Genomic DNA, 144,179 nt, shown 5'->3' on the forward strand with positions numbered 1-144,179 from the left:
AGCTGTAAGAGGAGCGACGGAGTAGTTTTTGAGTCTGAACAACATTGGAGAAGCAGTGTTCAATTGCGGCATGGCCATGGGAATGAGAGATGGTGTGTAGGGAAGTGGTGTCAACACTGACAGTTAGGGATCCAGAATACAAAGGGGTGGGGTTGGTGAAGAGTCGATTAAGGAAGTGGTTGGTATCTTTGATGTGGCAGGATAGATCTTGAGCAATAGGTTGGAGCTATTAGTCAATGAGTGCCATAATTCCTTCAGTGTGAGCACAATTAACAGCTACAGGGGGGTGTCCAGGTTTGTTGGGTTTGTGGATTTTTGGGAGCATGCAGAAGTTGTGTGTGTGTGTGTGTGTGTGTGTGTGTGTGTGTGTGTGTGTGTGTGTGTGTGTGTGTGTGTGCGCGCGCGCGCGCACACGCACGCACGCACGTAGGGTGTCATAGTAGTGATGAGGGAAATGGAATCGGGAGAGGACCTTGGAATGGCCTAAGGCTTTAAGCAGGGATTGGAGGTTATGTTGGATTTATGGGAGAGTTTATAGGTGGCAGTTTCAGACAACTGATTGAGATCTTCTGCCACATAGTCACTGTGATTCATAACAAAAGTGGTGGGATCTTTATCTGCAGCTAGGGTGATGAAGTCAGGATTTGTTTTGAGGTTGTGTATGGCTGTCCTTTCTTCTGCTGAAAGCCTAGTGTTCCTAGAAAGGGACCTGGGGAAGGATGGTGAAGCCAAGTTGGAGGTAAGAAATTCCTGAAATGTGACCAGGGGTGGCTAAGTGGGTGGGGGTAGGAATTGGGAGATGCAGGCTTCGATGTTAGTATTAGGTTGACTTTGGTTGGAGGGATTTGTGGCAAAGAAGTGTTTCCATTTCAGGGATCGGGAAGAGGAGAGTAGGTCTTTGACAAGTCCAACATGTTTAAATTTGGATGTAGGGGTGAAGATGAGGCCTTTGGGGACGACAAATTCCTGTGGGGCTGAGAATTTTGGTGGAAAGGTTAACAACAGTGTTCTGGGATTGTCTTGGCACTGGATTTAGTGGATTTTTGGAAGGGCATTTAGGGGGATGTGCCAGATAAAAAGATTAGCTAGAAGGGCATGGGTTCTATGAGTGGTTGATGAGGAGGAACATTGTGGGTAGGATAGGGATTATATAGTGATGCCCCAAGGTGGCAGTAGGATGTCACTAAGACAACTTATGGAGGTAGGGCCTGGAACAATCTTCTAGATGTTGGACTGCAAAGAATTCAACTTCAGATACGTGATGTATGTAGTGGGGATTGGATGGCAGCAGTATCTTGCAGAGAGAGTGGCGGTGCTTCAAGGAAGCCTGTGCCATGAAGATGTGTTTTTGGAGTTTTGTGAGGGGTAAGGAATGGTGGAATGAGAAAAGGAGAATATCATTGTGAAAGGGTGGGTGTGACACAGTGAAAGGAATTTTTATTGTTAGGCCCTCACTGTGGGGGATTCCATCGTTAGTGCAGTGTTTAAAGAACATGATGTAGGATTTGGTTTTAGTCAGCGAAAAGGGTACTTTTCTGAACTGGTGCACAAAGATAGAGAAGGGGTGATGCATGAAAGATGGATCAGGGGTCCACTGAGGTAGGGATGGCCCTGGGGAAACAGGAAGTGACATAGCAAATGGGTAAATGGAAGTGTTAGGTGGTTGAGAGGGGAGCTAGATAACACGAAAATACCCACAAAAATACATTAAAGTAAATACAAAAGGTACACAAATACATACAGAAAATGTGGGGAAAAAAGGACAGAATAGTGATATACAGAAGAATGTACATGTTCGGATAAGGTAAGAGGGTGGCAGGGGATCGTTCGGCTTCACTTAGCACACACCAACAATCCATACAGTTATGCAACCGTGTTCTGTGCACTGATGAGACCATAGTGTGACTAAGCATGTGTGGCTTGAAAGGCAAAGAAAAAACACAGGAAAGAAGAGAAAGTGTGGACACTGAGTAATGTTATAGAGAAAAATAACAAAGGAAAGCATTATCATGTTGCGGGCTGAAAGAAAAGCCGTTAGCCAAAATCAAACAATGTAAAGTCCAGGTTGGAATATCAACAGTTTTATGAAAGGCATAGATTACTACTCTCTGTAAATATGACACCTTGTGTTGCAGACAGGCACGATGAAAAGACTGTTGCATATAAGCTTTCAGCCAAACACTTCTTTAGAAAAAGAGAAATGCACATATTCAGACAAGCAAGCACACCTCAAACACACAACCATTACATCTGGCCACACTGCAACAGCCTCAACCGATGGTAGCCTAATGTTCCCACCCAACTGTCTCAGCTCCCTCTCTCCTGTTGCCTCTTCACAATTCACCTCCCCAAGTCCTCTATGTGCATTGCTTTCTGCTCGCACTTTCATTAGTGTTTTCCCCCTTCTCTGCTCCTCTCAATTCCACTCCTTGTTTTCCTCCCTTCTCTCCCTTCCCCACAGCCTCCTGACACTGCAACTGTCAGCCCTGCCTTGCCACAGCTAGACCCAGCATGCTCCGCCAGGCAGTGTCGATTCCTTTTCCCCCATCCATTCTCTGCTACCCTTCCCATTCTGGATTGTTGCTCCATTTCAATGCGTTTCAGTTGCAGGCTGGCAGGAGTGGCCAGAGGTAGCAATCACATGGGTGATATGTGCTTGCTTGCGTAAATGTGTGGACAATTCCTTTTCTGAAGAATGTTTCATATGTAAGACACTTTTAATTGCGCCTATCTGCAACTCAATGTGTCCTCTTTAAAATGGACGCACAGTGGACAGACTGTGATAGGAATTGGCTGTGACCTTTCAATTTTGTGACTAATACTAATAGTAACACACAACATAGTACTGAGATTTAGAAATGAGAAACATGTTTGCAGTATATAATAACAGCAATGGTAATACTTTCTGGACGCGCACACACACACACACACACACACACACACACACACACACACACACACACACACACACACACAGAGAGAGAGAGAGAGAGAGAGAGAGGGGGAGAGAGAGAGGGAGAGAGAGAGAGAGAGAGAGAGAGAGAGAGAGAGAGAGAGAGAGAGAGAGAGAGAGAGAGAGACAGTGTTGTGTGTTTATACTTTCACCAAAGCTGTATTGTCATATCACAAACAGAAATTCCTGAGGTACATTATTGATGAAATAGCTTATAAATACAAACATCAAGTTGTAAGATTTTCTCCTTATCTCTGTTACTTTAAAGTAATCAAACATATATAAAAGAAAGTTTTATTACTGTCAAAAAGAAAAAGCCTTTTTAACTGACTGTTCTTGATGAAACATTGTAATTCTGTAACTGAAGCATGCAGACATCATTGTGTTCATGACTGCTAATTTTCAATACTACATGAACAGTTGAAAGTCGTGTTTAGTCCTGTTACAGCGTCATTGGTCACGTTTTCATTATTCTGCACTACTTCTGTTTTGTTTATGTGCAAACACAGCACTCCTCCAGTCTATTGCAGTAATGTTTTCCCTGCAGTGAAGCATCTGTTTTTCAAAGTCCAGTAACATTAAATGCTTATACAAGAAAAATATTATTTTCTGCCTATGTTTCATACCTTTTTTAAAAGTTTATTACTAGAGAAAACCAAGAATCAGTATTTCAGGACATGGAAAATGTTACTGAAATGTACTGGAGGAGTGATCCATTGCGTCTGAAAACAGGTAACTCACTAAGCATGGGATAATTGAATTATCCTCAATGATTGTGTAAAGGAACTAATCATTAATTTCAGCTGTTCAGATGCTTCTGAAAATTAGAGTGATCATCAACAGAAGGATGTCTACCTATTTCAAACCAAGACAGATTGATTACGATGGTTAATCATAAAAAAGAATTAACTCCATTAAAATAAACACATCTTTTTTATTTTTATAACATACCTCTCCTCTGCATCTATGAGTTATAGTAAGAGGGATACAAAGGCAGTCTTGTAACATGACAGTCATATTTATGTATCTCATAAATAATGTAATTCAGGAATTTGGGCTTGTGTAATTATACTTGTTTCAGTACACCATCAAAAATAACTTGCTGTTATCAATAGCACTGAGCGATATCTTTGTCTCACGAGTACACCAGGAACTTATCCTTAACAATGTTTTGTAATTCATTCCGTAATCAGGGCATGGCATGCATGATCATCTGAGAAAATAATTCTGTCAACTTTGCCAGTGGAAGTGCGACTTAATTTCGTTTGTTGTCAGTCCAATCTGTCATAACAGAATGGCAGACATGTAGCCTCATCTTTTCAGTCTAGACGAAGTTCTTCTCTTCATGCAGAAATCTGTGTCACCACATGGCCCCAGCAACAATTTGAAACCGAGACCTACTAGTACTCAGAGTATAGCGAATCTCTACAACAGTGATAAATATGTACATAATGACAAAATGAATACTTTCGGAAGGAAAACAGGTTGTTTCCCAGAACATTTTTCCTTGCTCCGTTTCTGAAGACATTACACTGCTGGTTCACTTCCCTTACTAACCTATAATTTTCTTTTGAAAGTTAAAAAAATAACAAATTATGAAAGTACACTGCACTACCTGAAACACTGTTCTTTCATGTTGTGGCACACTGATAAGAGCACACAGTTCACGTGTAACAACGAGACAATTGGAGGAGTTCAGTTCCAAGGTTTGAAATGTCAACTAACAAGTGATTTTAATCTGACTATATTGCCAGATGTATAGTGTATAGTAATGTATTTCTCCTCAATACATTAAAAACACTTTCTATGCTGGGTAATCTTATTTAGAAACCTGTTCATGGCTGTATACAATATAAGAAAAGAAATGGTATGTTATTGATATTGCAATAGGTCAATTACAAGTATGTAACAAACATAATTTTAATATCTGTAAGTAACAGATTACACCTTAAAATCATCCTCAGGTACATGCTTTCATGATCATTTTACATCACTGCTGATGAGACACAGATATAAAAGATTTGTACAAAAAAGATTTGCCATATATTTATAAAGCTATTTGGTCCCTCTAAAAGAATGTGCAGTATATAAAATTATTTTACAAGCACTTATCCACAATTTCTTACAGTAACATGATGATGTGCATACATTTTACTACAGGTGTCGAAGTTCATGAATTACCTGTTGCTTCAGCCCATAAAACAAACTATTAAAAACTTACAAAAATATGATATACAATAAAAATTATTTCACAAAATAATTGCACTTATCCTGAATTTACTTCACACAGTGAACTATTAATTATTTAAAACTGAACAAAGAGCTTTACATGTTGCAATATCTGCCGAGGTACCGAGATCTTTCAAATAATGAAAGTAACGTTGTCGGCACCTTGTTGTAGCCATTTGCTCAATTCTTAAATGACTATCTTGCAAGCGGCTCATGCTACGTATCAGGGGGCAATAATCTGTAGACATTGCATTTCGGCTCAGCCAACATGATTGTGGAACAATATCCCACACGGCAGAACTGAGAAAGTGCTCTTCAGAAATTAACCTGTAACAGTCAACAAACAAATTTTACAAACTGAAGAAGAAACATATCAATTACAAATTAAATGCCGAACTCAGCTGCTTCCCTCACCAAAACTACCTAGTAGTATGAAACAAGGTTCTTAATTTTACAAAGAAATTTCCAATAATTTATGCCCACAGCATAGCACTATATGGGCATGAGTCATGGACTATGGCAAAACCGGAAAAGAATAGAACTGAACCTTTTGAGATTTGTCATTGCAGATGGATCATGAAAATTAAGTGGACTGATAAGAAAGGAAAGAGCTGCTGTAAATTATCAGCAAGAAAAGGAATATCTGAAAATTACTGAGTATAAGAAGGGACAGGATGACCAGACATCAAAGGATTACTTCCATGTTGCAAGAGGGAGTTCAACTCCTACTCTGAGATGAAGATGATAGTAAAGAAAAGGAAATCATGATTGACCATATCTTACCAGTTAGAAGACTGATGGGAGGTTGACACACCCAAGAAATGGTACCTTGAATTTTTCTTTTATCGCAAAAAATCTCTAAAGTAGCTATCTCCTACAATACCTTGCAGAACACTTATTCAAGTTAAAAACATTAATTGAAACATCCTACTTTTCCAACAATTCATATTTTTTGGCTCTACAATGGAATCTTTTGCTCAGAAAATCTCTCTTACCAGTTGCTGCCTGATAAGCAACTGTATTTGTCATCTACTTACAAGTTTCATTCTGAAAATCTATCTGCATTTAAACATTATTCCACAGTTTATATAATGTAAGGAGAAAAGGTTCACACACTGTGAAGATGAGGCAAAAAGTTCACACACTGTGCAGCTGAGGCACTGAGCTGTAGGCAGGTGCATAAACATGACTGAAATCGTTGCTAAGCTTTCAGACAATGTCCTTTTCAGAGCTAACTAACAAAAACATAGGAGTACAGTTACCTTGCCGCAACAAACTGGCTTGTGGGTATTCAGGCTCAGCAGGTATACTGAAATCAGTTAAAAGGTTGCACAATGGTAACCTACTGATTGAAATAGTGATTCCTTCACAAAGCAAAACAGAGTGATATTGACCTGATTTAATTCTCCCACCATGGCAAATTTAAGCAATATACAGAAACTAAACTGAACAGAGTTCTAGCATCCAATGGACTTCTTATATGATTTTACACCAAATTTCCAGCTAAGTTAGCCCCTCTTAATTATAATCTACCACAAATCCCTCAAACAAAAAACCATGCCCAGTAGTTGGAAGGATGCACAAGTCACAACTGTCTAAAAGAACATAGCGAAACTGATCCCTATGACTACTGTCCAGTACCATTGACATAAATTTGTTGCAGAATCTCAGAAGGTACTCTGAGCTCAAACACAATGGGGTATCTTTAACAGATTGCCCTCTTCCAAGCCAACAAGCAGAGATTTTGAGAATGTCAACAAAGTGAAACCCAACTTGTGCTTGTCTCACATGACATACTGAAAGCTATGCATTAAGGGAGGCAGATCACTGTAGTACTTCTTAATTTCCCAAAATATTTGACTCAGTACCATATCAACTTTTGTTATCAAAACTATCACTGTGTGGGGTGCCCAGCAAAATTGGTTAGTGGACTTAGGATTTTTTGGTAGAGAGGATGCAATATGTTATCAGGCATGGAGAGATATTGATAGATGTAGAAATAACTGTGTGTGCCCCAGAAATGAACGATGTTCATGTTGTGTATTAATGACCTTGCACGCAAGGTTAATAGTAATCTCACACACTTTGCAGATGATGCAGTTATCTATAATGAAGTACTGCTGAAAAAAACCTGCACAAATATTCAGTCAGCTCTGGTAAGATTTCGAAGTGGTGCAAAGGTTGACAACTTGTTTTGAATATTCAGAAATATAAAATTGTGCACGTCATAATATAACAAAACAATGTCCTATGTTACAACATCAGTGATTAACAGTTATAATTGGTAATCTCACACAAATACCCAAGTGGAACACTTTGTAGTGATAAGAAATTGAACAATAACAAAGTTAAAGTAGGTGGTAGACTTCAATATATTGGCACAATACTAGGAAAATGCAACACTCTACAAAGGAGATTGCTTACAAACCCACTCATGCAACCCATCCTAGAACATTGCTCTACTGTGAAGGACCCATAGCAAATACTACTAAAAAGGTACACTGAAAGTACACATAGAAGGGCAGCATGAATGGTCACACAGGTTTGATCTGCAGGAGATTATCATATAAACGCTAAAGAAATTGAACTGGCAAATACCTGAAGGTAAGTGCGAAATTCCCCGAGAAAGCCTACTTACGAAGTTTTAAGAACCTGTGAATCAAATACCTAATAACTCTTAGACAGAGAGGTAGTCTCTGACATGTACGACGCACTGGTTTCCACAGTATGGATGTAGAAGTAGAGGCAGGTGCACATGGGTCTCTGCGTGAACAAGTATTTCCCTAACATATTGCAGGCTGGAGAACGATATCAAATAAAACAAGACACAGTGGTTTGTGTGGTGGTGTACATTATCAATACACCAGGCAGACCGCATCCTGAGATTGGAACTTAACCTTGAGATGGCCTCGCCAATCCTCCTGTTGTACACCCTAGAAGCACCACTGATACGGCATTATGAGAGAGAGAGAGAGAGAGAGAGAGAGAGAGAGAGAGAGAGAGAGAGCGCAAGCATTGATCCCACCCAGTTTGATAGAGTGGAATGTCCGTCTACCAGCTCTCCTGCGAACTTTTCTGTACCACTCACTTTGAAAGTGTTCCATATGATGAACTAACTGCTGCCCTAGAGAAGTACTATGATGAACAGATAATGAGGCAGCTGTGCATTACAAAATCTTTAATTTGTGGAGGCAATCTAATCACACTAATAAACAGTGGGTAGCAGATTTACATAGCCTTACACACTACTGCAAATTTAAGTGTGAGTGCGGACATTACTATAGTGATGTCATGATTAGGGATGCCACTACTCAGAATGTGTCAGATCCTAACGTGCATGAATAGATTCTTAAATATCCTGAGCCTAGTTTGCAACAGGCTTTGGAACTACTTGAGCATCAGGACTCATATGAAATGATTCCACTCCTATCTGTGTAACACACAGAAGCAGAACACAGGTTGTGCCTGTAGTTCACTTACCACGGCACATAAACATAAAACAGACCCAATGTGCTCGGCAGCTTAGTAGCAATGTTAAATCTTGCCCTTAATGTTTCACAGCACACAGGTGCCAAGAATGTGCCTGTTGTAACAGTATTGTCATTGTTGCAAGAATGGTCACGTTCAAGCTGTCTGTCTGCAAAACAGCAAATGCAATAAGCACTCTGCACATTCTCAAAAGTCTCAGTCGATGAATGTCAATGTAGTTTTTTCAAAGCCATGTACTGTCTCGGAGGTTGCACAGCACAAATCAAGGGCAGCAGTGACGAAGTCAGATCCTTCTTTCATTCAATTTCAGGTCAATAAATTTTTTGTCATTTTACAGATTGGCAATTGTGAAGTATGCATGCAGTTAAAACACTGGTGCATCAGTGACTTTATTGAACAGAAATACTTATGAAGTTTTAGGCAAGCCTAAGCTACATTAGTCAAGAGGCAACTCTTTCTAATCATGACATTCCTGTGCTAGATATTTGCAGCCTACCAGCCATTTTTCGTACTATCATAAAAACAGTTTCATTTAGTGACAGTGAAAATATTTTTGCCATGGAATATTTTGATTCGTTTGGGATGCACACTCAAGATGATGTTCTCTCTGTGAACTCTTCTGTACCTGTGGACAGGGTAGTTAAACTTTGTGATGAATCTAGTGATATTTTTCTCGATGGCACATGCAAAGCTACTAATTTTGAGGCTCAGATTACCATGAAAAACAATGCACAACCATAATTTTGTCACGCAAGGCCAATCCCTCAAGCTATCAGAGATCAGGTGGTGTAAGAACTCCATCTTGACAGGACAATGGTGTGATTTTCTCTGTCATAGCCAGTCAGTGGGCATCACCTTTAGAGTTAATAAAGAAACCTTCAGGCAAAAAACACTTATGTGTAGATTTCAAGGCAACAATAAATCCACAGACTGTGATTTTTTCCTTTGCCACAACATAAAAAAAAAAAACTTTATGCACGTCACTTCCTTTCCGGAACTGACCTTATTCAAATTTTTGTAATCAGTGACCACAAGGGGTTATTTCAGCTTTTCAGGTTGACTTTCGGTAGTGTGGTGCAGTATCACTGAACCATCACGAGAAGATTGGCTGAATTTATTGTCCCATTGAAAAATCAACTGCATAAAATAACAGCATGACAACATGTGAAGTTTTGTAGAATGTGCTTTTATCGTCAGAAAAGGAGAAGAAGACATTTTCAAAAGCTCTCCTTATTTAAAAATCTAAAAGCGTTTGTAGGTGTAGAAGGTACACTGAAATCAATTATAAGGCTGCACAATGATATCGTATTGATTGAAATGATTGTAAGTCATACATCGGATCTTTAGAGCACAAGCATACTTTGAGCGGATAATATACAATATGATAAACGCATCACATTTGATTGCAGTAAAGGAGTTATCTCATTCTTTGATGTATGGTCATCTGACATTAAAGATAAGTAGGAAAATTCCTTAATTGAAGTTCCCTCTACATCTGTTGACGACTCTCCATTCACTAGAATACAGTGCTTCATCCCTACCTAATAATCTTAGCCCAGTCACAGATTTCAATTAATATCCCATACGATCATACTGTTGATGATAAGCTTAAATGTGGTATTGAGTTCAGATGCTTTTCAAAAACTAAGAAATACTGCAACCACCTGGCTGCCTTGATTCAAAGCCCTCACAGTACGTCATGTGAGAAAAGTGCGAGTTGGTTTCATATGATCGATGTTTTCGGAATCCATTCTGGCTGGTATGGAGTAGATCATTCTGTTTGAGGTACCTCATTATGTTCTAGCTTAGAGCATGTTTACATTATTTTACAATAAACTGATGTCAAAGATATTTGATAGTAGATTTGTGGATAACTTTTTCTGCCCTTCTCATAGAGGGATGTTGCCTTTGCTTTCTTCCAACCACCAGGCATGATTTTTTGTTTGAGGGATCGTTTGAAGATTATAGTTACAAGAGGGGGAAACTCCGCCACAATTAAGTATAAAAATTAATAGCAATACTTCCCATCTAACAGTTTTTTGGAGTTTTCTTTACCTTCCATATAATTCACATAACTCAATACAGCCACTGTAACTCCGTCTCTTCTGCTGTTCTAATCATTCCCACACTTAGTTCCTCCAACCCTGATGCCTTCTATGTTCTTCAGTGCTTCCACAACTTCTTTCCATATTACATTTTCTCCTGTTTCCAGTTCATCCTAGTATCTTGTCTCTTCTGCCACTGCTCCGTTTGGATTCAGAAAATGATAAAAATGAGTCCTCCATATCCTTTCGGGTGTCCTCCGCATCCTCCATCTTGTTCCCATCTTTATCAACCATTTTTACCTTCTCTTCCATTCCGATTCTCCTATTTCTGGTCATTTCATGCACTATTTTCTTATTTCTTTTACTATACTGTTCTGTCATTATGGTTCATTTTCCCACCCACTTTCTCTTTCCCTTTTAACCACCATTTGTACCTTCGTCTCCCGCTTTCGATGTATTTTGTTGAATCATTCTTTACATGCTTTAATTTAAAATAGCTTTCCTTGTTTCAAAATTCTGCTAAGGTATTGCTCTGTATATCATCCAATTACTAGTTGTTCTACATGCCACATACATTAGTTGCTTCTGCCAGCACCCTACTAAACTACTTCATTCTTCTTCATCGGTATGCAGCAAACCCACCAGGTTGCCCTTGCCCCCCCCCCCCCTCCCTAACACTGTTCATTTAACCATTCTACATGATTTCATCATTAAATGGTTCAAATGGCTCTGAGCACTATGGGACTTAACTTCTGAGGTCATCAGTCCCCTAGAACTACTTAAACCTAACTAACCTAAGGACATCACACACATCCATGCCTGAGGCAGGATTCGAACCTGCAACCGTAGCAGTCGCGCGGTTCCAGACTGTAGCACCTGGAACCACTCAGTCACCAAGGCCGGCCATTTCATCATTACTCTACATGCAATCAACCACCTTTTTTTTTTTTTGACATATCACTGATATACAGTGTACCAAATAGCTTCCTCTCTTGTCAGACCATTTATCATTATCAAATTTATTCCATCTACTTCTTCTGTCAGTCCATCTCTCACAACTATGGGCCATGTCCAGTAAAGGCACTTGTAGTGTCCAAAACAATCTTTGGGTTCAGTAACAGCTCTGCTGTTGCATATTTCCGACTTGGCTTGACAGCCTCCGTAGCGTAGCGTTAGCATTACCGCCTATCATGCAGGAGGCCCGGGATCGATTCCCGGCAGGGGAATGAGTGTTGTGTGTACTTCATCGACATTTTCATTATCATTGACTCGCAAGTCGCCGAAGTGGCGTCAACTAAAAAGGACTTGCAATGCAGTGGGCAAACTCCCCCCCCCCAAATGGGGCCTCCCAGCCAACAATGCCATACGATCATTTCATTTCAGTCTCAAACTACCCTCTAACTTTGTATATGTATTCCAGCCTCAGATTGTGTATCTCTTAGAACATTGTAACAGGATCAAAATAAGTGTACACCGTACTTCAAACTGCCATGTAATATACAGATAAAAATATAAATATTTAAATAAAATACACAAGTGAAATGTTGACAATACTAAACTTTCGAAAGACATATTTAAATATGATGAACTATGTACTGAAATTAATGCAAGGAACAATAAAACTGAAACACTTGCGCAATAGTTTCATGGGACAGTTAACTGCTTCAAAATTCCGCTTATTCTTATGTTAATTATTAAGAAACATACCTGACAGTTTCATGAGAAGGCAAAACATGATTGTATTTCTGAGGATCTAAAATATTTAGATCCTTTATGCAAGCAGCAATACTTCTTTCAGTTAAACAGTGTGCAAGTGACGGTAGCTCCAAGGCTGAAAATTCTGTTTGGTCTTCCAGCAATGAGGTACTGTCCTGTGGCTTTTGATCCCAGCAATGCATTTTAAGTTCTTGATATCCAGACTTGCCTCTGCATTTGTCAACTGTGAAATTCATTACGTCTACAGATGATAAGCTGTCCATCAGATCCGCCATAGCTTTAATTACTTTGTTGCTGCATTTATTAGGGGTTTGTATATTACTGTTTTGCACACGTTCACTATCACAGCTGACATGTTTGTCATCCTCAACGCTGTCAGCCACGTCAAACCAACTTTTTTTCCCTTTATCATCATCTGCTGAATCTGAATCATAGTACAAAAATGTGTCACATTCTTTTTTCTTTGGTTGTTTGTTTCCACATAGCAATACCTCTCTACGTTCCCTTAATTTTACCTGTGGTAGTCCAAGCAGAGGTGCTAAATTCCACCACACACCACAGAGATTCAGAGGGAAAGGTATATTCAGTTCATGGGACAAAGAGTTATTGCAGTTTGTGAATAAACAAGTACAATTCGCACTCTCTTCTGGTATTGTTACTTCTTCACTTAATGAGCTCCAGCTAAGGTTTGAATTATCAGCACTTTCACTGCAAACCACTCGATGCAACGAATCATCATTATTAACGCAATCAAATGGAAAATTTTCTCCTCCTGAAAGAACCCAAAACTGCAAAAGCATCATAGACTTCCGGATGTCATAATGGGTGAACTCCAGAACATTCTTTATTGCAGCACTGCTGACTCTTACTCCTTCTAATAAACACAACAGCTGTAGCCAAATATCTGCAACAAATTAATCAAAGTTCTCAATTAATTTTACTCTGTAAGGAAATGTAAGAGATCTGCTTGCTGGAAACATCATATGAAACAATGATGAAATAGAAGACATAACATAAAAATTAATAAATAAAAACTTCACTGAATATTATGAGAACTACGTACAGTAAAGCAAAGCATGGAACTGTTAAATCACTTTAAGAAACACATAACCTATGGATTTAGTGATCACAATCCAAAAATTTCAAAAGATGTTTACAACTCTTATCTCAACATTTAAATGAATGAATTAAGTTTTGCTTCTGTTCAGTGTAATAGAAGCACTATTACATACAGGTAGGAAGGGACACCTATCACTGTTTTCCACACAGATCAACTTTTACATTTACATCTTGTTTTTCTTCTTTCTATTTACTTGTTTCCAGTTTACACAGTCCCACATTTTAGTATGGAAAGCATTTTTCTTTTTGTCATGTAAGTACTTATATTTGTTACATTATCTTTTTACAGTCACTCAGCATCCATTTGATACATCACTATCATTTGAATTACTGTCAACCAGCCGAAGTAACTATTAGCTAAATGTCTATTCAGCTCTACAATGTGTTCAAAGTCAATGCTCTTCCTAAGTACACTGAAAAGACTTAATTATGTAATACACATATGTAAGTATCTAACACTGCTCACTAAATAGAGGTGGTGCTGACTAGCCGTCAAGCGTATAGGATAGACAGGAAATTGCTTAAACTTTCAAACTGTTTCTTCAGCACATCCTCACAACACTCTTCACCTCTCATGAGGGGACAGATAGTGCATTTTACCCTTACCTATCTCTATAGACCAAAGGCAACTGTCCATGTGCACATTCCCTGGAAGTTAGGGTGTATGGTAAGCTTTTCAGCATCTGCTAAAATGGTATGAAGCAGTCAGTCTGTTTATTTGATGTAGTATTATTCCACTTGAGTCAGTATTTTCTTTCTTCAAAGCAACCATGTGGAATTTAACGAAGTAATAACTAACTTGAGACATAAATATGTGAATACTATTTGTGTATGCAAGTCGACTGAATTCTAGCTCTACAAAGGAAGTATATTTATGAAATAATGATATAAAATACTCAGATTCAATTAGAAACTGTTTCATTCAATGATGCCTATCCATAAAACTACATTTACTTAACTGATACATGAAGAAGAGGAAGGAGGATATAGACCGAACATGTCTCATGGTAACAAAAATAATCTTTCTTTTAATTTACATCTATGGTCACAAATTTTTTGTTAAGTGATTACCGGGGTCAGTCTATAACGACCATCATCAGATCTGTTTTATAAAAACAAAGTCCTAATGTACTGCATCCTTAGTGGTGTAGCCGAATGTTAAATGCAAAATCAGCACCAGCATCATCAAATATATATAAATAACATCATATGCATAAGTCATGTTGTCAGTAGCAATACCGTTAAAAAAAAAAAAATAAAAATAAAAATAAAAAAAATAAAGGTGCTACCGACAACATGACTCGTGCATATGATATGTGTGTCTATATATATATATATATATATATATATATATATATATATATATTTGACGGTGCTGGTGGTGATTTTGCATTTAACGTTTGACGATGTCTCTAAAGCTGCAGCACATTAGGACTTTGTTTTTATAAAACATATCTGATGATGGTCATTACAGACCGAAACCTGTAATCTGTTAACAAAAAGTTTGTGACCACAGACATAAATTAAAGGAAACTTATTGTATATACGGGTCACTGTTTTATTCGCGACAATGTCACAACTTGTGAGAAAAATAATCATTGTTATTCATGTACCTCGAGGGCAAGTCTGTCCAATAATGCTGACCATATTTGGTATGATGCTGAAGCAAGGAGAGAGCAAACCACAGGTCAAACAAAATAACAGTAAAACAGGAACATAGGAGGAATGAAGATGGAGATGGAGATGATGGAGATGGAGAGCCAGCCATTGCAGGGTGTAAACATGGATGACAATAAAAAATTCCCAGATCTCCCTGTTAAAAACAAAATTCTTGTTGGGTCTAAATACACTTTATCCTGGATGAAAATAAACTATACCCGAAGTGAAAGCAAGTTCTTCAATGCTAAATAAAAATATACTTTCACTCAGAGCTGTAAAACTCGCCAGTCAATGACAACAGATATTTAGGGCATAGGTTGCATGATGTAGTCAACCAGCAGCAACACATTGTAAAGTAATGTGAACACACACAAAAAAGTTAATGGTTTAAATTAATATACATGTAGTATAGCCACCAGAAAAGCTAGTCTTACACATATTATACTGCTGTTTATTTCCAAAGGTGTGATTAGGCAGGATCCTATGTGCACAGCATAGATTGCAGCGGCTGAATACTTCTGACAAGCACGGTTATAAATTTCACTCTTATGAAACAAACATTTCATGGGTTACCTAGCAGAATAAGCAGAATACACGTTCCACAGAGCACTTTGACTTTTGCACAGAAAAGCCAGTTACACATTAAGTTGTTCAGGAACAAACTTCGTACTTTCTTTTTAAAGATTCTATTTGCTATCATTATTGCATAATTTGTAATTTACGACAGAACTAAAACTTTCAAATCATTTTTTGGAAAGAAAGAACATATTAATTTAACAAAAATTCAAAACCAAAAGAAAAGAAGAGAAAGGGCAAATATAAAATATACTAGTGACCTGTCCCAGCTGCACTTGGGCAACACTAAGGATTTACAGCTGGACGAATTGGCTGGCATGGCAGTGATTTGTTCATGATCCACTAATAATGTGAGTTGTGCATTGGCGTCCATGGCCAGTCATATGTCTTTTGGGTGGTCTGGTCATGTGTCTTTTGGGTGGTAGCGCTAGCCCACTGCAAGTATCGAAATCCATACAGTATTCCCAACACTAGCCTTCAAATATTTAGAGAAAAATATAGGGGGGGGAGGGGACTAACAATTATAGTTTAACCAATTTGCACCAACCATTTATATATGTGAACCTTCCTCATTAATCAATGTATCTATCATTAAAAACTGTATGAAAACGTCTATAGCAGTTCCTGAGATTAGTGTCCATATACAGGCACAAAAAGACAGTGAGGGACTTTAATTTATAATATTTGTAGAATGAGAATGTACACAAAGTGTATATATGCATACACGATTAAAAAACCCTAGATTTCCCGGTTAAAAATACACTTTTTCCCTCAGGTCAAAATACCCTATACTCCAGGTAGAAGTACATTTTTTCTGTGTTAAGTGACAATATACTTTCCCTCGTCACTGGAAAACTTAGGTCCTAACAATAGTAAATGTTTTATACATTGGGGTATAGCTACCTGGTATTTTAGGAAACAAAACCCTGCACAAACCATGTGTTTTGGAAAGATCTTTAATGCAAGGCAACATGTACACTGAATATTTTTATTTTACGGAAGTATAAATATAAATTATACCATAAACAGCAAGGCAGCTTCCGAAGTATTGATATGGAGATGGCGATGTGCTTTTGTCAGCCAGTCATACCTTACATCACAGATCTCACCAATGACAGCAGATATTCAGGGCATAGGACACGCAATGTAGTCAGCCAATAGCAACATTACTGTTAAGTAGCGCGAACACACGAATATGAGAAGTTAATGGTTTAAATGAATATACATATATCAGAGCTACAAGTTTTAATATATAATACAGGTATTTTTTGAAAGTGCTATCCATTAAGATATATCAAACACAGATGTGCCAGTGAAATTTTAAATAATGCATACATGGCTAGTCTTCTGGGCCCGAAATTTTTCTAAGTGGCTGGTCCCCAAAGTATTAAGGGTTGAATGGCAGTCAAATGCTCTGTGACTGAAGAAATTCATTATACATTCTCACTCATACAATAATTCATCTTGTGTAAATGGAACGTTACTTCAGAAGTCATGCTTCTCAAACCACCATTCCCAATATTTTTCCGTAATCTGTTAGAAATGAAAAGTTGTGACATCACATTCATTAAAATCAGTCTGTTGGTAAGAAGTTTTGCATAGTCTCGTTCTAAAACCTTTGACACTTCTGACACAGATGTTCATGTGTGCTACATCAGTTCTCAAGTAAAAATTCCTGGAATTCTAAAAAAAATACCCGAATGTTTCCCAAATGAAAAAAATTCTCATGTTCTCCACAGATTTCCTGGTTGTGTCTTTTGTATGCACCATGATGTACGGATCAATTCTGATAATAATAATTTCACAGGGCTCAATGGGCTGGTGCAAGTCTCTAAGCCGGACATCAGCTACCCAAGTTACACAACAGCGAAACGTGGAAACCAAACCATGTTTCGTTACTGGCGAATCTCCATATCACTGAGGTGAATGCTGTGTTACAAAACATACACAAAAATTCAGAGATAGACCGGGATTCAATACCATGACCTTTCGATTAACCAACAGCACTTTATCCCTCAACTGCTAATCCTGACTCTTATTCACCTTTGAGAAAAGGAGACCTATAGTTTAGTGTGGAATCAAAATGATGTTTCGCTTCTGACGAGTATCCATACCACTGAGCGGTGAATGTTAGTGCGAAAAATCTGTGGTAATTCAATACCATGACCTCTTTGTTTTAAGACACACATTACACTGCTAGACTACCAGGTCAGAATCTGAGTCTGCTCTAGCTTCATTATGCTCTGGAGCTGCGAAGCTGTACTGCTAGATGGAAACGCCACCGTTTTCACAGCACCAGCGGACCTTAATTCATCATAATTCACTCAATTCTTATGAAATATTTCTAATTTGCATACGCAAAATCTTCTTCGTGAAACTATCTATTAGTCAAAACTGGACCAAAATCCCCTGCAATTAGCCCATAGATACAGACAGAAGTTAGCAGGGGATGTAAATGTATTTTTCATGTACAAAGATACAATAGCTTCAGACAATGTTTTCAGTTTAAATTTAGCCAAAAAACACAGTAAGTTAAGTCCGACAAAAGAAAGATAAGTTGATCAAAGACAAAATAGTGAGCCACATAAAATAAAATCATATCTTCATGATACATCAGTGACACATCTTTGAAAGATGACCATTCGCACATTCATAGTAGCTCTGACCAGTGATCAGGTAGAGCTTTGTTATCTTAATTTGCACAGTACCAAAAGGAGGGATAAATATTAATATTTCATAGGGTTCAGTCTTAAAAGGGAAAAGGTTTAATGTTACATTAAGATACAATATAGTATACAATACTGAAAGGGTAAGGCTAGAACATAAATCAAAATGTGTGTCTTTTATCTACATATCCATCTACATACATTCTTCACAAGCCACCATAAGGTGTGTGACATAGGGTACCTTGTAAATCACTCATCATTTTCTTTCCTGTTCTACTCAGAAGTAGAGCAAGGGTAAAATCACTTTATATGCCTCAGTAGGAGCCCTAATTTCTCATATCTTCATGGACCTTATGCGAAATGTAAATTGTTGGCAGAACAATCATTCTGCAGTTAGCTTCAAATGCCTGTTCTCTAAATTTTCTCAATACTGTTCCACAAAAAGAATGTCTTCTTTCCTCTGGAGATTCTGATATGAAATCACGAAGCATCTCTGTAATATTCGCAGGTTGATCAAACCTATCAATAATGAATGCAGGAGCCCGCATCAGATTTGCTTCGACAGTTTCCTTTGATCCGACCTGGTGGGGATGTGAAACACTAGCAGTACTCAAGAAGAGGTCACACTAGTGTTCTGTATGTGATGTCCTTTACAGATGAACCACAATTCCCTAAAATTCTCTCAATTAACTGAAGTCTACTATTTGTCTTCCCTACTACCACCCTATGTGCTCGTTCCATTTCATGTCGTTTTGTAATGTTATACCTAGATATTTAACCAACACTGTTGTGTTAAACAGCACACCACACATCCTGTATTTGAAGTTCACAGCATTGTTGTTCCTACTCATCTCCATTAATTTACATTTTTGTTACATTTAGAGCAAGCTGCCATACATCAGACCAACTACAAATTTGATCTAAGTCATATCGTATGCTCCTAGTCACTCAGTGATGACATCTTCCTGTACACCACAGCATCATCAGCAAACAGCCGCAGAGTGCTGTTCACCCTGTCCTTCGAATCATTTATATATAGTGTGTACCATTTATCTTAACCACCCTAAATAACTACTTGTCCAGATGCAAATTACAAAATGTTTCAAGCAAATGCTCTTTAGCCATCAGGAGGACATCAATCAGCATGATTGCTTTGATAGTAGCTTTGTTTTTTGCAAAGATATGAACAGCGGGATGGCTTTTTTAAATGGCACCCTGTATTTTTTTATTCAGTAATTCATTTCCTCTCCTAAAGACCTACTCAAAAATGCATTACAGTGTACAATTTACTGAAACACAGCATTATTAATTACATAACACAAGACTGGAGTTGATGCCCCCAGTGCTTAGTGCAGATACGCAGGGTAATGAAACAAAATACATGTGCAGGCATTGACAGAGGACAAATGTAAACATAAGTAGAATGCACACCCGTCATTCTGTCAACCATCATCAGTTAAAGAGTTGTGTGAGTAGAATGTATACCAATGAAGAGAAGGTAGAAATGCTATTCATCTATGGAGAATGTAAGTTAGCAGAACAGTAACTGCAATACTTTTTTCTTATGTACGGGTACATTTAGTACAGTAATTTAGTCCTTTTAAATACTGTTGTGTAAAGTAGGCATACAGTAAAGTCTCTCCTTCCTAGAAATTGTTTTATTTTGTTATTGTTGTTGAAGGTAGGCAAAATGCTACGCAGGCTGAAGAACTGTACAGAGAGCGATATCCTGAGAAGAACCCACCTTCCCAACGGATGTTTTCTCATCTTGTTGCAACACCTCAGCAAACGAGAAGTTTCAACCCACAACAATGCAATCGTCATAGCACTCGCACAGACGAGGCTGCTGAAGTTACTGTTCTCACTTCCATTGCTTTGAATCCACATGTGAGCACACGAGAGCTTGAACATGAGATTGGCATTCCTAAAACCAGTGTACACCCTATTCTCACTCGTCACTGGTTCCATTCTTACCATGTACACCTACATCAAGAATTGCATGGGAATGACTTCCAGAATCGTGTACAGTTCTGTCAGTTGGCACAGCAGCAAATCCTTGCCAACCCAAACTACTACTCCAATGTTCTATTTACCGATGAATGTTCCTTCTCAAACAAAGGACAGGTAAATACAAGGAACATGCATTATTGGTCCAGCGACTAGCCACGATGGTTTAGACAAGTGGAACATCAGCATCAATGGAGATTTAACGTCTGGTGTGGGATGCTTGGCACTACAATTATTGGCCCTTATTTCATGCCAACTTCCTCAGACGAATGCCAAGTTCCTCCTCTTCTTCCACCAAGAACCAGAATGCTTACGTGGTATCAACTCGATGGATGTCTAGCACACAATGCCTTAAATGCACGTCGTGTTCTGAACCAAAGATATCCTGCCAGATGGATTGATTGAGGAGGACAGTTACTTGGCCTGCTAGGTCTCCTGATTTAAATTCTCTGAACTTCGTTCTTTGGGGATGCATTAAAGACATCGTCTATCGCGATATTCCAACTCCAGAGGACATGCAGGAGCACATCGTGCTTGCTTGTAATTCTCTTCAGCAGGCAACACTGGAAGCAGTAAATAATTCTTTCATTCAACGAGTGCACCAGTGTATTGGTGTACAGGGTCAGTCACTACTTTTAGCACCTTTGAATGTTCTACTCCTGAGCAAAGGTACAGGAGAGTCAAAGTCAATTTTGTGTTAAGTAATTCATAACATTGTGTTTCAGTGAATGGTACACTGTGATACATTTTTGAATAGGTGTTTAGGAGAGGAAATGAATTACTGAATAAAAAATACAGGGTGCCATTTAAAAAAGTCATACCGCTGTTCATACCTTTGTAAAAAACAAAGCTGCAATGAAGGCAATCATGCTGATTGATGTTCCCCTGATGGCTAAAGAACAATTGCTTGAAACATTTTGAAATTTGCATCTGGACAAACAGTTATTTAGGGTGGTCAAGTTAAATGGGACACCCTGTATATAGAGAATAAGAGCGGTCATTATCACACTTCCCTGCGGCATTCCTGATGATACTCTGGTCTCTGAAGAACACGCGGCTGCCGCAGACAATGTAATAAGTTCTATTATTCAAGAAGTCTTAAGAGTCATTTAGATAACTGTGACTTATTCCTCATGCTTGTACCTTTGTTAACAGTCTGCAATGGGAACCATGTCAAATGCTATCAGGAAATCTAGGAATACAAAATTACTCTGTGACCCTTCATCCATGGTACACAGGGTATCACGTCAGAAACTGGCAAGCTAAGTTTCACATGAATGATGCTTTCTAAATCCGCATTCATTTGTTGACAGAAGCTCTACTGTCTCACACAAATATACTATATTCAAACTGAAAATACGTTCAAGACTTCTGTAGCAAACTGATGCTAAGGATATTTGTCTGTAATTTTGTGGACTCATTGTTTTAACCTTCTTGTATACAGCACTCATCCTCACTTCTTTTTCCAGTCACTTGGGATCTCGTTCTTGGTGAGAGATTCGCGACAAATCCAATCTAAGTAAGAAGACAACACCATAGAGTTCTCTCTGAAAAACCATTTGGCCTTCCTTTCACTGTCTTCGGTTGCCACACCAGACTCATCAACAAGTGACTGGATACAAACCTTCGATCTGCATAGTGAGTTATGCAGGACAAGAATTTTCTTGGGTTCTCAGCAAGATCTATTGGAAAGGTATGGTGGTGGTGGTGGTGGTGGTGGTGGTTGTAAGCATTTTATGCACCAATCTTACTGATAAATGAATTTCTAGGAACTTTTGCCTGTTATCATTCGTGCATTCATTTTTGAACCAAGTGTGCAACAGTCTCCGCTTCCTCAGTAAATTTTGAATTTTATTATTAAAACACGCTGGATCTTTCCTGTCATTAATCCACTTACTTTGTCACCGACTTCTCCGGAGCATGGTGTATAAGGGGCCATTCAAAAAGAAATGAGCTGGAGGTGTAATTACAGAAACCAGTACCTCTATGTTGGAAGTATTGATGCTGGCTGTTGAGACACTTGTCCCACTGTGACTCAAGGCAGTGAATTGCTATCTCATAAAATTCCCGGGGCTGTGATGTTATCCAGTTTCACATGTGCACCTGGACGTCATCGTCCAAGGTGAATCATTTACCCCTCAGAGTCATTTTAAGGGGACCAAAAATGGCATAATCACAGGGAGAGAGGTCTGGACTGTATGGAGGTTGGCCGAGAACCTCCCATTTGAATTTCTGCAAGAGTACCGCGACTGTGTTGGCCATATGAGGCTTTGCATTGTCGTGGAGCAGAATGACCCAACGGGTGAGATTGCCTGGTTGTTTTGATCTTATCGCTTGGTGAAGGGTGGTCAAGGTTTGTGAGTAATGCTGGGCATTCATTGTTGTCTCATACTGCAGGAAGTGAATCAGAAGATTACGCCACTTTTGGTCCCTTTAAAAAGGCTCTGAGGGGCAAATGATTCACCTTGGACGACGATGTCCAGGTGTACGCGCGGAACTGGTTAAGATCACAGCCCTGGGAATTTTTTGAGATAGCCATTCACCACCTTGAGTCACAGTGAGACAAGTGTTTCAAACAGCCAGAGTCAATACTTCTAACATACAGATACTGGTTTCTATAATTATGCCTCCAGCTCGTTTGTTTTTGAAGGCCCCTTGTTCAATCTGTTTCAACTTTGCCCATTATTAGTATACATCCATAATGCTGTAACTAAATGATTAACTGAGAAAGAAGGAACATAGTTGTGCACAAGAACTGGAAAAAGAGAAAAGAAGAAGAAGAAGAAGAAGAAGAAGAAAGATAGATAGCAGGAGAGATGAACATAGATTTATTAGCAGGATTAGAAGTAGTACACAACAGACTCAAAATCATTTTGAAGACTGATGATGCAATTATTATAAAGAAGGAAGATTATGGTCATTAGAAACAAAATACAACCTCTGATTGGGGAAGGAAATCAGTTGTGGCTTTTTGAAAGGAAACATCCTAGCAATTGCCTTAACCAATTTATAAAAACCACAAAAGGTCCATTGGAATTTGAACAACCAGTGTCACAAATGAAAATGTAGAGTCTAACCACTACACCACAACTGTAAGAACAAACTGTCTTGTGATGTAAACTTACAATTATTGTGACAATAACTGAGCAACCGGACTTTCTGGGCACAACCAAATGTATAATTTACATTACTACATCTACATGACTACTCTGCAATTCACATTTAAGTGCTTGGCAGAGGGTTCATCGAACCACAATCATACTATCTCTCTACTATTCCACTCCCGAACAGCGAGCGGGAGAAACGAACACCTAAACCTTTCTGTTCGAGCTCTGATTTCTCTTATTTTATTTTGATGATCATTCCTACCTATGTAGGTTGGGCTCAACAAAATATTTTCACATTCGGAAGAGAAAGTTGGTGACTGAAATTTCATAAAAAGGTCTCGCCGCGACGAAAAACGTCTATGCTGTAATGACTTCCATCCCAACTCGTGTATCATATCTGCCACACTCTCTCCCCTATAACGTGATAATACAAAATGAGCTGCCCTTTTTTGCACCCTTTCGATGTCCTCCGTCAATCCCACCTGGTAAGGATCCCACACCGCGCAGCAATATTCTAACAGAGGACGAACGAGTGTAGTGTAAGCTGTCTCTTTAGTGGACTTGTTGCATCTTCTAAGTGTCCTGCCAATGAAACGCAACCTTTGGCTCGCCTTCCCGACAATATTATCTATGTGGTCCTTCCAACTCAAGTTGTTCGTAATTTTAACACCCAGGTACTTAGTTGAATTGACAGCCTTGAGAATTGTACTATTTATCGAGTAATCGAATTCCAACGGATTTCTTTTGGAACTCATGTGGATCATCTCACAATTTTCGTTATTTAGCGTCAACTGCCACCTGACACACCATACAGCAATCTTTTCTAAATCGCTTTGCAGCTGATACTGGTCTTCGGATGACCTTACTAGACGATAAATTACAGCATCATCTGCGAACAGTCTAAGAGAACTGCTCAGATTGTCACCCAGGTCATTTATATAGATCAGGAACAGTAGAGGTCCCAGGACGCTTCCCTGGGGAACACCTGATATCACTTCAGTTTTACTCAATGATTTGCCGTCTATTACTACGAACTGCGACCTTCCTGACAGGAAATCACGAATCCAGTCGCACAACTGAGACGATACCCCATAGCTCCGCAGCTTGATTAGAAGTCGCTTGTGAGGAACGGTGTCAAAAGCTTTCCGGAAATCTAGAAATACGGAATCAACTTGAGATCCCCTGTCGATAGCGGCCATTACTTCGTGCGAATAAAGAGCTAGCTGTGTTGCACAAGAGCGATGTTTTCTGAAGCCATGCTGATTACGTGTCAATAGATCGTTCCCTTCGAGGTGATTCATAATGTTTGAATACAGTATATGCTCCAAAACCCTACTGCAAACCGACGTCAATGATATAGGTCTGTAGTTAAATGGATTACTCCTACTACCCTTCTTGAACACTGGTGCGACCTGCGCAATTTTCCAATCTGTAGGTACAGATGTATCGCTGAGCGAGCGGTTGTATATGAGTGCTAAGTAGCGAGCTATAGTATCAGCATAATCTGAAAGGAACCTAATCGGTATACAATCTGGACCTGAAGACTTGCCCGTATCAAGCGATTTGAGTTGCTTCGCAACCCCTAAGGTATCTACTTCTAAGAAACCATGCTAGCAGATGTTCCTGTTTCAAATTCTGGAATATTCCATTCGTCTTCCCTGGTGAAGGAATTTCGGAAAACTGCGTTCAATAACTCCGCTTTAGCGGCACAGTCGTCGATAACAGTACCATCAGCACTGCGCAGCGAAGGTATTGACTGCGTCTTGCCGCTTGTGTACTTTACATACGACCAGAATTTCTTCGGATTTTCTACCAAATTTCGAGACAATGTTTCGTTGTGGAACCTATTAAAGGCATCTCGCATCGAAGTACGTGCCAAATTTCGCGCGTCTGTAAATTTTAGCCCATCTTTGGGATTTCGCGTTCTTCTGAACTTCGCATGCTTTTTCCGTTGCCTCTGCAACAGCGTTCGGACCTTTTTTGTGTACCACGGGGGATCCGTTCCATCTCTTACCAATTTATGAGGTATGAATCTCTCAATTGCTGTTGCTACTATATCTTTGAATTTGAGCCACATCTCGTCTACATTCGCATAGTCAATTCGGAAGGAATGGAAATTGTCTTTTAGGAAGGCTTCTAGTGGCACTTTATCCGCTTTTTTAAATAAAATTATTTTGCGTTTGTTTCTGATGGATTTGGAAGAAATGGTTTTGAGCCTAGCTATAATGACCTTGTGATCACTAATCCCTTTATCAGTCATGATGCTCTCTATCAGCTCTGGATTGTTTGTGGCAGGTTTGTGCAACATTTAGCTGTAAATTAACTCTTCTGCTGGAGAGCTATGAGTATTCCTCCTACCATCTCATGCTCAACATCTATAACTTTAACACGAAAAAAACCTGTCCCAATTATTCTGCAATATTTTTTTCCTCTACTTCACAATGTAAAGCATGTTTCAAGGTTCCTTATCTCTTTTAACTGTCATCTAAGAAATTAAAGAGAGCAACAGACTAAAATTTATGCGTATTTTTATTGACCTTGCTCCTTTTACTGAATCAACTAAGTGAGTGAGTTTTATGTTCTTAAGGTCAGTTTTTTGACATTAAATTCACTGCATTTTTGCTGTGTATTATTCAATTCACTGACATATAAACTTACTTAATATTCTGGATGGAGCAATATCATATTTTAGTACGAGATGTTTGTCTACAAGACGTGTGACTTGAAGACAATTTTCATCCGTTGCAGTGAAAATAACTGGGCGTTTCGAGGTTGTCACAAGTGTAGACAAAGCAGAAACAAATCCTTCATCATAGTCATCAAACACAATATCCACCTGAAACAATTATTTCAAAAATCTTACACTGTGACACAAAAGCAGTAAAGATATTCTATTTAAACACTGTTTTTTTTAATGCAAAGACACATATCAATCCAAATGGAAAATATGACAGCAAGGGCAGGGAGTGGTCATCAGATGTTCTTAATTGCAAATCAAATGCAACAATACATAAAAAATGTCTTTAGGAGTATTTTCATACAGTTTAGAATAAATAACCCTCTTACAGGCCATTCTCCTCCTTTCTCATTTCACAACAGATGATCTAAAATGAATTTAACGAAATTTTCAAAAGCAAAGTACTTTCAGAACTAAATACAATGCAATGATCCTGTTTAAACAGGAAGTTTCATTTACATTTACAATATGTTAACATTTATTAAGAATAAAAGAACAAACTTACTTCTTCAACAAGAATCAAAGACATTTCTTTCTTCATGGACCTTTCATTTGAGTCTGTTTTTGAATTACCCTTTCCTGAAAATAAGAAGGAATTATCACAAAAATAAAATTTTAATAAAGAAACCCTGGGTGAAAAACAGAACTTTTAGAGAATTACAAAACAAAGGCCATCAAATAGCAGCTATGTCTTTCACATGTCATATCTGTTGTTACTTTTTGTGCTTCTAAGATATCCTGGTAATTTTTAATGACAGTCAAGATTGAACAGCTTTATAAAAACAAAATATTTATTTTGTACAACCTCTTTTGAATATTTTTGTTATTGTTGATTGATTGGAATCAGCTCCAGGTACTCCTATTCTATGCGACTGTGTTGCCTCCTGAAGATCTGCAAGGATTCGCTTTCCTGTCCTCCTGCTGGATGCATTTATTTCCAAAACCTGCAGAAACAACTATCAGTTAAAAATGTTTTCTAATAAGGATCATAGCAATAGTTACTAAGTGAAGCAAGAAATTTGGCAGAAGGTAAAGTGGATGGCTGAGGAACAGACTTGGAATTGTATTCTGCAGACTTGACTTCACACATTTATTTCTATTCCAGTTTAACTCCTAGCACCTAATTATCTATACCTTCTTCCTGCAACTTCTGTAAAAGCAAATTGTGCCCTGGACAGTTTGCACAAATTTCAACACTAGGTATACGTTCAAGTACTTTTACAGTAACAGATTGAAGAAGATGATGACTATATCACTACCTCTAAATCACAATAGTCATATCACACTATAAGATTGTCCAAAGCTCTTAGTAACACATCTAGAGCTCTATTGGTAGAGGTTTTTTGAAAGTGATGAAGAACAAAATATTTAGTGAATCACTCTACTTACGTAAACTATACACTTGCATCACTATCCTGTTCACTCAAGGGCAGTTTTTCAAGTATGAAAGACATGCCAGGGTGTATATATGGACGAGGAAAAAAAATTCCCGGATTCTTCTCGGTTAAAAATACACTTTCTCCCGGATGAAAAATGAAAATACACTTTTCCCATGTTAAGTAACAGTATACTTTTCCTCAGAACTTTAAAACTTATCAGCCCTTTCAATGGTTGTGGTTTTATACACTATTGTAGAATGGTGCAGCAACATGTACACTGCATATTTCATGTTACGAAAGTATAAATTCGAATTCCACCAAACACCGCTTGTTACTTTCGGAAGGATTGAGTCTGAGATTGCGACGTGCTTTTGTAAGCCGGTCGTAGGTCATGTCTCGCCAGCCGATGACAACGGATATTCAGAGCATAGGACAGGTGATGTAGTCAGCCAATAGCAACATCACTCTTAAGCAGCACGGACACACAAACAGGGAAAGGGAATGGTTTAAACTAATATACATAGTGTTGCTAAAAGAAAAGAAAAGCTTTCACGTACCCTTCACTATTGGCCTCTAAGATTAATAAGCTGCAAGAGAAGCTAGGCTTTCACACGTAATGTTGATCTTTTTTGCGCCTGTTACACTTTAAGGTACATCACAGAAATGTGCCAGTAAATTTTTTAACAACGACATAAACGTCTGATCTTCTGGGCTCGAAAATATTCTAATTCTCAAAGATCTGAATTTTGAATGAAAGTCAAACGCTCTGTGATTTAAGAAATTCATTGGACATTCGCACCAAGAGTTCATCTTATGTAAAAGGAAATTTAATTTAATTGAAAGTAATGTTTTTCAAACAATCATTCGGAATATTTTCCCACGACCTGTTAGAAATAGATTCATTTCAGCAGTTGCGCCAGATGACAGGCGTCGCCGTGCTTGCACAGCTACGATGACGCAGGAAGCCCCTGCATTTGTACGTGTAAAACATTAAAAGATCTTACATTATGTCATAAAAGAAACAAGATGTTAGAGGGTACTCCAAGAGTATGGGAATTTTGTAAACCCTGTTAAAATGCATAATCTGGCTTAAAGTGAACATTTGTATGTCCAGATTCAGATGTACCAGTACCACATTATCTCATGTTTGGTTCTTTATTATGGCATAATGCCATACGTGCTAGACGATGAAAACGTAAACTTAAAATCTAGCAAACAGTTGAAACTAGGCAATAGCGTGGATATAAACACTTCGTTTCAAATAAATTGACTGCCTCAGTCGAAAAGATTAATAAAAGTCAATTTTCTTTAACAAACCAAGAAAGATAACTTCATTGTTCTGCAAGGCGATTAACGCTTGACTGCCAGAAAGGTAGAAACAAAATAAAATCCAAAACTAATAACTTATTATAGCCTTCCGTAATTATGAGTATGTATTTTAATTCACTTGATAGCTCTCAACCACAGATATCCATTTAGTTTTCATTTGACGTGAGAGCAATAAACGAAGAGGAAACAACAAAATCACTTAACGTAAACACGGGTCACATGGAGGCTACCACCTACCCACTACAACTTAGACTGCTCTGTGGATCAAGTCCGGATCTATGATATTTCCGAACCAGGCCAATATTAGATAGTGGTGCTCCCCATCCCTCAAGCATTTGAGGTAGGACGCCAAAAATTTAAAAAATCGACTTTTCAAAAATATCTTCATATTGTAGCACATGTGTTTCTGATACATAAAACATATATGATTGAGGCAACGTGAGAGATGTTATTTGGTATTAAGTGTGCCGAAGTGCAGTGTCATGCCTCTTCACACAGCATTCTTCCATAGAACTTCTCTGTATTTTGCTCTGCGGAATTCAAATGTGTAATATTTTTTAATGGGTGCCATCAAACTACATTCAGGCCAGTGGAAATTAAAGCGTTCTGTGGCGCCTCGCCTGCTCCCAGTCGGCCGGTTTGACATCCTGCCCCGCTTAAAAGCAATCTCGCAATTAATAGTGGATGGGATTATTTGTAACCGGGAGAACAAGAACTGTTCAGAAAATCTGCAGTGTTTACTGCCTATTAGCTAATAACTTGCTTTTCTGTGTGACATAATATTATATAGTGATACATACGAGTAAAGACAAGAGACAAGCAAGACAGTACACATTTCTTCAATCCTTAAGTCCTGGCTTTTTTTTTTCTCTCTAATCTTGCCACAACTTTATATGGCATACTTTCCTTTCTGGGAAAGAATCTATTACGCCATCAAAGTTCGAAACGTTTCGCTACGTGAAAAAACAAAATGTCGTTGTCTAATGCCAAAAAAGCTGTTAATACAAATAGTACCTAAGACTGATGTCATTTCTCAATCTCATTACGTGTATTTTGTCACTGTCTGCTAGATAAAACGAAATTGGCCTGCCTAATATTGCAGCAGTTGTTTTACACACACACACACACACACACACACACACACACACACACACACACACACACACACACACACACACCAAATAAACGAGAATGTTTTGGCACAAATGGTCGCATACTCTCTAGCTTCTGAATCATGAGAGCGAAAAGTAGTAGTACATAATTTTATATAAATTTGGAATTGTCATATACTTCCGTAATTTGTGACAGTCTCCGTTTCTTCTCCTTCCTCTTTCTAACAAACAAACTTTTCATTACTAATTCTGTAACTATTCCTGCCAGTATGAAACTTCCTGGCAGATTAAAACTGTGTGCCCGACCGAGACACGAACTCGGGACCTTTGCCGTTCGCGGGCAAGTGCTCTACCATCTGAGTTACCGAAGCACGACTCACGCCCGGTACTCACAGCTTTACTTCTGCCAGTATCTCGTCTCCTACCTTCCAAACTTTACAGAAGCTCTCCTGCGGTGCAGTGGTACATGTTAGGGTTCCAGTTATCACACCCTGCAGCCATTCCTGCCAGTCTCACAATTTATTCTCTGGTTAACTTCACTAACCCTGCCACAATCACCCGTTTAGTTATCCGGTTAGGCGTTATTAAGTGCTCATACAACGCGTTTTCTGTGCTACTCCCAGAATAGAACTTTAGTGGTTGCTAGCCGGGGACTGTAGTGCACCGGTCTGGCCAAAACTTTTCTGTCAAAATTTCATTTTCTTGGATACACGGAGACGACAACACGTAATCTTAGTTGCCTATTATTCCTGTTAGTTGTTTATCATGTACTCTAGTAGCCTGAATCAATGGAATTTGCTAGTTATTAAAACAACGCTGATGATTTGCAAACGCTGATGATTTGCAAACCCAGTCAACAGCAATTGTCATTCACCCTTTCGGCTCTATTCGCTCAGCTCGTATAGAACCGTCCCCTTTTGTCTGCACGAAAGTATTTTTCTAGATGGATGGGGATTCCCCTGGCAAAGACACTATGCACGCATTCAAAAATCAATTTACGATTCATTCATAAATCAACTTAGAATTTGATCAAAAAAGTTCAAAAACCAACAGGGGTGTGTTCAAAACCATATGAGTAATTGATAGGCTAATGTGCACTGGATGCTAGGCACTTTGTGAAACAAGGTCTTTTTCCTCAATAATATGAATTTGGTGGTTGCTGAACTTATAATTAGAAAATTGATAACTAAACTTATAACTAGTAGAAAACTGATAACTAAACTTATAATTAGTAGAAAACTGATAACTAAACTTATAAATGAAAAGCCACAATTGCGCATGTCAGCATAAACTTTAGAGCAGTACTTGCAAAGAAGTTGAAACTCAATACGGTTGCCTCGGATATACCACTCACAGGACTAGACTAGCAAAGGCCGTGTTGATGCAGGGGACAGGTGTTGCACCTGCATCTCACACATTAATACGAAGTATTTATCAAGGTGATTATGGCAGTTAACAGATAAAAATGAGGTGAATGTAAATCTCAGTATGGTCAGAATCTTACTTCAGCAGTCTCAAATCTTCAATGACACCTAACTGCCACTGGACATAAAATGTCACAAATGTCCCACAACCAAATATTAGATTAAATAAATGCATATCTCCTAATACTCTGGCTCATTAACATCTTAGAACACAAAATGATACTCCTGAAAGGCAATGAAGGTCTTTTTGGCTAGTCAGTCATGAAAACAAAAACCAATGACAGTGTTTTACGAAATCTGTTACATCAATGGTGGATGGAGCCCTGGGCATGTTTCACAAAGCCCTATGACTGACTTGACAAGGGGTGGTAGATTCGTAGCCAGTGTGCGTGTCGGTGATCCCACATCTATAGTGATTCTAACAATTACTATTTGCCCATATACTTCTAAGGTTTTCAGCTATTTACTATTAGAAATCTCCCCAACAAAATAGATATATCCCAGTCTAGACTGCAAAGCATGGTTGTTAAAGATATCCACAATAACATTCACCACAATTTTTAGTGTTTTGGGTAAGGTGCTGGTAAGGTAACTTTTTTTATTAGAACACTATGCAACACTGCTTTGTGCCAACATGTAAGACCCCCATTTCCCTAGCATGGGACTATAAACAAATCTATTACTATTCTGAGAACTAATTCCCTCGTCACAGCACTACGAAAAACCTATGACACTGAATTAGTCTTCTGACTGGTTTGATGCAACCCACCACGAATTCCTCACCCATGCCAACCTCTTAATCTCAAAGCAGTAACTGCAACATACATCCTCAATCATTTGCTGGGTGTATTCCAACAGCTGTTTTCCTCTACAGTTTTTACCCTCTACAGCTCCCTCCAGTACCATGGAAGTTATTCCTTGATATCTTAACATATATCCTACCGTCCTGTCCCTTATTCTGGTTAGTATTTTCCATATATTGCTTTCCTCTCCAATTCTCCAGGGAACCTCCTCATTCCTACCTTATTAGTCCATCTAATTTTCAACATTCTTCTGTAGCACCACATCCAAATGCTTTGATTCTGTTCCATCCTGTTCTGTTGGGGTTTTCCCCACAGTCCATGATTCACTACCGTACGAAGCTTTGTTCCAAACGTACATTCCCACTAATTTACCCCTCAAAGTAAGGCCTATATTTGATACAAGTAAACTTCTCTTGGTCAGGAATGCCCTTTTTCCCAGTGCTACTCTGCTTTTAATGTCCTCCTTGCTCCAACCGTCTTTGGTTATTTTGCTACCTAAGTACCAGAATTCCTTAATTTCATCTACTTCATGTTCATCAATCCTGATGTTACGTTTCTCACTTTTCTCATTTCTGATATTTCTCACTGCTTTCAGCTTTCTTCGATTTACTTCTTCTTTCTTTTAGTGTTCAACCCTGAGGTTGGTTTGCAGCAGAGCGCCATTCCTCTCTTCTGTCTGCTTTCCTCTTCATTTCCACATATGTGTTACATCCAACATCATTCATGATCTGTTGCATGTATGATATCCTTGGTCGCCCCCGCCGATTCCTTCCCTCAATAACTCCTTCTGCTATTGTTCCAATGATATTGTTGTGTCGTAGGATGTGCCCTACAAGTTTGTCTCTTCTTGTTTGGATGTGCCTCCACAGAGATCTGGTTTCCTGTACTCTTCTAAGCACCTCTTAATTTGTTACTTTGTCTGTCCAGCTGATCTTCATCATCCTTCTATAGCACCACATCTCCAGGGCCTCTAGCCGTCTTCTCTCTGCTCTTCCAACTGTCCAAGTTTCACATCCATATAGGGCCACACTCCAAACGAAACCTTTCATGATGCGTTTCCTTATTTTCAGACTGATGTTGTTGCTGGTGAGTAAGTTCCTTCTCCGATTAAATGCAATTTTGGCCTTTTGTATTCTGGTCGCAATTTCTTTCCGGCTTCTACCATCCCTTGTGATTTTGCTTCCCAGGTAAGTAAATTCCTGTATCACTTCCAGCTCCTCTCTTCCAATTCTAATTCTCGGAGGTTCATGTTCTGCTCCTGTACTGCATACCATCACTTTAGTCTTTTTCTTGTTTATTCTCATTCCATACTGATTGTATAGAATTTTTTCCGTTGTTCTGAGGACTTCCTCTAGATCTTCTTCTGTCTCCGTGACTATAGCAATATCATCTGCATAACGTACCATGTCTATCTTCTGCCCATTAATTTTGATCCCCACCTCAGTAGTTTCTCGAACTTGGTCTATAGCTTCCTGGATGTAAGCATTGAATATAAGAGGAGAGAGAGCACATCCTTGTCTTACCCCTTTTCTAATATTTGCTTGTTGTTCCTGGTGACAGTTCCTAATCACTGCCACCTCATTCTTATAGAAACTGAGTATCACGCGGATGTCTTTGTACTTTATTCCAATTTTCCTCAGCACTCTGAACATCTCTTGCCAGATAACGTTATGAAATGCCTTTTCCATGTCTATAAAGGCAATATAAGTTGGTTTATTTTTCTGTAATTGCTTTTCGATAATGAGTCTTAGTGCCAGAATCGCCTCTCTTGTTCCCAATCCCCTTCTGAAACCAAACTGATCTTCACTCAGCATATCCTCCACCTACTCTTCAATTCTCTTCACAACTATTTTTATGAGAATTTTTGATGCATGTGATATTAGGCTAAGAGTTCGGTGCTGTTCACATTTTGTAGCTGCTGCCTTCTTTGGTATAGGAACAATGATACATTTCTGGAAGTCTGTCGGTATCTCTCCTGTGTTATAGATGGACCTAATAAGTTTAAGCAGCATCATTTTCATGCCGTCACCAGCATTCTTTATTAGTTCTGCAGGGATGTCATCAATACCCGTTGCTTTGTTGTCCTGTAGTTCTTTTAGAGCTCTGTCAAATTCTTCTTGCAGAATGTCATCTCCCTTGTCATCTTCGTCTACTTCCTCTTCTCTTCCTATTACTTCCTCCGAAAGAGGTGTTCCAGCATACAACTCCTCTATGTATTCTTTCCATCTCTTCAGCATGTCTTCACCAAACAGCATTTTCCCCTCTTTATTTTCTATTGTGCCTGAGAGTACTGTTTTACGTTTGTTAAAAAAAAAAAATTGATTTGCTGTTCTGTAAGCTAAATCAGTTCTTCCGTTTTGCATATTTTCTTCTACTTTCCTGCACATTTCTCCAAGAAAATTTTCTTTTGCTTTCCTAGCTTCTCTATTAACTAAATTCCTTAGTCTTCTGTATTCAGCTTTTCCTTGTTCCTCAGTTGCATTTTTGTATAATCTTCTGTTTTCTATAAGCTCAATAATATCTGTTGTAATCCATTTCCTCTTGTTTTTGGGTTCAGTTCTTCCAACTATCTTTTCTGCTGCTTTGTATATACCAGATTTAATCTGATTCCAGTCTTCATTTACTCCACCATGTTGAAAATTTTTAATTAGGTTGTCTGTTTCATGAGCATAGTGCTTTGCCAGTCCCTCAGTTTTCAGTTTTTCTAGTTCCCATTTAAGTTTTACTGGCTTCTTCTTCAAACGTTTGAATCTCAGTGAACTTTTCATCATGACCAGGTTATGATCACTGCCTATGTCTGCAGATGGATAGCTCCTGCAATCTTTTATCTGGTTCCTAAAACGTGCTTTCACTAGAATGTAGTCAATCTGTTGTCTCCTCAGGTCTCCAGGGGCCTTCCATGTATATCTTCTTCGTTTGTGGTGTTGGAAAAGTGTGTTTGCAACAACTAATTGGTGCTTTGAGCAGAACTCGATCAGTCGATCACCTCTTTCATTTCTTCTTCCAAGTCCATATTTGCCAACAATTCCTTCCTCCGGGTCTTCACCCACAATCGCGTTCCAGTCCCCCATGGCAATCAGGTTTTCATCTCCCTTAACATTTCTCATCACATCACTTATTTCTTCGTATATTTCGTCAATGACTGCATCTTCTTCTTTGGATGTTGGCATGTATATTTGTATTATCACAGTGTCCTTTGGTTTAGTTTCAAGTTTGACTAGTATTATTCGAGAGCTATATTGCACATATCCCTTGACACGTGAGCCATAGTTTTTCCTCAAGATTATTCCAACTCCTCCCATTCCCGGTCTATCTTGGTCAGTTCCGGTGTGAATGACACTGTATTCTCCAGACCAGAAATCACCTGGTTGGGGCCATCTCCGATATGCCCAGGATATCGATTTCCAGTCGCTCCATTTCAAATTTTATCATTTCGATTTACTCTAAATCCATATTCTGTACTCATTAGACTGTTCATTCCAATCAGCACATCCTGTAATACTTCTTCACTTCTAATCAGGACAGCAATGTCATAAGCGAATCATATAATTGATATCTTTTCACACTGAACTTTAATTCCACTCTTCAACCTTTCTTTCATTTCCGTCATTGTTCCTCTGATGTCTAGACTAACAAGTAGGGGAGAAAGACTACATCCCTGGCTTACACGTTTCATAATCCGAGTACATTGTTCTTCATCTCCCATTCTTATTAGTTTTAGTTAGGGCCTCGCTGCGATGGAGCACTTCCTTTCACGCGAATCATCTGCCACCCTACCTAAAACGATCAAAGGCAGAGCCACGTGTGAAAGCACCCACGTGATTTACCAACTGACCTGCCTACACTGTGATGCTTTCTATATGGGAATGACCAGCAACAAACTGTCCATTCGCATGAATGGACACAGACAGACAGTGTTTGTTGGTAATGAGGATCACACTGTGGCTAAACATGCCTTGGTGCAAGGCCAGCACGTCTTGGCACAGTGTTACACCGTCCGAGTTATCTGGATACTTCCCACCAACACCAACCTATCCGAACTCTGGAGATGGGAACTTGCCCTTCAATATATCCTCTCTTCTCGTTATCCACCAGGCCTCAATCTCCGCTAATTTCAAGTTGCCGCCACTCATACCTCACCTGTCTTTCAACAACATCTTTGCCTCCACACTTCCGCCTCGACTTACATCTCTGCCATTACTCTTTGCCTTTAAGTATGTCCGCTTATGTCTGTTTCTGTGTCTGTGTGTGTGTGTGTGTGTGTGTGTGTGTGTGTGTGTGTGTGAGTGAGTGAGTGAGTGAGTGAGTGTGAGTGAGTGTGTGTGTGTGAGTGAGTGAGTGAGTGAGTGTGTGTGAGTGTGTGTGTGTGTTGTCGGGCGCACGCGCGCGCGGGGGCGCGCGGGGACGCGCGGGCGCGTGCGCGAGTATATACCTATCCTTTTTTCCCCCCTAAGGTAAGTCTTTCCGCTCTCGGGATTGGAATGACTCCTTATCCTCTCCCTTAAAACCCACATCCTTTCATCTTTCCTTTTCCTTCCCTCTTTCCTGACGAAGCAGCCGCCGGTTGCGAAAGCCCGAAATTCTGTGTGTGTGTTTGTGTGTTTTATTCATTGTGCCTTTCTACCGGCACTTTCCCGCTTGGTAAGTCTTGGAATCTTTGTTTTAGACACACAAACAAACAGAAACATACACACACAAAATTCAAGCTTTTGCAACCAACGGTTGCTTCGTCAGGAAAGAGGGAAGGAGAGGGAAAGACGAAAAGATGTGGGTTTTAAGGGTGAGGGTAAGGAGTCATTCCAATCCCGGGAGTGGAAAGACTTACCTTAGGGGGGAAAAAGGACAGGTATACACTATCACACACGCGCGCACTAATATTAATATTACTATTACTGAAATTCTTAGTTATACACATGCAACTACATTTAGAGTTACTTGTTTCTTTTTTTTACCATTTCTAAAAGACTCGCCCATGGAATAGAAGGGGTTGCCCAAAAGAAATTATTTTAAACCACATTTAAAACTTAATCTGCTACCTGCCAGACACTTTTATGTTGCTGGGCAAATGATCCAAGATTTTTGTTGCTGAATTATGTACTCCTTTTTGAGCAACTGACAGCTTCAATAATAGATAGGAAAGGCCATTTTTCCCTCTAGTGTTGTACGTATGAACATCACTGTTCTTCGCAAATTGAGATGGATTATTTTTAATGAATTTCATTAGCGAATCTATGTACTCTGATAATGCAGTTAAAATGCTTAACTCCTTGAAAAGGTGCCTACATTACGTCCTTGGGTGAACACTATTAATTATTTTCCCTGCTCTCTTTTGTGCAATCAATATTTTATGTCTAAGTGGTGAGTTACCGGAGAAAACTATTCCATAATACATTATTGAGTGGAAATATGCAAAGTATCTTAGGAGGGTGATCTGTTTATTACCAAGACTAGCGATTATACCAAAAATGAAAGAAGCTGAACTTAGTTGTCTGGTAAGTCAGTAATATGCTTCTCCCAGTTCAAGTTGTCATCAATGTGAACACCAAAAAATTTGGAGAAATTTACCCTGTTAACTAAGCCCTGTTCATATGCTACATCAATTGTCAGTATGACTCTATTCGGTGTACAGAACTGGATATAGTGAATTTTTTCAAAATTAAGGGAGAGTCCATTTTCTGATAACCACTTAATAATTCTTTGAAAGACATCCTTAACAATATCTTCAGTGCTTTTTCTGGAATGGGATTTATTATAACACTCATGTCATCTGCAAAAAGTATTAGTTCCCCTTGCTGAATGTTAAGTGAGAGGTCATTCACGTAAATAAGGAACAGCAGAGGACCTAACATTGAACCCTGTGGGACTCCCTTTGTGATAACTCCCCATTCACTAAAATTTACCACCCTCCCAACATTATTTGTGCTGTTCAGCACAACTTTTTGCTTTCTGTTCATTAAGTATGATTCAAACCAGCTGTGTGTATAGCCTTCAATTCCATAAAACCTGAGTTTTTCTAAGAGTGTGACATAATCCGCACAGTCAAATGCCTTGGAGAGATCACAAAAAATACCAACTGACAATAATTTGTTATTTAGGGCTTGTACTGTTTGATAGGTAAATGTGTAGATAGCATTCTCAGTCGAGTGACCATTCTGGAATCTGAACTGTGACATGTTGAGTAAATTGCTTTCACTTACATGTGAGACTACTCTTGAATACGTAACATTTTTGAATATTTTAGAAATTGAAGTCAGCAATGAGATTGGTCTATAATTATTTAACTCACTCTTGTCACCTTTCTTATGAAGAGGTTTGACAATTGCATATTCCAATCTGTCTGGAAAAATTCCCTGTGCCAGTGAAGCATTACATATATCGCTAAGGACTCCACTTATTAAATTAAAACAACACTTCACAATTCTGCTAGAGACTCCATCAACACCACATGAGCTCTTGTTTTTCAGTATATTTATAATTCCCGTAATTTCAGTGAGGTATGTTGGTGCTATTTCTAAAGGCCTAAAGTCCTGGGGAATGACATTTTTACATATATTTTTGCTTCTTCAACTGAACCATATAACTCTATTTTTGGTGTTACATTCAGAAAGTGAGTGTTAAAAATACTTGCAACTTGTGAATTATCACTCACAACATCATCATTTAGCTTTATTGCAGTGGTATGCTGTGCACTGTTGGGCTGCCCCATCTCCCATTTGACAATATTCCATATAGTTTTAATCTTATTACCCGCAATTTTAATTTCTGTCAGAACACGTACGCTTCTCGACTTCTTAATAACTTTCCTCAAAATATTACAGTATCTTTTGTAATAAGCAAGTACGCTTCTCGACTTCTTAATAACTTTCCTCAAAATATTACAGTATCTTTTGTAATAAGCAAGTAATGTCAGATCCTGACTTATTCAGGCCTGTCCATATATTTCCCTCTTCCTCTTACACGATATCTTAATTCCCTTAGTAATCCATGGCTTATTTGACTTTGTAATGGCTTTTATGGATAATGTTTCAGGAAAGAAACTCTAAAAAATTGAGACAAATTTATGGTGGAATAAATTGAATTTGGCATCAGCATCATTTTCTGTGTATACTTCATCCTATTCTACCTCTTCTAGACTGCACTTAAAGCTCTGTATCCTGTACGCAATAACAAGCCTCCCTGCCTTGTATGAACCTGCTTGAATCCTGTAAGGTGCTATATGTGTTATTTCCAGTAACTGTGCATCATTATTCCCTCTTGGTTCTTGTACATATTCTTTATTACCTGTCTTTGCATGTATCTTACGGCTATTTTTCTCAGAATTTCAAACATCTTGCACTATTTTATGCTGTCGAAGGCTTTTCCCTGGTTGACAAATCCTATGAACATGTCTTGCTTTTTCTTCATTCTTCCTTCTGTTATCAACTACAATGTTAGAACTGCCTCTCTGGTGCCTTTACCTTTCCTAAAGCCAAACTGACTGTAATCTAACATATCCTCAATTTTCTTTTCCATTCTTCTGTACATTATTTGGGCAGTAAACTTGGATGCATGAGCTGTTAAGCCAATTGTGCAATGACAGTCAGATGGTACATTGCTGGGCTCGTAGATTCTACACACCAATGTGGAAAGTCATTTTGTTGCCATTTCCTCCAATAATTTTAAAAATGCCGATGGAGTGTTGTCTGTCCCTCCTGCCTTATTCCCCAGATATCATCAAAGCTGTTTTAAGTTCTAATTCTAATACTGAATCCCCTATCTCTTCTATATTGACTCCTGTTTCTTCTCCTACCACGTCATCAGACCTATCTTCCTCCTCATAGAGGCCTTCAATGTACTCATTCCACTTATTTGCTCTCCCCTCTGCATTTAATAGTGGAATTCACATTGCACTCTTAATGTTACCACATTGATTTTAATTTCAGCAAAGGTTCTTTTGACTTTTCTATATTCTTGAGTCAGTCCTTCCGACAATCGTTTCATTTTAGATTTCTTTCCATTTTTCCTGTAGCCATTTCGTCTTAGCTTCTCTGCACATCCTGTTTATTTCATTTGTAAGTGACTTGTATTTCAGCAATCCTGGATTTCCCTGAATAGTTTCATACTTCCTTCTTACATTGATCAATTTTTTGCTTGCTTGTGTTAACTAAGGTTTCTTCGGAGTTACCTTCACTGTAATTATGTTTTTCTCTCCAATTTCTGTGATTGTCCTTTTCTAAATGTACATTCCCCTTCAACTGAACTGCCTACTGTGCCATTTCTTATTGCAGTAACTATAGCTGTAGTGAACTTCAAGCATATCTCCTTATTCCCTAGTACTTTCATATCCCACTTCTTTCCAAATTGATTTTTCCCGACTAATCTCAAACTTCACCCTACTCTTCATCTCTAGTAAATTGTGATCAAAGTCCATGATGTAACCTAACTGAAATCTTACTGTATCTCCCGGCCTTTTCCAAGTACACTTCCTCCTCTTGTGATTCTTAAACAGTTTATTACTAGATGAAATTTATTGCAGAAGTCAGTTAATCTTTCTTTTCTTTCACTCCTAGTACCAAGCCCATATTCTTCCATAATACTACTTCTACTCCATCCCCCGAACTGCATTCCAATTGGCCAAGAGTATTAGATTTTCATTTCCCTTTACATACCGACTTACCCATTCAGTAACCTCCTCACATACTTTCTCTATCTCTTCATCTTCAGCTTGCGACATCGGCATGAATACCTAAACTTTTGTTGTTGGTGATGGTTTGCTGTCGATTCTGATGAGAAGAACCTTATCACTGAGCTGTTCACAGTAACCAACACTCTGCCCTACCTATCTATTCATAACAAATCCTACTCCTGTTATAACATTTTCTATTGTTGTTGCTATCACCCTATACTCATCTGACAAGGATTTCTGGTCTTCTCTCTATTTCCTTTCACTGACCCACACTATATCTAGATTAAGCCTTCAGATTTTTTAGTTTCTCAGCCACATTCGAACTTCTGATATTCCATGCCCCAACTTTTAGAATATTACCCTTTTATTGGTTATTCAATCTTTTTCTCATGGTTCCTTCCCCTTTGGTAATCCCTTCCCAGAGATCCGAATGGGGGACTATTCCGGAATCTTTTGCCAATAGAGAAATCAGCATGACACTTTTTCATTACAGGCCACATGTCCCCTACTGTTGTTATCGTTGTCACCACTGTCGTCATCTTCAGTCATAAGACTGGTTTGATGCAGTTCTCCATGCTACTCCATCCCGTGCAAGTCTCTTCATCTCCAAATAAATACGGCAACCTGCATTCATTTGAAGTTGGTTACTTTATGCATCTCTTGGTCTCCCTCTGTAATTTTTACCCTCCCACACATCACTATTACTAAATTCAAAATTACGATGATGTCTCAGAATCTGACCTACTCGTATTAATTAATCCCTTCTTTTTGTCAAGTTATGCCACGAATTTCTTTTCTCTTCAATTTTATTTAGTACCTTCTCATTAGTTATGCAGTCTACCCAATTAATCTTCAGCAAGCTTCTGCACCACAACATTTGAAGATTTCTCTTCTTGTCTGAACTGCTTATCATCCATGTTTCACTTCTATACAAGGTTACACTCAACACACATACCTCCAGAAAAAGATTTCTATACACTTAAATTTATATTTAATGATTAACAAAGTCCTTTTCTTCAACAACACTTTTCTTGCCATTGCCGTTCTACATTTATATCCTCTCTACTTCAGCCATTGTAAGTTATTTTACTGCCAAAATAGCAGAACTTATCTTCTACTTTCAGTGTCTCATTTCCTAATCAAATTCCTCAGTGTCACCTGATTTAATTTGACTACATCCCATCATCCTTGTTTTTCAATTAAACAATCTGCTTGTATTTATGTTTTATTTACATGCATGTATCAGTGTATCTCTGCAAGTGGGATGACAATCATCATATCACATTCGCAGTACTTGCTGCTCGAGAAGTTTATTCCATGTCTTTGCCTCCTGCCTTGGAGACATGGTGTGCATCATAAGGGATAAGAGAAAACTTGTAATATACACACACCCAACTGGAATCTCCAAAGTAAGACAGGTTTTCGGGTTTTGTCCTTATCAATGATTTTGCCATGTTTCAACTAATGTAACAGCTTTCTAATGCACATTTATTATAAACAAGCATATAATATGCAAGAGACTGTCAATGTGAAACCAAGCACTGATTTCAAGAGTTGGATGTTTTTGTTTGTACTCTTACAACTTCCAGCAGTAATTGCAGCATTTCGAAAACAGAAGTTTGAACAGAAAAGATTGGCGACTGTGCTGAGATAATAAGGCGAGGAAGATTAAATAACAGGAAGGCTAAGCTCCTGATCAATTTGACTTTGCCACCTGATACAACAGGAAAGGATGTGAGGAACATTGCAACTTCTAAGTCCTTTGCTGTCTCTGCCAGAATTACAATGTCACCAGCAAACTTCAAAGTTTTTCTATTTGTTTTCCCTGAACTTTGTGTCCATTTTTTCCTTGCTTTACTTGACAGTTTGCTCAATGAACAGATTGAATAACACTGGGGGTAGGCTACAATCCAGTCTCACTCCTTTCTCGACCACAGATTCCTTTCACACAAGTACAGGTTGTACATGAATTTTCACTCCCTGGCACCTTCACAAATTAAAAGAGCATATCCAGTCAACAATGTCAAAAGCTTTCTCCAAATATACTAATTCTAAAAATATAGGTTTGCCTTCCCTTAACCAGGCTTAACTTAAGTCGTAGGGTCAGCATTGTCCTGCAAGTTCCAACATTTCTCCAGAATCCAAACTGATCTCCCTGAGATTGGCTTCTACTACTTTTTCCATTCTTCTGTGAATAATTCATATCAGTATTTTGCAATCATGACTTACAAACTGATAGTTCGCTAAGAGTCACATCTGTCAGCACTTACTTTATTTGGAATTCTTGTTAAATGCTTGAAATCTTTAGAGTATTTCTCCTGTCTCTCATATCTTGCCCACCTGTGGAATAGTTTAGTCATGGCTGGCTCTCCCAGGGATATCAGCAGTTAAGAGGCTGAGGGATCTTCTATTCCAGAAGCCTTGTTTCGACCTTCAGTGCTCTGTCAAATTCTGTTCACAGTATTGTGTCTCCCCTCTCACATTCATTTACCTTCTCTTTCTTTTCTAACACTGGCTTCAAGTTCATTTCCCTTCTATAGCCCTTCGATATACTCCTACCACTATCAGCTCTGGCCACCAGTACTTAACCATTTTGCACTTCCTGTCCATCTCATTTTTTTTTTTTTAAATCCTTTTTGTCCTATCAATTTCCTACATTTTCTCTTTTCATATCTATGGATTTCTATCATGTCCTTTTTTTTTTTTTTTTTTTTTTTAACCACTGATTCTGCAGCCATCACTATTATTGTTCTCAATGCTAATCCCATGTGTTCTGGTGTATTCCTTTCCCTGTTTGTCGCCTAATGCTGCCTTTGAAATTCTCAACAGCCTCAGGTACATTCAAGGTCCCTTCTCCAACCTTTTTGCAAATTCTTCAGTTTTAGTTTACAGTTCTTAACCAATAAAGTATGGTAAGAGTCCACTTTAAACACATGTATGCATGTGTGTTTCACCTGACAATGTGAAAGCCTTGAAAAACTAGTTATATCTTATCCATTATACCCTTGAAAACAACATTTCACATTTTAATTTCCACTTGAAACAAGGTATGGACTTTGCAATAAGACAACATAAAAACATTGGACTGGCAATAATAAGGGCTGTGGCACTGAAAGTACACTACAGCAGAAAACATTGGGTACATGCACTGTATGACCATGCAACTATTGGCAATAAATAGTCAAATTCAAACATCAAAGAAGGCCGGGAAGTACATAATGATAGTTTTGCTACAGCTGGGTAGTAAAAACAGATCAAACATAATCAAAATATTCAAGAATAAAGGTGAGGAACAGATTAACAAATTTTCTGTTGAGGGACCAGGAACAGTCCAATATGACTTGCTTCTCTAATTTTTTTTATCCATGCTGATACCCAAAAATTTGGGCAGACCAGAATACAAACTCAGGTTCCTTGCATTTGTGAACTATTACCTTAAGCATTTAGGCCATTCGAGATCACAAATGGAATCATGTCACACCTTCACTGTCATTGCTGTTTCCTTTCCACTTCCACACACAACATGCACAGGTACTCTCTGGGGCTATATAAGGATAATACTTCTGAAGGAATGAATCTGGTTGAAGAGCTACCCAGGGTTGTTAATATTGTTGCAAGCTGTGCTGCATGAATTGTAGAGTAGTGTTCAGCACTGCTGGCTGGCATGCTGTGTTGGCACTTTAAATCTGATCGCCCAAAAATATTTGTTAGTATTTATCATTTCTAGAAGGTTATTGAAATTTCTTATGCTGGGAATGTTTGGACATTATGGAATATTCTGTATCCTTATAAATACCAGCACACACTGATCAAGAGGCAGTCTCGTCCATCTGTACGTTGGTGTCCATAAATACACATGCTTTCAATGCTAAGTGTGGTAGTTGACTGATGATCCTGTATCCTGATTTGGACTTGAATACAGTTATGACGCGAAGAAAATATTTGGTGATAATCAGCAGCAAGTTGAGTTCACGCAAGAACAATTTAATATCACACCAAATGTTATGGGGAAATGAGGCAACCTTAGATAAATACCGTTTTGGCCAGGATGAGATTTTCACTCTGCAGCGGAGTGTGCACTAATAAGAAACTTCCTGGCAGAAGTGTGTGCCGGACCGAGACTCAAAATCGGGACCTTTGCCTTTCTCGGGAGAACTTCGCAAGAGAGCTTCTGTAAAGTTTGGAAGGTAGGAGACGAGGTACTGGCAGAAGTAAAGCTGTGAGGATGGGGCGTGAGTAGTGCTTGGGTATCTCAGTTGGCAGAGCACTAGCCCGCGAAAGGCAAAGGTCCCGAGTTCGAGTCTCGGTCCGGCACACAGTTTTAATCTGCCTGGAAGTTTGTCACGTTGTGAATCCGAATACGACAAATCGACAAAATCTTATGTTTGCTGAAAGGAGTCACACAGAAAACATTTACCAAGCTCTTCTGTTAAAGGATGTCACTAGAACAGAGGAATTAGTCAAACAGTGGCAGTGCACCAAGCAAACACAACAAAAAAGAATGGGACAAAAGGAAGGAAGTATGACTCCAGAACTGTGGCAGCTGTGAAAGATCACCATGGCCTCACCTGTCTCATACACCAGATGGTAAAAGAGATACAGTACTTTATGGCAGCCAGAAATGTCGGACTGAACACAATAGATAGCAGCTATAAATGCCAATATCACGTCTGGAGAAAACAGAGAATGTTGAAGAATAAATCTTTAACACCAATCTCCACTACCAGTCAAACGCACCGAGAAGAATAGATTCCGCTAACTTGGACTTCCTCCACCACCATCAAATGACAACTCAGCATCTGAATGATGCAGGTTCAACAAATACCTTCACGAAGTAAAAAGCTCCACAGAAGAACAGACATTTAGATGACAACTTACCAGTCTGTTTCCAATGTGGATGGTTTGGACACGTTTTGGGCTACCGGAAAGAAAATTGCAAGTGTTAAAAAACTATTACACCGCAAGATGTCAACCATCATACCAGTCCTATTCAATGTTTTCAGAAAATGTAGTTGTGATGTTATTTTCAAATGGGGCTTCTGGTAGGCATCACAACCAGTCAGACTCTGGAAGAACGGAGCTCCAGACTGACAAAGCTATTACACCATGCACAGATAACAAAGATTGCTCTGGGTGTTTGTTGTTGTTGATGTTATCCTGCAATCTTCAGGACAAGTTCCAGACATCAGTCTAGAAGCTCAGTTAAACAGTGAAGCTGGACAATACTTAGAAAGACAATGTGAATCATCAGGACCAAGAAAGCAAGACAGCTGGCTTGCATATGGTCCCTGAATGCCATGGAGCAAGACAGAGAGCCATATAATGTCAAATACTGGTGAGTGAGGTACACTCAAGACCTGGTAGGTTTTTTTTTTTTCAGTGGTAGAAAGTGAGACTATCAAAAGCTACTAGAACATCTAGATGACAAAACCGCAGATGTCATTCATGTCATTCGTGTGAAGTCCCACTACAGAGCTGAGGGACAGACGATGGAGCTTCTCGTTCAAGGAAACTGAATGCTAACTCAATGATCGTAAACTGAATGCTAACTCAATGATCACAAAGCTTCAATGGGAGGGGCTACCTATAATCCTCACCATAGTGAAGAGTATGTGACAACATGACCCAAATGCTAGGATCCTAAAGCATTGCCATACAGAGGACCACTGATAAGATCAAGATCTAGGATGCTGCAACTGACTCCAAATGGAAACTTCTGAAAAAGTGGGTCACTGTTCCTTCAGGAGCGGGACATGGCCCCAAAATTTGCTGCATGCACTGTAGAGTAGCGCTTAGAATTGCTGGTGGGTCAACTGTACAAATCTGATCAACAGGAAATATTTGTTATTTAGTACTTATCATTTCCACAATGTACGAGTAACTTCTACTTTTTGAAATGTTTGCATATTCGGCAATACTCCATGTTTGTTTAAAGAGTAACACTCTCCATTCAGGGGACAGTTCGGTTCAGTTCGTAAGTTAGTGTCCATAATAAATGTGCTTTCAGTGCTAAGTGCTGTACTTCTTTGATGATCCGTCTTTCAGATTTGGACTTGACTGTGAAGACTTTCAGATCATGACATGCAGTTCCTTCTGTTAAATGTTAATACTGAACAGGATATAAAATCTGTTAAATCTGAGCTCAAGAGGATAATCAATAAGACAAAAATCGATTATTTTAGGACACTCCTCAGAGACATTACTGGACTGACGTTTACAGTGCTCATGGCATGAATGAAAAATTTAACACTTTTCCTAATAAAGTGCTTACCTTATTCGAACAGTTTTCCCCAAAAACTTACCAAGGTAGAAAAGTCTACAAAGAAGCCATGGATTACTCAAGGAATAGGGGTATCTTGAAAACAAAAGGAAAACTATCTGTCAATCCGAAACAATTCCGATGTTGATGCTATAGAACATTACAAGAAATAGTGCAAAATATTAAAGACTGTAATATGGACATCAAAGCAAATATATTACAAGGAAAAGATAGTCATATCGGATAACAAAATAAAGACAATGTGGGATATAGTGAAGGAGGAGACCGGTAGAACCAGACATGAAGAGGGACAAATTAAGAGTAAATGATACATTGGTGACAGATGTGTATAGTGTTGCAGAACTTTTTAACAAACATTTTATAACTCTTACTGACAAGATGGTGTTGTCAGGTTCCGTAGGTGCTGCTATGGAATATCTCATACCAAACATTTCAAGTAACTTCCATAATATGAATTTGACCCTCACTACCCCCGCAGAAATAATGTCCATCATAAAAATCTTTAAAATCAAAAACATCTAGTGGGTATGATGAAATATCAACAAAGCTAATTAAAGAATGTGATTCCGAGTTAAGTAACATATTAAGCTATCTGTGTAACCAGTCACTTATCGGTAGTGTTTCCTGAATGGTTAAAATATGCTGAATTTAAGCCACTGTTTAAAAAGGGAGGTAAAGAAATAGCATCAAATTTCCGTCCAATTTCGCTTTTGCCAGCATTCTCAAAAATTTTAGGAAAGGTAATGTACAATCAGTTTTATAACCATCTTATCTCAAATAACATACTGTCAAAGTCACAGTTCAGATTTCTACAGGGTTTGATATTAAGAAGGCTATCTACATTTACAGTGAAAATGTGCTTAAGTCATTAGATAGAAATTGCAAGCAACTGGTATCTTTTGTGATCTGTCAAAGGCATTTGACTGTGTAAATCACAATATCCTTTTAAACAAATTAGAATATTATAGTGTAACAGGAAACATTGCAAAATGGTTCAAATCTTATATCTCTGGCAGGAAACAAAGGGTGTTATTACAAAAGAGAGACGTATCAAGCACCATCCTACTGGGAACTAATTACATGTGGGGTCCCAAAAGGTTCCATTTTAGGGCCCTTACTTTTTCTTGTGTATATCAATGACCTTTTATCAGTAACATTACCAGATGCCAAGTTCATTTTGCTTGCCGATGACACAAACATTGCAATAAATAGCAAATCAACTTTACTCTTAGAAATATCAGCTAATAAAATATTTGTGGACATTAATCGCCAATTCTTTGTCAGTGAATTTTGAAAAAAACACACTACATGCAGTTCAGAACTTGTAAGGGGTGCCCACGAGTATATGCCTAACATACGATGACAAGCAGATAGAAGAAGTGGACAGTGTTAAATTTTTGGGATTACAGCTTGATATTAAATTCAACTGGGAAAAGCACACCACAGAACAGTATATTAACAAATCTCCATTTGCAAATCGAATTGTGTCAGACATAGGGGATATAAAAATGAAAAAAAAACGGCATACCATGCTTACTTTCATTCCATAATGTCATATGGGATTATGTTTTGGTGTAATTCATCAAGCCAAGCTAAAGTTTTGCGAGCACAAAAACATGCAGTAATATATGTGGTGTGAACTCAAGAACATCCTGCAGAAGCCTGTTTAGGGAACTAGGGATACTAAGTACTGTTTCCCAATATATTTATTACTTAATGAAATTTGTCATTAAAAATATATCACTTTTTCAAACCAACAGCTCAATTCATGGAATCAATACTAGAAATAAGAATAATCTTCACAAGGATTTAAAGTCCCTTAGCCTTGCACAAAAAGGTGTGCATTATTCAGGAACACACATTTTCAATAACTTGCCATCAGCCATAAAAAGCTTAACAACCAATGGAATTCAGTTTAAGAGAAGCCTAAAGGATTTATTGGTGGCCAACTCCTCCTACTCCATTGATGAATTTCTCAGTAGAACCAACTGACGTACGTGTGTGTGTGTGTGTGTGTGTGTGTGTGTGTGTGTGTACACCTTATAAATAAATAAACTTTTTTATTTTAAATTCTGTGCATTGGTATTTGCAAAATGGTTATTTCATAAAGTGTTCATTAAAAAATGACAATCATTCCACTTGGGACCTGTGGAAAGTTACATTAGCTTATTTGTTTGAGTTGTAAATATTTGTCATGTATTATTGTTTTTCCGACATGTTCTACATCGTGAAGGACCTCCTCAAAATGGATCAATTGGAATGAAAGTAAATTGAATCTAATCTCATCTAACAAAATGTCAATATCCTTGGAAACATTGGAATCAGTGAATGAATTTATTAAGACAGTTACCAATGTAGTACTCATCTACTATAACTGAAATTTTTTGTCAGGACAGCAATTTCAATGAATGTTCCATTTTTCTACCCTCTTCACAATTGCAACTGGATAAGTAAGAGAACATTCATACAGAATGTGGTAAGATTATACTCACAAGAAAGAAGTTCATACAAAAGGGTGTCCCTTATTAAACTGGTATGCCTGAAGTACTGGTTAACCATCTCTAGTCAAATTGCTTGTGAAGTGACAACACTATCTCTTATAAAGAGGCAACTACAAGTTTTTTGATATTACTATTAGCTATTCTTTTTTAGTTAGTTCATTGTTACTTGAATCTCAGGCAGGATGTGTATCAGTTTTATGTGGGAGACCCTGTATAATTAAATAATCTTCTCACATTTGATAAAATTAGTCAGGATTTCACAGCAGTCGTATATAGACTCCAACTAGTAACAGGCATGCATTCTTGGGCATATGGCTGACCTTCACTAACGTTTCTTCTTCCTGACATGGCATCAGCAAGTCTCAACATTTTCATGGGTTTTCAAGCACCGATTGCTCTGCTGATGTACACTTTAATTTACATTTTCACACCAAAGGGTTGTTCTGCATTTTCTGATTTGGTGGCTTTCTGCAATGCTGTCCACTACCAACCTCTATTTAAGTTGGTCAGAGGTGAATCACATATATTTTTGTTTCATGGTCTATCATGGTCTATCATAGTTATTAAGTTGATGTATCACAATTGCTTCCGAAGTATGATGCGCACGTCTACCAATTTCTTTTGTGTCCCTAAAGTTCTGTGTTAACTGATGTTTTAGTTATGTCAATGCAGTCTTTTCCTCAGTAACATGACGTATGGCACACAAACTATGTTGCATGTGGCTTACACTTAACTTTTGGCAACCTGAAAAATTGACTTGACCTTTACAGTGAGTTTTCCTGCATTCTACATTGTCTTGAATCCATCTTACATACTGATAATTAGAACCATCTACACAATTCTTTACTTCTACCAACTCTTCAACTGCATTTTGTAGCTATGACTCACATTCTAAAACATGCCCACCCATTTTCTCTCTTCAATGTATTATAATCTTTTTTGGCATATTTTCAGGGGAGTGGGGGGAGACTTCTTTACCATCAACTAGTGAAATGCGTTTGTTATAAACACTTCTCCCACCAAGACAAATGGGGTCACTAGTATAAAAAAAAGTCTTCTGGAAGAGATTCCATGCCTTACAAATTGAATTTAATCATCTAAAATTTTATTCATATTGCTGGAGACTCAGAGATCAAAGTGCTCAAAGATCACATTACCATAACTGGAGGAATTCAACTGTTTAACAGGAACTCACTATCCAGTATGTGGCAATCAAAGTCTTTGTGTCATCACTGTCAACAGTTATAAACCTCATCACCTGCTAACAGTAAGTGCAAACTAAACACAACCGCCAAAAATGAAATATTAAATGTTGGTAAACAATATAGTATGGACAAAACTCAAAACGTGCCATACCGCCTGTCCTAAATTCACAATGGTCTATCATAGCATTTAATATGGAATATCATCTTCTCTTCATAAGTAACATTCCTTTTCCAAATTTCCATTTTACTTCATTCAGTCATATAGTATATGTGTACTCCCTAAATATTCTAATTTTTGTAAGAAACGATTACACTATAGAAAATAAAATCTACACAAACTTACTTCAAATCCTAGTTCATTGGCTACTGCATACACAGAACTTGTTTTTCCAGAACCATGTGGACCCAACAATATAGCTGCTTTGTTAAAATCAGAACCACCACTTGATTCTGAATATTCAAATTCCTCATCACTACTTGAAGCACCTGCAGAAATAATGACAACTTTTAATACAAAATAAATACTACTTTATAAAAATGTCAAAATAATTCAGAATATACCATTTCTTATTTTTTTATTTTGCTTTTTTGTATCCTTGCTACGCAACTTCCAACTTTCAAGCCACTTCTTCAGTTGCACAGCCATCCTTTTTGTGCCTAACACTTCATTGCTATTTACTGGCTTGTATTTTTCACACCAGCTGATAGTTGGTTCGGGGTCATTTATTTTTTGAAGTTGTTGTATTTCATGCTGTTTTGACTTTCTGTTCCTAAGTCTTTTCTTCTTTTTCCTTACGTCGGTATTTTGTTCTTTATTATCACCTCCTTTACCCAAAATGTATTTATTTGCCAAATTTTTGAATAACCTACGAACTGGTAAATCCGAGTTCTGTGATTTAATGTCTGATACAATTTTGCACAAAATATCACAAGGAAATGTGTGCTTTTCTCTACAGTTTACGATGACACGATCTTTATTAACGTCAACAAGTTCTCTTAGTAACCAAATCTTGCTGCTGTAATTTGCTTCATCCAATTCTTGTCCACCACTCTTTAATGGCAAAACAACACAAGGCAGCTTCCAAATATCTTCACTGTCCAGCTGCTGAATGTGAGAGATGGCAGGAAATATAGGCAAAGCTTGTTCCTGTTCTTCTGCACTGAAAAAAACACACATTTTAATTAATCACACTGCCAAGTGCACAATTAACTATCACATTAACATTTGTATAGGAATTTGCTTCTAAATAATATAGCTGGTCATGGGCTTATGGCTTAACAAACCTTTATTAAAGGAGGGGAAAAACAAGTCACCATGAAACATCTTCAAATCTCATCAGGTGTTCTCTTGACTGACAACAGAGGCTCAAAATAGTAGTAGTAGTAGTAGTAGTAGTAGTAGTAGTAGTAGTAGTAGTAGTAGTAGTAGTAAAACTCTGGCTAAACCAGTTCCAAGCCCAGTTGAGAAAGGAGGAGGGGGAGAAGCAACACCTCATTAAAAAACCTTGGTCCGCCCGACCCGCGTGATTTAATAGAACCAAATTACAAGCAAAATGAGTCATACAAGTAATATTAACATTATTCCAGGTGGTCAATCCACTCACCCTGTGGCCACAACCAAGATATCTGCTTCTGGGGAGCTTGGGATCATATGATAGAGGAAGTCTGAGTCCTCTGGTAAATTTCCACGATAATCTCACACATATATTGGCACTTTTAACATCCAAACACTTGCTCAGACTGTTAAGTTACAGAATCTTAATACAGAACTCAACACACAGACAATTCAAGTCCTTGCACTTCAAGAGACTTGATTCACCGATTTGGAAACAACAGATTACAACTACTGTATCTTTAAAAGCCAATGTTGTTGTTGTTGTTGTTGTGGTCGTCTTCAGTCCTGAGACTGGTTTGATGCAGCTCTCCATGCTACTCCATCCTGTGCAAGCTGCTTCATCTCCCAGTACCTACTGCAACCTACATCCTTCTGAATCTGCTTAGTGTGTTCATCTCTTGGTCTCCCTCTACGATTTTTACTCTCCACGCTGCCCTCCAATACTAAATTGGTAATCCCTTGATGCCTCAGAACATGTCCTACCAACCGATCCCTTCTTCTGGTCAAGTTGTGCCACAACCTTCTCTACTCCCCAATTCTATTCAATACTTCCTCATTAGTTATGTGATCTACCCATCTAATCTTCAGCTTTCTTCTGTAGCACCACATTTCAAAAGCTTCTATTCTCTTCTTGTCCAAACAATTTATCGTCATGTTTCACTTCCATACATGGCTACACTCTATACAAATACTTTCAGAAATGACTTCCTGACACTAAAATCTATACTTGATGTTAACAAATTTCTCTTCTTCAGAAACGCTTTCCTTGCCATTGCCAGTCTACATTTTATATCCTCTCTATCTCGACCATCATCAGTTATTTTGCTCCCCAAATAGCAAAACTCCTTTACTACTTCTAAGTGTCTCATTTCCTAATCTAATTCCCTCAGCATCACCCGACTTAATTCGACTACATTCCATTATTCTCGTTTTGCTTTTGTTTATGTTCATCTTATATCCTCCTTTCAAGACACTATCCATTCCATTCAATTGCTCTTCCAAACCCTTTGCTGTCTCTGACAGAATTACAATGTCATTGGCGAACCTCAAAGTTTTCATTTCTTCTCCATGGATTTTAATACCTACTCCGAATTTTTCTTTTGTTTCCTTTACTGCTTGTTCAATATACAGATTCAATAACATCAGGGAGAGGTTGCAACCCTGTCTTACTCCTTTCCCAACCACTGCTTCCCTTTCATGCCCCTCGACTCTTATGACTGCCATCTGGTTTCTGTACAAATTGTAAATAAGCCTTTCGCTCCCTGTATTTTACCCCTGCCACCTTTAGAATTTGAAAGAGAGTATTCCAGTCAACATTGTCAAAAGCTTTCTCTAAGTCTACAAATGCTAGAAACGTACGTTTGCCTTTCCTTAATCTTTCTTCTAAGATAAGTCGTAAGGTCAGTATTGCCTCACGTGTTCCAGTATTTCTACGGAATCCAAACTGATCTTCCCCGAGGTCGGCTTCTACTAGTTTTTCCATTCGTCTGCAAAGAATTCGAGTTAGTATATTGCAGCTGTGGCTTATGAAGCTGATTGTTCAGTAATTTTCACATCTGTCAACGCCTGCTTCCTTTGGGATTGGAATTATTATATTCTTCTTGAAGTCTGAGGGTATTTCGCCTGTTTCATACATCTTGCTCACAAGATGGTACAGTTTTGTCAGGACTGGCTCTCCCAAGGCCGTCAGTAGTTCCAATGGAATGTTGTCTACTCCGGGGGCCTTGTTTCGACTCAGGTCTCTCAGTGCTCTGTCAAACTCTTCACGCAGTATTGTATCTCCCATTTCATCTTCATCTACATCCTCTTCCATTTCCATAATATTGTCCTGAAGTACATTGCCCTTGTATAGACCCTCTATACACTCCTTCCACCTTTCTGCTTTCCCTTCTTTGCTTAGAACTGGGTTTACATCTGAGCTCTTGATGTTCATACAAGTGGTTCTCTTATCTCCAAAGGTCTCTTTAATTTTCCTGTAGGCAGTATCTATCTTACCCCTAGTGAGATAAGCCTCTACATCATTACATTTGTCGTCTAGCCATCCCTGCTTAACCATTTTTCACTTCCTTTTGATCTCCTTTTTCAGACGTTTGTATTCCTTTTTGCCAGCTTCATTTACTGCATTTTTATATTTTCTCCTTTCATCAATTAAATTCAATATTTCTTCTGTTACCCAAGGATTTCTACTAGCCCTCGTCTTTTTACCTACTTGATCCTCTGCTGCCTTCACTACTTCATCCCTCAGAGCTACCCATTCGTCTTCTACTGTACTTCTTTCCCCCATTCCTGTCAATTGCTCTCTTATGCTCTCCCTGAAACTCTGTACAACCTCTGGTTCTTTTAGTTTATCCATGTCCGATCACCTTAAATTCCCACCTTTTTGCAGTTTCTTTAGTTTTAATCTACAGTTCATAACCAATAGATTGTGGTCAGAGTCCACATCTGCCCCTGGAAATGTCTTACAACTTAAAACCTGGTTCCTAAATCTCTGTCTTACCATTATATAATCTATCTGATACCTTTTAGTATCTCCAGGGTTCTTCCATGTATACAACCTCCTTTCATGATTCTGAAATCAAGTGTTAGCTATGTTTAAGTTGTGCTCTGTGCAAAAATTCTACCAGCCGGCTTCCTCTTTCATTTCTAAGCCCCAATCCATATTCACCTACTACGTTTCCTTCTCTCCCTTTTTCTACACTCGAATTCCAGTCACCCATGACTATTAAATTTTTGTCTCCCTTCACTATCTGAATAATTTCTTTTATTTCATCATACATTTCTTCAATTTCTTGGTCATCTGCAGAGCTAGTTGGCATATAAACTTGTACTACTGTAGTAGGTGTGGGCTTCGTATCTATCTTGGCCACAATAATGCCAAAAGCCAAACAGATAAGAAAATATGCAAAGGAGCTCTATTATTTGACATGGCCTTTTTTGTGAATAAGGACACCCTTGACTCTATTACAGATGTAAATCAAATCAGCAACAGGCTAATGACCATGTGAATTAAGCACAATAACAAAACATATACAACTTTTAATGGTCACACACCTACCTACACTCAAAACAACAAAAAAAACCTTAAGACAGAAAAATTTTGGGAAAAACTTGAAGCTTAAATGTCCAAAATTCCAAAGGATAGTGTAAAAATTGTTCTTGGTGATTTCAATGCACAAATTGGCAAAGAGAGGACATATACATATATAAACAGTCAGCAATTACCCTGAACACTAATTTCACGAACAAGAATGGTGGCAGGCTCATTCAGTTGTGCCAACAAAACAAACTAAAAATCATATCAACATCATTTCGAAAGAACTCTAAGAAACAAAAAAAGTGGCGATCCCTGATCCTTCAGCTAGGTAAATTTCAAATACATGATGTTGCGGTCTCCTATAATTTCCAAAAAGAAATACATGATGTTCCAGTCCACTTAGAGGTAAATATAGATTCTGACCACTATCTTACTAGAGTCAAAATTAAACTCTCAACAAAAATGAAACACCAAAGGAAAATACCACTAATGCCCAAATTTGGTTTGAAAAAACTCCAAGAATCAAACATTACCGAAGTGCGGGAAAAACAACCTACAAACAACTGAACAGATTTCTGAACAAAAATTATACAGTAAGCAAGAGCACTGGTCCCATTTAAGAAAAAATCCAAACACCAATGGTGGAATTCAAATTGTGACAATGCAATTGAAGAGACAATGAACCCCCTTAAAACACAATTGTGAGAAATCAGAAAACACACAACAAATTTTTCAAAGTCAGAAAACTAACAGCTAAAACACTTAGACAAACTAAAAGAAAATATTTTAATGAACAGATAAACTAAACTGAAGATGATTTTAGGAACCACAAAACACACAACTTTTATAAAACGTTTGCAAATCAAATCGAAGGATACACTCCATGAAACCTCTGTTTCAGGAAACAAAATGGAAAACTGGCACTAACTAACAAAGAAAATTGTCAAGAATTAGGCAAATATTTCTTAAAACTTCTAAATTATTCACAGAAGAAATCAATCAAATCATCCAAAAAATTCAACACACAGAAAATATTCACAATTTTCAAATGTGTGTGAATTGCTAAGGGATGAATCTGCTTAGGCCTTTGCCCCCTAGACTTACACACTACTTAAACTAACTTGTACTAAGAACAACACACACACCCACATCCGAGAGAGGACTCGAACCTCCGGCGGGAGGGGCCGCACAGTCCGTGACATGACACCCAAAACCGTGCGGCCACTCCGCGCGTCAGAAAATATTCCAGAGGATTGGAAATGGGCACATATTCATCCAACGGGAGAGAGATCAGATGCAAACAACTACAGAGACATTTCACTTTTGCCAGTAACATACAAAATTTTATCCGCACGTCTCCTGAAAAGGGCAAACATACAGTTTCAGATTACAAAGCAGGGTTTAAACCTAATAGATTATGCCTGGAACAAATCTGTTATCTTGAAACTATTTTACAAATTAAAGCAATCAGGTCGATATCAATAGTCTGCACATTTGTTGAGTTAAAAAAAAATCATACGATTCTATAGACAGACAATCCTATGCAATACCTGACACCAAAACCCAAAAATCGATCAAACAAACACTATCAGAAACCAAACCAAAAATTAAATTCATAGATAAAATTTTGGAACCATTCTCATTTAAAACAGGAGTAAGACAAGGAAATGGGAGCTGCCACTATTATTCAACACATTTTTCAACAAAGTAATGAAAGAATGGGAAACTGAACTAAAAAAATAAAACTTCTGAAAGCTAATCAAACTAGGGAGAGGTCAAGGAACACTGAATGTTCCATATTTAGCATTTACAGATGACTTAGTGATTCTAACTGACAGTGATGAAACACAGTAGAACAAATCAAAACTCTGAAAGAATGTGCTGAGCAGGTTGGCCTGCAAATCATCTTTAACAAGACTAAATTCATGCGATCGAAGCTAGATATTCTGGAATTATGGTGAAATCAACAAAGTCAAACACTAAGTATCTTGCTGAAATTAATGAACCAACAGGACTTTAAAAACTAACACAATAAAATAGATTGCAGAAAATCGAGAAAGCTTCCGGACTTATTTCAAATTGATATAACAGAAAATGCCTGTCAAAAGGCGCCAATATCAGACACTACAACACAGAAATCAAACCGAGAATCACGCATGCAAATGAAACACACTCACCGATTTGAAAACTAAATTTACAAGAAATTGGGAAAGTAAAGAAAACGATTATTGGATAAATTCTGGCACCATGGTACACGCAAGATGGATACAGACTACAAACTATCAAGACAACAGAAAAAGTATCCAACATCAAAACTGACGTCAGAAAGCGACAAATGAAGTTCTATGGCCACCTAGGCAGATTACCCGGGAACAGAGTAACTAAACGTCTATTGGACTATGTGACATCACTTAAAGCATCAATATCCTGGGTAATTGAAGTTAAGAAGGATTTGACAAAAATAAAAATTGATGTAATAAAGATATCAGACAGGGGTACATTCAGAAGCAAAATTTATAAGTGGTAGTTTACTCCAGAGATGGAACCAAAACCATACCGACCAAAATGGACCGAAGAAAGAAGGAAGGTCTTGGGGACAAAATTAAGATATACTGGGAAACAAATAAGAACCATAAGATAGGTTGAAAGTCACTTTTTCTCTGAAAAAGTATGCACTTCAACATACAACGTGTGTTTATACTATGAAATGATATGATACTGTTTTTGACAGTGATTAATTTAACCTTTGCAACACAGCATAAAATCTTAAGCAATAAAAACATTTCATAAAAAGACATGACTGGAAAATTTATGAATCCAATGTGGGGATTATGACAGAGCATGCATTGTAGGCCTTCGGGAATCGCACTTGAGAAATGAGACATAGTCCCTGGAAAAAGATGGACAGAGTAAAATGACCTAAAAATGTACTACACAGAAAAAGAAGTAAATCTGAGGCATAAACACAAGTCTTTCTGTGGAGGATCAAGAACATTTAACCTCGATCTCTCATTGACTGCCCATGAATAATGGAAGGGATAAAAAGATAAGCATCACAGCATAGCTGAAATGTTGCGGAATCAACAAGCATGTAAACAAACTTAAGATGTGATTGAGATTGTGTACAAAACTCTTTTCTTTTTTTTAAAAAAAGGGAACTTGGGTCACTACACAGTTTTAACATACATCAAGATCTGAAATACTTACAGGCGACTCAGTTCTACAGTCTTCTTGAGTGTTTCAGGTACTCCGCTTTCTAAAAACGACTTTTTTGCCAAGATTCTGTCTGCATCTGGTTTCAGTTTTTTTGTCGTTTTCTTTGTGAAAACTGGTGCCAATCTCAAACACTCTAAGCGAAAAACAGAACTCAGTTACTAAAAATTCATGAAGCTAAAAAAATATTTATATTATGAATCCAGTAACTGAATGATAACAAGATAACAGGAAACAATATTCAGAAAGGCTTAGGAAAGTAAACAAGTAAAAGCGAAGAAGTAGTAGAAGGAGAAGACTGAAATAAAGAGACTCAATACAACAAAATGACATAAAACACATTTTATTTTCACTACCTTTTGCTTTGAGTTTCTCAGGGCTCTTGCAGACTTTTGAGCTTGGAGTGGTTTCACTGTCTATCACTTGAGTTATCTGTGACACTGCACTGGTCTCTGCTTCCGAGGAGGACAGATCCATTTCATTCAGCACGCTGTGGTTATTTGATAATGACAGTCTGTTCCTCCTGCTCGTTGTGTGAACAGAAGTAGTTTTTTCTTGTAGAAATGTCTCTTCTTTCTTTTCTTGGCATTGCTTAAAAAATGAATGTTTACTGTTGGATGTTCCTTGAACGGAAGAAAAACAAAACATAAAAAACACTGCTTCCACTGAGAAGCCAACTTTAAGACAGTAATTCAATCAGTATCTACAGTTTTGCTACAACTGTATGACTGGATTGCTTTTCTGTAACAGAGCACAACTATGTTGTTTGACACATTTAAGTTTGTTACCTCAGAAACAATCTTAATCAATTCCACTACTAGTGCTCAGAAAAATATAGGTATTTTGGTAATGTTTCATCACAAAGTATCTCAATGTATTACTTGAAGAAATACAGTGCCAGTACTTTTACATTTACAGCTTTATTAATGTCAAGATGTATTTTGGTTTTCAACATGCTACACTGTTATCAGTGAAGCTACAAGTATGTTTGTTATACATGTAAATGTGAAAAAAAAGGAGCTACAAGTTACAGAAAAAAAGGCAGCTGGAGCATTAACAATGCAGCCAATGAAAATATTGTATTTATTTTATTTATTTATCCATCCATCAGTACCCACAGTGACTTGATCATGGACTCAGTAAGTAAGGAATTCCTGTACAGAATAGGAGTAGGGTGCCACAAAGAAACCTTTCAACTTTTCACTTGAATACTTAGGGTTTATCACTCCTCTCTCCCCCCCCCCCCCCCCCAGTTCTGCTGGATGCCTGCTGAAAATGAAACCCAATGAACAGGACACACCTTTTTGTACAATGCGTAACGAAGTGTCATCCACATACATATTGTTTTTCTCTACAGTATTCATTGAATTAATGTTGCAGTTTCTCCTGAATGAAGTCAGTATTGTGAATAACAAGTCCTATGACATAATGTAAGTGTGGGGATGGTAGAGTATTTCTGAGCTATGCATATTCCTGGCAACTGTACAGAGCTGCCCAAAAGTATAACACCACACAAGAAAACAGCAAAAGTAAGAAAAGTTAACAAGCCTCTGAATTTCAATGAAGATCATTCCCATGGTGAAGGTAGCAGCGCTCATTTCTGCTTAAGATCTCGGCACTTCCAGGAAAGCAACCAACCTAGCATCATTTCAAACAATTTAAAATGGTCAACTTCACTCACTGTATGACCAACTTCAGACAGTAAAATTTTGCTTTTACAAGAGTACTGTATCAGAAAATGTAAGAATTCCATTTTATACAATTAACTGGTAATCTATTCTCTGTAAGCCACATGCTGATGATGTTCCTCTCTAGTAGCCAAATCATTTATATTACATTTCATATCTTTCATAGTAGCAATTGTGATCTGTAAACAAAACAATTTTATGTCATCTGTTATGTTTCATGACAGGTCTCTGTATATCGAGAAAAGCAATGGACCCAGAAAAGAACCCTGCGGCACTCCGAGATTTTACATAACCTTAGTCACATTCATGCCTCTTCCCTGTTTGTTAACACTGGTGGACAATCTTTTGCTTCCAACTTCCCATATATGAAATGAACCATTGCTGAACTTTTTCCCAAATACCATTGTATTCCACAAAGAAAACACCTCTTGTCCTCCATCTCCTTTTTAGCCCTGGTTGTGCCTCACACACAAAACAAAACTGCATTTTCTTTTTCTGCTCCTTTCCTAAAGCTAAACTGTGAGTCTGGCAGCAAATTACGTGAATTGAGATGCTCGATCGAAAACTTTTGAAAACACTGTTAACAAAGAAACTGGCTGGTAATTTTTTACATTATTTCATTCGCCATTTTTATAAGATGGTTTCACTAAACATTATTTCAATCTGTCAGAAAACTGAACAAACTTGAAACACATTGAACAGGTGACTAATTACAGAACTAATGTTTGGTACACTGATGTTCACAATCCTCCTTCAAATTTCATCATAGGCATGGGAGTCTTCACTCTTTAAGGATGTTAATTCCATTTCATATTTGCTTGTTTCCATTATTCTGAGAGCTATTTATTCTCTTGATGCAGTGCATTCTTTTAGCATGTCTGATAACATTCCTCAGCACTTTGCAGTGTGGTCTGAAGTGAAACTGTTACTGGGGTCTGGCTGTCCTTCATATTACAATTCAGTTTCTGTTTCCTCCTACAAGGCCTTCTAATGTCACTAGTTATTGACATCGGTTGCTCATTAGTACTGCAAGTCTGCCTGCAATATTTTTGCGGGGGAAACTGCTATCAAAGAAGGTGACAAAGGCTCGAACAAATATATTTCATACATTATTCAAGTTGTCTGTATTGTAGACATCTTGCTAAGTTTCCTTCTGAGATTGGCTTTAAACGTCAAGTGGACCCTTATCTCTAAATCTTTGTTAACTACTATGGGATAAGACTAAAATAAAACTAAATTCCATCCAAACACGCCGCAGAAGGCGTAACAGTACTGACCGACCGCCGTGTCATCCCCGACCAATGCGCATAAACTGGATGTTTACTATGGAGGCGCATATGGTCAGTACATCACTCTCCTGGCCATTGTCAGTTTTTGTGATGGAGGTCACTAATTCACAATCAAGTTGCTCCTCAACTGGCCACACAAGGGCTGAGTGCAACCAGCTTGTCACCTATCCAAATGCTAGCCAAGACGAACAGCACTATAGTTTGGTGATATTTGATGTGAACTAGTCACTGCCAATTCACTGCAGCCTGTGCTATCAACCTGGCTTGTTCTGATCATCTGCAGCGATAGCTTTTGCTATCGCTGCAGAGTTAGATGGGGAGGGGGAGGGAGGAGGGAGGGAGGAGAGGGGGAGGGAGAGGGGGAGGGAGAGGGGGAGGGAGAGGGGGAGGGAGAGGGGGAGGGAGAGGGGGAGGGAGAGGGGGAGGGAGAGGGGGAGGGAGAGGGGGAGGGAGAGGGGGAGGGAGAGGGGGAGGGAGAGGGGGAGGGAGAGGGGGAGGGAGAGGGGGAGGGAGAGGGGGAGGGAGAGGGGGAGGGAGGGGGAGGGAGAGGGGGAGGGAGAGGGGGGAGGGAGAGGGGGAGGGAGAGGGGGAGGGGAGAGGGGGAGGGAGAGGGGGAGGGAGAGGGGGAGGGAGAGGGGGAGGGAGAGGGGGAGGGAGAGGGGGAGGGAGAGGGGGAGGGGGAGGGGGAGGGGGAGGGAGGGGGAGGGGGAGGGGGAGGGAGAGGGGGAGGGAGAGGGGGGAGGGAGAGGGGGAGGGAGAGGGGGAGGGAGAGGGGGAGGGGAGAGGGGGAGGGAGAGGGGGAGGGAGAGGGGGAGGGAGAGGGGGAGGGAGAGGGGGAGGGGAGAGGGGGAGGGAGAGGGGGAGGGGAGAGGGGGAGGGAGAGGGGGAGGGAGAGGGGGGAGGGAGGAGAGGGGGAGGGAGAGGGGGAGGGAGAGGGGGAGGGAGAGGGGGAGGGAGAGGGGGAGGGAGAGGGGGAGGGAGAGGGGGAGGGAGAGGGGGAGGGAGAGGGGGAGGGAGAGGGGGAGGGAGAGGGGGAGGGAGAGGGGGAGGGAGAGGGGGAGGGAGGAGGGGGAGGGAGAGGGGGAGGGAGAGGGGGAGGGAGAGGGGGAGGGAGAGGGGGAGGGAGAGGGGGAGGGAGAGGGGGAGGGAGAGGGGGAGGTAGAGGGAGAGGGGGGAGAGAACTTTATGAGGATACTGAATGGGTAATTCGGTACTTTAAGCGAGATCGAAAAATCAAAATTAGTCATGGGGGACTGGGATGCAGTTACCGAAGAATGTGGGCTTCATGTAGGCATGAGAGAGGAGAAAAACTAATTGAGTTCTGCAATAAATTTCAGCTAGCAACACTGAATACTCTGTTCAAGAATTACAAGAGGAGGAGGTATAGTCTGAAAAAATCGTTAGAAACAAGAAGATTTCAGATAAATTACATCATAGTCAGATAGAGATTCCAAAATCAGATACTGGATTGTAAGGTGTACCCAGGATATTAACTCAGATCCCAATATAGTAGTGTTGAAGAGCAGGCTGAGGAAGTGGAATGCGGAAGTACTAAGGAATGAAGAGAGATGATTTAAGTTCTCTTCAGCTATAGATACTGCAATCAGGAATAGCTCAGTACGCAGTTCAGTTGAAAAGGAATTGACACATCTAAAAAGAGCAATCAGGGAAGTTGGAAAGAAAACCACAGACACAAGGAAGGTAACTGCAAAGAAACGACGGATAACAGAAGAAATAATTCAGCTGACTGATGAAAGAAGGAAGTACAAAAATTTTCAGGGAAATTCAGGAATACAGAAATACAAGTAATTTAAGAATTAAATAAACAGGAAGACTAGGGAAGCTAAGGCAAAATGGCTGCACAAAAGGCGTAAAGAAGCATGAAAAGAAATGATTGTTGGAAGAACAGACTCTGCATATAGAAAAGTCAAAACAGCCTTCCATGAAACTAAAAGCAAGGGTGGTAACATTAAGGGTGCAATGGGAATTCCACAGTCAAATCCACAGTGAGAGCAGACAGGTGGAGAGACTACACTGAAGATCTCTCTGAGAGGAACACTTGTCTGCTTTATAGAAGAAGAAACAGGAAATGATTTAGAGGAGATATAGATCCAGTTTTAGAATCAGAATTTGAAAGAGCTTTGGAAGCCTTAAGCTCAAATAAGGCAGAGGATAAATGACATTCCATTGTAAATTCTAAAATCTGTGGGGGAAGTGGCAACACAACGACTATTCACACTGGTGGGTAGAATCCATGAGACGCAACAAACCGTCATCTGGCTTTTTAGAGAAACACCATCCACACAATTCCGAAGATAGCAAGAGCCAACAAGTAAGAGAATAATAACACAATCAGCTTACCAGCTCATGCACCCAAGTTGCTGACAAGATTAACTCTTTGCCGTCAGCACGACTTAAACAAGTTTATTCGCTAGGCTCCAGCAGCAATAATTCAGATTACTTGGCTTGTTGCCAGCCATTCTTGACATTATCAGGAGATTATAAATTGTTAAGTTTTACTAATCTCATTGTTAGTTTTCATAAGTTCTCAACCCCGTTTCCTCTACTTTCATGAAATTTCGAAGATATACATATGTAAATAAATACAAAATGTGTTTGTTTCATATATTTGTTTATTTGTATCTTCGGTACTTAGTATTTCTCTTTCATATGATATGCAGCAAAACAGTCTCCAAGATGTAACACAACTCCACAAAACTTGCACATTAAGTTGTTTGTTGCCCTTTTTTGATTTTGGAACATACATGGCAGTTTCATTGTTTCTGTTTACTCGTTTTGGAAATAAGTATTAGTTGATGTTGCTTTATGTGATCGGAAAGTCTGTCAACCAGATCATGATGAGACGTATGCGACGTAGTGGCAATTTCCAAGTTTTGCTCAGAAGCAGGTACATGGTCTTTTATCCATGAATCACATAGTTTCAATAAAAAAAAAATCGTGAAAGCTGAGACACTCGTGTTCTGTACTGAAATACTGGCATGTACAGAATGCATTAAAGAATCTGCAATTAAACTTTTTCTGACCATTTTATAGTTTTTCTGTATACAGGGTAATAACTCAAATATTGATCTGCCTGATCCACTCCTTTCATATATTTCAGGTTTTTTTTTTTGTGTAATTAGTTTTTCTACATTTTCTTTGAGGTGTTATGTACTGTACAGATTATTTGTATCATTTTAGTTTTTGGAGCTCTCCATACCTATGCGAGTACTTCACCTTTCTGTTGATGTCAAGCTTCAAACACATTGACTTTTGCAAAATTTAATTTTTCCGGAAACCCTCTATTTTGCCGTATCGTTCCACAAACTTGAATTTTCTTTCCAAGTAACTTCTCTGCAAGTTCTACACAATTATAATAATTATCCATGTAGAGGTAAGGCCACTTTCCACAAGAAGGTGTCAATAGTTCCATCACTGTTTTTGCTACAGGCTGTCCAGTGCCGGAATATATCTTGAATGAGGAAATGTACCCCATACTCAAATCACACAGCATCCAAATCAGTGCACCATATTTTGTAATTTTCGACAGATTGTAAGCTTTAAAATTTAACCAGCCACGCCACGGTATCATTTCTTCGTCAATTGAGATGTTTTGACTTAGATTAAAAGTTTATTTAAACTTTTTGGAATAATAATCAATTACAAATTGCACTTTGAAAAGCCAGTCGGGATTAACCAGTTTTTTGTTGTTATCAGAAAAAATGTAAAAATGGAAGTATTTGTCTGAATTGGTTGTGGGACATCGTTTTGTGAAATATCGGTGCTTGTATCAACGGATTCGTTGACCAATAATCATCAATCCTTGCTTCTCTCTCTCTCTCTCTCTCTCTCTCTCTCTCTCTCTCTCTCTCTATCTCTCTTTCTTTTTTTTCTTTTCTTTTTTCTTTTTTTCGATTACCATAAGGATAGCAAGCCTAAACCATTTTCTTAGTTTGTGTCCCACAACAAATTTGGCATTTTTTATCCAGTTTCCTTCTATTGCATTTTTGACCGTAGTGCTTATTGGTTTTGTTGCTAACATATTCAAATACATTGTTCCCAATATATAATTCCACGATATCCTCAACACACTGTGTATCTTTGGGAAATATGTTTGGACCTGGAGATCCTTAAAATTTATTATCTGTCCTCAAGAAATCAAAGTCTGACCACTGTGCACTGTCTTCTTTGTGTCTTTCATCCGAATCAATTGGCAACTGTAGCGTTCGCCAAATTCTTCTTGGACGTATTTCACTATCTTCAACGATTCTTTTAACATCCAATGCCTTCTTTCCAGTCGGCCAAATTGTCCAGAACATCAGACAAGACATCCACGCATTCATAATAAATAATCATATCATCTCTTTCATCTGCCATGATGAAGGGGCTCAAGTACTTACAAAAACAAAAAACTTTCTGATGTGTCTAACTTACTGTTACCTAAACAAAACACCAACAAAATGCAACAGATACTAAAGTGCTGTCACTGGCCACTGCGCGATACTATGCTCATGACACCACTGTGGTGTCACTGGCTGTTGATTGCTATTTCGCGCACAAAACCACTGTGGGATCCCCAGACGGCATAGTGTTAATATACAGAAGAATGGAAAAGAAAATTGAGTATATGCTAGATGACAATCAGTTTGGCCATAGGAAAGGTAAATGCATGAGAGGCAGTTCTGATGTTGCAGCTGATAATAGATGCAAGACTACAGAAGAATCAATACATGTTCATAGGATTTGGCAACAAAGAGAAATGTAAACTGGTGCAAGATGTTCAAAATTCTGGGAAAAATAGGAGTAAACTATAGGGAAAGGAGGTGCAGTCTTTCGCCCCTACTGTTCAATCTATACATCCAAGAAGCAATTACAGAAATAAAAGGTTCAAGAGTGGGATTAAAATTCAGGAGAGAGGATACAAGTGATAAGATGCATTGATGACATTTCTATCCTGAAAAGAGGAGGAGAATTATACAAACTGTTAAGTTTATTTTGACAAGAGGTGGTAACTGGCACATCCCCGAGTTTGCCAAAAGCTCAAAGTGTCTGTGATTGTGTAACATTCAAAGGTTTGATCAACAGAGATCAATCTTTCATTCTCTCTAGTGCAACAAATTCTTAATAACCAATTTCAATATTTTCCACAAAAAAAACAGTAGTTTGACTTTTGCAAAACATTATCCATCGTATTTGGAACTACGAAGAAATGAGCACTGCCTGCCTCCATTTCTTCTTGCCTGACTCTCTGACTCTCATCCAATGGCATAGTCAAAAATGGAAACACCATGGGTTTGTTGGCCTCTGCATTAAAATTTTGCTTTCTGTCTACCAAGATGGCTATGTCGGCATAGCCATCAGTACAGGTGAGTTTGACCCATTTCACTGTGTATTGTCTGCCCTTATGCTGCACACTTTTCCCTTTTTCCCTTATGCTGAACACTTTGATAAGAGGCTATCGCCACGAGCACCACAGTAAAGGCTATCTGTTGCCTGGAATCCCACTGTCCCCTGATTGGACAGGTACCTATTCCTCTGTATACATGAGGAGGTTACAATTCAGACAGCAGCAGAGTGATCCCTGCATTGTTAGTGGGTGACAATCTTGAGGGTATCTGATGGCCTCTCCATGAAATGATTGGATATGGCACTGGATTTCAGGTACAAAGATAAACCCACTCTAACAGTAGGTGTAAAGGTCTCTGCAAAAGGTGCATTGATTATACACCACATAAGGTGTCCTTCCCCAAACTGCCCATAATTCTGTGAAATTTATAAAAGTGGAAGCCAAACCCTTAAAGGAGACCACCAGTAATTAAGCCAAAAAGGTTGAGGGGAAAGATTACGAAATGAGCTAAAACTATGGATGTCCTAGTAATAGCTGACACGCCAACATAAAAGTTTGACCAGATTTAAGACTCCCAACCAGTCCTTTAAGAGGTGAACTTTTTGGCACTTCTTTTACATACGTAGCAGCAACTATCTGTAAAATATTTCCATATTTCGTCAAACCATTATTTTCTATCTTAATTACCCTGTTCTCTTTCCAAGATTTTACCAGTTTCTTGCAAAACTACACCTCACACTGGTCAGTCTGATACCCCATTTGCCCATTTCCCACTCTTTGGGTACGGAAATTCTGACAAGCAAAAAAGCAATTAAATATTTATTTTTGAAAGCTAGACCTCACATTGGTCAATTTGATACTTCATTTGACAATTTTCCAATCTCCAGTTTGCTACCAATGTTCAGACAAAAACCAGTTGTGTGAGCTATAGGGAAACAAGTTTTCACTACACTCAAATATCTGATCAAAAAAGAAGCTTGACAAATTCAAGGCAAAAATATAGCATAAGAAGAGTGGAAGTACAGGTGGTTCTTTGTCTGCATGGTATGCATTTGATGTCACGAGTTTCACGTTATTTCGAGACATGCCGTAAGTAGGAGTTGACAGCGTAAACAGTGGAGTGTTCTGATGAACAAAAAGAAAACGTAAATAACAATTGTTTTCTAATTTTCAGACTTGCCCTAATGACTCCTCAAGTTGTTCTACCAAAGCACTGCACATTTCAATTACCAAGTCACTTCTTGATGTATGGTGCACTTTATAAGTACATTAAATTTCAGTACATATCATCAGTAGCTAAAAACAACAGGAGAATAACCAACTGGGTTGTAACTGGCTTACACACTCCAATATTTATATCGGTTTTAATTATTTGTAGACCAACTGCTTGTACAAGATACTCAAAATCTTATTTAACATTCTGGTAAAATCTGAAAAGGAATGTATCCAGCATCAGTTTATGAGATAAAATTTCTAAATCATTCTGCTCACTTAAAAAAAGTAAAAAATCCTGATTTCTCTTGTTCTTTCTAACTTTATTCTTTGGGTGGCATAAAAGCAGCAGAGCTGCACTCACTCCCACTAGCTCGTGTTCAGCCATTCTGTGACAATAATGTAGCCCTGTGTAAAAGCTTCTGGCCCAGAAATGTGTTGCTGGGCAGTAGTGGCCAGTAATGTTTATGTATTGCTGCAAGTCATGTGTTGCTGGACAACACTGTCAGGATGCATTGTCGGCGAAATACCTCAACATGAAATGCCAACACCATGGGAGATCCAAGAACAGAAAAAACTGAACTTGACCACGACACTAAATTACTGTCCCACGCTTAAACTAAGTAAACAACTATTTTTACTTCATTACTTTCTTTCTGATACATTTTGCTCATTGTGAGGACACAAATTAGTATCCAATGCACTAGTTCGACACTCAAGACTGAGAGTAGCTTCCCATGTCCTATGGCACACTCTTTCTTTTTACTTTCGGTTGCTTCCCCCCACCCCTCCCATTTTCGAGGCCTGTCAACTTCAACTCTGATTAATACTATTAAATTCTTCCTCTGGTGGGTTCACCCTTTTATGAAGCTGTGTTGAGGATCTTTTAAAATATACCAAGCACTATTAATGGATTATTCTAAGACTTTCATTACTTGGTTCTCTATACAACCCTTACTTCCAAATGACCTACATGCACCAACAGAAATGCTAGGGTAGAACAAGTGACAAACATACAATAAACGTATTGAAATTCTCTCTCTCTCTCAAGATCTTAAAAATTAAACAATTCTCAAAACAACACTATCAAGCAGTAAGCAGAAAAATCAACAAACCTGTACTTGACAATTCTTCATTTCCATCAGCAGTAGCATCTCTAAGACGTATTCTTAGTTTCCAACCTTTTCCGGGGGAAGAAAGTTTCTCTTTAATATCTTCATTTACTATTGATGAAACTGAAGTATTTAATTGACTGTTCTCAGCAACTGTTATTGCTTCAGCGTTTCTTGCATTAGCGCCTTCATCTTGATTTACAGATAAATCTTCACTTCCTAACACTTCAATCTCATCTGCAGCTTCAGCTGCCTGTGATGAAGCTTTTCCTTTTTTTGGCTTTTTGATTCTAAGTTTTGAGCTACTGTTCTTCCCTCTAAAAGAAGAAACAGGAGTATGCACTATGGCCTGTACTTCAATTCTGTCTGGTTTAGATTTAATATCTTGTTTTGAAACCTTACCAAAATAATTAAAAAGATTGCTTTGCCTTCTTGTCTCTTCATCTGGGGACACATTGTTGTGAAAATTATTTTGTTTTTTCTTTTTCTGTTCACAATCAGATAAGCTACTTGAAACAGTAATTTCAATTTTGTTATCTGTAGACATCTCATCACAATTTATTTCACTTTCGCTCTCTGCTGTAGATACTTTTACATTGTTAACAATACGGTCTGACTTTGTAATGGTAATATCAAGTTTTCCAAACAAGTTGTTTTTCTTCAAAGTATTTTCATCAGGCAACACAGGATTTTCTTCTAGCAGATTTCCACAGTCTGTAGACTTGATTTCATGTTTTACTGTTGGCAGAACTCTTTTGTCAGAATTGTGATCTTTATGTTGTCTTAAAGCTTTAGGAGACACTCTTAACCGCTTGGCACCACTTCTTCCTTCTGCTCTGGCAGAGTCCCCCAAATCTGCCTTTCGCTTCTTTTTCTGTTTTTGACTGGAACTTCGAGGTTCTTTAAATGCCTTTTTAGTATCTCTCTTTCCCTTTCTTTTACCACCACCACCACCACCACAATTGTCATCGTCATCATCATCATCAATAATATTATCATCATCGTCATCATCATCCACACTATCTGATTCTACAATGACATATGAATGTTTCAGTCTTTTAATTTGCTTTGATGCTGGCTTCTCAAGTGCCGCCACTCTCTTCCTTCTACCAATATTCTTCATCCTCATTTCATGAGCAACATTGTCATCTTTGCCTTTCAATAAATTGTTGGCAGTTGCATCAGCATCCTTTTCCTGAGAGGTGCTATCCTTGCAGACATTATCTGCTACATTTACCCTCTGACTTTTCTCTGATGCTTTTTTTACCACCTGAGAAGTTAATGTACAAGTTTCAGAGGATTCTTTTAATTGGATATTCAATTTAACTTTCTGTACAAAAATATGACTATTTTTACTACTACTGGTCTCCATGCTGTCTGTGACTTCAAAGCTGTTAGCACAGATCTTCTCTGGAATGTGGAAATAATCAGCTATGCTCTTCATCCTGAAATCAAAATTGAGATACTATTATTTCAATTAAACATATGCACATGTGTCAAACATAGGCATGTGTGTTATCAAACAAACAACTGAATACACCATCTGTCCAAAAAGATCCAAAACTTAGTTTATTCCTTATGTATAAGTGACACATGCTACAGCGGCAGCTGTACCCAACAGATGGGCATTCAATGAGTCAGTTGTGAGCAGGTAACATTAAGTAGTGGTCACGCAGCAATAATGTGTCAACAATGTCATGTCACTTATTACAATAGAGCAACAGCTCTAAGCCAAGTATTCAAGACATCTCCAGAAGGTTATTAAAGAAAAAGAGAGAGGGAGAGAGAGAGAGAGAGAGAGAGAGAGAGAGAGAGAGAGAGAGAGAGAGAGAGAGAGAGACAGCTTGACTCCCACACAAAAACAGCAATGCATGGACGCCTGCCTTGATTTGACTGAAATTAAAAACCCGGACAGTTCCTTTCTGCAAAATATCGTTACATGTGACAAGACTGTATCAGTATGAACTACCACAAGACAACTAAGTTTAGAAATTCACTTTAATGACATAACCAACATTCAACTCAATGTGATGCGCAAATTGAATAAGAAGGACTTTTCTGACTGTTTTGCATGAATTTATGAATGGCCTGTGTTTTGTACTCTAATTTGGAGGGGCAGCACTATACACAGCACCTGAACCATTAAAATCACTACCTTAACTTCTCTCCATTTTTATTAATCCAGTCTTGAAACTTTTTGGACTGACAGGGTAGAACAAATGCTTTCAACAACAGAAACATAGGGGTCTAACATGAGAGTAAAGAAATAATATCACAATTTCATTTTCAGAAAATAAAATTGCATTCATTTTGTGTGAGCATTCAAAAAAATTTAAAATCCAATAACAGAGAAATTTCCTTTGTTTCACTTGCTATGTCAGTACTGTTATACATCTACCTTAACAAATGGCATATCCTCCTTTTACACAAATCAACTCGTGTGTATGATCGTCACACAAAAACCGTTATGGACTTGAATCAAATCATGAAGAAAATGTCCTTTTTTTTCTTCTGTATTTGTTATTGATATAACAGGGTCTACTAATTATGGGTAAACAGCCTAACATCAAGTCAACATTGTTCTACAACCAGGTACCTCCTCATTTCAGCACGTACTGAACAATTAACATTGGAATAATTTCCTCTATATATTGTGCACACTTTAAGCAGCCAATACTATGAGGGCTATGCCAGAAGTTTTTAGCAGCCCGTAAACCATAAGGCGGAGGACAATGGGGTTGTTTTCATTCGAAACAGAGACGTTTTTCGACCTTGGGACGTGCGCGCGCAGCCCCTGGCTAGCGGTGATCCCACCACAGCGCGGTAAGAAAGCACAGGCAGTGCAGAGTCAGAGACGGGGCAGGATGGAGCTGTCACGGCGCGACTTTCGCGCTATGATTTTTTACAATTATGAAAAGGGTTTAAGTGCCGAAGAATGCCATTCTTCTTTGCTGAGTGTTTTTGGTGAAGCTTCCCCTTCTAGGGCCACAGTTGGAAATTGATTTCGCAAGTTTTCGAAGGATCGGCAGTCAATTGAACATGAACCTCATCCCAGTCGGCCAGCAACAGCTCTGACTCCTGAAAACATTAATGCTGCGAGGAAAATGATCAAAGAAGATTGTGGATCTTACATTTTGCAACATTGAAGGGACCCTAAATATTGGATCAACAGCAGCACAGACCATCGTTCATAGTCACTTAGGCCTTACTAAGAGATGTGCCCATTGTGTGACATATTCCCTGACACAAAGCCAAAAGGAGGCGAGAGTGGACTGGTGTCGTTTCATGCTCGAAAAATTCAATGGAGGGAAGTCCCAAGACACCTACAATATCGTCACAGGTGATGAAACGTGGGTCTACCATTATGATCCTGAAACAAAGGGACAATCTTCTGTGTGGTGCTTCCCAGGGGAGAAACCATCCACAAAAGTTCGATGAAGCCGGAGCTCTGGAAAAGAGATGGTGACTACTTTTTTCACAAAGATCAGGCATCTCACCTCTGTGACCTTGGACACACGCCGTACAGTCAATGCTGAATGGTACATGAACGATTATCTTCCAAAAGTCATCGCCACATGGAAGTTCAAAAATGGTTCAAATGGCTCTGAGCACTATGGGAGTTAACATCTGAGGTCATCAGTCCCCTAGAACTTAGAATTACTTAAACCTAACTAACCTAAGAACATCACACACATCCATGCCCGAGGCAGGATTCGAACCTGCGACCATAGAAGTTACGCGGTTCCAGACTGAAGCGCCTAGAACCGCTCGGCGACATCGGCCGGCCCACATGGAAGTCACAGCATCCAAAGTCCAAGAGTGGGCACCTTCTGCTGCATCACGACAATGCATCTGCGCAGAGGTCTGCCCGAACGACGCATCTGCGCAGAGGTCTGCCCAAACGATGGACTTTCTGGAGACGGAAAAAGTGCGAGTGTTACCCCATCCCCCCTACTCACCTGACCTGGCCCCCTGTGACTTGTTTCTGTTCCCTACGACTAAGGAAAAAAATTTGAGGGCAGCGGTTTTCACCAGATGAAGAGGCCATTACAGCGTACGAGAGAGCACTAAGTGACATCGCAAAAGACTCTTGGACTGACATTTTCTAAGTGGTTTCAGAGAATGGAAAAATATATACATGCTAATGGAGAGTATTTTGAAAAGTTGTAAATGTTTTTTTGCAAATAAATGTTTTTTCACATACACTGCTAAAAACTTTCGGCACAGCCCTCTAAACATTACCTTCATGCTGAAGACAGTGTTGTTTTATTGAATGTAGCCCATTACAGTCAACTAACTTAACTTCAGAAAGTAACCTACACTTGTCATCCTGTGCTATGCAACAAGCATTGCCAGAAGAGGGTACATGCTCTAGGTTTCTGGCAGACGCAGTTCTGCTACAGTACAGGTAACAGGTGCATTACAGTGTGCGATTAAAACTGCATGGCAACTGGAAACATACTTCAAAGCTGAATTATGTAAGACAGTATGATTCTTGTGGGCAAAACGTTTAAACTGTACACAGACCCACCGTGAAATTTTAGTGGCAGTTGTCTTCTGTCAGTATATAGAACACATACAGCTAAAACATGCTGGACCGGAAGTGGTACACTACAAACTTCATGGACTGGTTTATGTTCCCACTGGAGGAAGAAACCTTGTGTTACGGAGCAATGGCCTCTTTCAGACAATGAGATGGCAGTATGCACTGGGATAACACATCGAAGTACAACATACCTACAGACTTATTTTGTCTGTTGTATAATTTCCCTGTATCCTGATATGACATGATACCCAGTGAAAAACCAACTCCTTGCCTAGGTGTTGGATCCACATTAAGGTGTCCTGGATGATCTGAATCATCTTGTCTACTACTGGAAACATTTGGTGTACTGCTTGTAGTGCACTGAGGAAGTCAGAACAGATGAGGCACTTTGTTCTGTGATACCTCTGTATCCACTCTAATGCTGCCGTAACTTCACATAACTGCAAATCATAATCTGTAAATTGTTCTGGATGGAGTGATCAAACAATCCTATCAGGGCACCAGTGGAACAACTTAGTGCCTTCCTTTACTGGGAACCACCTGTACATGTAATGATAAAACTATAGCACATACTTTTAGCTGAAGAAAACAGATTTGTAAAAAAAAAAAATTAATCTACAGTATAAGTCTTCTTCTTTTATGTCAAGTTTAAAATTACTTTGGGCCTCTGACGACACCAAAGTGGCAGTGCCTTTCATGCCTTTCGGATGTTTCTTAAGTTCAGATCTGTGTGACAGTTGGAAGCATGTATCCTGAATGGCTTGATGGCATGTAGCCAATTCCTGAATAATGTGGGAGTCCACACTAAATGTCAATAACTTGGAAAATGCAAAGATTTCCAGGGACTATCAAGCCAGGAAGATGCGCCACCAAATTCTGAATGGGAGTTGACCAGCCTCTACACACAGAACAAACTGAGTTGGCCTGATAGGCTCCTGTCAATATCTGAATGTCCTCATGGTGGACAGCATCCATCATCTTGAGGTAGGAGGCATTTACTGATTGATAAACCACACTGTCATAATCTAATCATGCTCTGAAAAATACAGAAGATGGGACCCGACAGCTCCCCATAGCTTTCCGCCAAGGCAATTGAAAATATTCAATGATATGATGCTCTTTGTTTGCCCAAAAGATGCACATTGTCCTTAAGATTAAAAACATTGGTCCCCCATTTAACAAGACTTCTCTGGTGAGAACCTAAACCTGTGTTATTGACATAAATTTCCGGCCTCCTGATGGTCAACTGCAGTTGCCTCATTGTCAGTGACTGGAAGAAGAATAGAAGATCACAAAGTCACATACAAAGAACTGATAACAGGGCTTTTGACTGCAGAGGAGACACAATTGATAGCTATTGTGAACAGTGCAGCACTGACAAGGAGACCAGACCTACAGTCAATCAGATTTTCATAATTTTTTTATTTCTGGTATGTGAAGTTCAGAACTTTAATATCAATCAGTGAAAGCTGTTCGATGCAACTGTCAAAAATTCTAGAGAAAACAGACATTAAAGCTTTCCGAGGATCTTCAGTTCACTAAAATTAAAGTAACTTTCACTATGGGCTGCATGACCCACTCAGCAGTAATGGTAAATGGTAATCAGGCATTCAATGGATGGCTGGTTTGACTTTTGCTATGGTCTTTCATTTCATTCTATTTTTTTGTTTATTTCGAATACCTACATCATTTAAATATAAAATTCATGAAATATATGATAATTAACACACATCTAATAAATAATCATATTTTCTCAAAAATACACTACTTCATGTTTTTAATTACAAATCACACACACAGCAAATACAAATTCTGAATTATAAATATTTTATAAAAGATTATTAATAAAGATTGTTTAAATTATTAACAATCTGATAAAATATCAATGATTAAGAATTTATATTTGCAATCTAAGTGATATGTAATTAGAAAAAAGAGGCAGCACATTTTTCATTAAAAAAATCGTTATATGTATTAATTAGCATATATTTCATTACTATTATATTTAAATGATGTAGATATTCGACCAGAACAAAGAAGACCATAATAAGACCCGAACCAGTGCTCTAACGATAACTCAATTACCCATCTCCAACACTGCCCAATGAGATATGCAGCCAGTCATGACATTCACCTGAATTTTATTGAGTTAAAATCCATAAAAATCTTCAAGAGAGATTTTCTTGGGAATTATTCACAGTTGCTTGAATCTGCTTTGGCTAAGTGATATTCGAGTTCTGAACTTCATGTACCACAGATATGAAAAACAACAAAAATGTATTTAGCCAAATGGTCTCCTTGGGGATCTAATTCTCAACAAAGCAGTCGGACAAGATATCATAAAAGTGATAGTGAAAGCATTTTTCCTTGAGGAAGGATTGAATAAGAAGTAGCAGATATTCATGTAATTGCCATTCATGAAGGTAGTGAAGGAAGTTGTACGTCCAAGCCTTGAACAGATCTAACTGAAACAAGAAAGGAACTGGTCTTTGGCTGCAGAGTTTGATGTAGTGTGGTATAACGAGTCTGATCTGGTCCTGGAGTATGTCTTTGGCTGCTGTGAGAGCTGATTCCATTTCCCACATGGAGAACAGAAGATTGTAGAGCTGTTCATAGCACAAGAAAAGACAGAGCCTCCTCATCTTCACAATTCTACGGAACATCTGAATCTGATGAGTTTGTCTGAATGACGAAGTTACGTTAAAAAATGTTCAGCTAAATTTGAGCCATGTCTTTGGGCAAGCCCATCAAGATGCCATTCCTCAAAAAGGCTGTAAGGGACAGTGTACCTTCATTGCCTGAAATCTTTCTCACTGATTCCCAAATGTGTGTAGTGAAAGTGGACCGATTAATGGATGTCACAAATTCCTTCCAGGATTTCCTCTTCCGTTCTTTTATCACTTGCCTTGTTGTTGTTCCCACAATCCAGAAAACATGAAGGTTTTCTGTTGCTGGACAATGTTTGAACTTCTGCAAAGTTGCATGCCTGGCTCTGATTGCTGAGTGGCATTCTTCATTCGACCAAGAGACACGTCATCATCTGAGGTGGTTGCTAGACTACGGAATGGATTTGGCAGCACTTTGGTGGATTACATGGGTAATATGGTCCACCCCTGGGCATTTCACTGTTGTTCACAGACGGCATTCCAACTGTATTGTACCCAATTTGCCTTCTGAAGCATCCACCTTTTGTGGACTTCTGTCTATCACTGACCTATTCACCAAGTGGATCCACAATGGAAACTGGTTGTTCAAGTACAAATCTGTGCCCACTTCCCACTGTACCGTCTGTAAGAGCTAGAAAACAGAAGCAGAAGTCAAATGCAGAAGACAACCCTGTAGCAATAGAAAAATGTGTGATCTGACTGGTGTACAAAAGGGATATACCGTCTAAATGGATAAGTCGCTCAATGATTTGACCCCAGGGGCATCTGGTAGCTGAGCCCTACAGCATGTTGTGTGCACTGAAAGTCACTCATTAGGAGTAATGGGCAGATAGGGGAGAGGGGGTGGGTGCCTAGAAAAGCTCTGTCGGTACACTTTCATTGAGCAAATCATGTGATGCACGGTACAAAGAACACACAGCAATCTCAGCAACTGTGAGAATATAATCTGCAACTGCTTGTAAGTCAGTGGGAAGGGGAACTGGAGAGGATGGTACCTGTCATTGACAAAAACAACCAGCTCATCCTTAGCTCTTTCTTCGGTAAGACTGTCCTCCTCAAAGGGGTGGTAGTCTCTTAACATTGGCATGTTAGTGACTCTAAAATGAATTTCTTGTAAGCAGATACAGAATGGTCTCTCGTGGGCCAAGAGCAATTCTTCCAAATGTGACTGGAAACCATTTAAGTTCCACTGCAGCATAGGAGTCCCTATGGGAGCAGCTGATCACTGCATTACTCTCTCTCGGTGGTGGTGATTTATTCAAGCAGTCAGGGTAATACTAGATGGAGCCTGGCTCTGGTTCCTCCATATGGATATCAGTATCATTTGGCTGCATAGGTAAAGGGAACAGCTTATTGAACCTCTGCTGTTGTGCACTGGTATGTAGCTGAGGTTCCAAATCCTTTGCTGACGACTTCCAAATGGTTTCAGTATCACGTACAGCTTTTCCCCCTGCGGGTGCATTGATAAGTGCATGTATTTGTACTTGATTCTGAGGTCTGGCTTTGTGTGGAGGCATCACTTTTTTAACGAGTGGCTTTGTAAGGGTCGGTGCAGACGTAACAAATCCCGGAGATTGCACTCCTTTACAAGCTCTTTTAGCTTCAGTTACCACTGACCAGAATCTCAAAGTTGTCTTAACTGACCTGCTCTTGCCAAAGTAAAAGTGGTGTCTGCCAAACATGCGATTCTACATGACCGTTTGAAGTTAAGTTCTCACATCTCCATCGTATCTACTATCACAACTTGGTTACAATCTACATATTTATACATTCTTGCTACACCCTATCCATAAGTAGCCAATGCTATTACTAAATTAAGACAATTGTTGGTGCAATTTCTCAAAATTAGAAATGACATTTGTCCATCAAGAGTGCAAAATCTTCAATCATTTTTTTCTTTTTATTTATTTACTTACTATACAACAGTTAGTGTGACAATTTTAATTGTATGACAAAATCATAATAACAAGTTAAAGCCAGCCCCATACTTAGGGAATACACATTACACAGATGCTACACTCCTGCACTGTAGTCCTGCGCAAGGTCTTAGCAAAAGAGATTTACTGTTGCTTTCCCCAATCTTTTACATAGGTTAGGTGTGCATCTGCATCATTCGCATGACTGTGATGAATGCTTGTCCAGCATAATGTGTTGTTACACAATTGGAAGAAACTGGGTGAAATGCAATGTCTGCACATAGCCTACTCATATTTAATAGCAGCAAGGGGTGGTTTAGTTTAGTGTCTCCTGGTCCTTCCAATCGGCTGACCATCATTGACAGAGTAACATGCCCTCACTTCACAAGGCATTGCAGAAATGTATGCAATTTAACCCAGGACATTGGTGCAAAGTCTTTTGATCAGGAACTGTATGCCACCACCTCTTCTCTTCTTGATGTCCACATATCAGCAACAGAAATTTCTACTACCTCCATGTCAAGTGCCAATACACAGGTGTGTGTGTTGGGAATTTTGGCTATGGAGGTGGACATCAAAATATTGGATGTATAAAAAGGAAACGTTTTCTTAAAACTAGAAGTGAACTCCATTATCAGGCCCTAAGGATCAGATGATGACAACCAGTTGTGTGTTATGCTCTGCCGTATGGCATAATGCAGATGCCGTATGGAGAGGCACGAAGTCAGCACACCACACATCTGGTCACTGTCGATATCCATATCTTGGAGTCACTATTTCTCATTCAAGTAGCTGTTCAGCTGAGATCATGAGACAGTGTAGGCCCCTTTCAGATCCTTCCAGGAAGGAAAAATCCCTCAAAATACTGGGAATTGGACCTGGGTCCTTTGCACGAGTGTCATTCACACTGCCAACTTAACTACTTAGCAGACAAACATTATAAAATATATAATTACAAACATTGCACTATTTTATCTGACAGTACCTTGTTATGTTTATAGCTGGCTTATTACGATGGACAAAAGGCAGAACATCTTAAGTAGAGCACTTTTTTCTTCTTTGTTAGTATTTGGGATGCACATACCTGAAACAGATTCCCAATATTTCCACATTAGACATTATAGAAAACATTCTTTTAGCAAGAAAGCAAAGCTGTAAAAATTTAACATCAGATTCTAGTTCCATGTGGCATCATCTTGTTCAATACGAGGTAATGTATCTATCAAAGTCCAAAACCAATACACAAAGATTTAATAAAATCCAACTGAAACAAAGCTTAATTGTTCGTTTTATTTGATGAGAGTATTAATACATTTTGGTATAACATGAAAAAATCCATTATCTGTGTACAAAAACTGGGTCATTTTAATTTTGTTTGAAGGGTAAAAATAGAGTTTTTAGCTGTGGAATGCTATTGCTTACGTCTGCAAACAGCACACTCGTGATGGTTGCAGCATAGTGCGTTGATAGTCAGTTGGTTGGGGGGGGGGGGGGGAGTCAGGGGGGGAGGGTTGGGAGGGGGGAGGAGGGGGGAGGAGGGAGAGGGGGAGAGGGGGAGAGGGGGAGGGGGGGAGAGGGGGAGGGAGGGAGGGAGGGAGGGAGGGAGGGAGGGAGGGAGGGAGAGAGAGAGAGAGAGAGAGAGAGAGAGAGAGAGAGAGAGAGAGAGAGAGAAGCTAGGAGAATTTAGCTGCAATGGATGTAATCAATGGCTTACGTTCAATTCTTCAGGAGAGTTGCTGTTTCCATTTTATGCATGATATTTAAACAAGTCCAGCCATCTTCTTCAGAAGCTGTGAGTTGTGGCGTTGCAACCCTGGACTCAAAACCGTCAGGTCAATTGACCAAATATTGTACACAAAATGGAAAAACAACTTGGCTGAACACCCAGAAGCATATAATTAATCAAGCATGCAGAAAAAAACCTGACAGATCACAACAGATATTTCACCACTCATTGGTATACTGAAGGAGAATGGCCAGATTAAATTACATGTTCATCACTTAAGTAGGTAGTTGTGCTCACATTTATGCATACAAGAAACAACAGCTACACACACCTCCACAACTGCACAAATGAACTTTCTTAATTGCTGGTGCTACTATTTGCATGGCCCAAATAGAACTTCATATGGCAAAACCATTCACTTAGTTGATTTTAATATCAAAATATAGTCTCTTGCACTTATCGTGCAGATATATAGGCAGTGTTTAAATTGTTGTATCCAGTCACTGCTGTTCCCTCTGTTGTTCAGTAGTAACTTCAAAAATTATTAGGAATTCAATAACAATTATCAACACTGACACCAGATTACGTCAACCATGACAAAAACACATTTTGTGTCTGTAAATAGTAGTATTTTATAAAAGGAAGTCCATACATATGCAGCTATATCCACAACAGGCCAAACAGATAAACAGATTAGGAAATAATCATAGTATTTATGTATCACAATCACTGTTGTCCTTGCATTTTAAGTTCTGACAAGTACAAATATCTAATCAACGATGAAATTGTTGGAGAATGTAGTATGGTAATACTACAGCAACTGCTCAATATTTTAAGCTGCTGAGGAATGGGACAGATTTTAAACAGGATATTTCTGAATCAGGTCTAGTTCCTTAGAGCATTTCCACACCACCTCATTAGGAAGAATAATGTCAAAGAAACTATAATTAGATGATGACTATGTGTTAGCTGCACAAAAATGGTCAGTAACAATTCTAGCATGTATGAATGACAGGAAATTTAGATGAGACAGTAAAATGCAACCAATAATATCCAGTTTCCTCTGCAGAGTATCCACTTTGGCAGGCTCCTTTTGAGGACTATTCTTTCAGAAGGAAAGTATCTGATTTTGATGCAATGGTACCTAAACATTTCACATTATTTTTTAGAGCTGACCGGAGAAGGTCCACTCTCAAGCTATCATTTGAATGTAAAGTTGCAATTGAAATTTCATGACTGAGTAGGAATCTAACCTGGATTTTCTGCTTCTTGTGAGCAGTCGCCTAAACCATTAGCACATCCAAGTGCATCCATGTTTGAATAAAGGATGAGCGAGCATGGTTTATCCTGCTACAAGGGGTATACATGAAATTTAATTTAGGTCTGTTAGGTGTTAATATTCCCTGGAAGTCCACTAATACCACAAAGTGTGTTAGAAGCAAGTACACTAGTGTCTTACACATGTGCTTAGGAAGAGCACCAAAATCTGAGCAAGGCTGACAAAAATGGTGTGCAGCATGTGTCCTATAATACTGTTTCACTCCAGAAACCACCCTTCCCAGTAATATGTGGATTGTCTTGAGTTTGAGATTCTTTGGACAGAACTCTGTAACATTCTTGCGATCCTCAATTATCACAAAACACAATATGTTGCCATTACATCTAATGGTTGTTAGTGAAGACAGTCCAGAGTCTACAGACTGGCTGCACTGACCAGCTAGCCCAAAAGGCAATTATTTATGTACACACATTTCACAGATCCCCAATGTGAGTTTTTCATTATAATGTAGGACGAATCAGCTCCAGTATTACAAAGGATATTAGTATAAATGAAGGTTTATGTACTAGTAAAAATTATCTCAATATTGAACAGACAATAACAATTACTTAGAAACATTTTGGCACTATGTCATTAACTTTATTAGATTATGAGCTTTCTACAGTTCTACAAAAAACTGAGGCTTCGAGACAAAGGAGTTCCCATCAACTCTTGTACATACAAGGTACCGGGGCGAATAAGGTTCGCTGCCATTCTTAGCCTGGCATTCCTCCCTTGGTGAGGCCAGGGAGGGGAACAATTTAGGATCATACTTTCTTGCATTGTACAGAGACTTTGAACACTTAAGAGACTGCTGGCATTTGATCACCAGCAAGTGATGACGAGGTACGCTTCATCGTGCATTATACCCCCTGATGCCACCCACTCCAACCAGGGGCCCTCACCACCTGGCAAGATGGCCATTGCCGGGAGTCCCAATGCCCCAGGATGGCGGGCATCTACTCCCTGGCATACGTGGGGGGTTAACGGTGGAGGTATCAACAGAGCGATCCCTGTGTACTCGGGGCTACAACCAATAGCGTACATGATGGCCCCATCACAACGGACTGGCTACCGTAATGGATACGAGGTGCAAAGAATTCCATGGTCCTCATCAGTGCAGAAAATGACACTGCATAGTGGGTGGAGGAAAACGCACCCAGGAAGGTATCCTCACTCAAGAGATGGAGGATGAGCAGGACTGCAATGCCATGATGAGAAAGTGGGCTACAGATCTCAATGCACAATGAACACGATGCCATGTAAGGCGCCCTTCCCCAACCGGCTCGCTCTTGTGGAAAATTTTTAAAAATGGAGGTCAAACCCTATAGGAGACCATCACATAAAGGCTGAAAGGATTGAGACTCCTTTTAGTCACCTCTTACAATAGGCATGAATACCTCGGGCCTATTCTAACCCCTGGGCCCGCACGGAGGAGGGGGGGGGGGGGGGGGGAGGATGAGGATGATGCACCTTCAGTAATAAGAACTCCCTTGCTCAGTATGTTGAGCGTCTCACCAAGGTCTTCACAGACAGGCACTATACCCTAGATACATCCCACAAACAGATCTCCCGTGCCATTTCCCCACACATGTCCAATCCTCCCACCACCCCGAGGAGACAGACACAAAAAAGGGTGCTCCCTTAGACATCCAGTATGACCCCGGACTGGAACAACCGAACCACATCCTCTGCCAGGGCTTTGATTACCTATCATAACACCTGGAGGCAGACAAAAAAAAGGGTGCTACCTTCACCACCCAGTACGATCCTGGACTGGAACAACTGAATTACATCCCCCAGGGCTTTGATTACCGATCATGTCCTGAATTGAGGAACATCCGACCCGGGATCCTTCCCACCTCTTCCCAAGCGGTGTTCCATCGCCCACACAACCTCCACAACATCCCAGTCCTTCCCTATGCAACTTCCAACCCCAGCCCTTTGCCACAACAACAACACTCCGGCATACAGTGTTCATCTCTCTCCCCACCCGTACAATACTATCCCTTCGCCTTTCCTTTCCCTTCTCTTCCCTTCCCTTCCAGATTGCTGCTAGCATCCTATGTGATAGTTGTATTTTGGTCCGAGCTGCCAGAGTTGGTGGTCATAAGTGCATGAGGTGTGGTTGCTTGTTTGTATGAATGGTGTGTGTTTCTTTTGTTGATGAATGCTGTGGTCGAAAGCTTTGTGGCTGCAACTTATCATTCTTCTTTACAGTAAGTAGCCAATCCATCTCTTCCTTCACTGCTGATATTCCTACCTGGAGTTTCCACAGTTTGATTTTGCAGAAGGGTTAATGGCACACACATTACCTAACAGTGGAGGTAATCCATTTGTCTTGTTTTAAGGTCACTACATACACTATTTCTTTCTTAGTTAAAGGAGTCGTTTACAACAAAACTGTTGGGGCATTAGTTTCAGGCAGCCAACTTCAGCAAGGCAAGGCATATGCTGGCTAACCACCTACACAATTTTGCAGTTGGGCACTGCAATGCTGGCACAACATTCTGCAACGCATCAGTCTACTGTACTGGTGGGTTGCATTGCTAAATGCTGTAACATACTGCAACACTTTACAACTAGCTACTTGACCCCCCATATCACATCACACATGGCCAGGGCAGGTATATATGCCTCAATTCAGCCAGTAGCTTAATTCCATTGGCACCACACACTTGTCTGGCACATTTTCTATGCTAGTCACCTATCGGATGTACAGCCAAGCAGCTACATCATCATCATCAAGCACCACTGTCAACTAGGCAGAACAACTGGTCTGTGAGCTGTCAGGTAGCTCTTATAGTATTGGGCTTCAAACTGGTAACACCTAAGTGAGGCCTCTCACAGGATACCAACCTTTGAGGGTACTGAGTTAAATTTAGGGCATCTGCACACCCCTCTAAACAGTTTTAGGCTGTGGGCAGAGAAAGCCAAGACCTCCATAAGCATGCTGTGCTGCAGAGGAGACACCCATCTTGCGTCAGGAAGGCACTGGTGCTGCCAGCCACAGATACCCTGTCTCAACAGTCTGCTGCCTCACTGAACTCACTGCTGCTACCCATGGTAAACATTTGGGCTGAAGCAATCAACATACTGTACAAAGCCACCAAATAATAAACTACGTTTCATTCCGTCAGCTTCCTTCACACTGGACTCGCCACGGTTCTATAAGATCCCATCCCCACAGGCTCCTGCACATGCCATTCTGTGAGCAAAAGTGATCATCCTGAAACACAGTCAGTGTAATGGTCAACGTGAATGCACCTCTACAAAACACACAAGAGAATATACACTGATAGACCAAAACAATTTGACCACCTGCTTAACAGTTTGTTTGCCTGTCTTGGGAACAAAATTCATCACTGATTCTGTGCATCAGGGATCTGAGTCTGTTGGTAGGTTTGTGGACATATGTGGCATTAGATGTCAACACACAAGGTCAAGTAATTCACCTAAATAATGGGCTGTCGATTTGCGTAAGTGGTGATGGTGACCAATAGCGACCCAGATGGGTTCCATAGGATTTACATCTGGCGGATTTGGTCGCCGAGATGTCAATGGTAGTTCACTATAATGCTCCTCAAACAACTATAGCATGATTCTGGCTGTGAGACACAGACAATTATGCTGCTGAAAGATGACATTTCCACTGGGAAAGACAACAAGCATGAAGGGAAGCAGGTGGTTCACAGATGTCAGTGTGTCTTCGATTACTACAACAGGTCCCATGGAAGCATAGAAGACTGTCTCCCATAGCATAATACTGCTCTCACCAGCCTGTGTCCATGGCACACTGCACATTTTGAGCTGCTATTCATCTCAATGACGGCATTTGTGGAGACGACCACTGACTTGGTGTAGCAAAAATGTGATTGAGCCAAAGAGTGACATTTCCACTGATCAACAGTTGAATCCCAATGGTCCTGTGCCCACTGCAGCCTTAATTGATGATGTCATTGGATCAACATATGAACACATAGGGGTTGTCTGTTCAACAATTTATGATGAACCTTGTGCTCTGAAACACTTGTACGTGTACCAGCATTGTGCTCTTTTGGCAGAGATGCCACAGATCTATTCTACTTTACAGACCATCTATTCTATTTTACAGAGTAGAAAAGCCTCTGACCCCCAGTTTTGTGAAGAGTCATGTATGTTGGTTGGTTTGTGGGGGTTAAAGGGACCAGACTGCTATAGTCATCGGTCCCTTTTTCCAAATACTAAAAACACCCACAGAGAATAAAAACGATCAACAGACGATAAGACAGACGACACAGAACAAGAGAAACGTATACAAAGACCAGACAAGACGAACTAAAATCACACAAAGTGTGACGGTGGTTGGCCGACCATACAAACAAAAAGGGAAAAGCCAACCACCGAGAAACACATGAAAAAAAAAAAAAAAAAATCAGACAAATAGTAGGCCATAGGCCAGAATCAACACAAAAGCACACACACTTACATTAAGCGATAAAATCCCCCTGCCCGAATAAAACGCAGAACTAAGTCTGCTACGGAAGAGTCATCAGATAAAAGCGCAGAGAGCGTAGCAGGCAGCGCAAAAGTCTGCCTGAACAGTTAAAAGGGCGCACTCCAACAGAATATGGACCACCGTCAAGGACGCCCCTCAACGACAAAGAGGGGGATCCTCACGGCACAGTAAATAACTGTGCGTCAGTCGGGTGTGGCCAATGCGGAGCGACAAAGGACGACTGAGTCACTGCAGTTGGCTCGCATGGATGACCGTCACACAGCAGTCAACTCCTTGACACGGCGGAGTTTATTTGGCACGGGCAGGTTGCGCCAATCAGTGTCCCATAAATCGAAAACTTTGATGCGTAATTGTGCCCGCAAATCAGTCGCCGGGAGGCCAATCTCCAGAGATGGTGCACTGGTGGCCTCTTTCGCCAGGCGGTCAACAGTTTCATTTCCTGGTATCCCAAAATGGCCCGGGGTCCAAACAAAGACCACAGATCTGCCACAACGGGCAAGAGTATGCAGGGACTCCTGGATAGCCATCACCGGACGAGAACGAGGGAAACACTAGTCGAGAGCTCGTAAACAGCTCAGGGAATTGCTACAGATAACGAAGGACTCACCTGAGTAGGAGCGGATATACCCTAGGGCACAAAAGATGGCGACCAGCTCAGCAGTGTAAACACTGCAGCCAGCCGGCAACGAACGTTGTTCAGAATGGTCCCCTAGAGTTAGTGCATAACCAGCACGACCAGCAACCATCGAACCGTCGGTGTAGACAACGCCAGAGCCCTGATACGTGGCCAGGATGGAATAAAAGCGGCGTGGGAAGGCCTCCGGAGGGACTGAGTTCTTCGGGCCCCGTGCCACGTCGAGCTGAAGGCAAGGGCGACGCACACACCATGGGGGTGTACGCAGAGGTGCCCGGAAAGGAGGTGGTAAAGGGAAACACCCAAGCCCGTAGACAAGCGGTTTGACGCGTACGGCGATCGGACAACCCGACCAGGTCCGACGTTCTGGCAGATGGACGACTGACTGCGGAAACAGGACACGATAATTTGGATGCCCGGGCAAGCTAAAACCAAGGGCAGCATAAGCAGCCAGTAATTGTTAGCGTCGTAACTGCAGTGGAGGGACACCTGCCTCCACAGGGCTTGTCTGGAAGGCACCAGTGGCAAGGCGTATCCCGCTGTGGAGGAGTGGGTCCAGCAGCTGCAACGCAGATGGGGATGCTGAGCCATAAGCCAGATTCCCATAGTCCAGACGGGACTGGATTAACGCCTGGTAAAGCCGTAGGAGAGTAGATCGGTCGGCGCCCCACCTGGTATGGCTCAGGCACCGCAGAGCATTTAGATGCCACCATCACGTCTATTTAAGCTGCCGAATGAGGCAGCCAAGTCAACCAGGCATCAAAAACCACCCCCAAAAACCTATGTAACTCCACCACTGTAAGAAGCTCGCCGTCAAGATAAAGCCGCGGCTCCGGGTGAAAAGTGGGTCGCCGGCAGAAATACATAACGCAGGTCTTGGCTGCCGAAAACTGAAAACCATGCGCTACAGCCCAAGACTGCGCCTTGCGGATTGCGTCCTGTAGCTGACGTTCAGCAGCTGCAATGCCAATAGAGCTGTAGTAAAGGCAGAAGTCGTCAGCATACAGGGAAGCAGAGACAGAATCTCCCATGGTCGCAGCGAGCCCGTTAATGGCTATTAAAAACAGACAGACACTTAGAACAGAACCCTGTGGCACACCGTCCTCCTGGACTTGGGAGGAACTATACGAGGCTGCGACGTGCACGCGGAAGGTACGATACGACAGAAAATTGCGGATATAGATCGGCAGAGGGCCCCGAAGACCCCATCCATGAAGCGTAGAAAGGATGTGATGACGCCATGTCATATCATATGCCTTCCGCATGTTGAAAAAGACAGCGACCAGATGCTGACGGCGGGCAAAGGCAGTACGGATGGCTGACTCCAGGCTCACCAGATTGGCGGTGGCGGAGCGGCCTTTACGGAACCCACCCTGAGACAGAGCCAGAAGGCCCCGAGACTCCAGTACCCAATTCAAGCGCCGGCTCACCATCTGTTCAAGCAACTTGCAAAGAATGTTCGTGAGGCTAATGGGACGGTAGCTGTCCACTTCCAAAGGGTTCTTCCCTGGTTTCAGAATGGAGACGACAAGGCTTTCCCGCCATTGCGAAGGAAACTCACCCTCGACCCAAATGCGGTTGTAAAGATCGAGGAGGTGTCGCTGGCTGTCCACTGAAAGGTGTTTCAGCATCTGAGAGTGGATGCTATCTGGACCAGGACCGGTATCAGGACAAGCGGCGAAGGCACTGCGAAATTTCCACTCACTGAATGGAACATTGTACAATTCAGGATGGTGGGTGCGAAAAGAAAGACTCCGATGTTCTATCAGCTCTTTAATGGAGTGGAAGCCCAAGGGGTAGTTGGCAGAAGCAGAATTCAGAGCAAAGTACTCTGCCAAGCGGTTCGCAATGATGCCGGAGTCAGTACAAACTGCTCCATTCAGTGAGAGTGCAGGGACGCTGACAAGGGTCCGATAGCCATAGAGGCGGCGAATCTTGGCCCAGACCTGCGATGGAGTGACATGGAGGCCAATGGTGGACACATACCGCTCCCAGCACTCCTGCCTGCGTTGGCAGATAATGCGGCGGGCTCGCGCACGCAGCCGTTTGAAGGCGATAAGGTGTTCGATTGAGGGACGTCGCTTGTGATGCTGGAGCGCCTGCCGGTGAGCTTTAATCACTTCAGCGATCTCAGGCAACCACCAAGGCACAGTCAGCTGCCGAGGAGACCCAGAAGAACGGGGAATGGCAGATTCGGCGGCAGTAATGATGCCGGTGGTGACCGATTGAACCACTGCATCAATGTCATCATTAGAGAGAGGCTCAATAGCAGCAGTGGAGGAGAACAAGTCCCAGTCAGCCTTATTCAGAGCCCATCTGCTAGGACGCCCAGAAGACTGATGCTGTGGCAGTGACAGAAAGATCGGAAAGTGGTCACTACCACACAGGTCGGCATGCACTCTCCATTGGACAGACGGTAAGAGGCTAGGGCTACAGATGGAAAGTTCAATGGCGGAGTATGTGCCATGCGCCACACTGAAGTGTGTGAAGGCACCATCATTTAATATCGAGAGATCGAGCTGCGCCAATAAATGCTAAACAATGGCGCCTCGACCTGTTGCCACTGACCCACCCCACAGATGGTTATGGGCGTTAAAGTCACCCAGTAACAAGAAAGGTGGCGGCAATTGGGCTATCAGAGCAGCCAGGACATGCTGCGCGACATCACCATGCAGTGGAAGGTAAAGACTGCAGACGGTAACAGCCTGTGGCGTCCACACCCAAACAAAGAGTTCAGGACATATATGCAGACGCCACCAGACACCCTTTCATAAGCTGCCCGGTTCTTATAATAACTCTGGTAGCAACGGAGGGCGGGGGTTCGCATTGCCAGAAACCAAGTTTCCTGCAGAGCAATGCAGAGGAAAGTGTGAAGGCTGATAAGTTGGCGGGGCTCAGCTATATGGTGGAAGAAACCGCTGCAGTTCCACTGGAGGGTGGTGTAGTCCATGGCTGAGAAAGGCGTGACGGGACTGGGAAGGCAGATTACGCTGCTGGGTCACCTGCTGCCTCCGATTGAGCACCTGTGATAGTGCTTTCCATGGCATCTGAGGGACCGGCGAGATCTAGGTCCTCAGTGGACGCCAGAATCTCCACCTCGTCCTCAGAAGCAGAGTTTGTAGGAAGAGGTGGGGCAGGTGCCACCGCAATGTTGTTAGCCTTGGGGAACTACTTCTGTTTCTCTCGCTGTGCCTTTGGTGGTTCAGGCTTCACGGGCTTCACTGGGTCGGTCTCAGGGACAGACGACGACCGTGAGGCCCGACGACCAGGGACTGGTGGTTGTTTTAGCCACTTGCGGGTGTCCGCTTTTCCACTGCTCGGAACTTGCGAAGGGAGGTCCCCCAGGGACCCCTTCCTGGCGAGAGTAGCCGAAGAAGTTTTACACTTCTCTGGCTGGGAAGGGGGAGCTGATGTCCCCGATGGTTGGGAGGGTGTTGCTCTTGAAGAAGATGGAACAGGAGCAACAGGGTGTGAAGTGCCCCCCACAACCAAGTGGGCTGTTGGATTCTGACCAATCAGAGAACCAACCGTAAGGGACGACACAGGAGATGGAAGAACCGTCGTTGCAGCAGCGGCGTACTTTGACGTCATTGGCACAGGATGGAGCCTCTCATATTTCTGCCTAGCCTCTGAGTAGGTCAGGCGGTCCAGGGTTTTATATTCCATTATCTTCCGTTCTTTCTGGAAGATCCTACAGTCCGGCGAGCAGGGGGAATGGTGTTCTCCGCAGTTAACACAGATGGGAGGTGGAGCACATGGAGTATTGGGATGCGAAGGACGTCCACAATCTCAACATGTGATGACGGAAGTATAGCGGGATGACATGTGCCTAAACTTCCAGCATTTAAAACACTACATCGGAGGAGGGATATATGGCTTCACATCACAACGCTAAACCATCACCTTGACCTTTTCGGGTAAAACATCACCTTCAAAGGCCAAGATGAAGGCACCGGTGGCTACCTGATTATCCCTCGGACCCCGATGAACACGCCGGACAAACCCCATCGTTCTAGAATGGCGCGTAGTTCATCGTCGGACTGCAGTAGAAGATCCCTGTGGAATATAATACCCTGGACCAAGTTTAGACTTTTATGGGGAGTGATGGTGACAGAAACATCCCCCAACTTGTCACAAGTGAGCAACTTCCGTGACTGGGCAGAGGATGCTGTTTTGATGAGAACCGACCCAGAGCGCATTTTGGACAAGCCCTCCACCTCCCCAAACTTGTCCTCTAAATGCTCCACAAAAAAGTGGGGCTTGGTCGACACAAATGATTCCCCATCAACTCGCGTACACACGAGCTACTGGGGTGAATAATCTCCACTGCCTTCTTCAGCCATACGTTCCTCCCATGGAGTGGCCAGGGAGGGAAACGATCTCTGATCAAATTTCTTCCCGTTGAGGTTAGACCTCAATCGCTTAGAGACTGCTGGTGGAGGCCCACCAGCGAGAGATGATGTACCACGCTTCATTGCGGGTCATCCGCCCTGATGCCACCCACTCCGACCAGGGGCTCTCCCCACAGGTGCCACCCAGCCGCAGCAAAGACCACCTGGCAGGATAGCCTTTGCCGGGAGTCCTGATGCCCCAAAGGGATAGGCATCTACTCCTTGGCATACGTGGGGAGGTAGCAGCTCAGGCATCAGCAGCGCAATCCCTGTGTTGTCAGGGGGCTACCACCACGAGGGTACATGACAACCCCACCACAACCGACTGGCTACCGTGCTGGATGTCGGGTGCCAAAATATCCATATACATCACGAGGGCAAAGATGGAAGTGCGCTATGGAGGGAATGTACGCTACCCGGAACACACTGCAGCAGATGTGGCCGGAAGCTCGATGGAAGTCCAACTCCATGACAATATCGGGTGGGCCAGATCTTAGGGCAAGATGGATATATAATACACCACGTAAGGCGTCCTTCCCCAAATGGTACGCACTAACAGAAAATTTTGAAAGGTAGTGGCCAAACCCCTTAGGGGACCATCACATTAAGGCGCACGCACGCGCGCGCGCACACACACACACACACACACACACACACACACACACACACACACACACACACACACACGGTCTGTGTGTGTGTGTGTGTGTGTGTGTGTGTGTGTGTGTGTGTGTGTGTGTGTGTGTTTGTGTGTTTGTGTGTTTTGTCGGGCACGCGCGAGTATATACCTATCCTTTTTTCCCCCTAAGGTAAGTCTTTCCGCTCCCGGGATTAGAATGACTCCTTACCCTCTCCCTTAAAACCCACATCCTTTCATCTTTCCTTTTCCTTCCCTCTTTCCTGACAAAGCAGTCGCCGGTTGCGAAAGCTCGAAATTCTGTGTGTGTGTTTTATTCATTGTGCCTATTTACCGGCGCTTTCCCGCTTGGTAAGTCTTGGAATCTTTGTTTTTAATATATTTTTCCCATGTGAAAATCCAAAAAGTTAGAAGAGTACAAGGTCTCTGCAGTAGGTGACAGTCCCTCAAAATTATTGACATCCTTCAGGGAGGCAACCACAATAAAACTATTCCGTCTAGTCTACAGGAAAACTGGTAGAGGCTGACCTCAGCATAAATCAGACATCCAGAGAAATGTGGTCACCCTCTAACTTATCTTGGGCAATAGATTATAGAAGGGCAAACCTATGTTTCTAGCCTCTGGATATTTAGAGGAAGTTTTTAATAATGCTGACTGGAATAAACTCCTTTAAATTCTGAAGATAGCAATGATGAATACAAGAAGCAAAAGGTTTTCCATAGCTTGTACAGCAAACAGACCACTTTTGTAAGAGGTAGAAGACTGAAGAGAGGCATTTGATGAGAAAAGAATAGACAGTATTGTATCCTGTCCTCCACATTAATCATAGTGTACACTGAGCAAGTAATAAAGGAAATCAAAGACGAATTTGGAAAAGCAACTGAAGTCCACGGAGAAGAAATAAAAACCTTGCGCTTTAGTAGTTCTCCCACAGATAGCAAGGGACTTAGAATATCACTTGAATGGAATGGGTGTGTCTTGAAGAGAGCATATATCTCTCTAAGTAGAACAATGATAATGGAATGTATGTGAGGTTATGTTGAGGGAATTGCATTAAAAAATAGGAACTAAAAGTAGATGAGTTTTGGTTTTTGGACAGGAAAGTAACTGATGGTGGCCAAAGTAGGAAAGATATGCAATTAGGACTAGCAATACTAAAAAGCACATATCTAAAATAGAGAAACTTGTTAACACTGAAAACAAATTTAAGTGTTAGGATGTCTGTTTTGAAGGTATTTGGAGTGTAACTCTGTATGGTAATGAAATGTAGACATCAAACAGTTCACACATGAACATAATAGTAGTTTCTGATGTACGTTGCTGTAGAAGAACGTTGAATATTGGATGGGAAGATTGAATAACCAATGTAGAGATACAATGAACTGAATTGGGGAAAAGACAAAATTATAGCAAAACCTGACTAAAAGAAGGGATTGGTTGAGGCATCAAGGAATCATTTATTTGCTAACGGAAGAAGTGCAAAGGGTAAAATTGTAGAGGAAGACCAAGGTTTGGCTACAGTATGAGAGTTTAAATGGCTACATAGTGCAGTACATATGCAGAGATCAAGTGACTTGCACAGGATAAACTAATGTGGAGAGTTGGCTCAAACCATTCTATAGACTTAGACGACAACGATGACAACTTTCTTTAATAACTGGTTTTCAGGAGTAGCACTAATTTCTTTTGGATTCATATGGTTGTCTGGATGAGAGTTGGCTGTGAACCACGCCAAAATTTCTTTCAGTTGACACATTATCCATCACAGCGCTTGTGTCATCAGCAAATATAGTAAAATTGCACTTTTGCATATTGACAGAGTTACTTGATTCACATACGTAAGATTCGCCAGGGGCTGTAGGACAGTTCCCTGAGGAACTCCATACTGCCCTAAGGACCACATTCTATCTTCCAGATTGATTTGAACACATTACTTATTGATACCAGATTCCATAATTGTGAGGTTTCTCTATGAATTTCTAGGATCTAGAGATCTTTATCAGACAATAGCAGATTCCAACTGACAAACCCGTATTGTTTAGTGACTTCGAGACAACACCTATGAATGGGAAAATGGTTTCATACATACACACCTTCCTGACAGCCAAACTATGTTTCGTTAATGATGTTCACGTTCAAAAGATGCTACACATCCTGTTTCATTTGGAAATACAATGATGGGGAAAAAATTGTAACAACAAGGAGTTGTGCAACATAAACGAAAGTTGGTAGCCGTGTTCCTACATCTGAAAGATAATGTCTATTCAAATTTTGCACTATTCATATAAAGAGTAGTGCTAGTAGTGCCACTATGACGTTGCCAATCAGATTTGCTTCAAATGCATGCCGTAACGGTCGTGAGCCTTTGTTACCTTTAAGATTGGACATGGTGAGATGACGTTAATCAAGAATGCCTTTAAGGCGACAAAGATGCCATTATCAATACCTCACTGAGTTTGAACAAGGCCATGCAATAGAGCTACGAGATGCTGGAGATTCATTCTGCGATATTGCAGAAATACTCGGCAGAAATGTAGCCGCAGTGCATGACTGCTGGCTGGAGTGGTCATGAGAATGTCGGAAGAAGACCGGGTTCCAGATGTTGACTGGCAATACTGAGAGGAAAGATTATCGCGTCCAGAATATGGCCCTACTTCAAAGACAGCTCCGCGCTAGGCGCCTTGTAGCGTGCATTCTACTGACCCCAAACTACCGCCTTTTGTGACTTCAGTGGTGTCATGTGAGAGCTCATTGTAGAGCAGGCTGGATGTCTGTTGTATTTTCTGATGAAAGCTAGTTTAGCCTCGACACCTGTGACGGCTTTTTATTGGTTAGGAGGAGGCCAGTTGAGGACCCACAACCAACATGTCTGCGTGCTAAACTCACTTGGACCTACAACTGGAATTATGGTCTGGGGTGTGATTTTGTATGACAGCAGGAACACTCTTGTGGTTTCCCATGCATCCTGACCACAAATCTGTACTTCAGTCTAGAGCTTCGACCTGTTGCGCTACCATTTGTGAACAGCATTCCAGGGGCTGTTTTCCTACTATAACACTTGCCCACATACTGCTGTTGTTAACCCAACATGCTATGCAGAGTGCAAATCTGCATCTACACCTAACTAATGTGTTGCCTTGGTCTGCTCTATCACCATATCTGTCTCCAATCAAGCATATATGGAACATCTGTGGACAACTCCAGCTTCATCCACAAACAGCATTAACTGTTCCTGTATTGACTGACCAAATGCAACAGGCATGGAACTCCATCCCACAAACTGACACCCAGCACCTGTACAACATATACACACACATCCACATGCTTGCACTCAGCATTCTGGCAATTACACCAGTTATCAATTTACTAGCATTTCACATTTGCAAAGGCTTTTCTCCTGTTTACATTAATCTGTGATCTTACACTGTTAATCACTTCACTATATTACCTAGACAAATGCATTCCCAAAATTTCATTAATCTACATTAATTATTTTATGACATTGCAATTTTTTCCTGTCAGAGTAGATAGGGTGATGTGTTTGGGACACTTGTTCCATCTCCACATTTGTAAAGTGGTAGGACTACAGCATACTTCATTATCTCTGCATTCTCTCCTTTGTGCTGCAAGGTATTGAATACAGAAGACCTTGTTCATTTCATTACAGCACGCTTTCAATAGCTTACTTAAGATACCACTACTATATACGGAATTTCTTGGTTATGGGTTAAGGGGCTAAACTGCAAGATCATCAGTCCCTCAGTCAGATGTATTTCATATGGGGTTAGTGATGTCCCCCAGGAAGGTGATCAAATGTATGGAGGAATGGTAAAATCGAGGCATTGAACGTAACATTCATGCCCGAGCTGAGAAATAATTTAATTGGAAATGAAAGTATATGGATCATACTCGGCTCAGAGTAGGTGAGAGGTCTCCCTAGCTTTTGTGGCAAGAGAAACCCCAATTGTATCTGACTTCACGTCAACCAGTTAGGAACAAAGACAGTTACAGAGTAAAGAATAGATTATAGTTGGAAGATTCGGAACAGTAAAAGTCAGAAGGTTAAAAGCTTAACAGAAATCAGTTGCACAATCAACATTAAAACAAGGTGAGAGAGAATCAAAGCAGCACGTTCATGAGGTCAAGCGAGTGTCCCCTGGGATGCCACATGCAACTGAAGCAGTATCTTTCACCCCCAATCCACTATAACCAAGGCACTGAGGAGAGGAACAGCAATCACTAGTCAACCCTCAAAGAGGAAAATAGCGTGCAGCAGAAAAAGTTGCAAACTACATCTAAAAGAGCAATTAACACAGAACAAGAGGATGACAGAGGCAGCTGGAAAATTAGCAAAGATGATGGGTCAATGGTTTCCCCAACATGGCATGTAGCAGGAGACGCCGATCACCACATAGGAATTTTAAAATGTTATGTCTGAGAATAAAAACCAATCTCGCGTGGAAAACAGAAAGCCAGTTCAATTGCGCCAAGTAATCCGTCACTATTAAAGGTGAAGAATCCAGAAGACCATACTTAGCATGGAGACCCAGGAGGAGGAGGCATTCCACAGGTACATGAGCTATGGTTTGTAAGGCTCTGCAACAACAATGTGGAAGTGGCTCATTATATCAAATAAAACTGTGGGTTAATCTAGTATGACTGATGCCAAGCTGACATAAAATGGTTGATGCCTTGCACAGAGAACAGAAGATGGAGCATCACGTAGCAGTAGTCTCCTTGATGTTGTAGTTTACTGGATTGCATAGGAGTCAATCAGATGATGTTCTATGCCTGAGAGAAGAAATGTCTCATCTGTACGAAGAAATACGTAACTGGGATATTATCTAAGCAAAAGTCTCACAAGTAATCACTTGTCTTAAAAGATGTCCACTTCAATTGCTGACATAACCACATGACTTGGGACCCAGAGAAAGACATGAGCAAACAGTACGACTAAGAGCAAAGAGAAACGGAAACCTCACAAACAGTAGAAATCACAGAGTGAAAGAAAACATCGATCAGTGGCCTGAAGACTGCTCACTGAGAAACTAGAAATTAACACACAGTCAAGGGAGGTTTGTTTAATAAAACATAGAGCTCTGTCAATGGCTATCGGATCAGCAACAAAAACACTAAATGTTTCTGGCAACAAATTTTGTTCCTGACCATCACAAGATGTAAAAGCAATCCCATTCTGTCCGTGGTTTTAGAGCCATCAGTGTAAATGACTGAAGCACCATGATAATCCAGCAGAACTGAAAGGAACAGACCTAAAATGTCTTTGAGGTGGCAAACTATAGGACCCTGAAATAGATGGGTCCTAATCTGTGATGTGGGTGCTAACCAGAAGGGGAAAGGGAGGGGGGGGGGTGGAATGAGAGAGTAGGGAGTGAAAACTTGGGAAGCACATTCAAACCAGGTTTGGCAGTTGTCTCCGAAAACAGCCTAAAAGGTACTTTCCAAATGGTTATCTCCCCCTCCCCCACCCATAGTAAGTCAGACGATAAGGAAATTAATAGATGGTGATTGCATAACTGGGCAACAGTTGGTACATGTTCGCCTGAACACCACAATGAGCACGCAAGATGTTACCAATGAAGATTAAACTGCCAGCAAAATGTTAGCATTACGGTCCCACTATTTGTTGCAGAGTCTCATCCCCGTTCTGCAGAACAGTGATATTGTCCTCGACAACCAAAAGACGTTTACAGTGGCCCCATGAATACCACCCTAGACCATCACCCCTCCACCACCTTGTCACACATGTATGACAGACTGTTGTAGGCGTTCAATATTACTGGGCTGTCTCCAAGTTTTGTCCAGAAATTACACCCGACGCTAATCCTGTCCTTTCCGAATGATTTCTTGACCATCTGTCTATGGTGTTGTCGTGCATGACGTGGTGTTTACCACGATTGTCAAGACTGGAGATTTGCATCATGTATTCGTCTCTTAGCAGTCTGATGCAATATGCAACATTATGCAGCCTCTTCGAATGCCAAATTCAGTTCTGGAGCACTCAATCCATGATTCTTTTGACTCGGAGGTCATAACTGTTGATCATCCTGTGCCCCTGTCCAACAGGGACAGCCTGTGCAATGTAACTGCATACCACCAACTGTCAATTGAATCCAACTGCGTGTCTGCACCACATCATTGACTACATTGCACACATGTCTAGCAACTTCTGTTGTGGACAAGCCATGTGGGTATTAACATGTCAGTGCAGATGTGATCACTGGTCGTGACTGTCCTTCATGGCATGATGGATGTTCACTCTACTGTTCCACAGAAACATCTGTGTGTCCCTAATGGTGTTTTATTTTCAAGTGGAATGCTGCAATTAATTTGAGTGTGGCATTCTACCCATGGGTTGTTCTCTTGCTGATTCTGTGTATGTTTACAATGTCAGGGATAACCTTCCGATCAGTACAGGAATGGTCACAATAGCAACACCTCTGAAGAACATATCAGGGTGATGCAAAACTTTTGTTGATGTGTGTGTCACGTCTGAAGATTTGGGACAGACCTAGAAGATTTCTTATCACCTTCTGATGAGGGACCATTAAATGGGGCAAAGTTGATCGAAAAATTCAACTAAACATTTAATAACCGGACTCTGGTGGCAAAAATTCTTAATTCGTGGCAATGGTTAAACACATAGTATTCCAAACTTTGATCTAAAACTAATCATTCTCAGGACTTTATTAACTTTTATTTTAATGAACTAGAACTTTCATTCATCTAACTGGCATGAAACAAATCATGTATCGTGTATGTCGTACATTGGCCCTCCACAGTGACAACTAGAGCAACAATTTAAGTTAATTATACTTACCTAATTATAGACACACAAATAAAATGTTGCCCATTCTTTATGGAATCAGGGTGAAGTTGACCACCCGAGAAAACTGGTGTGAAGTTTACCATTGTTTCTTGAGTGGTTCTTCCACGAATCAACATTCGTGAATGCGATAAGACTGTGATCTAATGAATGCAGCAACAGCACAGTGAGCAAGTGTCTGTATATTAACTTGTATATTAATTTGTTACATAGTTAAAAAGTTCTGCTTGTTGCATCATACAGTTGAGATTTTAGTAACTGTCAATGTGAAAATGCATCATGTGTACAAATATAAATCAGCTCAACTGAAGAAATATGGCCTGAATGTTTTCAAATTGCATCTCATACAAATTTTAAACTGAAAAATAGGCATTAATAAGGCTAACCAAGTGTGTGAACAGGATTCATGGTTGTCAAAACAATTTCTAGAGAGGAGGAGTCTACACTGATGTGACTTCTAAGAGTGTGTAAACTGGAGGACTTCTGTTTTCTGATATGGATCTTCAATATGTAGCAAAGGTATGTGTTTGCATTCTGTCTCCAAGAAAAAGAGTGAAAGACTGTGTGGGAAACTTCTCAGGAAATGCCATGGATAATTAGATGTTACAATCCTTCGTAGAAGCAAGTCGATTGGTGTGGCCTGTAATTGATGACACTGGCACAATAAAGGTTTCAGATGTAAAAAATTTGCCAAATCCAAATAAGTAGATAATGCTGTAATTTTGAATTTACTTACAGTTGCATGTGTTTCTTCAAAATTTTATAAAGCAAAATTGTGAACCTTTTTATTTTTTGGCCTTCAACTTTACACTTGACTCAAAATTGGCATTAAAATTTAATTATTATGCCAGGTTCATTATTCCAGTTACTGATAAAGTTTCAGAACAAAAAGTCACCCTAGAGTCAAACTATCCACAATTATAACATAAAAGATAATTGGTCAAATTCACACCCATGCTCTGAAGGAAGAAACAATACATTAACGTCACTGTTTCTGAAATATTTAAGTTTAAAGTTCAAAATCGGTCAACTTCAACCCATTGTGGTATCTTGATATCAGTTGATTCAACTGCCTGAAAGTCCGAATTGAGTTCGAGTGGTGTCAACACCATGCTTGGCTTCACACATTTGAACTTTCTCCAAAACTTTTCTTGCATAGGGTTCCTGGGGGGATACAAATGTTTTCTTTTTTATGATTTCACGCAGTTTCAAAGCTACACATTGGCTCACTTGTCTTATCTCAAAAAATCTCTTTGAAAATTTGTGAGATTCAAAACACTTTGATAATTTTAGAATAATAACATACCAAGCTGTCAATCACAAAGTTAAGACTACTACTTTGGCACCATCTGTGTGAAAATAGTTGTAATAGTTATATGGATCATTGTTTGATCTGGTCAATTGCAGTTTTCTTGACACCTTATCAGTTTTTTTGAGTCCAATTCCTCCTAACCTGTTTGTTAATCCTTCATACTTTCCCAAGAGCTGCAAAATTTGCTGGTGGAATGAGATAAATTACTTTAATTAGGTCTCCATAGCGGTCGGTAGTGGTGACATCAACATCGTCAATCGAGCTGCCACAGATATTAAACAAAAAATGGGCACATGCTTGACCAACGGTGTGAAGATTTCTTTGTAATTAACACCTTGAACTTGATAGTACTCTTTTACCACAAGATGTGCCTTATCTCTCTGAATGTGTTATTATGATGCAGAGATGAGAATTCTTTCTTCCTTGCTTTTATCCATTCTAGCTTATTTATCCTGCCAAATTCTCTTTGACATGAAGTCATCATTTGGAAGTCTTTTTCCCAAGTAGAACATTAAAAGTAATGCAGTTCATTGGGCTTGATCTTTTGAGTTGTAATCCCTCCTTGAGCTATACAATCAGTTTTTTGAGTCTCATGCTGAGCTTCAGTTTACATTGGATAACAGTGAAAACAATGAAACAATCCATAATCACTGTCTACTGATTAAATTTCTTTTTCAGTCTGCGAAGTACTGATGTCATGGAAAACTGCTTTTTGTTCCAATCCTAAGACTGTGATCTTAGGTTTCTCCACCTGCAGGATATTTTCATCTCTGTTCACATTCATGTAGCAAGTCTCTCGATTAACAAATATTGCCTTTTGATACCTGTCAGTAGCTTATGACTGTCAAACTTCGTGACATCTTATCCCATTTCTTATGATGACATTTTGGAATGTGAACCATTGCACTGCAGTCAAAAATCCATTAGTGTGATAAAGAAGGCTGCCCCATGGAGTGAATTTCATATAGCATTTAGCAAGTGTGGTGGACAGAGAGTAATTTGATAAGTATGCATCAGTGGTCACAGCTTCGGCTCAGTACTCCCTTCGTATGTTGCCACTGACCATCACAGCTTTTTCAACAAATGTTCGATTAGCTCCCACGGAAACACCTTTTTGCTGTAGTCTGTATCATAAAGTAAGCTGGTAGATGATATCATCAGAAGCCAGAAATCATTTTAGTTCATAGTCGACAAAGTCCTTTACATTAACAATGTAGGAAAAGGAAAAGACAGATTGCTACTTACAATAAAGAAAACACGTCAAATTTCTTTGCATTGTGGGACTGCAACTTGATATTTCTGCCTATTTGCTTTTCCAATGTGAGAACTAAATTTTTAAATGTCTGCATGACCCAGATTGTTTTTTTTTCTTAAACATGTTGCAGGAAAGTTCTTATTGAATGTAAATACTTTTGGATTAAGGGGACAGGCTCATGAAAATGACAAAAAATTTGAAATTTTTTTTTTGTTTTTAGAAAATAGCATTTCATGCAGATTTTAAAATGTATAGTTTATGGGCATTATCATTTTCCGTTCATTCTAAAACTGAAGTTTAACATAACATTGCACAGGGGCCATATCCATCTGTCAGTTCGAAGTGCATCTTAGTAGGTAATGCATTATTTTGTTGTTCTGCTTTTTCTGTAGTTAGTTACGGATCATTAACACAGTTGTATTCTAGAAGGCACTGACTCCCGGAACCAAAGTACAGGCATGTCTAGATGGCTATGGCTCAAATGTAAACAAAGATATGAGAATATATGATTTCAGAATTTCATATGCATGTGGTTTTGTAGTTACTGTGTGTTGTTTTGTTTCTGTGTGTGTGTTTCTTGTGCTACGAATGCCGAGAGTAAAGAAATTTAGCCCCCAAACAAAAGTCTTGCAGCAACCATTTCCAAAAACAGCTGAATAATATACATCAGTTGCTTCAAAAGTCACCTGCAGAAACTGTGTCTATAGGCACTGCTTATAGACGTAAACTTTTGCTTTCTGAATGTAATAAGAACAAGCCTAGTAGTATTGTGAGCAGCAATAACAATGGAAATCTTACTGTGAACCTAAATATGCTGACAAGAATTTTGAAGAGTGCTGTGAAATGTAAGTACTGAAATTGTGAAGATAGTAGTAGTGATGTTTCTGAGGACATTTCAGCAAGGAAGGGTCTTTCAAGTCAGTTAGTGGTGGCCTGTAACTCGTGTAAGATGCACAGTGATACTATGACATCACCAGTATCTGATAGTCGACATTAAAGGCTAAATATTCAGCTTGCTCATGCAATGTATTGGAAGGATAGGAGAGCTGCCCAGACTTTTTGTGATGTCATGGATTTGCCTCCACCTCCACTGAGGTTTGACAGATACAATAAATTAATACATAATGCTTTATGTGGTGTACGTGAACATTCAATGAAAAGAGCAGCAAAAGAAGCAGTAGCCTTGTCTGATTATACAGACTTTGTAGCAGCATTTGATGGACCTTAGCAGAAGAGAGGTCATATTTCTCTGAATGGGATTGTACCTGCCACATTTATTGAAACTGGTAAGATACTAGATTATGAATGCCTAACAAAACACTGAGAGGATTGTTCAAGTAAATTTTTTGTCATAAATTTATTGTCACCCATGTTTGTGTAAAGAACTTCGGTGGCCCAAGTGGAAACATGGAAGCAAAAGGAGTTCTGAACATTTTTAGAAGATCAGAGATCAGTTGTGGTGAGGTATGTAGGCTACCTTTGGAATGGAGACCGTAAAGAACACACTACTGTTGTTAATGACAGACCATATGGGGACACTCTGACAGAAAAGCTTGAATGAGTTGGGTATGTACAAAAAAGAATGGGAGCTTGGTCGAGAAATTTAAATAAAGACTTCACTGAAAAAAACTGCCAGACAGAAAACAAATAGGTGGTCCATGTCGTCTTACAAAAAGTGAAATTGATTCTTTGACCCAATATTATGGACTAGCAATAAGAAGAAATGTAGGAGATTTGGAAAACATGAGACGAGCTGTTTGGGCAACAGAGTGTCAACAGATGAACCCCCACAGCATGGTTTGTGTCCAAAAGGAGAAGATTCGCGGTGCAAGTCCTGACTGAGCAATGCTACAGGCATACAATATACCAATAATCATTCCTTACCACTTGCTGTAATGGAGGCAATTAGGCCTATATGCAGGGATATGGCAAATAAAATCTACTTTAGGAATGTATGCATGGTCTCTCTCAGAATGCAAATGAAAGCTTCAACAGTTGTATATGGGGGAGAATACCCAAAACTGTATTTGTTGGGCTGACAGTACTGAAGATTGGTGTAATGGATGCAATAATAACATTTAATGATGGTGCAATTTTATGAAGAAATTGAACATACAGATGGGAAAGAATATGGCTTCAGCTCTAACTGTTATTGATAAGCAAATGGCAACCAAAGCACCGACAGCTGCAGAAGCTACTACCAAGGAGTCAAGGATAAAGAAAAGATAAAAAGAAAAGAGTACGGAGGATAAGGAAACAGGACGACAACTGGAGTATGCAGCTGAAATGTTCTAAACAAGCATAGTGGTAAGTTAATAAATCTGTAAATCATCTTTTGTGATTTACCAAGAACTTGAATTTTCATCATTCAAGTGCACTTTTCTCCTAAACGACTGAAGTTAAACTCCCAAAAACTGGTGCAGATATTTAGAATAACCTCCTCTATCTCCCTTGCCTACTATTTCCTGAAAAAATTATAACATGATGGTGATGGTGGTGATATTTGAGCTACATTTTTAAATATTTTTGTTGCAGTAAAATAAATTACTTGTCTTTTTCACAGATCAGTATCACGGAAGGAAATTGGAGGCATAAAACACTTATGTGAATGTTGTCTGTGCTCTGACCCTTTTTCCAAGCTGTGCAGTCAGTGGTTCCAAAGAAAATGATACTGCAGTGAAATAGTGTTCCATTTTTTATGCTATTATAAATATTGCTGTCAGTAGCAAAATATAATAAATATCTCAATGATTTTTTTGGGAAATACTTTGACTAATGACCCAAATAGTGTTTTAAGAATTTTGAGCTATCTCATTTATAGATCAGTTGCACTACGAGGGTGAGGATAATGATAAAAATGCGGCCTGTTCAGGGACGTGTGTGTGTGTGTGTGTGTGTGTGTGTGTGTGTGTGTGTGTGTGTGTGTCTTGTCAAGTTTTACTTTACTTGTCAAGCAATAACTCTGATAGTTACCAAGTTTTCTTTCTTTTTAGTGAGTGGTATAGTTTAATCCAGCAGTATTTTTTTCTCCAAAAACAGATGGACTTATACATTGAAAAATCACCAATAAATGTGAGAAAATGAAGATTCCATCAAAAGAACCTGTTGCCACTGGTCCTCACATATCAGACTGTACTAAGTCCTAACATTTTTAGAACGTCGTTTCCTAATCTTGAATCAAAGACATGACTGTTTACCCATGACGCACAACTCACATGGAACTTTTACCATAATGTCCTTTGGTGTCACTGGAAACCCCCAGTGGCCCAGATGTCACTGCGGCTTCCAATAAGCAACATCCGACCAGTCCGTCCTCCCTCCAGAGTGGGTGGCAGACAGTGGTGGGTTCACATGTCACTGGGTTGAAGGCAAAAGAGGGAGCAGGGTATGCGGCTAGCTCCCTACACCTTAGCAACAGGTACGAAGTGCTTCACAGTGTTGTTGATAGCTCTGAGCCAGCACAGGATGCCTCTCCTGTTGGGCCAGCAGTCAGTTTACCTCACAGTCCAGACAAGTACTGAGGGTGCGTATGCTAGTAATTGGGAGCTTCAATGTTAGGCGGGTGATGGAGCCCCTCAGGGAGATAACAGGCAAGGCAAGAAAGAATTCCGGTGTGCATTCGGTATGTTTGCCGGGAGGTCTCATCCGCGATGTGGAGGAGGCCCTGCCGGCAGCTATCTAGTGCACTGGCTACAATCGGCTGCATGTAGTGGCACATGGGCGGCATGAATGATGCCTGCTGCTTGGGTTCTGAGGCCACCCTTAGCTCCTTTTGACAAATGGCTTATTTGCTGAAGGCAACTAGCAACACACGCAGGGTGCATGCTAAGCTGTCTATTTGTAGCATCGTACCCAGGATTGATCACGGTCCTCTGGTTTGGAGCAGAGTGTAAGGTCTAAATCAGAGGCTCAGACGGCTCTGCAACAGTATCGGATGCGAATTTCTCGACCTCCGTTATTGGGTGCAAAATTGTAAGGTTCCCCTTAATAGGTCAGGTGTGCACTACACGCAGGAAGCAGCTACTAGGGTAGCGGAGTACATGTGGCATGCACATGGGGCTTTTCTAGGGTAGAGAACCCCTCCTTAGGGAGCAAACAATTTGTCAGTTACATCAGTCACAGCGACCTCAGGGAATCCTGGTCCTCACAGATCAGAGATAGAAAAGATTAATATGATTTTAGTAAACTGCAGGAGCATCCAAGGAAAGGTCCCAGAATAAGCACTGCTTATTGAAGGTTATAACGCACAGATAGTATTGGGAACAGAAAGCTGGTTGAAGCCAGACATCAATGACAACTAAATCTTAAGTTCAGACTGGAATGTTTATCGTAAGGATAGATTAGTCTCTAATGGTGGCAGCATGTTTATTGCAGTACAAAATTCTATAAAATCTGGCAAGATTATCACGAATTCTGAATGTGAATTAACACTAGAACCGCAGCTGGGTCACTCGTGACATTACCAAGACTGAAAATGATGTTGAGCTTTCCAGCAATTTCCTCCTTCAGAGATAAGCATTACATAACTAACTAACTAACTAACTAACTAACTAAACTAACTCCATCCACTTGATAATTCTTTTGTTTGTCACTCTTTTGTATTATTGCCTGGAGCGTTACATTTCTGTGATCTTTTATAAAATAAGGTAATTAGTGATTATACTTCATTTCACATTTTATGGCAAAAACATAAAAGAGAAATATGAAGATTCATCTAGAACTGCGGAAGGGTCAGTTCTGACCCATCCGGCGCAGTCGCTATAACAATCGTATTTTTCATGTAGCTTCATGCCGATTGTTAGTGTGTGTTTGGTCAACAAACACAAAACTCTTTTTTACTTCACTTCCGGCTGACATTTCAGTTTTCAGCAGGGGACGAGAGGGAAAGAGGTTCAAACAAATCTGACCTTGTATGCAGATGTAGCGCACCCAGCATTTTGTACCACAAAAATGGGTTTAGTAGTTCATTCTGTCTGTGTAGATAGTGCTTGTAACTTACGAATATATTATGGCCAAATTTCTACACACAGAAGAGGACATTATAAATGCTCTCAATGAGATTTTAGATGATGAATCTGAGGGTGAACTGCTGGAGTCTTTATCTGAGGAAGAATTTCCATCGCCAATAGTTCCAGATTCTTCATCAGAAGACGATGTTACTCCTGAGAAGGTTCTACTGAATGCTGATGAGAAGGGTATGCTTGTTTATGTGTTTGTTTTATAATAATTTTTGTTTACGTATATGTTAGGTAGATACTAATTTCAATTGCAACACTTATGTTAATACTTTGTTTTGTGTTTAATTTTTACAAGTTATATATCACATTTATGAAGGTGTTTTTTTTGTTCTAATATTACACAATATAAATTATAATATAATATTAAATTGTGTTCTAATACATATAACTACTATTACAGGAACAGCTGCGACAAAGACTAAGCCAACTCGAGGAAGCGGACGTCCTGAAAGTCGACGTGGACAACAAAATGCACAGGGTTCTGGAAAGTTGGAGTAATAGGTGACTGTTCAGCTGTAAGATATGGATAACAGAATGTTTACAAAGATAGGACAAGACCTTCTCCGCATGCAAAACGAAACGTGAATGAGACCTGTTAGAGTGCATGGCATCTAATGAATACGGACAAAATTTTGAAACATATTGTAAAATGTACAGAAACAAGCACACCGTGTACTGAGCTCAGGTGAGTGGTCTATAAAAATTGAAGAACTGGAAGCTTTTATAGCTATATTGTATGTCCATGGTGCTATTGGAGCTAAGAGCTTAGAACTAGAAACATTGTGGTCAGTGAAGTGGGGAAATAATTTTGTGAAATCAATGGCTCGTGACAGATTCAGAGAGATAATGTGTTATCTCAGATTTGACATTAGATTCCCAGTATCAGAACAACTAAGAGAAGACAAGTTTGCTTTGGAATCAGAAATCTGGAATGAGTTCATTGCGAATGCACAGTCTAGCTACATACCTGGTCCATTTATAATAATCGACGAACAACTTTTTCCTTCAAAGTGCCGTTGCAGATTCATGCCGTTTATGACCTCAAAACCGGACAAATATGGGTAAAAGTATTGGATGGCGGTAGATAAGGACTCAAAATATATTGTGAATGCTATCCCTTATCTAGGAAAGGATGGCACTATGCGGAGTGATGAGTGTCTTGGTGACTTCATTGTAAAAAAATTGATGCAACCTTACCTCAACAAAGGAATAAATGTCACATGTGACAATTTTTTACCTCCTTAGCGCTCTGAGACACTGAAAGCTAATTCTACAAGTCTTGTGGGCACAATAAATCGATCTCACAGGGAAATACCAGTCTGTATCAAGAAGGCAAGAGAACAGTTATAGAGCACAGTACTGTTGAAAAAAGATGATAGCACACTGACTGTTTATCAAGGTAAGAGCACAAGAATGTCCTCATTCTGAGCATTATGCATCCTTATGTGACGACTGAGGATGGTATAGAAAAGAAGCCAAATACAGTTACGTTTTATAACTGCTCTAAATATGGAGTGGACTTAGTCAACCAAATGGCTCGCAAATACTCTGTCAAAGCACCATCAAGACGTTGGACTGAAAAGCAGGGATTTCATCCTGCAGCTCGAGGAGGAGCTTGCTGAGAAGTACGCAGCGACTAGAAAGACTAGTGTCCCTGTCAGACCTGAAGATATTCCTGACAGACAAAAATAGCAAACACATTGCCTTGTAAATACTAAATGTGAAGGAAACAACTCATTTGTAAAGAGTCACATTTTCAAGAAAACTGTGTGCAACAAATGTGATAGGTTATGATTTGAGACTGATCACAATAAGGGACAAACAATGATGCACTTTTCCCTACGACACTCCTTTTCCCACTGCATGACACAAGCAACATATGACAGCACAAATCATGTTTGGCCTCCATTGCAATCATGAGCTCTTCTGAAGATGATGTTATTGTGTCTTATTATTTAAAGATCAGAAACTGAAAAGGAAAAGAAAGTACTTGGTGCACCCATACAGAGGTTGTTGTTGTTGTTGTTGTCTTCAGTCCTGAGACTGGTTTGATGCAGCTCTCCATGCTACTCTATCCTGTGCAAGCTTCTTCATCTCCCAGTACCTACTGCAACCTACATCCTTCTGAATCTGCTTAGTGTATTCATCTCTTGGTCTCCCTCTATGATTTTTACCCTCCACGCTGCCCTCCAATACCAAATTTGTGATCCCTTGATGCCTCAAAATATGTCCTACCAACCGGTCCCTTCTTTTTGTCAAGTTGTGCCACAAACTTCTCTTCTCCCCAATTCTATTCAATACCACCTCATTCGTTGTGTGATCTACCCATCTATTCATCAGCATTCTTCTGTAGCACCACATTTCAAAAGCTTCCATTCTCTTCCTGTCCAAACTATTTATCGTCCATGTTTCACTTCCATACATGGCTACACTCCATACAAATACATTCACAAATGACTTCCTGACACTTAAGTCAATACTCGATGTTAACAAATTTCTCTTCTTCAGAAACGCTTTCCTTGCCATTGCCAGTCTACATTTTATATCCCCTCTACTTTGACCATCATCAGTTATTTTGCTCCCCAAATAGCAAAACTCATTTACTACTTTAAGTGTCTCATTTCCTAATCTAATTCCCTCAGCATCACCCGATTTAATTAGACTACATTCCATTATCCTCGTTTTGCTTTTGTTCATATTCATCTTATATCCTCCTTTCAAGACACTGTCCATTCCGTTCAACTGCTCTTCCAAGTCCTTTGCTGTTTCTGACATAATTACAATGTCATCGGCGAACCTCAAAGTTTTTATTTCTTTTCCATGGGTTTTAATACCTACTCCGAACTTTTCTTTTGTTTCCTTTACTGCTTGCTCAATATACAGATTGAATAACATTGGGGACAGAGATATAAATATCAAATACAGTTCGGCTGTGGTTTCTCATGAGCTCTCCCAACAAGAACTCAAATTCTACCAAATGAGTCCACACAGATTCCACTTTTTGGAGCATCTTGTATCAGCTACTCCAACAAGACAGGACACAAACCTTTGATGTGCAATTTGTACTGCTGACAAACAACCCATTACAATTAGATAAGTTAGAGAAGAGGTTGAATGACGTTAAATACGCCATGATGAATAGACGACATAGTCTGATACTTTATTCAGTGAAAGGCATATACAAATAATGGTTCCAAGTTATGAAGCTACAGCTATCCAAAATTTTATGGTAGACTATGATTCAGCTTTGTATGTATTAGAGACATTGCTGGATTTGAATTCAGATCAGTCACCATCGATGATGTAGCAGTGGATGGTGAATTCTGTGGAGGGGTAGACATTGCGATTGAAATGGAAGAAATTCATGATAATGAAGACAATCCTGATATCCCCTAAGTTTAGTCCAGCTGCTCATTCAAAAGCAACAGGAATTTTGCTTTTATATCTCTTCTGCCATTGAACTTTATCATAATTTTTATACATTCATGGCATTCAATAATTAAAAATTAACTGTGGCCTCATCTGATCATTGAAGCAACAGTAGACAGATTTCATTTGATGCTGCATGTTTAACTGTACTGAAACTGGGCCTTGCTCAATTTTTATACCACGAATTCATGTTTTCAGAGTCTTAATTGGAGATTCTGCACTGGCGGCTGTGGTCAAGCGGTTCTAGACGTTTCAGTCCAGTACCACGCACCTGCTAGGGTCACAGGTTTGAATCCTGTCTCGGGCATGGATGTGTGTGACGTCCTTAGGTTAGTTAGGTCTACGTAGTTCTAAGTCTAGTGGACTCATGACCTCAGATGTTAAGTCCCGTAGTGCTCAGAGTCATTTGAACCATTTTGGAGGTCCTGCCATTTCAGTCTTGAAAGAAGTAATTTGAGAATATGATTAACATTTTCATTAATATTTTACAATCACAGACCAAACTTATGTGTTTGATACTTTTACTAGAAACTGCAACAATGAAAATAAATGGTTAAAAACAATGGTACAAATTCCACAGCAAGTTCTTACCTATTTCTTTCATTTCCTTTGTTATCTTTCTCTACACCAAATCAGTTACATTTGCCCTTGGAAAACAGTTTCCTTGTGAAATGCATTACATAAAGGTCCCCCCCAAGAAGCTGGATGAAAAAGATTGGCAAACAGTCCACCCGTGTAAATGGTATGTTGACTACAGCAGCACAGAAAGAAAGCACAGGACAAAACATATTTAAAGTTTGAAAGTACGCGTAAGTGAATGCTTCGGCTTATATTGACTGCATTCGAAAAACAGAAACATGATGCAGCTCTGCATAGTGCATGGCAATAGCGTTGAGTGTGACTCATTGCAAATGAACATAAAAACGTATCAATTTACTCAGGCTCTCCTTCCATTCTTAAAAACAATTTTGAATCAGTGACTACATTCTTCACTGCAAACTTTTCAAAATATGCAAGGTGGTTTACTTATTTTTGAAGTGTCCTACCTATAGGCAATAGTGAAAACAAAAGCAGTTCAGTACAAGCTGTGATGTGGGAAAAGACTGAACAGTTTCCTTATGTTAAAATGAAAACACTGGATAGTGGAGAACACAAGTGATAGTTCTTAATTTTTAGGCAAAACTTTACTGAGAAACTAAGTACAGAGAGACTAATGTAGCTTTGCTTCATATATACATTAAACAATTCTTTTCAAGGCACATCTGATGACTCAAAGTTTGGTTCTCCCATCCTCTTCCTGTGTCTCGCACCACACAACTGCGTAGCGTAGTCAGCACTCCACACTGTGCTGGGCAGTAAGATAGAGATACATATCGGTGTTGTATTACTGTTAGTTGCTTCAATGACTTTTCTGTGGGCTCCAACAGTGTGAGATGTTCTGTGTCATGTTGTGAGTCACATCACTTATTGTACAATACCATACCAGATCACTGGGAACCACACATAAGAGTAAATAAAAAAGGTGGCATGGATGGAAAACAAGCTGAAACAAACAACTAACTTATTAACTGCTTTCTCCATGGATCAAAAATGAGATCTACATCCACATATACACACTCTGCAAGCCACCATACGGAGCATGGCAGAGGGTACCCTGTACCACTACTATTCATTTCCTTTCCTGTTCCACTTGGAAACAGAGCGAGGGAAAAACTACTGTCTATATGCCACCATACAAGCCCTAATTTCTCTTCTCTTAGTGGTCCTTGCACAAAATGTACATTGGCAGCAGAACTGTTCAGTTGTCAAAATACCGTTTCTCTAAATTGTCTCATTAGTGTTCCTTAAAAAGATCGTTCCTTTCCCTCCAGGGAAAGCTCCCGAAGTCTCTCTGTAATACTTGCATGTTGTTGGAACTTACTGGTATCAAATATAGGCTCACCTCTGAATTGCTTCAATGTCTTCCTTTAAACTGACCTACTGAGGATTCCAAACACTTAAGCAGTACACAATAATGAGTTGCTTTAGTGCCCTATATGCAGTCTCCTTTAGAAATGAACCACACCTTCCTAAAATTCTATCAATAAACCGAAAGTAACCATTTGTCTTCCCTACTATAATCCTTACATGATCATTCCATTTCATACTGCTTTGCAATGTTACAGTTAGGCATTTAATCAATATGACTGCATCCAGGACCACACTACTAATGATATACTCAAACAACGTTAGTTTTTTTTTCCCACTCACCTGCATTCATTTATTTTTTCTACATTTTGAGCTATCTGCCATTCAACACACGAACTAGAAATTGTGTCCAAGTCATCTTGTATCCTCCCGAACACCACAGCATCATCAGCAAACAGCCAGAGATTGCAGCCAACTCTGTCTGCCAGATCATTTATGTACACAGAAAAAAACAGCAGCCCTATCACACTCACCCTTGTCTGATGAAAATGTACTGTCGAGGACAATGCACCCTTTTCTATTATTTACGAAGGCTTCAAAGCCACATCTATAGGAGCCTACTGTGTATGCTCGTACCTTCATTAACAGTCTGCTGTGGGGCACTACGTCAAATTCTTTACAAAATCTAGGAACAGGGAGCATGCGTGTTGCCCTTCATCCATGGTTTGTAGGATATCATGCAAAAAAAATGCAAGCTGAGTTTCGCATGAGCAATACTTTCCAAAACTGAGCTGATTCGTGGACAGAAGCTTTTCTGTCTCAAAGAAATTATTACATTTGAACTGAGAATTCTGCGGCAAATTGCCATTACAGATATTGGTCTGTAAACAGGAGTCACCTGCACTTTTGGACTTTGTGCTTGGTGAGACATTTACAATAAATGAAAGCTGAGTAAGGGACCTGATGACTTGTTTTCAACTCTTGCTTCTTAACTTCAGAAATGTGTATTATTATGTTCTACATACAGAACTGTGTGATGGTCTATGACGGAATGTTTATATGATTCTCTGGCATGAACAATTTCTTACATGCAGGAATTTAGGACTTTGGCTTTCTTCCAGAATGAGATTTTCACTCTGCAGCAGAATGTGTGCTGTTATGAAACTACCTGGCAGATTAAAACTGCGTGCCGGACCGAACTCGAACTTGGGACCTTTGTCTTTCACAGGTTAGTGCTCTACCAACTGAGCTACACAAGCATGACTCACGCCCCATCCTCACAGCTTTACTTCTGCCAGTACCTCGTCTCCTACCTTCCAAACTTTACAGAAGCTCTCCTGTGAACCTCAGCTGGTAGAGCACTTGCACATGAAAGGCAAAGGTCCCGGTCCGGCACACAGTTTTAAGCTGCCAGGAAGTTCCATATCAGTGAACGCTCCACTGCAGAGTGAAAATCTCAATTCTGGAAACACCCCCCAGGCTGTGGCTAAGCCACGTCTCCACAACATCCTGTCTTTCTGTAAAGTTTGGAAGGTAGGAGACGAGGTGCTTTGGCTTTCTGTTTGCTATCTTCTACTGTCACACCAGAATAGTCAACGAGAGAATGGATATGTCTTAGATCTGCTTAGCAATTTTACATAGTACCAGAATTTTCTCAGGTTCTCAGCAAGATCTTCTGATAGGGTACCATGGTGATAGCAGCTGTATGTCTGGGGCATCAATCTTTCTACAACTGCACCATTTGCTATTAACTTTTACCTGTTGTCATTAGCATGTCCTCTTTTCAACTGAGTGCATTTTTCAAATTTCACTGTTAAATCATAGTGGGTCATTTAGGTCCCTAATCCACTTACTCAGCACATACTTCTCCAGACCATGATTTACAATCCACTTAAACTTTGCCCCTAATGTCTCTAAATTCGACATACTGGAAATAAATTATGTCAATTCACTGTCAAAGTGGGGTGGTAACAACTGCTTATCTGCTGTTGCTAGCAGAAATACTCTCCTAGCATTCTTGATTTATTAACTTTGAGAACCATAGTCGCTACGACGACATCATGGTCACTAATCCCTGTCTCTTTACTGACACTGTCAATGAGGTCTGGCCCATTTGTTGCTGAAAGGTCTAAGATATTTCTACTGGTTGTGCGCTGTAAAACTATCCAGTCAACACAGTTTTCAGAAAATGTATTCAAAAGTACTTCAGAAGACTGTCTATGCTCCCTGCAATTAATTCATAGACATCCCAGTCTATACTTGCTAGGTTAAAGTCACCTCCAAACTAATATTGCATGATCTATGTATTTTCAGACTATGACCATAGATTTCCTTCGAATGAATCTAAAATTGTTACAGTGAATTTGAATGTCTGGTAAAAAAATCAACAATTAACTTAATTTCACCAAGACTGTTACACGTGAGCAGATAACGTCACTATCTCTCTCTTCCCAAGCATTAATCCCGACTAGTGATGTCTGCTGTTTTGCTACATCTCCTCCATTTCTCCCTACTGTTGACATCTTCTGGTCTTAAGCCAACAAAGTGCATGTCTCCCCTGATGATGTCAGTCCATCTCTTTGCCGGTCTTGCTCATGGTCTTGTTCCTCCTGTGGAGCGCTGTTTTTGCGACTGAGTTGTCTTGCTTTCTCATGAAGTGCCCATACAATTGGAGACGGGTTTCCCTCACTTTGTCGGTGATTGGCGCGACACAAAATCTTTTCTGGAGCCCCATGGACCATGAAAGCATCTTCATCTCCACATGGTGTGTAACATTTGCTCCTGTTGTTTTGTCATAAGAGCGACACTCAGCCCCCTATATTGGTGCTGGGCGTACCATGGTCTTATATACGAGGGTAATTCCAACAGCAAGGTCTCCTATTTTTTTATAAGTACATAGACCTGTTTACTTCTACAATGGTTTACATCAGTTTACAGCTTGAACATTTAGCTATTTTTCAACAAACCACCATTTCTGTTGATGCATTTTTGTAGACGCTGTGGCAAATTTTGTATGGCCATGTCATATCAGCTCACCGCCATGCTGTTCAGAAAGTTATGAACCTCTTCTTTCACCTTGTCGTCGGAGCTGAATCGCTGGGACCACAATTAACACTGACAGGTACCTTGAGACTCTGATAAAACTCAAACGGGCAATTCAGAACTGGAGAAGAGGAATGTCAAACAAGGGCGTACACATTCTCCATTACTACACTCGCCCACACATCGCTCAGCAAACCGTTGCTCTCATGCAACAGTTTCAGTGGAACATAATCACCCACCCACCCTATAGTCCTGATTTGGCCTCCCAGTGACTATCACCTGTTCCCTAGATTAAACAAACATTTGGCCAGAAAGTGTTTCAGCTCTGAAGACGAGGTGCAAGAAGAGGTTCATAACTTTCTGAACAGCAGAACGGCAAGCTGTTACGACATGGGCATACAGAAACTGTCACAGTGTCTACAAAAAATGCATCGACATAAACGGTGATAATGTCGAAAAATAGCTAAATGTTCAAGCTGTAAACTTATGTAAACCATTGTAGACATAAAGAGGTCTATGTACTTATAAAAAATAGGAGACCTTACTTTTGGGATTGCCCTCATAGTTTTGCCCTTAGATATTGAGGCAACTTTTTATCGCAGAGGACTCAAGTGATCTGTCTCCACTTGAGCCAAGCTGCATTCACCCTCAGTAAACAAGGTTTTTTGCCAACTGCAGTGGACACTCTCTGTCCCATAGCGTGGCATTACTAACTTTATGATAATTAAAGCTAGAGATCAAGTAAGGCACTAAACTTGTTAAGTCACAATGTTACAATGAGTGAAATGACAGAGTAACAAGGATGTAACAATTGGTCCTACTACAGTTTTAATAAGCCCTATCACCTGCTAAGACTTTTTCATCTGTGTTGTGACAGTGTTAGGAGAATTAAAGGGAGTAGGAAATGAAGATAAAAGCATGAAAATTGTGATGGTAACAAGCAATGAAACTACCAACAACATATTAATTTTAAAAATATAACAGTGTCTCCCATTGCATCTTTTGTACTGGTGTATATACAATATGTATGCATCAAAACAATTAAAGAATTACCTACTAACTAATACAGCTTTTTTTTAAATCTCCCTTCGGCTCTCACTTTTTACTGCAGAAAGTTGTTTTATATAATGAGAAAATAGGCATCAACCAAAGTTGCAGATCGAAATCTCACCACAAACTTTATTGTGCATTCAAATTTATTGATGTCTTCAACTCAAACCTAATTACCTCTTTTGAATCTAATCTAGACATCCTGACTGTTGGGGCAGACTGATTTGTAATGCAGCCCAATGTCTATAAAAGATTGGAAAGTGACAATTGGTTTGTGAGTTGGCAAAGCCAACAAATGTGAAAGCAGAAAATATGGTTGTGACATCAAGTTGACTAGTAACGAATTTTAATGTTTACATCTGCATCATGTTGAGAAACGTAAGGGGAATCCAATACATAACCTCTACGCACGCATTTATTTCTTAATGGGGCACGTCACTGACAATCAAACTAAATAGTAGTTAACTTAAAATTAGTCACACCATCTATTTTTCAAGGTGCAATTTGACCAGCTACTCAGTGAGTTATAGGAGTTTGTAAACAAAACAGAAAATTTCAAAAACATATTGAAAACCAGCCTACTCGATTAATTCCTATTATTCAACAGATGAATTCCGTAACAACCAATTTCTTTGGTGAAATATTGTGTGGTTTTACGCTATAAATAGGAGGCAGGATACTACGTAAGAGTACAAACGACTGTGGGTATTGTAAAACGAAAATACTGTCAACGAATTCAAGCTGTGAAGTGTACGTACGCATTCACTTACAACAGGTAAAACCCAAAATTATGAAGTATAAATGTTAAATGACATATGAATTCTGTATAACAATCACAAATACTTCACCACACTGTACTAAATAGCAATAACAAAACTGTGGTACTATTCAAGTGCAGTTAGTTGACAGTGTACTGGTGGGGGTCACACTATCTGACAAAACCATTTCTAAAATACGGTTCCTATTACATGATGAAATGGCATTTGAATTGGTATACAGTAAACTTTGCGGCTGAAATACATCTACCAAATGTGTGACGCCAAAAAGCATTTGCTACACGAGAAGGAAAAAAAGTTTTACGTCATTTATCTGCATAATATAATGACAATGCTCACATCTCGGTAAATGTCATATCGCTCTATCTTAATGTTACCACGGATGCCAGGTGAAAATCAACATAACATCACACATCGCTACATCAATTTATATCACTAAATAGTTCATTCAAACTTTTCCTGATCACTTACGTGAAACACACCATTATCTGCCACAAAAAACACAATAATGCAATTATCATTAGTAAAAAAATTGTAACAAACTACTCACGCTGAGAATACCACATTACTCCAAACTGAGGTGACTATATGCGCGTATCGTAATCAGTGCTTATGATGGCTATTTGGTTACGACTACAAACTAATTTCATCTAATAAATTACGTTCTTACAGAACAGCATTTATGAAAACTATATGTATTTGAAATAATACTCTTGTAACATTTATCGGCCGTTATTTCATGCTAACGGTTAATTAATCGCCCACAGCTACAAACAAACCGACATCATAACACAAATTTGCGCGGTATTTTGTCAAAGTTATTACCTGTAGCAACTATGAATGGAACATCATTGGATATAATCATATAGTAGGAATATCTATGGAGTGTCAAATTATTGTCGCCAACTTACATTGCTTCGGATTCAACTCACCACGCCACCCTCTAAAACAAGCAGTTGTGATATGACTTCATGGCAGTTACTAAAGCGGCTGTAGACTTCAGTACCACTGTGCATTAATTCACAATAAACAATGTGATTCATCTTCTGGATATTAGATTGTAGGTTGGAGTCAATTCTAGTGTCCGACTCCACTTGTCGGCTTTGAGCAATGACGTCATACCTAAGGCGGAGACGCTACATAGAGGCAATCTTTGAATGCAACTGATCATATTCAGAAACTGTACCGACAAGAATCAAAGGTAACGAAAATAAATAAGAACAGATAAAGAAAAGTGAACATAAAGCTATACCCCAATAATGGTTTGTAGATTCTGATGCGTCAGCTCACATGTCAAACCATCCCAGTTCACAAGTGGTCGTGGCCAACAACGAAAATTTACCCGTTAAAGGAAAAGGTTGCAAGCATATTAAAGCTGTGGCAGGCCGAGAGAAATATTAAGGGGACGGATGTACTTTATGTTCCTCAGCTGAGTACAAATTTACTTTCCATAAGCAAAATAGTGCAACAGGGTCACTCAGTCATTTTGACAATAGAGGCTGTCGTGTTCGACATACAGAGAAGAAACTGATACCAACAGCATCGTTAATTAACGGAATGTATAGGATCACCCAAGTGATTGCAATGCAGAAACAAAGTATGCATCCTTGTCTATTGATGTAAATCTAAGGCATAGAAGATTTCGCCACCTACACTCAGATGCGATGGAAGCATTACAGAACGGTTTGGCTAATTGCATCAAATATAAAGGAGCCTTCGACACTAGGTGCGCTACGTGCCTAGAAGGTAAGCAAACTAGATTTTCCTTTCCTCACTTCACTTCTAGAGCTAAAAGAATTTTGGAGTTAGTGCATTCAGATTTGTGTGGTCCACTGCAAACCACATCTGACTGACGATTTCTCTAGAAAGATTTTTTTGTATACTGTCAGCAATAAATACCAAGTACCTGACATTATACACAATTTTCAAATGTTCATAGAGAATCAGACAGGCGAAAGGTTTTGTATCTTGCGAACTGATAGAGGAAAACAATGTGTAAACGAAAGACTGACGAAATTTTTAAGGGAAGGAGGGGTAAAACGTAAAACCACTGTTCCCTACACTACAGAACACATCGGTATTGCAGAAAGGTACAACAGAACAATCGTGGAAAAGGCAAGATTTATGTTACTTGAAGAGCAATTACGTACGAAATTTTGGGGAGAAGAAGTCTCCACCGTAGTTTACCTCATTAACAGATCACAGACAAAAGCTTTGAACAACACAACGCCAGAGGAAGCTTTCTCAGGAAAGAATCATTAAATTCAGAGATGTGATATTTAAAGAAGAAATAATTCAAAAGAATAATAACACGCCAGGAACATGTGATCATTTACTGGAACTAAATCAGATATATATTCAGGTCACAGATAAGGAGGAGAACGTTACTATTCAAGATGATCAAGGAACAACAGATCAGATAACAGCATTTCAGAAGAAACAGGCTCAGTCGAAACAGAAGAAGAATCTGAACCGCCTCAACAACAAGTGCCCAGAAGATCTTCCAGAATACAGGTAACACCCATTTTTAAGAAAGGTGACAACAACAAACTAGAAAACAGCAGACCAGTCTCAATCCTTCCTGTCTTTTCCAAAATAGTTGTGAAAGTTATATACAACATGATTATAAACTTTCTAAACAAACACAACCTGATGTTCGAAAATCAAAATGGATTCCTGAAACGTAAATCAACTATCACTGCAGCTGCTCAACTAATTGAGGTGTTAGGGGGTATCGAAAGCAAGGAACATGTGGCAGGTGTATACCTAGACCTTGAAAAAGCCTTTGATTGTGTGAATGTTGACATCATAATTGACAAGCTATGGAACATGGGCATTAGAGGCATGTTTATGACCTAATAAAGTGTTATATGAGCAATAGACCACAGTTTGTTCTACTTAAAACGGAAAGTGGTGTCTACAAATCATAGATCACTTGCATAAAATATGCAGTGACCCAGGGTTCGGCGTTGGGCCCCCTTCTGTTCTTGATCTATGTAAATGATATTAAATACTGTACTATAAATTCCAAAATGCTCTGTATGCTGATGACACTTCCATTGTGTGTAAAAAGGAATCATTTAATGAACGAGAGGCCGAGTGTAATAATGTGATAAAAGAAATTGTTTAGTTTTTTAATGAAAGCCACTTAAATGTGAGCACGTGTAAAACATGTTTGATGGAGTTTAACAACAGTAGTTTGAATAATGAAATTAAATTATACATTGGCAACATATTGGTGAATAAAGAGTCTAGTGTAAAATTCCTTGGCGTAACAATCCAAAGCAACCTGAAATGGGACAAACATATTGACTCCCTAGCAACTAAGTTGTCAAAAAATATATTTGCAATCAGTACTATTAGCAAGTTCTGTAGACACACTGTAGTCCTAAAGACTGCATACCATGTTCTTTTCTTCTATCACTTGAACTATGGAAATGAAATTTGGGGGCAACAACCAAAGCTTATCTACATAAGAAATTGGGGGGTGGGGGCAACAACCAAAGCTAATCTAGATAAGCTACTCATTCTTCAAAAAAAGGGTGTGAGAATAATCTGTGGAGCAAAATATAGGGAATCTTCTCGCAACTTGTTTCCAAAAACAGAGGTGTTAACTGTTATAAACACATACATTCTAAAAGCCATATTGCTTGTGAAAAGACTGCACCCAAACACTTATTCAGATTTCCACCAGTACAATACTAGAAATAAAGAACGATTCTACATTGCCAGCCACAGAACAGCACTTTACGAAAACAGGCCTCAGTACACAGGTACAAAATTTGCTAATGCACTGCCTAGTCCAGTCATGGCTCTTCCTGCAATTAAACTGAAACATCAGCTTAAGAAACACCCTTTCTACACATTAGAAGAGTACCATACTTATATGAAGAACAACAAATTCTTTGTGAAATTATTTAAAAGAAATAATCAAACACCTTATTGTAATTTTGTTGTAAATTAATGACATATTCAGAAGAATGTGTCTTGTGTATTGTACAAATAACTTTAATCATTACTGTTTCTTTGTACTTGTGCAATGTACCATTTGATGATGAATCAAGCTATTATTACTATTATTACCCATATCAAAGAAGATGGACGATTATGAGACCTATTAAACTAAAGAAGATTCATAAGTATCAGAGCCATCAACTTTGGAAGAAACTTTTCAGTCCAAGGATTCAGAGAAATGGTTTCAAGCAATACAGGAAGAAGAACTGAAGTCACATCCGAAAAATAAAACTTGGGAATCAGCTATCCTGGTTCAAGCCAAAAAAGCGATTGATGCTAAGTGTACCTTTAAGAAAAAAGAGACTTACAAGGACAGACAATTCGCCATAAAGCTCGACTTGTATTTAAGGGATGTTTACAAGTTAAAGGTTTAGACTATGAAGAAACATACTCACCATTGATACAGTTCACTCAGATATTTGTTTAGTTTAGCTGTAAAATACGACTTGGACATTGATCATTGTGATATGGCGACAGCGTTTTTGCAAGGTGATTTGAAAGAAGAAATTTATGTTAAAATTCCCACATCTGACTAAGTGACAAAAACAGTCAAATAGAAAGGCATTAAAAGACTCAAGAAAGCAGTGTATAGTCTTAAAGAAGGAACTCGCTTTTGGAATATCAAATTGGACAAAGTTCTACTAAGTTTAAATTTCAGCAGGTCCCCCACTGAGCCATGTGTTTATCACAGGAACCACGGAAGTGATATATTAATTGTAGCTGTTTACGTAGATGACATGTTGATATTTTGTAACAATGTGCAACAGAAAATTGTATTTAAAGAACAGCTATAGGAACAACTTAAATTACAGGGCCTTGGAGAAGAATCCAGATGACTAGGGATCCGAGTGACAAGATATCTTAAGCTTGGACTTCTGTAGTTGGATCAGACTCATTATATAAAACAGATTTTACGAAAGTATAACATGGAAGACTGTAATCCAGTATACACTCCGCTTGACTACAACCAAATATTAACTCATTAAATGAGCACAAAAACAGAGAGAGAAAGAGGTGTCATGAAGAAAGTACCATATAAAGAAGTCATAGGTAGCTTAAAGTATGCACAACTAGGTACTAGACCAGAACTAGCATACGCAATTGGAGTTGTGGGTCGGTTTAATAATAACATTCGAATATCCCACTGGCAAACTGTAAAGCGAATCCTAAGATATATAAAAGGAATAAAGATTTCAAGCTACAATTTTCCAAAGAAAATCATGACATCACAACTGGTTGAAATGGCTCTGAGCACTATGGATCTTAACATCTGAGGTCATCAGTCGCCTAGCACTTAGAACTACTTAAACCTAACTAATCTAATTACATTACACACATACATGCCCAAAGCAGTATTCGAACCTGCGACTGTAGCGGTCACGCGGTCCCAGACTGAAGTGCCTAGAGCCACTCGACCACACCAGCCGGCATGACTCACAGGTTACACTGATGCTGACTGGGCTGGGATCATAGGAGATAGAAAATCAACCACTGTTTTTTTGCATTTGTGTCACAAGATGCAGCAATTTCATGGAATAGTAAAAAACAACCAACAGTAGCTCTCTAGGTGACAGAAGCAGAATATATGGCTTTAACGTCTGCATGGTCAGGAAGTACTTTGGCTGCAACCTCTGAAAAGAGAGATATACCCTTTCCCAAAAGAGGACCCGATAAGATTGTTTTGCAACAACAAAGCTGCAATTGATCTGTCAAAGACAAGTGGATACAAAGGTCGCACTAAACACATTGACACCAGGCATTATTTCATCAGGGAAAAGGTATATACAGGAGAAATCACAGGAGAGCAAATTTCCACAAATGGAATGCTTGCAGATATGATGACAAAGCCACTGCTAAGAACCAGATATCAGCAACTAACATAGGATTTTAGACTCTGAGAATGATGTACTGAGAGGCATAGCTTCTAGTGGGGGTGCTGGAATTTAGAATCGATGCCTCTGCTTCATATTTATCTTTGCCACAGTTGCTACGGACGCTTTTATAGACGTTCCTATTAACATGGTTGTGTTTTGCCTACCCTTGGGTTACAATCGTTCTCTGTATGTTTATAAAAGCATTTATGTTCACTTTCAAACCGTAACTGTACGTTTATTTCAAGTTCAATGACAACAGTATACATGTCCAAAATAAATTATTATCGCAATTTATGCGAGTAACAAAAGCGCAGGGAACCATTAAATCCAGTGCAGTATGGGTCATGGTGAAGTCATAACATTATAAGTCAACTTTAACTTTTAATACTAATTGTTGACTCTTGTGGGACGAGAGTACAAGTAACGAAAATTGACTAAAAGTAGGATGTAACAAATACTTTAATCGGTAACTTGAACTTACCTATATAGGCCAATTCTAGTTACCATTTCCAGTCATTGTATGGGTCATTAATTAGATAATTTTTTCAGCACGTGTGTACATTAAAATGTAGGCTAATATGATTTCTGCATCTGTAATTGCTCTTTGAACTACTCCAAAAAATTACTAATATTGGAATCAGTACCTAGAATTGGCCTGTACAGGGTGTTACAAAAAGGTACGGCCAAACTTTCAGGAAACATTCCTCACACACAAAGAAAGAAAATATGTTATGTGGACATGTGTCCGGAAACGCTTACTTTCCATGTCAGAGCTCATTTTATCACCTCTCTTCAAATCACATTAATCATGGAATGGAAACACACAGCAACAGAATGTACCAGCATGACTACAAACACTTTGTTACAGGAAATGTTCAAAAAGTCCTCCGTTAGCGAGGATACATGCATCCATCCTCCATCGCATGGAATCCCTGATGCGCTGATGCAGCCCTGGAAATGGCGTATTGTATCACAGCCGTCCACAATACGAGCACGAAGAGTCTCTACATTTGGTACCGGGGTTGCATAGACAAGAGCTTTCAAATGACCCCATAAATTAAAGTCAAGAGGATTGATGTCAGGAGCGCGTGGAGGCCATGGAATTGGTCCACCTCTACCAATCCATCGGTTACCGAAACTGTTATTGAGAAGCGTACGAACACTTCGACTGAAATGTGCAGGAGCTCCATCGTGCATGAACCACATGTTGTGTCATACTTGTAAAGGCCCATGTTCTAGCAGCACAGGTAGAGTATCCCTTATGAAATCACGATAACGTGCTCCATTGAGCGTAGGTGGAAGAACATGGGGCCCAATGATGAAATCACCAACGATGCCTGCCCAAACGTTCACAGAAAATCTGTGCTGATGACGTGATTGCACAATTGCATGCCGATTCCCTTCAGCCCACACATGTTGATTGTGAAAATTTACAATTTGATCACGTTGGAATGAAGCCTCATCCTTAAAGAGAACATTTGCACTGAAATGAGGATTGACACATTGTTGGATGAACCATTCGCAGAAGTGTACCCGTGGAGGACAATCAGCTGCTGATAGTGCCTGCACACACTGTACATGGTACGGAAACAAGTGGTTCTTCCGTAGCACTCTCCATACAGTGACGTGGTCAATGTTACCTTGTACAGCAGCAACTTCTCTGACGCTGACATTAGGGTTATCGTCAACTGCACGAAGAATTGCCTCGTCCACTGCAGGTGTCCTCGTCGTTCTAGGTCTTTCCCAGTCGCGAGTCATAGGCTGAAATGTTTCGTGCTCCCTAAGACGCCGATCAATTGCTTCGAACGTCTTCCTGTCGGGACACCTTCATTCTGGAAATCTGTCTCGATACAAACGTACCGCACCACGGCTATTGCCCCGTGCTAATCCATACATCAAATGGGCATCTGCCAACTCCGCATTTGTAAACATAGCACTGACTGCAAAATCACGTTCGTGATGAACACAAACCTGTTGATGCTACATACTGATGTGCTTGATGCTAGTACTGTAGAGCAATGAGTCGCATGTCAACATGAGCACCGAAGTCAACATTACCTTCCTTCAAGTGGGCCAACTGGCGGTGAATCGAGGAAGTACAGTACATACTGACGAAACTAAAATGTTCTCTAACATGGAAATTAAGCGTTTCCGGACACGTGTCCACATAACATCTTTTCTTTATTTGTGTGTGAGGAATGTTTGCTGAAAGTTTGGCTGTACCTTTTTGTAACACCCCGTATAGAAGGTCAGTTATATTTACCGATTCTAATTTTTGTTATACACTGCAGTTGTTTCAGAGAGCAATTACAAATGTAGAAATGGTATTACATTTCAATGCTTACAACTGCTAAAATAATTTACATATGAATCATGGAGCGGTTGGAATTTGTAACTGGGATTTATCAACATATGTTAATTCTAGTTATCGATTCCAATTTCTTTATTTTGTGTAGATATCCGTTTGTCATGTACTGGCTTTTCTTTTAGTATTTAGTGTGTCGGTTTCTCCACATTGTATGCTGATGTTTCGTATTTGTTGTCATTCATTTAATTTTCCGTTTTTTCTGATTCATTTTAGCTTCTCTCCACCAAAAACTCCCACTTTCCTGCACTTCTCCTGTTAGAGTCAATAATTAATATAAAATTAATCGCAATTTTATGTAATTATGACTTCACCAAGCGCTTTACTATAATGCAATTTAAAGATTCCTGTGCTTTTCTAGTCGCACAAATTACGAGAATACTTTTTACTAGACATGAAAATTTGTTTTTAATTCTTGTTCTTAATTATTTTCTTTATTTTCAGTTCGTTTCGATATAATTCATGACTAAGTAAATAACTGCCTGAGTGTAATCGTAATTTAATCTTATACTACATTCGTTTGTTGGTGAATATGATCCTTTGCTTTCATAGATTGCCTATATGTAACGGCTTGGCCTTAGGTATGACGTCGTTGCTCAAGGTCAATGAGTGGAATCTGACACTAGAGCTTATCTGAAGGTTGTACAATATACTGTGCATGGAATTTCCTATGTAAAATGCTTACAGCGAAACACAGGAAGCAGATTTAGGACGTTATAATATGATTTATTACAACACGGAACTATAACTTGAACACTTGTGCACTAGAAATTGTTCACTGTGAACTAAAAATGCCGAAGACAATCCTGTGGAGCTCAACTGCTGACCAAAGGGTCGTATTATTTACCTATCCATGGTGAAAACCACACAGAGACCTCCCCCCCCCTCCTCCCAACTTAGCAACTTAGAGAGCAGAGAACTAGGGTGAGAGGAAGTCGCAACTGCCATGGTCCTCTTCATACACTTCAGTCTCGTTGACAGTGCTGCAGCTGCCTAATAGGCTCTGCTTGAATGATGCTAAATGGCGATAGTTGAAACCTAGGACCTGTGATTGTATGAACCCTTAAGCTTATAATCTTGGTGTAACTAAAATCACTGGGAAGTTTGTAACTGAGAGTGAATTACCCAGAAATAAACTCATTTTTACTTGGCTTTCCTCATGTTGTCCTTCAACCACAATTAAGTCGTTCAACATTTTCCCTTGAATATCGGACAACTGAATTAGTGGACATCAAGTCTGATTATTAACATGTTGGCGAAGTTCGACGTATCTGATGCTCTGTCATTCTATGGCGAGACGTAAAACTTCTCATTGGTCTGTGTAGCCTGTGTGTCAGCTGTGCTGGAGGTATTACAAAAATGGATGCAGGTTTATGATGGTTCAATGATACAATGCAAGGTTTCTATGTACCAGTAGCAAATTATCGAAGGCACCAGCTCCTCATTTGAGAACTTTGTAAGGACTTGAGTATGGTTGCTAAATCGTAGGTCAGATTGAGTCATCCACAACATGATGATATCACATTCAGCGAAGGTTTTGTTTATAAAATTTTTTGACGAACTTTGTGGCTGTAGTGGAGGTTTTCTGAGCCATGCAACATATTGTTTCACTCTCTTAAAGAGAGCAGGGTGCTTCTTAGCCTCTGGGGGTTACACTGGGGAAACAAAGTCCGCCGTCAGGTTGAGTGGTTTAACATAAAGAGGAACAGAGATCATCTTTGTACATGGAGCATATGCCCACCAGCACTCAAGTGACACAAATGCTGCATTAACCATCAAGTGCCAACTTTCAACTAAGCCATTACTTTGGAGAGGATTAGTGGCAGTGCAGTAGTGCTAGACACTGCAAAGCTTATATGATTCAGAGAATAGTGCATATTCAAACTGGCGATCCTCGTCGGCAGAATTTTTGATTGTGCCTGTTTGTGACTCAATGCGTCTTTTGTGTGGTGAGTAGTAATCTTGTTCTTTCCATATTGTTATTGTTCTATCCAAGACATTCCATTATTTGACTCATTATAAAATGTTGCAGAATATATACCTATTGAAATGCAGTCTTTAAGAACCATCAAGGGATGTACAAGAACCGAGTATATTAGAAGTGAAGACATTCACAGAGCCGAATGTCAAACTGTTGATAGATACCATAATTCAATATAGACAAAATTGTTGCTCAGACTTGCTCCCATCGCATAAGAGAACACTGAAATCTTCCATGCACTACCAACCAAGAGTCAAAAGAGTCAAGAAAGGAATGCGTGAGCTGTGTCGCTAAGATCCAAAAATGGGGAAATAAGGGCTTCAATTATAATACAGAGTGTATACAGCCCAGGATAACCAGGAAATCTGGGAAAAACCTGGGAGTATTTTCATTCGTGAGAAAGCTGGGAAATATCTTGGAACTTTTTAAAATTCAAGGAATTTTTCATTGATTTATTTTTGAGTTAAGTTATTGTAATTTTGACTGGTAGGAAATGATACCCTGACAAAGAATTTTACTGTAGCCTGCTGCTGCAGAGTAATACTACAGCAATAAAATATAAACGAGATTAAAATACCACTATGAAACTTAAGTTGCAAAGAAAATGCACCATTTCCAACAATAAAACACAGTGCGCACACCCCCAAAAGCAAAATGTGTCAAGGGGTTTAGGATGAAGACAGCAATACGTAGTAACAATAAGCTGATTTTGATGAGCATGGTGTCATCACTGCTTAAAATATGTTTGTTTGAGCAGATGCCAGTGGGCTCATGAAAAAGCACAGAGCTACCAAAGATAATTTTTCTGATGCGCCCAAGGTGTCAGATTCATGGATGCACAATGCAATCATAATTGTAGTGAGGAGTAGTCTCAGCATCACTCACATTTAAATTTCGTGATTTTGCTATCCTCTCTTCATTTACAGCTCTCATGTCCAGTGAAAACAAAACGAATTTCTGTGGCTGGGAGATATCAAATGAATGAAAATACGTTCACATAATTATGGAAGACTGTAATATGTCATTACTTTCAGTTTTCTGATTTTATTTTATTTCCATGTTATTGACAATCGACTGTTAATCCTGTTGCAGAGAGAAACTGCAAGCACAATCGCAATTTCACAAGAACGTGTGGGTCAAATTATTGTTTTTCTTGGCTATCGGGAGATCTGTGCACAATGGGTACGCCAGATGCTGACTCCTGAAATGATAGTGCACAGACCTGAAATTTGCCAGTGAGCCATAGTTTTGTCTGGCCCTTCGAAACGCGCGCCAGGCGGAGTGCTTTCGCTTCGTGTCTAGTGTTCGCGTTGGCGCTTTCGCTTTGGCGCGCTGTTTGGATCGCTACCGCCCTTTGGCGGGAGGTGGAGCAAGTGTATGGTCGTGCGACTATCGAGGAGTACCTACAGGGCGGTGACCGAGAGAGGTGGTGGCGCGAGTGGGGCCTTGCTGTTGGGAGTTGTGAAATGCTCGCTTTGGCCGACCTCTTGGCTTTCAGGGGCTAAGTCTGTCTTACCCACATGTATGTGGCTTATGTAGTTTAGAAGCCATGGTGCAGGAGATCAATGCGTGGGGCTGTATGTCTTCTTATCGGCCGTTGAAACCACTGGCAGCGGTTGGCTCTGACGAGCATTTGGAAGTGCAATGTATTCCCGGTGCTGGTGTGGAGGGTGAGAAGTTGAGTACTGTTTTTATGTAACGAAGGTTTTCAAGTTCTAGTGAAGTGTATGAGTTTCTTCTGCAGTGGTTTTGTTGGGGTCTTCCCACAACAGTTTTCGTTTGCCTGTCCACGGGAATGTGGTAACTGCTTCTTGGTTGGGCGTTTTCATTCACACATCGATTGGATGATTGAGGGTCGGTGTCGCTGGTCTCTGTGGTTTGGAGTCTGTGCAGGCACCGCCCTTGATACTTCTTCTGGTTTTGAGTAACTCGGGGAGGTGACAGCTTGTAATGGAAGTTTTGGGGCTGATGTGCTGTGGCCCAGTAGACCACCAATAATTCTACCTATTATGATTTGGGCCTCTTTACACGTGTCACTCCCTCACGGAACTACGGATTTTTTTTTTGGGACCGCCTTTAATGTGAAGGTTGTGTACTGGCTTATTCACATTTATCTTGTAACAAATATAAGTTATGTAACTGGCGAGAGACAACTATTTTTGCTTAGTACAACCTAGCTACTTAAAGTTTTTTTTGGACTTGTTCCCCTATTGATATTACAAGTTTAAAATCTTCTGATTGTTAACATGAAACCTTGGAATATCCTTTACATAGAGCTATTTTTTTAAAAAGAGTTTTTACACTGTAATCTTATATATATATATATATATATATATATATATATATATATATATATATATATATGTGTGTGTGTGTGTGTGTGTGTGTGTGTGTGTCAAGTTAAAATCTCATTATTGGCAAGTTGTTATACCTGGTAATCTCCTTTCCCTAATGAAAATTCTGAAGCTATTTGAAATTGTTTTTGAAATTATTTTTTAAAGAAGTGCCTGACTTAATAATTTATTACTGAAATAAAAGATAACCTTAGCAGTGTGTGTTATTTCACCAGCGCCTCCTGGCCCCTACTTCCACGATAACGTTTTTGGAATAACATGTATACTCGAGTTCTTGTTTGTGAACCGCATTATGAGAATGAATGTGACGCCTTTCTCCATTCAATTGAGGCAGAAGACGAAACGTGGGTACATCATTACGACCTGGAGACGAATCTTCAGTCTATGGACACAAAAACTCGCCCCAGAAAAAGAAATTCAAGACGCAGCCCTCAGCTGGAAAAATCATGGACACAGTGTTCTGGGATGCAGATGGTGATTTCCATGTTGATTTCCTTGATCGTGGAACAACAATAAATTCAGAGTGTTACATTACAACGCTGTGAACACTGAAACGACAGCTAACAGTGGTCCAAAAGGAAATGGGAAATGTTTTCCTGCAGTGTGACAATGCCAAACAACACACTTCACCTTCCCCTACTGAACCCCATCACCGTATGACAACCTCTAAACAGTCCAGATATAGCACCATCTGACTTCCATCTGTTCCCAATAATCAAAGTCGATCTACGGGGACATCATTATGCTTCTGATGAAGACGTTGAGAGAACTGTGAGACTGTGGTTGTGGGAACAGTGTCGACTTCTTCTGTGATGGCTCCAGAAAACTTGTTCATCATTGGCAGAAATGTATCCAGTTGGCTGGTGATTATGTGGAAAGGCGAATATTGGTAATTAAAGATCACATTCTAAAGACTATTTCTTAGTTTTATTTATTAAAATATTCCCATCCAAACCCAATTAACGAAGGTGGAGGCATTACTTTTCGTTCAACCCTTGCGTCGTTAATTCACTGTATTGATAAAATTGAGGTACACAAAGCATAACTAAGATAAAATATAATTAATAAGGCATGATGCATAAGCATTTTAAAACTGAAAATATGTAAAAACACTATAAACAAATGTCCAAACTATAATCTATGTCCAAAATTTGCACACGTAAAAGGGATACTAATTGTTATTCAGCTAATCATAAAGACACAGGAGTCATGTTAGCATCTTCCCTTTCGATATGAAAAAGAAATTAGTACAAACGCTTATACTCCCAAATATTGACTACAGCGATATTATCCTACAAGGCCTCTCTCAGGAAAATTCCCGACGTCTAGAACTGGTCATGAATGCCTGCGTCTGATATATCTGTGACGTTCGACTTTTTGATCACATTTCACCAGCATATGCAAAATTGTCCTGTGTGCAGACAAACACAGAGATTTCCATACACTCTGTCTCATCTACTGCCTTATAAATGTAAACTGTCCATCATATCTCTCCTCGTCCCTAACGCTCATGTCGGAACAACATGACAGAAACACACGTCCCCATTATAATAAAATCCTCTCCGTTCCACTGCATCGCTCAGTAACCTTCTCCAAGTCCTTTACAGTAGTGGGAACCCGACTCTGGAATAACCTCCCTCGTTATGTTAGAGAACTTAAAAGCATGTCCAGCTTCAAGAAACAGTTAATGACGTATCTACTTAAGCAACAGTAATGCCTTCCTCTGTACATGAATGCACTCCACCTCATTACTTCCCTCTTTCCCCCTCCTTAAATCTCCATTCCCCAAAACACGCTAAACTAGTAAACATCTACTTTACACACCAAGATATAATGTACATCTGCACAAACCTTCATTACTATTGCCAATCCTTCTCATGTTTGTCATTATTATTTGATTTCTTTACTGTTATTATTATTGCTTATTATTGCTTTTATCATAATCTGTATGTATAGCACCTGCTGTAAAAATACTGCCAGCATTTAATTTATTAGGTCTTAGTCATGTTTATCATTAAATTTTTTTTACTGTTATTATAATTGCTTTTATCACAATCTGTATGTATAGCACCTGTTGTAAAAATAATGGCGCATTTACTTTATTAGGTCTTAGTCACTACTCTTTCTTCATATTGTCACATGAGTAAGATAATATTCTCATTTAAACTATGGTCATGATGTAACTCTGATGTGTGAAATGCTGCATGTGTGGAACACTGATCCAATGTAAGAGAGGGCCTGATGGCCCTAATCTGCTCATGTTAAATAAATAAATAAATAAAATAAAATAAATATTTCATGTACAATTATGGCTTTTGCAATCATCTTTAGCAGCTGTATGTACTCTTGGGGGGAAGGGGAAGTAATTGCAGGTGTGATACCTTCACTACGTTCGTCCCTTTCTACAGCCATCTCAACTGAAAACCATGTTTTGTTTTCAGAATAAAGATATATGTTCTCTCATTTGAATGAATTAGCAGGGTTGCAGATGGTGCTGTTTCAAAGTAGCATGACAAGAACCAGAGAGTAGAGAAAGAACTGTATCGGTAAAAAGAGCATAAAGTTCAGAATTAGGATCAGAAAAATATAAATTAAACAAATTATTTTAGAATAAAAGTATATTATTCCATACACATCTTTATTTTATTTCCACTTTATTACATCAGAGAACTGAAATAATTAAGGAAACTATCTCTTGTGCATTTTGTCCAGTGTAATGCACATCCTTTTAATAAATCTGTTGATTGTCCCCTTACCAATGCCCATGAAGTCACCAGTGGACAGAAAAATCATCAGAGGCGAAATATCTGGGTGTCAGTAATAGCTGCTTCATGGTGGAACAGTCATTTCTTAATAAGAAAGAAAAAAATGACATGAGACAGTTTGACAGTTCAAGAGAAGTTTAAAAACATAACTCGCTAGCCACTCCTTCCACTGTTATGATTATGTAGATTCAATATCTAAAAATCCCTATTAGCTGAATCACAGGTATCTATGTTCTAATGACACAATGATAATAATTACTTTATGATAAATATGGATGTGGTTATGTGAATAATACTATGACTGAGAAACACAACAGTCATATCCTATAGCTGTCTTAAAAAGACTGCATTAAACTTAGCTTGAATAAGGACAAATAATTTATATGTTTATATGAAATTTCTAAGTGGTGTATAATTTTTATGCTATGAAGCATTCATACAAGATTGAAAGTTGCGGTAACAGTGAAGAATATTTTCTGCTACTGATGTGGCTGAGAGAAATCTGGATTATCAAACTTTTCGTTAGATTAAATAGTCATTATATGCCATCAATTCCAGAAAAATGGTACTTCACGCAAGTGCAATTTAAGAAATTTCAGTTTAAGTTACCTTCAGCTAGTTACAATCTGAAATAAAGGAGGACATTGAAAATAACTTGACATTCAAGGGAAGATAAAAAATGTAGCGCTCAAGGTACTCCTTCCACAAGCTACAGCTATGTAGATTCTTTAACTACATTGCTATTCTGCTTCTATAACATCCATACATAGCTATTGTTTTATGATAAATATGGATGGGTTTATGCAGATAATACTGACAATTGAGAAACACAACCTCTACGTTCTATAGCTGAGGAGGCATCACCATTTCTTTCTTCTTCTTTTTTTTTAATCCTAACTTTCCTGTTAATCTTAACAAGTTAACCCTGTGATTACAATTGGTTTCACAGTGAGGCCACCTTTAATTTAATGTCTCAAAAGCTGCTCAATGGCTGCTCCATGAAACCATCACAGCACTGGAGTGTGGTACCCTCTGTTGTCAAGATAAACAACTCGCTGCTGGCTCGCAATACGTTTGCGCGGGAAGGCAACAAAGGTATTCAGCTGCGCAGTGTGTGCCTTGGTTGGCTGTTGCTGAGGATCGTGAGGTGACATATATTGTGTTTTCCGCTGTATTATCATCTGAGCCGGTGTGGTCCTGGTAAGTTACGAAACGTTATGCATTGTAGAGTAGACTAATATTTTAGTTTGATCCATTTCCTGCATAGCTTTTATGTAAACACAAAAATATGTGTGGTTTCACTACGAAACCACTTTGACACATCGGTTAGTAAGGGCTGCTTTTTGTTGCAGGTGAAGTGTGTTTGATCATGACTTCTAGAGAAAGATTCAAAGCAAGTGAATTGAATACCAAAATGCTGATGCAAATATTTGAAGACATCTAAAGTGAGTCTGAGTCTTGCATATCAGACAGTGAAAGTGATGGCAACGAAATACCAATTTCTGGAGCACCAAACCGACGTCACTTTGATGATGAAGCTCCAAATGGAGAGCAAGATGTGCTGGAAACAGCTTATGCTGCTGTTGTATGTGAACAGTTTCCAATTTCCAAAGCACTAAAACAGTTTTTTGGCGATACAGGCAGTAATATTGAAGGGGACAAGGAAACACCAACAGTGATTCTTCTAACACTATTCCCTCCAGAGCAGTTACAAATGATACTATATGAAACAAATCTAAATGCAGTGCAAAAATGGTTGGCTCAACAAACTTTGTGAGTAGAAATGAAGATGAAATACGTAGATTTCTTGAATTAAATCTACTAATGGGCGTAAAGAAATCACATAGTTACAAGGATTACTGGTCTTCTGCCATGCGAGATACATACATTTCTGCAACATTTTCATGCAACAGATTTTCTTGGTTGCTAGGTAACATTCATCTAAATGACAATGACAAGCGACCAAAGAAAGAAGAAGAAGGCTATGACAAATTATATAAGAAACACCCTCTTCTAAGTTTCCTCTCTTCCACTTTTCACAAATCTTATAAACCAACAACGAACCAGAGTGTGGATGAATCGATGATTAGATTCAAAGGATGTTCCAGTTTGAAGCAATATTTACCCCAGAAGCCAATAAAAAGAGGGTATAAAGTATGAGTGCGAACAAATGAAAATGGCTACATCTCAAAATTAGAGATGTATACTGGGAAGGTGGGAAATATTGCAAAAAAAAGTAGGTGCTAGAGTTTTCAAAACTATGATTGAAAGTCTACATGGATTGGGTCACAAGGTATTTGTCGATAATTATCTTACTTCATTACCTCTCAAGAAGCACCTCCTGGAACATCAAGTGTATGCATATGGAACTGTTCAACAAAGGCGAGCTGGGATGCCTAAAGAGTGGAAAAACAATGAGTAGGGGAGACTTCCAGTTCAGGTGTTCTGCAACAGTAATTGTTGCTGTGTTGTGGAAGGATAAAAAAGGGATCTTGTTTCTCCCCAATTATTACAGCATAGAGGATGTGTCAACAGCTACAAAGAAAAATAAGGATGGTACAGTCACTATAATTCCATGTCCACAATTAGTCAAGGATCACAACAACCATATGGGTTATGTAAATAAAGCAGATATGTTCAAATCCGCGTATGAAATTGACAGAAAAAATAAAAAGTGGTGGCATCGTATATTGTGGCACTTCGTAGATGTAACTGTTGTCAACTCATACCTGATCTTCAACGACAGATGTCAAGAGAGCAGGTTCAACTCACTCAAATAGTTTCGCCTTGCGGTCATTGCACTTCTGATAGGAGGTACAAAGTTGTCCCCCAGTGGAGGAACGAGACTTTCAAAAAAACAAAACTCTTTGAAGCCCTATGTAGCACCAGAGGAACGTTTTGATAATGCAAAACACTTACCTGTGAGAGACACATCCCTTAGATGTGCACTTTGTAGCACAGCAGCTAAGCCTCATCGCATCAAAGGGAGTGGTGAAATATGTGGTGTTGGTCTCTGTGGCAGTAATGTGAAAAACTGTTTTGCTTTCTAGCACAAAATGTATTGAGCACCATCCGTCAGAACTTTTTGTTCTGGACCAATAACCATGTCTTATAAAATAATGTGCAAACACTTGAGTACTTTTCTCACTATATATTACAAGGGTCACTCCAAAAGAAATGCGCACTATTTTTTTTAATCCATCTTTTATGTTACATGTTTGAAAGTTCTACAGCGTGTAGATATATCCTTTAGGAACAAAATTTTCATTTCTCCACATAATTTCCATCCCTCTCAACTGCCTTACGCCATCTTGGAACCAGTGCCTGTATACCTGCACGGTAAAATTCTGGACCAACCTGTTGAAGCCACTGTTTCACAGCGTGCACAAGGGAGTCATTATCTCCAAACCTTGTTCCACGAAGAGAGTCTTTTATTTTCCCATAGAGATGATAGTCACATGGAGCCAGGTCAGGACTGTAAGGCGGGTGTTTCAGTGCTATCCAACCGAGTTTTGAGATCGCTTCCATGGTTTTTTAACTGACATGTGGCCACACATTGTCATGCAACAGCAAAACGTCCTGCTTTTGCCGATGTTGTCGAACTCGACTCAGTCGAGCTTGAAGTTTCTTCAGTGTCGTCAAATATGCATCAGAATTTATGGTGGTTCCACTTGGTATGATGTCCACAAGCAAGAGTCCGTCGGATTGGAAAAACACCACAGCCATAACTTTTCCAGCAGAAGGTGTGGTTTTGAATTTTTTTCTTGGGTGAATTTGCATGATGTCGCTCCATTGATTCATTGATTGCCTCTTCGTCTCTGGTGGAAAATGATGGGGCCAGGTTTCATCACCTGTCACAACTCTTCCAAGAAATTCATCTCCTCCATTCTCGTACTGTTCCTGTTTCTTTGTAAGCCACTGTTAACATCCTGGGAACCCACCTGGCACAAACCTTTTTTAACGCCAACACATTCAGTATTCAGCAAACACTTCCTTCCCCTATGCCAACGCAGATCGACAATTCGTTCACTGTGATGCATATGTCAGCAGTCACGAATTCGTTAACTCTCTGCACATTGTCTGGAGTGTGTGCAGTACAAGGTCTGCCACTGCGAGGACAATCCTCAGTATTGCCATGACCTCTTTCATCATGTAACCTGCTTGGCCACTGACTAACAGTACTGCGATCGACAGCAACATCTCCATACACCTTTTTCAACTTCTTGTGGATGTTTCCCACAGTCTCGTTTTCACAGCACAGGAATTCTATGATAGCACGTTGCTTCAGACGAACGCCGAATGTAGCAGCCATCTTGAAGACATGCTGTGGTGGCGCCACTCTCGGGAACAGGTTGAACTAAGTTTGAAAACAAGCAGGAAGGATGTATCTACTCACTGTAAGACTTTCACACATGCAGAATGAAAACTGTATTTTTACAAAAGTAGTGTGCATTTCTTTTGGATTGACCCTCATACTTTTATATAATTTGTAATGTAATTATACATAATAATTTTTTTTCAAAACTCAGTTTGGATCCTTGAGCCACAAAGGGTTAAACATAGCTTGAGTAAGCACAGGTAGTTCACAGGCTTCCATGAATAATGGAAGGCGGGGCATAATGTTGATACTCTGGCAATAATGGGTCTGTAATCCTGATATTTTCACTAATAGGCGGAAGTTATTTGCACTAAAAGGAGGAAGTTGTTCTGACACTGCTGTCCTGACATATTCACTAAATGGTTGAAGTAATTCTGACTCTGCTGTGTTGTTTCCAAAAAGGGTCATTTCTAACAAAACGGAATGGAACAACATTTTGTGCTATTGAAGTAAAATGACTGAAAGAAATTTGCATACAACGCTTTTATCAAAAAGTTTTAGTGCGCGAAAAAACAGTGTTTTTGACTGAAACTGAAACAACTGTTAATACAAATAATACCCATAACTAGGTGATCCTTCTAGTTGGTTAAGTCTGTTAAGGCACTGTTAAATAAAAAGAAACAGTCCTTCCCACTACTTCAGGAATTGCAACACACACCTGGTAAATAAGACTATTGTCGCCCAATTAATCATTTTATTGGCCCTGATTTACATAAATAACACGACGGAATTTACAAAGTACTGTAATCAAATGCATGCTTCTAGAAATAAACAGTATTATTTTAGAAAACAGAGAAATAGTCTCACCTGTCTGTTATATTCTCTAGTTACTCACATAGAGGATTGAAAAACCGAAGTACAGCTTCCTTTGATAAGCGAAATCTGGACATAAATTCGGAATCGCCATCGTCTCACTTTTTTCTCCTTCCTCATTTTTATGAACAGTTCAGACAAATACTCTTCGTTCCTGTCTGCAACTGCATCTGTCACTATATCTGCCATCTTGAAAACTTATTCGCCCGTTGAGCTTGTTAATCAGCCAAAAATCGCCGGCCAAGTTACCCCGAATTTATTCTCCAGTTAAGCGTTATTCCGGGTTCGTACGTCGTGTTGCTCGTGCTATTCCAGGAATAGACTTAAACAGCTGCTAACAGCTGAGTGTACAAATGGGCCTATGTCAAATAACTTGGAGGCCACCATGTAAAATTGAGTAGCACTTGTGCCTTCTTTAACAGGATAGACCAACTTAGTCTTATTCTCGACCGTCATTAAGTCATAGTGTTTGAGCAGCCAGTAGTCCCATGGTTCCTTCTTCATGGTCGTCTTAGCATATTTCACATCGACGAATAACTTTTGTATCTGTTTTTGGTTAGCAAAACACGGTTTAAAGCAGCACTGCCTCTTACTTGAGATAATTCACCGCAGAACTGTCGCGATTCCTGTCTTGGTACTACACTCCCTTTCGATATAGTGATACGAGAACAACGGGAAAGGGTGACGGGAGAGCGTCTGTGGAACTTCAGCTTGTGAAGAACCATATTATTATTATTATTTTCCTTTTTATTGTTCTTTTCTTTTATTACATACTTACACACACACACACACACACACACACACACACACACACACACACACATATATATATATATATATATATATATATATATATATATATATATATATATTCTGGGAGGTTGTAGGGGATATCAAAACAAATATTTTTCCCTAATGTCATTTTTTCCTATGGGGATTATTTAAACCAGTGGAGGCCGTATTACGCTCCTCAGTTGTTAGAGGCTGTATTACGGTCTTCAGTTGTTAGAGGGCATATTACGCTGTTCAGTTGTAGGCAATTGCTGTCCACCAGTGTAGTAGCTCATTGTCTCTGTTTACTAATGGACCGATACACCTGGAGTGAGTACACTGATATGGTTGGTGCGTACTACGTAGCGCAACACAACGGGCGAGCGGCAAAGCGGGTTTATCAACAACAATATCCTAATCGCCGTATACCGCATCATACGACCTTTCCTGCTGTATACCAACATCTGCGTGAGACCAGGTCATTTAGCAGATTACCTGGACAGGGACGCCGTCGCACGATAAGAACGCTGCAATTTGAGGAAGTTGTCTTGCAGCATGTGGAGCGGGATCATTCAATCAGCACTTGTGCAATTGCATGTAACATGGGGACGAATCAGACGAATGTAAGAACTGTCCTTCGAGACCAGTTGTTAGGTCCATTTCACTTACAGCGTGTCCACAACCTGGAACCAGTTGATTACCAACCCAGAGCACAGTTTTCGCAGTGGTACCTGGAACAGTGTGAAATGCATCCTACATTTCCATCCTCTGTGTTGTTTACCAATGAAGCAATGTTCGGGCGTGAAGGAGTCTTCAACATATACAATTTGCATTTTTGGAGTGAGAATAACCCCCATGTCACAGTAACTAGCGCTCAGCAAGTGCGGTTCTTCGTTAATGTGTGGGTCGGTGTTGTTGGGGACTGTTTAATTGGGCCGTATCTGCTACCTCTGCCATTAAATGGCAGGCACTATTACAATTTTCTCGCCAGAGCATTGCCAGAATTGCTGGTAGACGTCCCGCTCCCTACAAGACAACGCATGTGGTTCCAACATGACAGGGCGCCGGCATATTTCAGTTGTTGATTCCAGGACCGACGATTTCCAGAAACGTGGTTTGGCAGAGGTGGTCCTGTACTCTGCTCGATACCCAGATGTGTCCCCTCTGGACTTGGGTGGGGAGAGATGCGCAACCTTCAGGATACTCCTGCGGTTTCTGCCCATGTCAGACAGAACATGTTCCGACGGAGTAACCTTTGTTTACGTGTCAATGGGGCCATTTTTGAAAATCTACTCTAATCGAAATTGGGTTGTGTTAATGTGTTGTCTCTTGGGCATAAAAAAGGGAAAAGTGTTTGCTGGTTTAATTTGCCGTCAGAGAAATCTTCCTCTACCAGTTTAAATATTCCTCATAGGAAAAAGTTACATTAGGGAAAAATATTTGTTTTGATGTCCCCTACAACCTCCCATAGTTTGTCGGTTTAAGTACTTTTCACCACACACACACACACACACACACACACACACATATATATATATATATATATATATATATATATATATATATATATATATATATATACAAATTATATTGTGAGATAGGAAATATTAACAACCTGAATAGTTTGTCGGTTTAAGTACTTTTCACCACACACACACACACACACACACACACACACACACATATATATATATATATATATATATATATATATATATATATATATACAAATTATATTGTGAGATAGGAAATATTAACAACCTGAAGGAATACATTTAAAATTAAATACTGCCTACAAACGAGATGCGCCGGGAATGCTGATTTCAGCTGTAAAGGTAGGAAGCTGCTGCTCTGTATGCTTATATGGCCGCACTTGGCGCCGTCTCTCGCAGTAAATAATCTCTTTTCCTTCCAATTAATATCCTTTATAAAAAATGCATTTCTCTATAAAAGACAAAAACCTTCATAAAGTCACAATTAATTAGCATAATAATTCTTGCAAATTCTGTATGACTTTATCACTAGGACTGTGTCACAGAATACTAAGGTTCATTAATGAAAACGCACATCAAACTGCTTTAATTGGATGATACCGATACAAACAAAATTCCGTTTTTGAAAATCTTTTTTCTTTTCATAATTTTGTTAAACACTGTTCACAATGGAGTCAAAGGAAATGGCCATAGTTGAAAATTCATTACAAAATGCAATATGCTTAGATGGCGGAAATGCGAGCTTGGCAACAGTTGAAAGTATGTGCCAACTCGTGAACTGGCCGATGGCTACCAAAACAACCAGGTTGGCGTCCCATTATTAAGAAATTATGACACTGGTGATATAACTAATCATGATGTCACTTTTATGAGACGCTATGAGACAATTTCTCAGTTCTCAGCAGAAAACATTTTTCCAAGTAGTGGAACTGAAGCGAGCAACAGCGAAACTACCTCTTATTATTTGCTCATTATGTCGCGAACACAAGAGCAGGAAACAGTTCAAAAAAGCAATGTAAATACTAATGAGAACCACAATTTGAGGCAAGTCATGCAGCTAATAACACAACAGTCTACAAAGCAACAGGAATTTAAAGAATGTGTAACACAACAGCTTAAGTGTGTAACGTAGCAGTTCACAAAACATCAGAAAAACACTATCCAGTAAGAAATAATTACCGACATGTCCCTCAATATAAATACGTTAACAGAAAAGGTAACATCCATAGACTGTGAACAGGAACAACTTGCAGGTGAATTGCAAAACCTCAGTGAAGCATATTCTCAAATTCAGCAGACCCAATCCCAAGTGGATGCGTCGGTAAAAAATGTGAGGAATGCAGTCAGCGAGCTGCAAGACGTATGCAAAAACCTACCTACAGAAATACAGAAGTTGAGTCTAAGCGTAGATCATTTAAGTTTAGAATCAATGTGTGCCAAAAAGCAGTGAGATAAGTTATGTGCAGATGTAAAGGAAATAACTGAAAGGAGTGAAGCTGGGATAATGGATAAGTGCAGCACCCTTGCTGAAAAGGTAGTGTCAGAATGTAACATTTATGTAGATACTGTAGAAGTAGCTCTAAAAGAGAAGGAAAGTCTACTTCTAGCTAAAATAGACTCAGGTTTAAAGGAAGCAGAGGAAATGTTGTGAGGCAGTGTTGCTAAAACTACTGACATTCCAAAACAACATACGACAGGAAACAAACCTATGCTCTTCGAGAAGTTAGACACCTTCACTGGTTACCGCAGTACGGGGTTTATCCCGTCGAAGGAATATACGGAAAGTTGCATAATGCAACAACACTTACCGGCAGTTGCACCTGTCAAGCAAGCGCAGCTGTCATGCGCTACCCCACAAACGAACATAAACACGCCTATCACTGACAAGGCGTGTGTTTGTCAACATTACTCGCCGATGAGGAATTACTTAGGCATCGACAATTCCCGATATTTACTTCTGAAGGGAAAAGAACACACCCTGTGGTCTTTATTGGAGCATTTCGAAATGTTTTATCTCGCACCTGAACCGAAGTCAGAAAATTAGATTTGTTGTTGGATACACACAGGTTGACGTTCTGCTATGGGCTACTGGCATGGCGGCACGTTGCCACTATTATGAACAGTTTGAGAGGGCATTTCTGGATAAGTATTGCTCGGAGGCCGTACAAGAGAGGCTGAACCCAGCTCAGCCCAATAGAAAGTACGGAAGCTTAAGCGGCTATTTTGAAAAATATTTGAATAAAACCAGATACTGGACGAACCCGCTATCTTAAGTAGATGTGCTGACAATTTTAAAGAGCCGTCTTCCTGCCCACATAGGGAAAAACTCATTACCATTCCCGAACACGACACCGAATACTTTCTATCTGTACTGGACTCAATAAATTTAACCCTCTGTTGCTCGCGTGGATGACTCTCGTCATCCACGTGACTTTCCCACTCAATTTTGTATGACAGGGCAGGGTTGAGAACGCGCCATTTTTAGTACCTTTCTGTTAACTCTCTTGCAGTTAGCCCCAATCATTGTTGGCTTTCAGTTACGAAAGATATATTGTTTATGAAACATTATTATAGCTCTGCTGCCACACTAGGAAACAAAGTAAGTCTGTATTACTTTATTGCTTTCCTAGATTCAATCGATCTTTCATGTGTGTAAATTTGGACTCAATGAAACTGACTGCAGTTACCTTCTGTGTTACCTAGTATTCTCTTTATTTTTAGGTTGTGGAAGAAATGCCAAAGGCAAAAAAAAAAAATACAGAGTTTAGCAGAGATCCTAATGTATGGTTGGAATGGTTCAATGAGTGGAGTGATGAAGATGCTCACAGTGATAGCGCTGAATCAGAGACTGAGGACTGTGTTCATGAAAGTGGTCATGATTCAGGAACAGAACAAGAAGTGCCAGAGAATGATGAATAAGAGTCACAGGAAGAAGTAACTCAAGAGGATGCATTTCTTTTAGGGAAAGATGGAATAACTAAACAGAGGAAAAATAAATGTCCTACCTTTGTTAGAAGTAGATCTTGTAATATTATTACGCATTTGCCTGGACCAGAAAATCAAGCTCGTATAAAAAAGACAGAAATAGAAATTTTGAATTTGTTTTTGGATGAAAACACAATAAGCATTATCGCAACATGCGCTAATATATCCATCAGTGAAGTTCGTGGTAACTTCTCTATGGAAAGGGATGCTAAAGAAACATACGTGATAGAGGTCAGAGCTTTAAATGGTTTGTTATATCTGTGTGGATCTTTGAGATGTTCTAAGATGAGCATATCAAAATTGATGGATAACTCAAAGGGAGACAGACTTTAATCATGTTATTTATGCATAAGTGAAAACCGATTCAGGTTTCTGTTGAGATGTCTTAGGTTTGATAATATCCATGACAGAGGTGTTCGCAAGAGACAGACAAGTTGGCTCCAATCAGTGAGGTACTTGAACTATTCACGAACAATTGCCAAAAATATTTTTCACCTAGGGAATATCTTACTGTCAACGAACAGCTTTTGGCATTTAGAGGAAACTGCCAATTCCATTCAGGCAATATATCCCTAGCAAACCAGCAAAGTATGGGTTAAAAGAGTTTGCTTTGGTTGATGTAAAAACAGCTTAGACTTTGAATTTAGAACCGTACGTCGGTAAGCAACCAGAGGGCCCATGTAATGCCAGTAATTCAGCTGAAGATATTGTTCTTCGAATGGTTGAACTATTTCAAACGTTACAATATAGTATACTGCGCACAAATATTAAATGCATTATATTTAGATTTAATAAAAAAACACAAAACCAGTCATAAAGACCGTTCATAGTGTACAAATAGACCGCTTAATTTGTGGATGACAACTGTCATCCATGCAATTGACCACGCCACGAATTTTCGCGCGAGTAATGGAGGGTTAATATATGAAGAGAGACCAGTACAACAGAAGCCTGTTAATACGCCGATAGCGCCACAGAGATTTACGGACCAGCAAGTAAACAACGGATTCGTAGTACAACACGGATGGCAACCTTACCCCACACAGACCTTTGGAAATGGTAACGGTAATCATAATGGCAATGGAGAAATCCACAAAGACAAAGGTGGATGTAAAAGAAATGGGCAAAAATTTAGCAAAAACAATTGCAATGGGCGAGTAGCATACGGCCAGCCTTTACAATATGTACAGACACAAGCTTCCAGCAATAATCAGCCGATCGCTTGGCAAGCGCCAAACAATAACAGACAACCGAATAACGCACAGACAGCGGAATTCGACCGGCAAAGTAACAAACTTATGCCAAATAACAAGCAAAGGCAAAGAGAATTTCAGTCGAGAGCCTCTCAGGACAATAATTGGCGTAACCAAACACCAAAGGTCACCATAGTGGAAGATACGCCAAACCTAGATCGATCACCACGACGCCAGATAACTTGAACCGGTATTAGGACCTCGTTCCGTGACTTTGGAGGGGACTGGGGGCACGACCTCGATCGAGAGTTGCTTTATAAAATACTATCTTGGTAATGATGTAAGAGATGATCTGTATCAAGGTAATGAGGGTATGCAGAAAAACTGGACCTAGCATAAGGTACAAGCTACTATTAAAGCATAAATATTTGACCTTGTTGTACCCATTGTGCGTGACACAGGGGCTACAACTAATTTGATGTCACAGGGATTCTTTCAAGAATCGAAGAAACGTGGACTATACCCACACTACCAATGCAAAACTGCAAGGTACAAACTGCCACTGGACCGAAACTGAAAGGAGAGAAGATACAAGCATTAATTCCCTTACAATTAAGACAGTTTTCTGTACAATGCAAATTTTTGATAGTAGAGAAATTAATAGTTGATTGTTTAATCGGTAGGGATAAATTTAAGACATACCAAGTACAAATTG

General features: G+C 39.7%; 1 protein-coding gene across 1 annotated transcript; it reads right to left on the reverse strand.

The window, feature by feature from the left end:
- Positions 1 to 4,855: 4,855 nt before the first annotated feature.
- On the reverse strand, positions 4,856 to 117,319 carry LOC126355934 (ATPase family AAA domain-containing protein 5). Its single transcript, XM_050006506.1, has 12 exons — positions 117,029 to 117,319; positions 79,625 to 79,723; positions 69,515 to 70,956; positions 59,220 to 59,486; positions 58,858 to 58,999; positions 51,563 to 52,161; positions 51,345 to 51,487; positions 27,109 to 27,247; positions 26,809 to 26,882; positions 26,225 to 26,402; positions 12,424 to 13,336; positions 4,856 to 5,509 (listed from the first exon to the last, which is right to left on the reverse strand). The coding sequence occupies exons 3-12, from the start codon at positions 70,953 to 70,955 to the stop codon at positions 5,251 to 5,253; spliced, it is 4,155 nt and encodes a 1,384-aa protein (XP_049862463.1). The 5' UTR covers position 70,956; positions 79,625 to 79,723; positions 117,029 to 117,319; the 3' UTR covers positions 4,856 to 5,250.
- Positions 117,320 to 144,179: the final 26,860 nt, after the last annotated feature.

The sequence above is a fragment of the Schistocerca gregaria genome, chromosome 3 (assembly GCF_023897955.1).
Source record: "Schistocerca gregaria isolate iqSchGreg1 chromosome 3, iqSchGreg1.2, whole genome shotgun sequence".
Lineage (NCBI taxonomy): Eukaryota > Metazoa > Arthropoda > Insecta > Orthoptera > Acrididae > Schistocerca > Schistocerca gregaria.

Excerpts from the sequence above, each read along its gene's own strand:
- LOC126355934 (XM_050006506.1), bottom strand. The coding sequence starts at position 70,955 with ATGAAGAGCATAGCTGATTATTTCCACATTCCAGAGAAGATCTGTGCT. Across the intron at positions 59,487-69,514 it reads TGAAGAATTGTCAAGTACAG|GAACATCCAACAGTAAACAT; the intron begins GTTTGTTGATTT and ends CTTCCGTTCAAG. Across the intron at positions 26,883-27,108 it reads AACAAAAATATTCAAAAGAG|GAAAGGGTAATTCAAAAACA; the intron begins GTTGTACAAAAT and ends TCTTATTTTCAG.